We start from the raw sequence: 144179 nt of genomic DNA, 5'->3' as shown, positions 1-144179 counted from the left end.
CTGATATGTGGCGAGAAGTTAGCAAACAACAAAATATTTAATGTTGAAAGACTCTTCCAGAACAAACACACAGCATCTGCTGAAAAGTATCAAGCTGCACATGAGCAGAGAAGAGCGATTTCTCAACTGCTGCAGCAAACTGAACAAAGTAGATATACTTTCAGGAAGTGGATCGAGTCTCCAAACTCCACTACTGCTGCTGGTTCTGTGTCAGCTCATGAGACACTGAGGCGTCCGCTAGAAAAAACAGATCCGACCTCCTCCGTTTGAGGTGATCTAAAAGTCTGTAGTGAGGACGCTCAGTGTAAACATAGCAAAAGTTATGCGTTCAAGATGAAAACCCCACATGAAGAGGACAGGGATCGAACCTGCTATCTTGTGGTTAGAGGACAAACACTCCACATGAACCACATATATAGATAGAATCTGCATAGTTGTCTGATTATCAGACCTCAATGTAGGCTGACATGACTATTTTTTTTCTCCTCTTCATAAGAGTTTGATATTTGTACAGTACCATTAACATGCTCTGTGATTGGTCCGTGGGGCAGCATACGACAGAAGAAGAAGAAGCTATAATCTCGAACCTAGAATCTCAGGCCTTGCTGGTGGATTTACTGATGACGCCTTTCGCACAGAGGGTTATGCAGGGTTATGTGCATCTGGCGAGAGAAATGCTAGTTGTGTCACTGTTTTTACATCTGCAGTAGTATTTAATCATAAACAAGCCACAGCTCTGTTGTTGCTGCTGGTCGAGACGGGGCTGGTCCCGCCTCTCCCCTCGCCAAGGTGCAGCAGCTGCGCCGGGGATGTCTTGTGTGTGTTTTGTTGGATTGTTTTGTTATAAAAATGTGACTGGTGCTTGTTTTGGACAACATGCATTGTCCCGACGCAGCAACGGCGAGGTTGGAGGCATCTGCGTAATTGCAGATTGCTCCACGGTGTGTTCGTTCGTCAAAGGACTCAGAAACGTCCGCTGAAAAAAGAAAGAAAAAAAACTCCGGCCGTTTTTTGACTTTACAGGTATTAAACAGTTTAGGCTGGTGGGCTCTTTATCACAGCAGTGTAAGTGTTATTCCTGCGCGTTAAACGTTTATTTATTTTATTTTAATATACAAATCAAATGCTTTCAAGATTTAATTCACATGAGGGATAGAAAGAGAGAGAGAGAAGCTTGAATCCAGGCTCGACAAGGGACAGGTGCGCGGCGAGCCAGCGGGACACGGGACACCGTGAGGGTCCAGCCAGACCGCCAGCCTATCGCGCTGGGCTCGGACACACGGGTCACCCGTCCAGCCTCGAGCAGAATACACCTCCGCGGAAGAATATGACCTGGTGCTAAATTAGGAAATCAGAATATGTTCCCAAAACCTCACAACCACAAAAATAACTGAACAGTAAAATAAGTCACCAAGCAACACGAGATCCGACCGTCACACACGGCCCGGTTCTCGAGAGAGGGACTACCTGGGTAATCTTAGGCTTTCGGCTCGGATGCTGTCAAACTACCAACAATTGATACATTTATGACAAACTCTTACAAGGGGATTTAATACTTATTAAACCCGCTCTCTACCTGTAGACACCCAGCGGGGTCCAGCGGACAGTCAGAGGTCAGAGGTCAACCAGTCACCGTAACTCTCTCTAGTTCATTACAACAAATATGTGGCTGTTGTGTAAGTGTGTCCTGTATCTTTATCAGTGAGTGTAGCCGTGATGGATGAACCTCAGACTACCTCGGGGGCTGTCGGGGCGGGTCGACATGAAGCTCCGCCTCTGGCTCTCTGATGGCTCGGTGCCAAGAATTGAGGAATTCAAAGAAGTGGGCTACGAACGCGCGGACTTGATTTAAACTTTGATATCAATCAATATTTATTTCACCAAAGATAGAAAAGTATTTACCAGTTACAAATGCAACTTCAAAAGTACTTAGAAGAAAACTGAGAGGACAGGAGAACTGAGGCTCTACTGAAAGTACGGAGAAAACCTAAGGCTTCACCTACGCCAAAGTATCGCTACGTCTAATCACCTCACTCCCTCGAACGCAACTGCTCTAAAACCTATTCTTCTCTTCCAAATTTCAACTCGGACATCCCTTAATTCTTTGAGGGGCTGAAGCACTGAGCTTTCTTGCACCCCCGTTCTTTCCTGTGTTACTTCCTCTTTTTTTAACCTGCAGTCTTATCAGCCTCGTTTCCGCTCATCCTCTCAGTCCTCACACATACACCTGTTGCAAATCTACCTTTCATCATCACTTTAATACAAAGGTCATTGAGTCACCATAGTTTAATTTTTCTAAATTCATATTTAACACTGGCCAAGCATTGATTATATGTCAAGAGTATCTCCCCAGTATACCGTACTCTTATGCAAAAGTGGATCACGGTCTCACCTAGACCCTTTCCTCGTTGACCCGGAGCATCACTAGATTATAGTATTATATATCATATTAAGGAAAATAAAACAAATACCCATCGTTTTTACCTTGTAAAGAGAATCAAACCTTTCTGGTCACGAGAACACGTTCCTGTGACTCCTGTGACCCCTCAACCTAAACGTCTAATTTATGGCCCTGTGACCCCTGTGAGGATCCGGTAGGTCAGCTTCTCAGCCGCCTGGTTCACTAACGGGTCTAATCAGATCTGCAACGTTCTGCAACGTTGAGACGTTGCACATCTCGACGGCCTGTTCCCTGCCGACTGTTAAGACTATAGGGGCCCATACACAACTTCTGCTTTACGTTTGTCTCAGGCTGTGGCCTGCTCACCGCAGGGCTGTGTCCGGGGCTTTAGGTTTGTGTTCTCTGACACCATATGAGGACCTTCTTGGTGTTGAAGCTGGTAGTCAGGGCTCCACGTTGATCAGGGATTCACACCAAAATGACAGGTTGTCCAACACAGGTACTAACAGGGTGAACATTTTGTATAACCATATGTCTCTTCTCACAAGGGTTACGGTATTGTAGCAATTTAAATGAAGTTAAACAACCATGTGGTTGTGGAGATAATTAAGGAAACGTTAAAAGTTAAAATTGCTCCGCAGGTCGGTCCACCCCGTGTGACCTCCATGCCCATAATAGTGCAAAAGAATCCGCCGTATAGCAGAGTGAGCGTCTGCTGTCCACACATGACAGTCTGTATGAACGCGCCGTGTAGTGTAGTGGGCAGTCGGTATGACAGTAACTCCCGGGACACTTTTTTTTTTCCCAGTCCGCACCTGATGTGGACACACGGCACTGAAGGCCTAGGTTGAAAACGCACGGCCCGCCACTGTATATGTAAGAGATACAATAGCAATACAATGTCAAGAGTTGTCTTTATTCTTGTTCATAATTTCACAAATACAACAAGCTTTAGTTTTTGTATATATAATATGACTATATATAAAACTTTATAAGCTCTGATATCAAATAGCTTTTGCGGCTCCGGGCAAATCTTTTTGGGTGGAAAAAAGGGCAAAATGGCTCTTTGGAGAGAAAAGGTTGCTGACCCCTGGTCTGGGCGATGCAAATGTCATCATGTTCCAGTGTGATCTATTTTCATCGTTTACTGGGGAGCAAACAAGTTAAACATCACTCGTGCAGAAATACTGTACTCTGCTCACTTTGTGAATATACTGTACCATTTTTCATTCGTCAGACTACATATTACCGATTTCTGATTTCAGAGTAAATTAATTGTGACATTTGTTTTTAGGGTTCACTGATCATTTGCAAGAAAACTTCCTGAAGGGAACCACCATCCAGACCACAACATGGCCGATAATGTGAACACACTGCCGTTCTTCTACGGCAACATCACCAGGGAGGAGGCGGAGGAATACTTGCAGCAGGCCAATATCGGTAACGGCATATACCTGCTAAGACAAAGCCGAAACTATCTCGGAGGCTTTGCACTGTCTGTGTTGCATTCAGGCCGCTGCTACCATTACACCATTGAAAGAGAACCCAATGAAACATTTGCTATTGCTGGTGGGAAGAGCCACAGGACCCCCGAGGATGTGATCGACTACCACTCGCAGGAGATGGACGGCCTTGTGTGCTTGCTAAAGAAGCCCTGCAACAGGCCCAAGAACATGCAGCCGAAGATTGGGCCGTTTGAGGACCTGAAGGAAAAGCTGATCCGGGAGTATGTAAAGCAGACATGGAATCTGATGGTTAGTGTCAACTTTATCCTGCAAATAGACTGTAAGGTCAATTACAACTGTGGTTGCCAACCTTCTTAATGTCAAGGACCCCTCAATTGATACACATTAGGTTACGGCCCCCCATTTGATAACTTCAGGGACCTCCATCTGAAAATATTTGAAAAAAAGACCAGGATGCTGTAGTTGTCAACTGCAGTTAAGGAGATTACCATGGAAGAAGTGAAACATATCATCCGAATAGTCACTCTTATGACTTTCACTCACATTGGGCTCACTTCTAAAGTGAATTTAATAGTGAAGATAAACAATTTCCCATACTCATGGGGACCCCGTGGAACTTCCTCAAAGATCCGTGGAGGTCCCTGGACTCTTGGTTTTTCAAAGCTCTGATTTAGAATGTGAAGATGGATGTTTACAACATATAGTTTAATTGTTGTGTTTCTTGACCCATCTCACTTCTTTTTAGTAAAGCCACTGTGCTCCCAGATGTCAGTAGTTACTTCGGTGAATATAAAGTTATCAGATCGATGGCTCGAGTCCCGGAGAAGAATAAAACCAAAGTTTTAATGAACTTTACTTTTACGCACAAGATTTTAAAAAAAAATCTAAAATAGCTGGCAATGAAAACTACTGGTTTGAAACAAAGTCAACCACGTGGACCTTGTGGTCACTTTTGTTAAACTGCTATTTACAAGGTTAACAATGACAAAGACAAACACATCAAGATTGGCTTGATCACCTCTCAGACTTGTGTTTCTTTAGTGGCCACAACGCTGTGTTTAAATAACTACCTCATACTTTCAGTGAACATGGCGGATCCAAAAGTGTATCCCTTAGAAAGCAGATCAGAGCCGACTCATTCCTGAATATGTTCACTGACGACTTCCATTTTATCAACATAAGTAAAGATGGCAACATTGGAAGAGGTTACTGTAATATTATTGTTGAGAACACATCAGAAAAAGCTTGGCCTGCATTTTCTTATTATTATAAGCGCTAGCTCATAGCTGTTGTCTGCGTGCAGGGAGCAGCTCTGGAGCAGGCCATCATCAGCCAGAGGCCTCAGCTGGAGAAGCTCATTTCCACCACTGCACACGAACAGATGCCCTGGTTCCACGGATCAATAACACGAGAAGACTCTGAGCCCAGGCTTCAAAATGGCACCCGTACAAATGGAAAATTCCTGTAAGTATCTTACAAGTGTCTTTGAACAGCTTTTGGCTGTGTTTATATCGTATCAAATCCATCAGAATGTATATCACTATTTGTGATGTATCCCTAACATGCTCAAAAGACTATTCTCACAAACACCTTACTATCTTTGGTGTTTGTGGAGAATAGTTAGTAGTAGTAGTAATAGTCACAAACACATCTTAATAATAGTAGTAATCTACAAACACATCTTAGTAATAGTAGTAATAGTAATAGTAGTAATAGTCACAAACACATCTTATTTGTGTGAAGATGAAAACATGACGTGGCTTCTGACTGGATTGTTACACTTTGCACATAGGAGGAAATCTTATTTCGTGGTTCATCCCCCATGTTGCCGGATAAGATGAATAACTGGTTATTTGAAGTACATCTGTGATTGGGAAACCTGCCAATCAGAGTAGGAAATGTACATATTTTTTAGGGGGCAATTTTTACTCCCACTGACCAGGGGCATTTAAAAAAAAAAATTGGGGCACTTTTTGAAACTTGTGAAATAACATTTAATCTTTGTTCAAAATAATAAATATACTTATTTAGGCTTACATTATATGAGCAATTGTCATCAAATGGCAATAAAAAGGCTAGTAGGTAGTAGTCTACAGATTCAAAGTGTTTTCTTAGATTTTTTGAATGAAAAACAACAGACAAAACAAAGAACAAAAACAAAATGTGTAGATGCCCTGCCTGCATCCAAAGTTAACGCTGCTAACATCTGCTCTGAATTCAACGAGATGATCGGTCCAGTTATGGATTAGCAGTGACCGGATGCAATGCAGGATGCCGTCAGCTGTGGCTTTCAGTGTCCTCAATTCTATTAGGGTGATAAATACACAATGTAATAACAAAATAAACAAAACACAAGTGAGCCACTTCAGAGAAATCCTTGTACTCTATGTGTGTAAGTAACCTATAGATTAATTGATAAACAATAAACTTGAGCAATAGATAATTGATAAGAGATCATTGATCATAGATAATTACCCTAGAAATACCATGAGAGGGAACCCTTATGCAGGAATTCCACATAAAGGATCTAACGTTAGCTAGCTTGCAAGAAACCCTTTGTAGCTAACGCACTAACGCATCAGAGCTAGCTAACACTAGCTAGCTAAAGCGAACTAAATCATTTCAAAATAAGTATTACTAGTTATCCCTCACTGAAGGCGATGGCGTGTTGCTTGGTCGTCTGGTGACAAAAGGCCACGTATCTCTTGATGTGTTCGCTCCCTTCATGAAGTCCACAGTAGAATCCGACAGCAGCTTCGGCAACTCGTTGTCCACAAGTTCGGCATGCCTCGGAAAAAATGTGTGTCTTTTTTTCCTCGTCGTTTTCCTCCACCCCACGTCAAACTAGTTTCCATTTTTCAATGGTGGCTGGGTGTGTGGATTTTATCTTTGGAACCTGAGATGGTGACGGAGACTGTGATCCTCCTTTCTCCTCACACTCGCAGTCACAGGTCTGATCGAGAAGCGCTCCATTTTTTTTCTTCACGCACACGCAACATCAGTCCAGACGAAAATCAATACATTCTATGGCAACTGGAGCGGCTACGATGTTTTTGACAAGTTCATTAAATTATCATAATTATTAGAGGAAATTATGGGGTCATTTTTTGCCCCTCTCCTAGTGATATCAGGGGCAAACTTATATTTTTTTTGGGCAGTTTTGCCAAACTCTCAAAATGTTGCCCTTTGCCCTCGTGTATTTCTGACGCTGCTGCCAATGAATGAGATTAACACAACTGTTTAAGGAGTAACTGAACAGAAACCAATTTATTGTATTTGTTCTGAACATTTTTAATTAACTAGCAATTGTTAGGCAGCTTCCATGTCAACTGAAAAAGACAATTGGCAGGAGGGACACTAATTGGTCAGGGCGGAATAAACTAATAAACTGAAGAGATCCAGCTTCGTGATCGGCCCCGGCCTTCTGCGCAGTATCTTGCCGCTGACGATATCTTAACGCAGGTTAACAGACGTGTTTAACGTTATATTGTCGTTATTCAATTTATTTCAAGTTGACCTGGAATATACATTTAAAAGCACAATGAGAGATCAGTGGAAAGATAAGCAGAACCCCCGGCAATGGATACACTTACTTATGTTACGTTTTGTTTTTTTACAAATAAAAATACATTTTAACACATTTCCACTGATGTAAAGTCAGTGACAGTGCCACACGCTAGTGAGCCAAACAGCTGCTTTTAGTTCATATTTAGCTTGTTGTGAATTGCTTCTTATTGCAGACTTTATTTTTTGTCTTCACTGTTTCAGCTTCTCAAGTTTTTCACAGAAGCGTCTGAGAAATGTGACAAAATGTGAAATGTGATAGGAAAAAGTAATGTTGTACTATTTTCTAAGGTTAACATCATTCTCACAATAAGGATTTACTAAAATGACTCACTGAAGCCCAATGGAGATCATTTAGAGATACAACATAACCAGTGCAGTGCACCAGGGCTGTTTCATAGTTCTGCTTAGTAACAGTCTTAGTTGTGAAATAAAAATAAATGCTGCAAAATACAACATCCTAAATCAACGACGACAACAACTGCTTAACATTATATTACATTTATCAATGTTAGATGTTTATAAAGTGTCTTTTGCTTTGCTATCTGTACAAAGCAAGTGTAGAGTATCTGGCAGCTGAAACTTCAGTTGAGACACAGTGGTCTCGGCTGAAGAAACACACACACACACACACACACACACACACACACACACACACACACACACACACACACACACACACACACACACACACACACACACACACACTGTGGTTTCCGCCCTGGCAGTTTGCAAAGGACTTCCTGAAGTAGCCAAACAAGAGGAAGAATGACAGCGGGGCGAAATGTGACTCTTCTGTCCCTTTTCTAAGCAAGAAAATGTGTGTTTCCACTGAAACACCGCCTCACGTTATAATTAAGCTTGAAACACATTTTAACAAGAGCGTTCCAAATACTGTACCCATGGCTAGAATATTCTGGAGTTACATGCAAGGTTAAGGCTCTGGCTTCCAGGAGTGGCCAACAACAGCTAACAAAAACACTATTATAACTGTGAGGCGAATTCTAATCTCTATAATATTTTAGCATTTTCTCTCTTTTCACATTATGATTGAGTAATTGAATAATAAATCACAAAAGGGACTAGCATAGTTATAAATAATGGCACACAGGCCATATATTTACGCTCCTGTGTACTTTTCTGTCAGTGAGGGTTCTTCTTCTAATCCTAATGTATGAACACACTTACACCATGTATCACCCAGCTAGGTGCAGCTGATGTGTGTGGTACCAGCTGGGGTTAAATACTGTGGTGGTGGTCGCAAATATCAAAAAGTAAAATAGAAAATATGTGTTGATATGTGTTTCAAAACACGGTTTGAAGGTGCTCTATCGGAGCATTATGAAGATTAAAACTATATATACATACATGTTACTGTTGTTTATATATAAATATGTAAACAGCATATATATGCAAGAGTAACAAATAGGATAAGAGCATCTATGTGGCATTAGTAAAACAAGTGAGACAAAAATAAAACTAGGTAATTGAAAAGTAGCTGTTTAATTAAAGCAGTAGCTGTTTAATTAAAGCAGTTATGTCTGAACAAGCTTGAAAAGGTAGTTCAGACATATCTTAAATCCTTCAGTGCTGACACGAAACAAAAACTAAACTAAACTTTAGGAAGTTTTCAAGATCATCACAATATGTATTTAAATATATCTTTTGAAATACCGCCCCAGTCAAAGGAGAGTTTTCAGAGTGTGAGGTTTGTTCAGAGCCAAGACTGTTTCCTGAGTAGAGATGGATTGAGAGCTTTGAATCATCACACTGTACTCATACTGTACTCGTTAATATTATGTCATAATACATAGATGCACATTTAGCTGCACCTTTTGTGTGGCATGTGTTTGCCACCTCATATATAAAAAAGGCACATGTACAGTTCACCATTTCACATTTCAAATATAAATAAATAATAAATATGATAGGTCACATGTGAAATGTGTTACATCTGCGTGTGATAAACCACATGTGCCGATATGGATACATTTTTTGTAATATGTATTTTTACACATCACGCCTTATATTTCACATGTGCTTATCATGTGAATGTATCAACTGAATATTATTATTAGAGAAAATACTATAAGTGTTTTTGTCATTGTGTGACACAGAAATGTGTGTTTCTTTACTATTAAAATAAATAGGATGTATATTTTATTTTAAGTTTAAAGTTGGCTCTTACAGCAGATCTCACATCATGTGGCCAAACATGTGGACATGTGAGCAAATGAGAGTAATTCATAACAATAACATTGTGATCAATGTGCATACATCACAAAAGTCTAAAACCATGAACATTATTAAGCAGAATATATCCTCACAAAAGAGGAGATATAAATAGTCTTCAACATTTCTACCTGACAGACCCCCAATTCATGTCAAGCTTTATGCATGTTAACCTCATTGCATTTCCTGTTTGGTTCATTCTAGATCTTTGTACTCATGGAATTGTCGTGACAAATAATTGTCTTCTTTTTATAATGTAGTTCACGGTATATTGATGAGGCATTTGTTTCCAGGGACAGATAAAACAGTGTTTACTGGACTTGCACACACACATGGCACCTTTGGCACATCGCAAAAGCCCATTCACATGCATGAAGGAAGGATATCAATGGTACTTGTACCATATGCACTCCAGAGAAGGAATTCCACAGCTACTTGAATTAATGTTCTTCTTCTTGTGAGCACAGGATCCGACAGAGGGATTTCAACGGATCCTATGCGCTGTGTTTACTCCATGAGCGACAAGTCATGCATTATCGCGTCGACAGGGACCGGACTGGCAAGCTCTCGATCCCAGATGGAAAGAAGTTTGACACCCTGTGGCAGGTAAAGAAATGTTTTTTTCTGGTCATCATGTGGATATTCAACTCTAATCTCTCCGGATTATGTTCAGGGTTTCCCAGCAGCTGTCTGCAGTGTTGCAGAAATAAAATGATGTAGTTATAGTTCATGCTTTCTCCACATCGCCAGGAATATGCAGTATATCTGGTGGAGAAATACCAACTCTGTTGTTTCATTTAATTCTCCTCATCTTTGGAAAACACTACATGGTATTGTGTGTAATTGTAGAACAGAAACCCCTCAATAGGTTGTTTAAAGAACACTTCATCAAACAGCTGTGTGTCCATCCATCTAGCACTTCGGCTGTAGGACAGGTAGCCACCCTGGCTACCTCCCAGTGATGACACGGCCTCAGGGAGCTGCACACGGTCCCTGCACCCTGTTGTTTGTCTAGAACTACTTCCAGCATGTTAAACTCCCCTAGAACCACACATTGTAATTGTAATTGAACTTAAAGGTTCAGTGTGTAGGATTTAGTAGCCTCTAGTGGTGAGGTAGAAGATTGAAACCAACTGAATATCCCACTGCTCACCTCTCCCTTTCTAAGCGTGTCAGAGAACCCGGGTGGCCTTCAGGTAACTAACCATGTGAAGGCTCTCTCTAGCCGACTGGGCTACTGTCGATATGAAGCGAACAAAAACACAGCAATTCTTATTTTTAGGTGATTTATTCACGTATGAAAACATAGTTATAAATATTATTTTCAATTTGCGTTAATAGATCCCCTGAAATGCGACACACTGGACCTTAAATACAAAGAGAATTCAATGTATTTTGTATCGCCCCAAATCACAAATTATCCTCAGGGCTTTACAATCTGTACACATAGACACCCTCTGTCCCGGGACCTCACATCGGATCATGAAAAACTCCCCAAAACAACCTTTAACAGGGAGAAAAGGTGAAGAAACCTTCAGGAGAGCAACAGAGGAGGATCCTCTGTTAGGATGGACAGAAGCAACAGATGTCATGTGACCAGAATGAACAACATAACAGAGTTACAACACATGACATGAATGTGACAGAAAGTATTAGTTTATTAGTAAGCAGAATAATGATGGAAACATACAACTACTAATCATAACAGCAGCAGTGGATATATAAATAATGATAATAAAAGCAGTAATAGTAATTCATCTATTAACACTTTTAAAAAACAGAGTTTACAAAGTGATTTGACAGACACACAGACAACAGTTAGAAACACTAAGGTAAGTGTTAATAAAATAAAATAAAAATAATTCTAAACCTAGCGGAGCCGTGAAGAGAAGCCAGGATTGGGTGATGTGATGTTCTCTGTATAGGGAAAGCCTTGCTGCTGCGTTCTCAACTAGCTGGAGGAGAGAGAGTGACTTCTGGTTGACCTTTGTGACTCAAGTACTACTCCTACACAGTGGACTGTTAACAGACAGAGGACCAAGTGCACTTCCAATGGGACTGATGGGTATGGGGGACTTAATGGTATGATTTCAGATTTTGAGTTATTGAGTTGTTTTGCCATCCAACCGTAATACTAATAGTAGCTGTGGGTGGCAGGACGTCTGTCCAGGTGGAACCAACATCCATGGACACCTGCGTCATGAGACATGAGATTGATATCCATCTTAACGTCTCACCCCCACAGACAGCAGTCGTTATCAGAGGAGCGTCCTCTAGCTTCACGCCATGTTTAGCCCTCAGGATAACAATGCTGTCTGCGTGAACATTTAGATCGCTGAAGAATATAACTTTGTGTCTGCAACATGAACGTCTCCCTCTGCCACAGCTGGTGGAGCACTACTCCTACAAACCAGACGGCCTGCTGCGAGTGCTCACAGAGCCCTGCTCCAGACCCGACGGGGAGATAGGTAAAACACTCACCACTAATCAAACCAGTCTACAGTACGACTGTCATACAAAAATACTTTTGCTGCATATGAATTAATATCTAACGACCTAATATGTATAAATATAATCCATTCACATTTGAGACTTGCTGTGTTCATAGGGATGATCGGCCGGCCACCTCTCCCACGGGACCATCCTGGGATAGCGTCGGTCTTTGTAAGTTGAAAAACCCAAACCCTTCTCACTTCCCTCTTGTGGTAGTTGTTCATGCAGATAGTTTTGGTTTTGTTTGCAACATGTTTTCAGAGATCACTAATATGTCGTACACACAGAGGGCTCATTTTAGGTCTAAACTTACTTAATTTTACTCTTTTAAAATACGTATAGACCTTATTTTAATTCTTCATGTATGTACACAAATTACCCGAGTATAATATTGATATTTTAACACACGTTTAAGATCCCACACCGTTGTTCAACAGCCAAACAGGCTCAAGCTGAAGTTATTCAAGTTACTGTGAGGAACTTCTAACTGCTTATCTCAAATTAATAATCAAAAAATAATGATGCCTCTATATGACCTTTATAAATAAAAAGACCATCAGTGAGAAGTCTATTTCTATATCGGTATTCTTAATGCGTGTCAGTGGCGCCACCTGCTGCAGTGGAAGGAGAGGTTGGACTCTGAGGCTCAGAAACATTAAAAAAAATGTACTCTTTTGATTTGTGTACAATTTTTAAAACGCGCTCTTTTCACTTTTTACTTATTTGATGATTTGTAGGCACTCTGGCAACTTGTTGACTTGCAAAGTATCCTACATGTCTTAATAATTTAAACACATCCATTAAACTTCCAGATTATTTATGAGCGTGTTCCATAGACAGCTGTGGCCCAATTTAACACAGAAGTGATCATAAATTACTAATAAAAGGTTTCGATGATATGGTGTTTATTTGGTCTAACTTTAATGGGCTACTGGTGTTTAGGCTATAGTGTAAAGATGATTGTGTCTCTGGTTAAAGTACAATTGTGTGAAATGCTTTCGCTGGGAGGGTTCGTAAAAGAAAGAAAATAAATAGTGAATATAATCAGACAATATACATGAGAAGCAATACAAAGGTTGCATATTGCACAAGAGTTGGTTTGCAACTTGAACTTGAACGTGTGCACGTCCCTGACCTGGGACCCGATGCACTAAAGAGGTGTTTGAGTATCACGGGACCATTCATCTCCACTTAATATCACAGAAAGACACTTAATCCAATAATATGTCTAAATTATAGATATACACCACTAGAGAAGTTTCAAACAATGTTTTCTTTTTCAAAATGTGGATCAACCAACTGTTTTATTTTAGTCTTGGTCCTCACATGAATGCCGCACAGTAAAGTGAACATGGGGTTGCTGCTGTATGACCAATGTGTCTTTACTTCTTGTAGTTTGCAGTTGAATGAGTCAGTAAGCTGTGACGTACCGATGACACGTCCGTGTGTGGAGCTAACCTTTCCCCTGAATCTGTTTGTACTGTAATGACCACTTGCATGACCGTAACATTACCAGTCCCCTCTGATAACCTTTCTGACATCTTGGTTTTTAGCAAAATGCGGCAGGTGGAATTCTTTCCAAACTCAGAACTGTTCCCATACCTGGCATAAAAAAGGTGCACTAATACTCCTTATTAACCAACAACCAATAGGTTGCTCCTTAAGGTAACCTATTGGTCACCTTACCCCCCCCGTGTGATTCTGCTTCAGTGTGGATTGCTACTTGCTGACTAACGCGTCACGTTTTCTTTGCGCTCCTTGGTTCTTTTCTTTTTTGCGTCCCCTCTCCATCCCTCTGACAGATGCCAGATCAGATCAGATAGTTTGACAACTGGAGCTGACCACAATTCAGTTTGTGGGCCCTCAAAATAGTTGGCCTACTAATGATTACAATCTAACACCATCCAGAGGTCATTCTCTGCAATTACATTGTGAACCACAGTCATTGTTGTGCTGTTTCTCCTCCATAGTCCCTCCTTCATGAGCATCTCAAGACCCAACGTGTCATAATGGGTCATCATCGTCTGTCCTCTTCCAAACAGCCTTTTGATTACATTTAGGAGACACAATGGCTGCATCCTTTTAAGAATCCAAATCCCAATATGCACTAGGTTTAGTTTAGTTTGATGGGAACATCTGTATTTTATGGATTTTGAACAGCCATGTCAGCCTTTTATGATTGTTTGGGTCTTGAAATGTGGAATTGAAAGGAGGGGCCCCTGACATGAATTCTCTTTGACACTTTTGACGCCTTGCTTTGTTTTTTGAGTTTAGGATGTCTAACTTTTATAAATGCAAGAGTGGAAATGTGCAATGAATTCATCTTTTAATATGTTTTACAACCGAGTCACTGATGCTAGAGGTGTCAACATGCTTTGGTACGTTCCTATATCTTTTAAAGCAGGGGTGTGGGACCTACTCTAGGTTTCAAAGTGAACAGATAGTTGACATTAAACTCTTATAAATTGGTCCCAGGCAACATTTGGAGAGTACATCGGCTACTTAATTTCCACACCCCTTCTTTGAATGCATATGAATGCAGATGTTAATCCCATGCATATATTCTCTTCCTCTAAACCCTTTTTTTTGTGGACAATCATTCAATGCCCCATTTTATAGACACAATGTATTACAGTGATACTGACTGTTTATCTGATGATGAATGAAACCACATTCCAGAAACCTTTTGCCAACATGGAGACTTTTTCCAAATACTTTGATTCAGAAAAAACCTTTTTCTCCACTTTAGTCATGGATGAATGAATTCTGAACTTCATATCAAATTCTATTGTTTGAAAGAATCCCTCTTTATTGAGACTAAACATTCAATATCATTATAATACAAGTTCCATATAAAGTGTGGCACCCTGCTTAATCCCCTCATTGCAGTTTACATGTTTTGTGTATACATGCCTCATGTGTTTTCACTGTGTTCTCTCAAACATTGTCTTCTCTGATGAACTGATAACAGAACCGGGGATCTCGACACAACACCACAGATAATCTCAATCCGTATGAGACCAGTGTGCCGGCAGGAGGCAAAGGTAAATTATTTTATATATACACTTGAAAGCACACAAAGATATATGCTGTTGTTCAGTTGCAATTGCTAACTACTTACTATATTAGTACTAATTACCCTGCAAACCCTTTGGTAACTGCCTGCTATTACGGAGATTTCTGTAGAAATGTACAGATACAAACAATCAGGCAACTGCCGTCCAGCATATTTAAGACTGGATGAGTTGGGGAAGACTTCCATCATGCAGATAGAAATGGATGAAAAGGCACGAAGAAGTCCAGGATTCTGCTGCACAGATGTCTGCCACTGGCATTCCTCTGAGGAGGGCCATGGATTAGCATGAAGCTGTGGTTGAGCCTGGACGCTCTGTGGATGCTCCACTGCCCTGCACGCTTGTGTGCTGTCACACAGATAGTGAGACAAAAGAGTTGCTTTGACTGTTGCAAGTTACAACACATATTGACTGATGTCTTTGTTTCAATCTCACTTCACATATACGTTTGCATTATGTGTTGCGCTCCATCCCTAATCCTCGAATGTGACATGGTCCTTTATCCATCAGAGGCCATGCCGATGGACACGGAGGTATACGAGAGTCCATACGCAGACCCAGATGAACTGAGGAGTTCTACCGTGGATCGCAGCCAGCTCTTCTTGGAGGACGGAGAACTGGGCTCTGGGAACTTCGGTACAGTCATGAGGGGCATCTACAAGATGAAAAAGTATGCACGTCAAATCAAGCTACATCGATACAAACATCCCATCACCTCCACTTAAATCGCCCAGTATGTTGTGATACCAGGATTATAAAATAAGATAAAACAATCCAGACCTATGCAGACTTTACTACCCCAGCATTTTGATAAAGATGCATTTTTGATGTTCCAGCAATTCAAAGACATTTTACGGTCTCAAAAGGCCATGTATCATAAACAGATCCAATGGCCTTTTCTCTTTGCTGGGATTTAAACAAGAATCTGAATGAGGATGTCCCACCCTATTTATTCACTCTAGTAATTGAACCATTAAATAAAACACAACTATTTCTAATGTTACAACACAATTATAACATCACAACATGCAGATGATATACCACCGTACATAACCAAACCATACCACAGCTATTTGACCAGTTAATAAAGTAAGACTACGCCATCAAATAAAATGTTTACAACAATGAATTGGGGAGCTGAGGTTTTGAGTTCATCCCTCAAGAAGGCAAACAGAACCATTAAAGGATCATTTATAGGTTCATAATCAAAACTGGCCTTTAACAGATGTCTTTCTAACATGCTTTCAGAGTAAGTGAAGAGAACTAAGAGAACATTTGATTAAAAAAATATTTTATTATTAAAAAATAATCCAAACAGCAACTAAACCAGACAGACTCAAAATATACTGTAGTGTCACAAACTGGAGTCCATCCAAGAATATACATATTAAACTAGGTTAACTCAAATGAACAATGGAGAGTATATTCCAGCCAATGAAAGCAGTGCATGGATGCATGTGCTGTGGCGGTGCTGAAGGTTAACACATGACACACGTGTTTTAGCCTGAAAGGCTCAGGTGAGCTTAATCAAGCCGACGATCCTCCTTTGGCTGAGGTTTGCCAGGCAGCGTCCAAACAGTGACTCTCATATCATTTATCTTGAGAGCTGATTTCTCTTCCTGTTGCATCTATCGTACCTCTCACTCTTGAATACTAATAAGAATAATAGACTCCAAAATATAAATCTGTTCCAATCTGGATAATTAGACACTCAGTTTGTGTACTATTCTAAACCCCAAATTGTGTTATAGACTATATGTTGTTGGGCCTTTTCTGTTTTGTTTTTGTATTTAATAATGAGGCTGGGCTAGAGCAGAGATTTCTTGAAAGTGCTCCTGTGGTGAGTGTCAATACAGACCAGGTGCACAGTCCTCCTAACACCAACCCTCCCTGTGAATTAGGACAGAGAAGCAAGTTGCAGTCAAAATCCTGAAGAATGACGATAACTGCCAATCGGTGCATGATGAAATGCTGCGAGAGGCCAATGTCATGCAGCAGCTGGACGACCCTTACATCGTCCGGATGATTGGCATCTGTGAGGCAGAGAACCTCATGCTGGTCATGGAGCTGGCCGAGCTGGGACCTCTCAACAAGTTCCTGCAGAAAAACAAGTATGTTCTCCAACCGGATCTCGACTATTAAAAAATAAATTGTAATGAAAAAAAAGAACTTGTAATGAATGTAAAGGCAAAATAAATATAAATACACCCCCAGAAGAGCAAATATAAGTAAAGAGAAAACACAGGCCGGGTCTCACAGCACCCCACACTAATAGTAGGTCATAAGTGATTATTATATCTTTAACAATGCAAAGACTTACATAGTATTTCCATTTTCTTTGTTCTTTCTTCCATTATTATGAAAAGCTATAGCAATCAACCTTCATCGTAATAGTCTTATTTCTTTTTGTCCTCAAAAAACGGTCCTGCTCATTATATATTTATGCTAAGGATGAGCCTTGGGCCCAACACATATGTGTTGCTCTAAAATATTAACCACCACCTAAACTTTGTTAGCTATTGATAGCTGTGCTAGTTTAACATTTAAATAGATTGCAAATGGCAGCAGCCTCCAATTACTCTACCCGGAGACGGGTCCATCTGCAGTCTTGAAGGCTACAGGACACACTTTCCTCCAAGACACACGGTTAACATACGAGTCACAGCCCAAACCTGGATCCTTTGCTGAACAACCAAGTAGCTAATGTGCCCAAATCTATGTAGTGCTGTGGTACTGTGGACCCACAAATAGACCTACTGGTCTAACCTAGCAATGCCGCTGGAAGTCCAGTGGTTCAGTAGGAGAGAGCAGCGGCCATGAGCTCGGGCCTCTAACATGCACACATAACAGTTTCTTTTATTGGTCATCTACAGACAAACTAGCATAAAGAACATCACTGAGCTGGTCCACCAGGTGTCCATGGGGATGAAGTATCTGGAGGAGCATAACTTCGTCCACAGGGACCTCGCTGCCAGGAACGTGCTGCTGGTCACGCAGCACTACGCCAAGATCAGCGACTTTGGCCTCTCCAAAGCTATCGCCGAGGAGCAGAACTACTACAAGGTCGGTGCAAACAGTCACGGATCCAGCTTCTTTGTTGTTGACCAAGCATGAAGCCCATCTAGGGCATTTCACATGGATATTTTTTTTATTACAGCGAAATGGTAGAGATATATGGCTAAAACTATCCCGTTAGCTTTGATGAAATGGTTTTATTAAAGTATGTTTTTAATATCGTGTGTGTGTGTGTGTGTGTGTGTCTCCTCCAGGCCAAGGGTCATGGGAAGTGGCCAGTGAAATGGTACGCTCCTGAGTGCATCAACTACTTCAAGTTTTCATCCAAAAGCGATGTGTGGAGCTTTGGGGTGCTCATGTGGGAAGCCTACGCATACGGCCAGAAACCATACAAGGTATAAACTCCTGAGCCGTGGCGCCATTTATTTCACACATCCTGTCACTCGCGGATTTACCTGTAGGCCCGGGCAAACAGCAGCAGGCATTAAAACTTCCAGAAGTAGAAGCAGATGTTTTGTTTTTTCATTAATTTAATTATGGTTCACTTATGGTGATGTTAAATTAAAATTGGTGGAATGTGTTCCACTACTTCCATCTGTAATGCGCTCTGCTAATGTTATTAACCTATTGTGTCACGCTCCTCTTCAGGTGTAACTTTATGTAATATAATGAGGACTATAATGACAAATAGAAATAACAAATATGAAAAATATTATATGAAAAATTCCATTTTGCATTCCTTTCAGAGGTCAGCCGGTGTCCTCTTCTAATCTGAATGTTTGACTGTTCACAGGGGATGAAAGGAAATGATGTCATGCAGATGATTGAAGGTGGGAGACGTATGGATGCCCCGGTGAACTGTCCACCAGAGATGTATGACCTCATGAGGAAGTGCTGGACGTACAAGTGAGGCCTCAACCCGTACCGTTGCATCAGCAGCACTCTGACTGCAGATCGGAGCAATGCTTTGATCGCCTGCTGTTTTCATGTGTTACAGAGCGGACGAGAGGCCCGGATTCAAAGTCGTCGAGCTGAGACTACGAGAGTATTATTACGACATTGCACAGTGATTCTTCCCATGGGTGTTACGAGGTTATGCAAGACCGTTGGTTGATGAGGAAAAACTGCATTCAATCATGTATGAATGACTGAAGATGGTTATGAATTATAAATGCTGTTGAAAAAATATTGACTTCAACTAGAAGATTACTTTGAAACATTGACCATAATTATGCAAATTACATTTATTTTATTACTATTTACTTTTCTTGTTCCTTCCTGAATGTAAACAATACAAAAGTTGTAATAAACATACAAGTCTGATGGGGTCAGATCAGTCTCAATAATTGCAAATGCACACAGAACGACTCACATATGAAGCTCAAGCGTAAAGTTCAGTAAGGAAGACACTCGGTACTCTCCGGTTCATTCAGAAGCTCAGTCTCTAAGCCTCACAGCGATTACTCCATCAGCTGATTGGGGGCTTGTATGTTGAATGAACGGCGCAGTTTCCGTTAGCCAATCAATCAATTGTTGTCAAACTTTGAAATAGTTTCCCAGCTCTGCTTGCTGTCAGTTGTCATTTCAGCTCAAACCGATGCAACCTCCTTCATCCCAGGCTCCTGCAGTCAGCATCAGTCCTGCTCTTCATTCATCATCGGGTTACAGAAACTCCCTTCAACATCGCCACCACCTGTGTCTGGACTCCAGGGGGATTCTGGCTTCACTACCATCACTACCCTTTGATATCCAAATTCAGGATGGAGTCCAATCGCCAAAGACTTTGCACTATTCAAATATATGCAATTGTAATAAATTATTGTTAAACTCTAAAGCAAGTCTCTCCTACCGAAAGAGGAGAAGGAAAAGGTGAAGACGGGCTGCAGCTGATGTTGGTCATCAGCAGTGACCTCTTCCTCCCCCTCCCTTCATCCCCACCTCCCTCCATCTCTCTCCCTCCCATCATCCATCCATCCAATCTCCCCTCCCCTCTTTCCCCAAAGACACAGTGTCTGCAGTGATGAAGTGATTTAACACTGCACATATATATGAGGGCAGCACAGTGTCTGCAGTGATGAAGTGATTTAACACTGCACATATATATGAGGGCAGCACAGTGTCTGCAGTGATGAAGTGATTTAACACTGCACATATATATGAGGGCAGCACAGTGGCTGCAGTGATGAAGTGATTTAACACTGCAGCCTCACAGAGACACCTCCACCCTTCTCTCTGTGTGGAGTTTGAATATTCTCCCTGTGTCCGCGTGGGTTTACTCCTGGTACTCAGGTTTCCTCCCACATAATCAAAAAATATCCACTAATTAGACACTCTTATTTACAATTAGGCCTATCCATGACGGGTGTACTCCTGGTGACCAGGTTTCCCCCCAAATGAATGAATAAAAAAATCATTGTTTATTATTGTCGACCTATGCGCAGGGAAAAGAGGTGCTTGGGATAAACCTACATTCTTCAAAATTGGCACACCCATCCGACTCGGCGAAAATTTTATTATAATTTGGGTGTCGGCCAAAAGTCTGAGAAAATGTCTCTATAGCGCCCCCTTTAGTTGTGAAAGCCCACCCTTTTTGCGAACTTTGACCGATTGCCTTGAAATTTCGCACACATGTCCGGGTGGGACTGCTCTACAAAAAAGTAATCCGTGAAATTAAAATGCGCCTAATTAGATTTTCCGCCATTTTGAATTTTGTAAAAAATACATTCTTGTCATCTCCTCCTAAACGCTGGGTCCATTTCTTATGAAATGTTCTGTGGATCATCATTGGTTCAATGTGATCAAACGGTATTTTCAACTTTGTTGATAGCTCATTGCGTTTAGAAGTTATTAACCAATTAACCTCTTAGGGGCGTGGCTCAATTTGTCAATACACATAACTTCCAAATTACTTGGCCTATCTTCACAAACTTTGTAGCATATGTCAACATCGTGTCCCTTAAACGTCTGGCCACTGAGCCCGCGGTTTCGCGTGGTGACACTCGAAACGTTTCTCTAAGTTTCTAAAATATTCACAGCACCGCGATTATACATCGCAGAAATATAATGTTACGTCTGGTGGAAAGAGGAGACTTCCTGCTTCCGGGTGCCTGCCCAGGCAGAGCCCAGCATCATTTTAACATCATCAAGCAAGAGAAAGGGCAGCAGTGTGTCATCTGACGCTGGTAAAAAAAAAAAACGAAAATCCTTCTCTGTGATTTGTTGAATCATATGTCCGTCGCCATTTCGTGAACTAAACAACCAATGTACACTCAGGAAGTCTCAAAGGACTACCCACCTGAGCATAGACACACGCTACAGTTTTTAGTCAGAGAAAAGCGACATCATGACGACTAAGAGATTTAACACAGAGGAAGCAAAACGCATGATTCTGGAGAGCAGCGAGGAGGAGGACGACATTGCATCGTCATCAGAGCTCGAAGGCTTTAGTTCTTCTGAGGAAGATGGGTAAGTGTAGTTACTAAACTTTGTTACGTGTCTAAGACTGCATGGTGCAAACTAGTAATGTGTACACTGTGCACGAGAGCACGAGAGCAAGCCACGCAGTGCACACTGCTGCTCACGTTACTACCAGTCATGATCTGAGTAATATTTACACATAGTATGCGGAGCACTCTGCTCAAATTACTACCACAGTCATGATCTGAGTAATATTTACACATAGTATGCTCAATCGTTACATCATCTTTCTTTCAACTGACTAGTATTCATTTATTTTACAGAGAGGAGTACCAGCCACAAAGAAGTCACCGAGAGGCTCCATGAGATGGATCCGTGAGATGGATCCGTGATGGCCCCATCGTCTATGTGAAGTGGATGGACACGAAGCAAGTATCCTCCTGCTCCACATCCTCCTGCTCCACATCCTCATGAGGATATGCCATTGAAGCAAAGCAAGCCATACTCGTATATTATAAATAGTCTGACTAGTTTTTGTTCTGTTTTATATTTCTCAATATATATTCTGTACATATTTTTTTTTTTTTATAATACATATTTTTATTTCCCCCCAAAAAATTGTTGTGAAGGTCATTTTTCATTTGCACACACTCCATGAAGCTTTATCTGCAGTATGAAGTCATTTCTCAGTCCCATTTTTATCATTTTGGTGAAAGGTCTGAAAGACCATATTTCTACTCAAAAAACGATAATAAAAAATTTAGTTTTAGACATTTATTTACATGTATCTACCATTGTATTCATATATTTCACTGCTTTTGTGAATCTAAAACCTTTGGTAAACCAAATTCCATCACCAAAACAGAGTTACCACATGAGTAAAGTTAGGTTTTTTTCAAGCGATCTGAATAATTTAAAAAAAATCGAGATTCCATTTTTCAGCTTTTGTGTCATTGTAACGTTTTTCTCTTTACACTTTTGCCTTATGACAATGGTGCCTCCTTATATAGATAGCTGAGATTGTTCTGCAATTTATGATTTAAAACATGGGTATCTTATATGAAAGTGCCTTAAAAGGTGAATCTAAGAAAATTATGTCAAATCGAGAAAATTGACTGAAAATCACCTCCAGTGTTCAGTGTGTTAACGTACTCAAATTGTTTCATAATATTCAGACACTAGAGGGCGCTGCAGTGAACCGCTCAATTTTGTCATTTTCCTTGTTTTCAGGCGTTGTATTCTGATGAATTCCTCCTGATTTCACATTCGGGCAATATGATGTTGAGACCTTTGCAGGGAAAAGTTATTTCAGGATTTTCAAAATATTGAACTGTTTGAGCGCAGAGCAGCGGCAAAGAGACACCATTTTCCATGGAAGTTGTTTTAACTCGGCCGTACATGATGGAATCTACTCCATATTTGTCATATGCCATGACCTCCTGACCCTGAAGACATCCATATGATCATTTTTAATCCTAGTCATAGCGCCACCTAAAGGCAACAGGAAGTTACATGTTTTCTACTTGTACACCGTGCTCCTCACAGATTATTCAGATCCCTCTCAAAATGCGCCGGAAGAGACTTAAGACATTGGTAATGCATCACCTTGAAGATTGTAAGGATCCGTTGAACGGCGTAGCGTCGGTCCATCGCGGAAGTTCGATCCTTCGCCATGACCGAATAAACCGATGTAACTCGACTCCACATGATAAGATCCTTTCCAGGTTTCACATGTTTGATCAGCCTCCAGGCCTGAAGACATGTGCAGTCTAATTTTTAATTAGAGTCATAGCGCCACCTAATGGCAACAGGAAGTAAATAGTTCTATACTTTGGCTTGCTTCTCTTAGTCGGTCAATCAGATCAACTTCCAATTCCTTCCAGACAAATATAAGACTTTCCTGATGCCAGCCATGCTCCAACCGTACAGGAAGTCAGATGGCGTCCCCTAAAAAACATGTTTTTTTTTGACAACCTGTGAGATGTGATAGCCCACAGTTTTTGACCTGAAATTTGGCACACATGTCCGGTTGTGTCTGCTCTACACAAAAGTACGTGGTCGTATTAAACTCCGCCGACCTAAAATTTTCAACTATTTTTAATTTTGTGAAAAACAATTTTATTCCCAAATCTTCCTAAACGCTGGGTTCAATTTGTACAAAATTCTCTGTGGATCATTAATTTAATTTAATTTAATCAATTTCATGAAAATATATCAAAAGCCTGTTTGTATCTCATTGTGTTCAGAAGAAAAGGACCAATGTACTTCTCAGGAGAAAATTCAACTAAATTCAACAAAGCAGCCCTTGCAGTACGTTCAACATAGACATACATACATTTTCGTTCTTCATTTCAGTTTCCCAGTAGGTGGCGCTTTGATATTGATTGATGTTGATATTGATATTAATATTGGCATGCAGAAGTCTTCCAGCCATGCCTCTCATAAAGCATGTTAACTTTGGAACAGTTTTGACAAAGTACAGTGGAGTTACAACAGCTTGCTGCATGATCACGAACCATATGAAATAGTCGTCACACCACTTCCACGCCGTTCCATGAAACCTCAAGCTTTTGATCACTTAATACATATTTGTATCTTTTATATATATTTATATACATATTTACATGTACATTCCATTTTCCAGAGATCAACCTTTCTGTGAAAAAGAGGAAATATGTGTCTGTCATCACATCAAATGATGTATGAAATGATGAATAACTCGTCAGAGCCCTTTGGTGCAGACTCCATGGGTCCTATACGAAAGTCCTTTTCACAATGAAGGGGTCAGGGCTGAGAAGCATCTTTTTCCTCTTGGCTGGTCAGTACTGAGCATACTCGGGAACTGCCTAATGTGGGAATGACAAAAGACATTTGCAAGGGAAAGTAAGGGTAGATAGTTTATTAAATCTAGAGTAAGATTGATGAATTATGAACATTCATGGCTTAGTTGATGATTTTTGTTTACATTAGTTTCAATAACTGTAATATTGATAGATAAATACAAAGGTATAAAATACACGTGTGCAATTCGGTAACATTACTGTGTACAGGATTAAAGCTATCTTTTCGTCTTGTACTGCCAAATGTAGAGATAGTAAATGAAATGCATCACCTTCTCATGGACTGCCTCACCCTGTCATCGTCATTAGGCACAGGTTGGTTACTGGATCCCAGCCTGATTGGTGTGCTGACTGGTAGGCTGCGATGCAGTTGTGGCCACGGACAGCTCCCTCGCTAATAATTGCACAAAAGCCCGTGCTGCTACCTCGGCTTTAGGTGACAGACCCTGTCACACAGTCACACAGTTATTGAAACTAATTCTAACTTAGTTCCAAGATGTTACTTCGCATAAGAACCAAATTAGCATGCAGAAACTGTAGACAACACTAGCTGGCTAGCTAGCTAAGCTTATGGAGCTACAAGATTGAACGGACTAAGAAGTTTTAAAATAATTCTCTGAATTATCTCCCATAACATTATAACTTATTAAAACTAACAAGTCATGGTTAAAGAGCATGTCATGACTTACAACAAGGGGGTACATTTATTATGTTTCACTTGAAGTGGGCGCGCCGCCGCTACCAGACGCCATTGTTTGCTGACAACTGTCAGTGATACAGTGAGCAGTGAGACAGGTGGCATTATACCACCTGTCTCACTGCTATAAAATCATAGATGCAGCAGAATTTTCTTAAACTCAACTGCAATCAATCTGAATTACTCATCGTCGGCCCTAACTCCCTTACTAGCTCAGACCTTCTCTCTGGACATTGATGATTGATTGATCACCCCCTCCACCCAGGTCCACAACCTCGGCATCATCCTCTCTTTTCCTATGCCCACGTCAAATACAGGATTGACTTTAAAATATTACTCACCACCTACAAAGCCCTCAACAACCTGGTCCGAATGTGAGTCAAATGTATTTGTAAATCCTTCTGTGTGCATTTGTAAATTGAATATATTTGTGAATTGTTCTGTGCGCATTTGTGAGTCTTTCTGTGTGCATTTGCAATTATTGAGACTGATCTGACCCCATAAAGTCTAGCTGTTTGTATGAACAGACATTCATGTTACAGCTCACAAACTACACAACTGATTCATTATGTGTTTCCCGCTGTTACTGAATATAGCTGCACCTTTGTAATATAATTTTAGTTTAGCCTACACACTGAATGATGGTCGGATTGTTTCAGTGTAGTGGAGAGATAAGATTAGAAGGTGTTTCTGTACTCGCATATGAACACATTCCAGCATATTATACAACATATGCTTAATCTGTAGCTTAATGTGAATAATTCCACGACGACAGAAGAGAAAACAAATTTACCCAGATGTGTATGGGGACGTCTTTTGGATTCAATAAGATCTTAATTTGGAAAGTCAGAATATGTTTGATGAGTTGTGGAAACTGCAGGTGGCAGCAGAGTCAAAGTGATGTTAAACTGAAGCCTCACAAAGAACATTGCACTAACAGAGTGGCTGCTTTAGCCAAAAGTTTAGTCTTTTTTTCTAAATCATTGCTTTGAGTGCCACTGGCTCAATTCTGGATATTTTTCCAGCTTGTTAAAATATACACCTGAGAAATTGAAAGGTTGTCTCAAAATGAAGGAAAGTGAAAATTAGCGAACAGATATTACCTTCAGGTTTAATCCACTACATACAAAACATATTATATGATATGATACAAATAATAATGTCCCAGCCCCACACATTGTGCATCTGAGTACGAAGCATTTCATTAACATTCACCTTTGTATCCACTGAAACCGATGGCGACGCTGCGTGTGACATGTGTTTCTGAGCGATCCAACATGACAAAGCCACAGAGCTTTCCTGCATCAGCCTTCTTCCTGATGTGGTCGGTTAGACACCTGAAGCAGGTTTCGGTGTTGAGGGAGCGTCTCACCTAACTGCTATGACTCCATATGTACGCTTCAGTCTGCTCAGGAATCCTTCTGCCCACGACCTTGGACATTACGCATCAAATTGAATCTTGCCTTTTATCTCTTTTGTCCAATTTGTTGCTTTTTTTTGGTAGAGGAATAATTGGATAATTGGATTATTGTCTTAAAAGTAAAGAAGCCATTTGAATCCCAATGACGATGATAACTCTGCACCTGACTTTCATTATAAAACCAGGTCCTGTAAGGATTACTGGCAACTGTGATAAAGTTAATGAACTGGATGTAAAATCCTTGAAGGATCTTTCTCTAACTTGAATGGACTGCATGTGCATGTTAAATACCCGCTGCATAGCACAAAGTACTCCCAGCTAAACACCGTTAGCTCAGCACTGTTGTTGTTGCACTGCTATTGTGAGACGCCAGCTCACCTTCGCCATGTTGAGAACCGCTGAGAGGCAATCAAAACGCTCCCAATCTCGTATCTTTCACCTATAAAATCTAAAAAGAGCGAGCTGCATAAAAAGATAGTCAAATATTATGATGTGACTGGCAACCTACATTTTTAAAAGGTATTCTGAATATGACAATAATATTCACCAGTTAACTTCCCAACAAAATTCTACCTTCAAACAATGAGCGATAACAGTGATTTGCCTTTGATTATCCTTGTTTTTCCAGATGTGCAGACTGAATTATGTTGTTATACTAAGGTTTAGGAAGAAGCCACTGGAATCTTAACTCAATGCCCACATACTAGGTTTTTTTTCTGGAGCTTTCAACCGTACTGTACTTCCTGTATTCCTCAGTGGCGAGTTTGCTCTGCTTAGTGAAACATTTATTTTGTCAAACCTCTTATAACTGTCTAATTGTTATGTCATGTCAGGATATCAAGAATGTTCAAGGATTCAAAGATCATTTATTTTATGAGATGCACAATTAAATTGACTTGTAGCCCATTTGTAACACGAACACAAACACGAACACAAACACGTGACAAACAAAAACAGTAGTACATGCATTTCTTTTTTATTAGTGTCATAAGGAATGTAACCAGCAGCAGCTGGCTGAATAACAAAGATATGGTCTGAAAATGTATCCAACAATGTCCTCTTTCAGACTCCTATTGATGACGCAGTTCTGATGGAACTGACCAATCAAATGTCCAGTAAGTGGGCAGGTCATCCTTCCATCAAGGGCCACTGCTCCATACTGCTACTACTTTTTCCCACAGGCTGGCTACTCCGTGTTCTTGTGGAAAGCCCTTGGAATACTGTACACAGCCTGCCTGTGCTTGTTAGATAGATTTAGAAAAAACATAAAACTGTGTTATACCTGACAATCCTAAGGAACTCTAATATTAACTCCACATTGGTGGCCAACTCAAAACAGTCTAGAACCGAGTCTGCTTCGATTACGTAGGCCGGCCTTGCATGCTTTTAGTGCACGTGCGTGTCTCTGTTGTGTTACACTGGCTAGCTACTGGCCCACCGCACTGCTCTGGGGGTTACAGTTGATAACATCGTCCTGACCGACGGCGTCGCCGCGGAAGTGCTGTGCCGTCTTCCCGCCCGGTTACCCCTCCGGTTAACTATGTTAGCACCGTTAGCTACTAGCCGCTGATTTAGCTATCGCCATTTTGAGAATTCCATATTTAGCGCCTTTTAAAAAAAGAAGAAAAAAATGTTTTTACCTTCCGCTGAAATTTCTGCTTCCAAATGCATAAAATAGGCTTTTTGACATGTCACAGTAGAAAAAGTATTTACCCTAAAATGGATGACGGCTGAATTCCATTTAGCTACTTCAGTTTCAGGATCCTTGTATTGTGCACGTTGACTCATTTCCTGAATAGAACAGAGGCATTGTTAATGTTATTAGTGACATCTGTGATGTCACTGGAAGCATTGAAACAGCATCTAAATATACGTGTATATATACGTATATACATAAATATACTATATATATATATATATATATATATATATATATATATATATATATATATATATATATGTTGAGCTGTTGAGCTGTTGAGCTGTTGAAATAACCTTTGACGGAAGGTAAAACAGAAACAACCCATCTGCACAGTCTGAGCTGCCCTGCGGTAACATAAACCGTTCCTAAAAACAACAACTGAAATGTTACAGTCTCGATGTTTCCCATGAGAAGCGGCTGGGGTGCAGGCCTCCAGTATTGGGGAACGGGTCTTTCTTTACGCAACCTTGACTTGTGGTGGGATTCCCCCCGGCTTATTGCTGGGACATCTGCCGGAAGGAGGCCAGCCACAGTGGGGATGTCAGGTTCTGAGCAGCAGCAGTATGAAGCAACAGGGCATGTCTGCACGCAACCGCTGGCCAGGGCCTCAACAGTCTGTTCACAGGCCTCACGCACACACCTTCCACTTCTATACATCCTTATGATAACCCTGACCCTACCGTCAGCACTGCGTGTCTAACTTCAGGCCGACAGTAGCTTGATTCTACTCTGAACACTAAATCCTAATCACAGTGAAGGAAAGCGTGGCTGCAGCCTCTGCAATGTACCTGACAGGTCGACTGTGATTGGGTTTACCACTCAGCGACGTCTATGCATTGGACTAGTCGACAGCGAGCAGTAAATGTGAAGGTGAAGGCCAAAGCCAGAAGATATTAGTCCAACTTAATACAAACATCACATCAATCTGCTATGACGCAGGTGGGTTGAGATTGGAGAGGTCAAAGGTACAGTGCATCGGCATCAGACGCACTGACCAGCCGCCAGCATTTGACGAGTTGGGTGTCCTGGTTGCACATGCATATAAATACATACACACTGAGATATTGAGACACATACACACTGCAACTACTTTACTAAATTCCTCGACTTCATGTCCTCAGACGAGGAAGACACCTTAAGGGGACTGATGTGTACATCAATGAACACCTCACCAACGCTGCACTCAACCGGTCACTCTAGTGACCATTACACTATAGTGACCACCAGAAACCTATTCATTCATTCAGAGAATGTATAAGAAATGTGTTGTGCAGTTTTGGAAACTGTTAGAAATGTAAATTATTTGTATGTTACACATGACCATGAGGCGAGGGAAACTAAACTATACTTTCTCATGTGCATATATTACAATTTATATTGTTACAACTGTATTTTAGTGTATTTTGATGTACTATCTCTATGCAGCTGCCTCCACTTCTGGGAGTCTACAGGACCAGATCTAGTGAGCACATTTATGTTATTAACCATTATAAACCATTTATTACATATTTATACTGCTTATACATGCTGTATAGGGGTCCCAAAGTATCCACTTTGTTTGTCCACTGCTGTTGTTTGTATGCACACTGGCCTACATTTCTTTTTCATAAAACCACTGAGGGAGTGATGAGGAAAGATTCAGCACCGACTGCAACAAGTTCAAGATGACTGCTGCATAAAATATTCTAAAAGTTGTATAATTATTATGAACTTTTTATAGACTGAATTAAGTAGTTTCCTTGGAGCCCGGTAGCAATATGTGCTCTACCAGTCTGTGGCCCGGGTTAGGGAACCATGGTTTATGGTGTCACGCTGTTATCAGGGGTTTTAATGTCTGATGAGTGAAAGCTGAACCAACAGGTTCCACTTCAGGCAGGTATTGAGCAACATTGGTGAGGATCAGACACACGTTCTGTTTACTGAAGAGTTTTCACTGACAGAAAATGTTACATTCCTCCAGTAAGGGAAACATATTGTGCCTGTGTCTCTACACATCATCTCATGGCTGTAGTTTTATTGGAGGCTAACCCAGAATGCTGCTACTGACTACTGAACCAAGAGTTGAACCGTGCATGTATGTATCTTACGTGGACCAGATGGTATTCAAATACTGCTGACACATAATCACTTTCTTGAGATGATGCCTTCTTACACCATGGCACTTCCCCAGTAAATTACTTCCATAAAGGACAATTCTTTTTTTATATTGCAAAAAGTTTAAATATGCAAAGGATGCATTATCTAATGCTAATTTCTGGTGAACTTAGGAGAAATCGACAGACACAAATAGACAAAGTAGTAAAATAAACACCTAAATGTGCATTTTGGACGTTTTCCTTTCACTAGTCTGAAAGAAGACGTGTAGGGAAAGCAAACGGGTAACAGTGGATGGACCCAAACGCAGAGAGGCACGGGGAGCAGAAGGATGAATGGATATTGATTTTAATAACAAAAAACCCCAAACAACAAAACTTACTTAACAGGACCACAGCAGAGTTTAACAGGGATCAGAACAGGAGACGCCCCTCCCCCCCCCCTCCCCACAGAGACAGGGGAACATAGGGTTTAGACTGGGGAGGAGCAGCTGGGACGGGAGAAGACAATCAGACAATCAGACAGTCAGACATTTACAGAGTGAACACGGGACACTAAATAAAAACAGGAAATTAAATGAATCAAAACCAAGAACTACAATAACATATCATCTTGACTCGGCAGTTTCATAAAAGCAGATGTCCTTAAAACATGGATATCAATTATGTTGGGGAAAAAAAAGGTAGGCCTTCTTACACCCTTTTTCCCAGACTTTCCACTAAATGTAATGGTTTGCAGATGAAGTTCTCGTATTGTGAGAAAACCAACTGAACAAACCCTATTCACTCATTCAAACTGAGAGATTGTAAGTGAACCTCAAGGTTTTTTAGTTTGACTACCTTTTCCAAAGTTGAGAACAGACTAAAATGCTCCAAATCATGTTTTACTTTTCAGGGTAATTCACATTTCTGTAGCATTTTCTGGCCATTTTTCTGAGTCACATTGTTGATATTCTGTTGGACATTTAACCAATCAAATGAAGTTTTGAACCAACTAATTACATATTATACAGGAAGCCAATTAGTCATTACAGTCAGACAGTTGGGAACACTGGTTATTGTTGAGGCAAAGTAATGCCCAGTTCCCAATGGGACAACTGTGGCTAAAATGGTAGAGTGGGCTTTCCCTCAATTTGAAGATCTAGTTGATGGACTAGACGTCCTCTTGGGAGACACTGAACCCCCAAATGCCCCCTTAGGCTGGGCCATCAATGTATGAATGTTAGTTAGTCCTGATGGGCATGGTAGCTCCTCCCATCAGTGTGTGAATGGGTGAATGATGACATGTAGTGTTAAAGAGCTTTGAGTGGTCGGAAGACTAGAAAGGCGCTGTACAAGTACAGTCTATTCACTATTTACAACACGGACCAAAGTCTTTGTTCCACCTCGGGTGTTGGATGTTTGCATGAATGACACAGGAACTGGTCTACATAGGGGAACTACTAAAGATATGTTGAATTATTTTTTATTTACCATTATGTGAACATTTGTGCAAACAGCATAATCATCAAGCACAAGTACACACTTCACGCGTGTGTTCTCATGGCAAAACATACGTTTGGAGACCAGACATACTCATTGGGAATTCCTCCTGGGGAAAGATCATGGAGAGCGTGGACCCGTCACCCGTCCGTCATGTCGTGGGAAAACCATCTCGAAATAACAAGACGACAAGATGTGTGGTGTGAACAGTGAAGCGATCTGTCCTCTGTGAAAGTCACGTAGTGTGAACTTGCATTGAGGCTGCATTCACACCAAATCAGGCCATGTGGTCATTAGTGCAGGCCCTCATGTTGTACAAGTCTGGACTGCTGATTGGCCATCGCAGCATCGTGTTTCTCAAAGGTTTATTTGGTTTTGAACTTTTCAACATCCCCTACATCCAACATAAACACACTACCCATTCAAATGAATGGGAAGACTGGCATTTCAACACAATGTCTGATTTGGTGTAGACAAGTCTCAAATAAAAAATGCCATCCTGTGGACATTGTTCAAGTAAGAGAAACCCCTAGTCTGTTTGTGTATTTCATGCAGACACTGCTGGTGTTATTCAGTGTGAACACACTACATTGCTACCAAAGTAAAACAGCAATAAAGCTTCTCATGAATCATTGATGTGAAGCATTCACAGAAATGTCTATGGCTCTCGGTCCATTAGTCAAGAGGTTAGTAACTAACAACCATTTGAAGTAAGTCGTGTTTTAGATTTGAAGTCGGTTAGGTAAGTTTTAAGTATCATAAGCAGTGGCCAATGATGGGTTAGTTTGCTTGGTGATGGTTGTTATACCCAGCAAGTGATTTACACCTGAACATTCCAGTCACCGGCGAAAACACCAGCCGGGAGCAGCTCTAATGTCCTGCGGTCAGACAGACGTCCTCTGGGTGCTGTACAGGGTGTCACCCAGAATATTTTGGAAGCAGTGGAGTAGTAGGAGAGCTGAAGGCAGAACCCTGGGTCTGGTTTCTGGAAGGAGGGAGGCTTCACTCCCCCTTGAAGTGAGGACGCCTCTTCTCCTTGAAGGCAGACAAACCCTCCAATCGGTCTTTTGTCGGTATCACCTGAAAAACAACACAAAAAGGGTCGGTACAAAAAGAAAAAGAAAAAAGGGAGATGGTGCACTCTGAGGTGTTTTAAAAACTTTTGTCCACTCATTTGTAATTTGAGGAGTAGAACCATAATATAAAAAATAAGGCACGCTAGCAGGGCAGCAGGAGCTTCTGTCCTCCATGTGCGTCTACACAGGATGCGTTCAGGTACAGCAATGAGTGTAGGTCACCTGAATTACATTTTCCATATCCAACTTTTTTTATATCTTTTAAATAATTAACAACATACACTCCTCATTTCCACACCCACCTGCTGACTCTTCAGTTCCTCTGACTCCTTATTTCCTTCTGATCCCTCTCAACTTCAGTCTATTGCACCTGCCCTTTCTCACCTAACCTCATTGACAACTGGTCATTTTCCAACACTCTAAAAGCAGCTGGAGTCAACCCTCTGTTAAAGAAACTCCCTCAACCTTTGTGATGTAAAGAATTACAGACCTGTAACCGCTAAAGCAGTCCTTGGAGAGGATCTGTCTCTGAACATTGCAGCATCACTGCTGAGGTCCCTCAGGGTTCGGTTCTTGGACCCCTCTTCTTTTCTCTTTACACTAAATCACTTTGGCTCTGTTAGTCATGGATTATCCTCCCACAGATATGCAGATGACACTCAACTCTTTTCCTGGTGGCTGCAAAAATCTCTGCATATCTGGCTGACGTCTTAGTGCTCAACTTTGATGAGACCGAGCTGCTCTTCCTCCCAGCGAAGGCAGCATATTTTGCCGAAGTTGATGTACAATGTTGTTGTGGCTGTTCCCACATGGTTGAATGCAGTTACTGTAATTGCATTGGATGAAAGAGTCAGCTAAATAAAAGTGTTTAATGTAAATGGTGTAACTGAGACTAACGGGTCGCAATCTGGAAATTATTCAGTTGTAAATTGGAATAATTTAAAACATCCATTCTTCTGACATGTACGAAATGCAGCACAAGTCCTGGCAAGGACGACCTCATAAACTGAAAACCGTACCAAAGACCAGGGGAAATTATTTCTAGTTACTCACCTGGGCATAGCATGCTTCTTCTATTGCCAGACCTGTAGATAAATCCACCTGAAAGAAAATGGGAATGTCTTAGTGAATAATCACACGTGTAAATGTCAAATGTTCTTCTCATGCGACTCAAGTCCTGATGCGTTATAGTTAACCACCATGAGATATATGCTGCTGCATGTTATTGTTTCTCTGCCTCCCAACATGATGATAACCAGCCGGAGAGCAACTGGATCTGCTTGCTCCGATAAGAAATTAGCAATGCCATCTTTAACCTAAAACAGCATCATCATCATGACTGACTTAATGGAGTATTTCATAACATAGTATTGTTACAAAAATACAAAATAGAGTAATGTTGACTGCAAAAGAACTTCTTTTTTCCATTTCAGTTGAAATATAACTAAATCCATGACTGGAGGCGTTTCATTTGTTCTGTAAAGTGGGGCAACATTGTTGCAGGATAAGTGATCAGAGTATCTGCAGCGGGAAGTGGGATTAACATGGCACAGCTCTGGGAAAGGAAGGGAAGGTCCAAACTCCTGTGGGATTTGCGGTATTTTCAAAGTTCTTTGGCGCTTAAATTTGCAAAACTGTGTCCGGGGCAGAGGTCATGGACAAAAGAGGTAAGAGACATATGGCGAATAATTCAATCAGACCATAGTGATGCCATTAATCACAGTACAACCATGTAAGACTGCCTCTCCAATGGTGGCCCTTATAATACACATGTGGTTCACACACACACGTAACACTCACCTCTATCCCCTGGTTGATCGCCAGTTTTGCCATCCTTATTGCAATTGGACCCTGTGGAGCCAAAAATCAGCATTTTGAAAAGATTACAAAGAATCAAGTCGCTCTTGTGAATTGTTTTGAATAAGTACAAAATCCTATTGCCATTATTCAATGTCTAAAATGCACGTGTATGTAGTCATGACATTCATCACCAGATCACCGTTTGGTTAGAAGTTAGTTTCCTTAATAAACAGGTGTGCTGGTCAGTGGCGTCGTCTCGTTACCTGAGGGTTGATCTCACGAGCGAGCTCCAGAGCCCGCAGGTAGGCGGCGTCTCCGCTCTCGTTCTGCTCCACGGAGTGATTGGCCAGACCGAGGCGACACGCCTCCGCTCCATCGATCACCCGGGCAGCGAAGATGAGCTCCTTAGCCAGAGAGACGCCGATGGCCCTGGGGAGACGCTGCGTACCTCCTGCGCGGAAGAGCAGATGGTTATGATGTATGAATGTACAAAAAACATACATTTATATGCTCTCCTCAAAGCAACCAAAATGTGAAATGATCTCTTTACCTGCTGCAGTCCCTTGAAGTGTAAATGTTTGTAGACAACAGAAATATTTTCACGGGAAGATATGAAATAAAAGAAGCCAGCCTTACCGGCTCCAGGAATAATCGCAAGTTTGGTCTCAACTAGTCCCATTTTTGCAGTATTGGCTGGGGAGAGCAAAGGAGCAGTATTAAATACTTGCACATAAATACTACTACCACCACTACGAGTATACATGTTTTATAAAGATGCAAAAAAACGTATATATATATATTATACTATATATATAAATATTACTGCACTCTAACCACTCAGATACCAAGACACTTTATTGTATGCATTTATAATGCCATATCTAGGCGTTTATGGCTCTCACACACACACACACACACACACACACACACACACACACACACACACACACACACACACACACACACACACACACACACACACACACACACACACACACACACACACACGTTTAAATAGCCTTATCACTTTATAGCTTCTGCTGATTAATTTGCTCTGCCAGACAACGTCTGTGCACATAGAACAGAGGCTTTTATCTGTGAGTCTTACAGGTAATTCTGATGTCACAAGCTAGAGCCATTTCCAAGCCTCCTCCTAAGGCAGCGCCATCAATCGCAGCAATTGTTGGTATCGGTAGATTACCTATGAAAGAAAAGACAACACGGTACCATCAGCAGACATGAAACACGCTCATTAACCAACAACGGCAGAGACAACTGCTCAAGGGCCAATACAACTTTGCAAGTCAAGACTTCAGTAAAGAAGAAAGAGGCACAAACACGCATCGCCGTCTATATTGCAGAACACAGTCAAGTCAGCTGAATATTCAATTAGTTCATTAGCAGTCCCTGATTTTGCATCATTTACCGAGCTCTGTGATGAGCGCTCTGGCTTTGGACACAAACGGTCCCACTTCACTCTGATGCATCTTGGCCCTCTCCTTCAGGTCGGCTCCTGCTCAAAGAGACAAAGCACGGGCATCAGGCCGAGGCTTCATGCTGGAGCATGAAGAGGATGCAGAGGGTCCATCATTCAGAGCGTTGGCATCTGATAAAACTCCCCCACCCAGGTTTCTGAATATAAAGCTCAATACAGAATTCTCCCTGCTCAGCATTTCAGAGTAAAGATCTCAATATAAAACAATATTATACACAAAAAAGATGCATGACTATTGGATTGGCAAAACGTCTAAAACTAAGGAAGCAGCAGGGAAAGATACTTCAAACAGCAGAGTGTACCTGCACAGAAGATCCCTGGAACCAAACTGCAGATGATGACACTGCGCAGTTTGTTATTCTTCTTGATATCCTCCACAGCCTCCAACATCTGAAACACATTTTTATTTTTCAAAAGAGAAAATACAAAATAACATTTCTCAAAATGTTTGATTTAATTGTACAACACATTTTTTTAATAACGAAGATAAAAAAAAAAACTGCATGTTTCAAGCAGAACTCAGAAATTAGACAAGACCATGAAAGAACCTAAACCAGTTAAGAGCTACAGGAGCATCAGTTATATTTAAAGCAGAAAGGAGGCGTGACCGGGGTTAGGATAGAGCGTCAGTAAATGAAGAAAGGTCCTTCACACTCATTTATTAGGTATTTTAGTTGATAAAAAATTATAAAAATGATAAAAAATGTCCTGTTTATTAAATTAGCAAATACCCGCCCCTCCAATCTTCATGAACTTTATTGGATGCAACAACAAGATCGGAAACATTTTCCAAACCTAACTAGGCTTCGGTTCTCCACCATTCAGGAAAGTGAACAAATATCAGATGTGCCTATTACATATATTAATGAGCCATATAATATATGTTATTGCCTTTTTCTCTATACCGTCATTGTTTAGCAACTTCTTCAAACAGCATTCTCATATTCATTCATAGAACATGAGACGGGTTGATAGTCTTCACCTTCCAGCTTTCTATTTTACTAAATGAAACAGTCAGTAGTCCCTTAAAATATCGTGTTTACATATATGGAAAGAACATGGTCATCACAATTAATGTCGATTAATTTCTATAACGCTTTCTATAATGCACGTGTGTTTGTTTGTTTGTTTTTATTGGGTTATTGTCTACTGATTGGTGCGTTCTGTTTATTTTGTGTGCTTATATGCATTGATTTTTAGGTACATTTTTCAAAACTATGGAGGCGTAGTTTTTTTTGTTACAATTGATGTTGAGTGAGGTCCGTTGTACAAGCCTGTGGCTTCTTGACCTCTCCTGTCACATTTGTTATTTCCTGAAGTCTTATGTGTGTGCAAACAAAAAAAGACAACATAATAAAACAATATCTATTGATCTCTGTTTCCATTCACTCTTATCATAGTTAAGCTGGACTGAAGACACACAAGCAGGTGTCTGCAAACACAGGAGGGAGTAACAGCAGGTCACCGGGGTCGCAGAGGAACTGAACCGTCAAGAAAGTTGTTTTTAAATTGCGTCAAGAGACGGGTCAGAAATAGAACAGAAACAATATTGACACAAGTACAAAGAAACAGGCATGTGAGGGTGTCTGAGCAGCCCAGTCACACTTCCTGCTTCACCTGTCACCAATTATTGGCCAAGTTAAATGTTCGAATAAATACAAGGTAAACAGCCATACATACCATATTGACCAGATTTTTGCTAATGGAATTTTTGGCCTTTGGCCGATTGAGCCCAACGACGACAATACCTGAAAGACAGAGTCACACCATGCTGGTTAACAACACACCTTAAAGTAGAGCAGCGTGTTGGACTTCATCTCATAACATGATGCAATACAACAAACCTTTATGTCCACAAGGGTGGAAATGTGGCTAGTTAATATGTAGTTGATTTATCGAAGAAATTATCGTCCATATTGGACAACCCGGACCACCCTCTCCACGACCCACTGCAGGACAGCGGAGAACGTTATCCAAAAGATTCATCCTCAGATCCTCCAGCAATTGACCCATCAACAACAACAACAACAAATCAACAACAACAACCCGTCAACAACCACAACAGCCCTCGCACCGCTTTTGTTGTCTAGTTAGTCCCTGTACATTCTTTATACACTTCAAATACACTGCACATACTATGCACTTCCTTTATTTCCTAAATGATTACGCTTAACTGTTTTGTTGTATATATAGAGTATTTTGCATTTCTGATATTTTTATTTTACATTTTCTGATAGATATATATATATTTTTGTGTGTGTGTCTCATGTACATTGCTTGCTACAGTGACAAACACATTTCACTTCGGGGATAAATAAAGTATACCTATCCATCCTGCTGGCTGATCTCAGGTCTGTACCATGAACAGAGCCAGATGCTCTACTCTTATTACTTCAGGTTTGTTTGAGTCACTTTGTAGTAAGTAGAGCTGGAACATGGTATCACGTAAAAACGGTGACGTCAACGCGTACTGACGATAGGCGGGGCTTCCTACTCGCGTCGGCATGGCGGACTGAGTCCTTGCACCGTTTCATATTAAATTCCCGTTTTCTGCACCGCTACCGGGCCTTTCCTTTGGACGACACCAACCCGTTTCTCCAGCGACACGTTTGCACGGACCCTTGCGGGACTCTTGCGGGACCCTGGGCGGGACTTACCGGCGTCCTCTCCGACCAGGTGTCTGACGCGCAGGTCCTCCTTCGGGTCCGAGCTGTAGTGTCGTGCTCCGTGACCGTCAAGGCGAGAGGCCGGCGACGCTTCACCGAGCCCGGCGCACCGTCCCGGGCAGCAGAGGCGCGCTGCCGGCCGGCGGACGGCCTGGAGCAGGACCCTGCGTCCGACTTGAAACGCCATGCTGAGGACGGAGCAGCAGTAGTGTCGCTTGACTTTCAACTTTCAACCCGGTCACGTGGTCTCGTCACCTGACTTGTTTGCGGGCTGAACGGGAGACACGAGACGAATATTATTGTCTTAATTTTTCGACATTTTTACTTCAATAAAAGTACTGCGTATGAATGCATCCCGCATCCAAGTAAAAATATGTCGAAAATTAAGGATTTTTACGTCCTGCATTCCAAACCTTGCATAAGTGAAAGTACAAAAGTATTATAAACATTTACTTTAGTACCAAAGGTCAAAGTGCACAACGAGCCATTTCAGAATATTATATAATACTGGATAATAATTATTGATGCATTAATGTGTTCATCTTTAATGCTACAGCTGGTTAGCTGGAGATCATTTTCATTACTGTAAATACTGTTGGGTGGCTTAATATACATAATACATCCTAATGTATTAGTTTATTTTTATTTCCTATTAATAATATGAACCTGGAAGCTAACTAGTAAGAAGTTTTCAAATAAAAGTAATGGAGTAAAAAGTACAATATTTCCCTCTGAGATGGAGTGGAGAAAGAGACCTTGACAGAGCTCAGATTTTGGGGAAATCATTGTTTTCCTGTTATTTTATACCAGAAATGATGTGTTCTTGAATTTGGCTCATCGGAAAAAGAAAATACACAGAAAGAAACAACTTGATTCAGTGACGAGACATTTATTGTAAACAAAAACTCACGATTACAAGAAATCTAGAGGGCAGTGATCAGATGCAGAAAGCTGGACTCCATATATGACAACTCAATACACACCAGTCTTCTGACATGAGTTAGAATGTCAGAGCTTTATTAAACAGTTACTGTTGTCAGATCCACCCGATGGTAATTCCTCCAGTGTCACGCACATTGAAATAATCAACAAGAATCAAATATAAAAAAATAAAAAGAGAAGCAGCGGCTATTTGGCAAACAGTGAATTAGTGCAGCAGAGTATTAAAAGTGATGCTAAACTTCGGTTAAAGCCAAAATGTAACTTTCTGCATGTTAAACTACAGCAGTGATGATGTGTGTGAGGTCGTTTCAGCTCAGTGACTCGAACACAGCATTGTTTACTGAAGCGATGAAGTTATGCAGCATGAACATAAATAACCCAGCAGGACCAGAGAGCACACAGATGCAGTATCTTACAGGTCCACGTTATTACACATTATCAAAAAAGAACTGTCATTTGATATCAATCATGGGGCAACTAGGCTGTCTGGGAGAAACAAATCCTGGATTAATTTGATTTATTTCATATTTCCAAATTCCATAGCTTGACATGTTAGCTGACCTGCTGCTACATGACCTCTAGGTCACATGAGCCGGTCACTTGAATCACTATGTCCCCCGTACTTAGTATCAAGTTACTCTCTTTCCAGGAAATGTCTTGCAAATGATTCTGAAATTGCAAACCCATGAAATAAAGATCCTTTAAAGCAGAGGTACGGACCAAACCTGTCACCACACCAACACACAAATGGATAAAATAACCAAACTACATTTGTAAAAACTGATTTCTGCTTTGCCAGAATGCAATCTTTGGCAACGACAACGACAAACGTTTTCCTGCTCCACGGAATCAAAGCTGAGCGTTCGGTGATGCTCAGTGATTCTGAAGAGACGGCAGACGCCAATCATTTGGTAAAAATATGAAAACTTCACACATCATAATATACTATACACTTATGATGCCTGTCACACATCGTCAACTCACAACACACTGTCAGAGAATTAGTGCCCAGAAATGTAATCTTCCTCCAGTGTTAGAACCAGGTGTATATAAAATATATATTACACACACACACACACACACACACACACACACACACACACACACACACACACACACACACACACACACACACACACACACACACGCACACACACACACACACACACACACACACACACACAAAGGTTTGGAAGCACATCGGTCCAGTCAGATGGCTGAGAGGACTTCTCTATATTGTTAAATGATCTTTCATGATTTCAGTTGAAGGACGTCCTATTTTACAAACACATGTTCTTTTGTAAGAAGGGTTTCCAAAAAAAAGCAAAGTTCAAAGTTCAGTCAGTCCCCGGAGAACAAAGGCGGTACTATCCTGAGATTGATCCTCTGAGCAACAGTGAAGTAAGAACAGCAGCTGGCAGCTTAGCATCTGAACCGGTGCAGCTTTGGATGGGAACAAGTTCCTGTTCCAGTCACGTGAACAATAATGAAGCCAAAACAAGCTGGAACTAACAGAGTTATGTGGAAGTCTGAGTCATGTCAGTCAGTAAGTCAAAGGTGTCCGAATTATACCGTTTTTATATCAATATAAACAGGTGACTCCAAACTTTTGAACACACACACACACACACACACACACACACCTGTATTTGAGCATAATTAAAACGTCTGCCTGTTTTAATGAGCTGTTAATGCATTTTAACCTGTTCAAATGGAAGCACATTACACTGAATGAAATCCATATAATCTATATCTCAGCCCCAACATGACCAGTAGAGTCAGACTCAGCACTGAGAGGCTGTTTTCAATCACAAACTCATTCGTCACCTTAACTTTGAAGGGTTTTTCAAGTTGTTGTTTTCACGTTTCCATCAGGTCATAAATTGTCACAAAAAAAGAAGGAAGAAGTAAGTTTCTTCTAAAAAGGACATAATCCTGGTAGGCTTTTAATACAAAAATGAAAGCGGTGTGAAGTGGGCAAAAAGGAAGCAAAATAAATCAAACTGAATGAAAACAGCATCTGTGTCAAGAGGAGCAGAGGAAGAGTGTGACACGACTGTTGAACTGATGATGGGATTCATGCTGTGGCATTGTACATTACACTGAATTCACCATGATTACTATTCCCGTACAGGTCATGTGTTTTTTAACCAGCCTATATTAGTGATCAGCCTTTGTTCGGCTCCAACAGCTATTATTTAAACACCTTTTATCAGCGCCGATCGAAACATCGTTCATTGTTTAACCTCGATATCAAGCGCACAGTGCAACAACAAATACAGTGAAAATGCAAAACAAAATACAAAAAGGTCAAGCGGAGGAGCATCCTCTTGACGATGCCTCGTGGCGGGCAGCTGGGTTTCTGGTTGACTCCATCACACGTGTGCCAACGGGCCGGCGGCGCCGCGTGTTGGAAACAAATCGCCGGCGCCCGAGCGTCCGGCGCCGCTCTGCGTCGTCTCTGTGCGGCTCTCGTGCCACTGCTCAGACGGATGGGCCCAGTGCTGCATGTTGGTGACCTGTAGCGACAGAGGGCACGGGGAGGACGGGGCGCAAGAGTCCCGAGTGGTCGGGTAGCATCCTCCCTCTGAACCTCTGACGGGAGACTTCCCAGAGGACTCGTATTCAGGCTCCACGGCCTCCATTTTGATTTGGACGGTTCTGGCCTTGAGCTGCAGTTTATGGGGCAAAGCTGAAGAACTGGCATCCGGCACTTTGTGCGTGGAGACGATGACACTTCTTGGATCGCCTGCAGACGGCGTCGCCCCTTTGGGGACCTGCTGCTCGTCCTCGCCGTCTGATGATTTGCTTGCGGCACTGTCGTCTGAGCTGCTGGGCGAGTTACTGGACGACCTGGTGAGCTGCAGGAATGAGGCATGCTGGGAGTAGACCCCACACAAAGGGCTGGCCATGTAGTTCCTATAGAGTTCGTAGGGACTGCTTCTCTCTTGTGCATAGCTGGCGTTCTCCGCTGGTTCCTGCTTGACATCTGCAGTCCCGCAGATACTAAAGCGGCCCTGAGCCTCGGGCATGTGAGGCGAATGCTTGATGACTGATATGCAGCTGCTGCGCAAGTGATGAGGCTCCAAAACCCTGCTGGAAGAACTCTGCCCGGCATTTGGTGGCACAAACTCCTGGTAGAGGTCGATGTTGGCGGAGCTGGATAGATTCTGGACTTCTTGTGCGTACGCTGCCAAGCTCACCAGGCCAAACTTCAGCTTCAGCGCCAGCAGCTCAGCCTTGAGGGAGGAGTTTTCCTCTCCCAGCGCCATCAGCTTGTTCTCCAGCACCATGTCGTTTACGCGGCGCTTCTCCCTGGAGCGTTTGGCCGCCTCGTTGTTTTTGCGGCGCCTCTCCCAGTAAAGGTTGTCTTTCTTTTCATCCGGGATGAACTCTCTCTGCCTGCGACAGCTGCTTTTAGCCTTAAGTGGCATCTCAGAGATGTTGTGGCCCATCATGTCTCTGCTAGCTTGTAGAGCCAGGAGTCCATCCTCTCCGCTGTAGGGCTCAGTGCAGTCCACCTCTCGCTTGATTGATTGCATATTATCACTGTTGGCTGCTGTCAATGTGTTCACAGGCCTTTAACTGTGCATCATAATGCTTGAATGCAGCAACAGTAACTGCTACATTGGATTCATCCACTTGAGTTGAGCAAATCTGTGGAATAATAGACAATGAGAGAGATTTAGATATCAGTGTCAAGTTAAAACAAAGTTTAAAGTACCAGATAAGTAATGCATCTTCATTAAGGTAGGTACTGGGGGAGGCAGCGGATCAATTAACTCGCGGTTCAGAATTTTTTTTATCAATGATCCCATTTTTTGATGACCCACATTAACAGATCCAGATCCCTTTGTTGTTTGGTAGCAGCTGGTCTACAAGGATCCAGACCATTTCATTTTTTTTTTGCCACCATCCCAAAAATGATTTCAACGCTCTGAATTCAGTAAACCATCAACATTTATAAATGTTATACTTTTGTTACTCTCCTCTCCTGCACACTTTCCTCTGCCCTCTCCTCTCCTGCACACTTTCCTCTGCCCTCTCCTCTCCTCTCCTCTCCTCTTCTGCACACTTTCCTCTGCCCTCTCCTCTCCTCTCCTCTCCTCTCCTGCACACTTTCCTCTGCCCTCTCCTCTCCTCTCCTGCACACTTTCCTCTGCCCTCTCCTCTCCTCTCCTGCACACTTTCCTCTGCCCTCTCCTCTCCTCTCCTCTCCTCTCCTCTCCTCTCCTCTCCTCTTCTGCACACTTTCCTCTGCCCTCTCCGGCACATGTTCTTCTCCTCTCCTCCTCTCTTCTCTTCTCCTCTCCTACTCTATCCCTCCCTGAGGTATCCTTTCCTTCTCCATCCCCATGTTGGATCCATGTCCTTTCTCTGTCTATCAAGGTAAACAAACAATCATATAATACATCTATTTTTCAGTGACAGAAACTAGCATACATTATTGACCAAGCGAAGACTCACACACAGCGTTGCAGGTAGAGTAACCCATGTGTTGCACAGCAACAGTGTATGTGCTGAGGAAGACGATGAGATGATCGAGCGCAGAGCGTTTAGTTTTTCCACAGATGGTGAGGCGGTGATCTTGAAGCAAGATCGTAGACATTTTATGTGAAAGGTACTTCATTTTCATAGAGTGCTCGTCTGTAAAATTGCTGGCGGGAACACAATGTTATTGACTTATCTTCATTTATATTGAAGTTATGATGAATTCTAGGAAATGGGCACATGTTTACAGCAAAATGATATATTCACACCTGTTAACGAGCTCCAGCACAACTCCTGCAATACAGTCCAAGTCTCATTTATCCAGCCGCAAGCTCACCTCACAAACACATGCAACTTCATCAAAATCAGACAATTCACAAAGCTTCTTCCTCCACTACCGTCTCCTGCTGTCGCAACACGCTGCAAGTCTGTGCAAGCAGTGCGCCGGCACAGACGCATGTGAAGTAGTGAGCGCTGAGATGTAATGACTTCTCTTCAAGAATTCAAGGTAACACTGGGCAGGTAATCGAAGTACACATGGTCATTTTGTGGGTGAAGTATCCCTTTAAAGTTATCACCTTAAAAATTACATTTGTAGAAATGACAAATGTTAAGTTTAATATAATTGTTTCAAGTGGAATGCTACTTAAAAAGGACAATTTTAGCCTATTTTGGGCTCCCAAAGCTCCCGTACACAGAGCAGAAGGAGGAACAAAGGAGTACGGACAGCTGTGATCGCAACACGTGGCCTGGCAGCAGCTCTGACACACAGCCAGTAACATGAGGCTAACAGACCTAAACGTGAATTATGACTGCTGTCTGTTTATAGAAACAAGGTTCAGAATAGAAAGAAAGGTTAGGGGTGTGGTAAAATATCCCAAATAAATGTCTCCCCTGACTGCCTTCTTGGAGTCTGCGTGAAGGGAGAAACATGATTATGATGTCACACAGACTCATGAACCGCCTGGGACGTTTCCCAGGGAATGGACTTGTGGCTTCATATAAATAAACCAACGATAACGTTAGCTGTTTACAGAACACCGTCATGAAAGACACTTTGGTTATTGTAACTGATTGTGCCCCAGGTAAGCCAGTTCTTTAAAAGTGCACCAATGCTCTTTGATCTTAGCCCTAAAAACACAGTCCTAATCCAGTACTGAGAATAAATGAACCGCAAAGTGAATCAAGTACAGTAGCAGATACTTTCAAGACAGAAATGATCCCTTAGAGCAGCGCTGACACGGTATAAAAGGTCTGTTCATATCATTTCTGTTTTGTAGTGATTGAAAACATTTTAATGTGATTCATGTGATGATTGGAGGCTGAATAAATCATGTCCAAACCCCTCCGCGACTTCAATAATATCTGTCTTGAAACTGCCTGCTACTGTACATCTAGAATGAAAGAATTAGAGGCAGGTTCCCGAAAATGTAAATGTTTCTTAAATTAACTCTGTTACGTCACTGTCTCTTAGCTTTTAGTTTCTTTTAACTTGTCTTGTTCTGTGTTTTCTGTGTGTCTCCCTTGAAAAATAGATTTTTAATCTCAATGGGACTCTCCTGGTTAAATAAAGGTTTAATTAAAATAACATACTGAGGCTCCATTTTTACATTGAGAATCAATAACACTAAAAATACAACTGCATAATGTATGTGTGGAATTTGAAAGAAACAAACTGGGATCCACTCTTTGGATGATTGTATATTTTCATTGGGTACATACATCTTTCCAGATTTTGCATAACACATCTGTCATGCATGGATGTGAGGGTCGTTTCTAATGAGGCAACTTATGACAGCGAGACTAAATTTGGATCACACGAGATTAAAAATGGGTGGTAATATTACCGCAACGAGGTCACCATCGGTTCAGCCGGGATCCGGTGTTGCGGCTTAATAAGCGACCGTGTTAACTGGTGACTTTCCTCCGAACGCGTCCGTTGTTGTCGTAGTTACAGACAGCTGTTTAAAAATAGGAAGAAGACACGTAGCTGCCCTCGTGAATGCCGGATTGTTTAATTTGTATATGATATATTATTATGTATATGACACTGTATTAAAAAAAATAAAGCGTCATTCTCGATACGGCTTAACTACGACAACGGACGCGTTCGGCTGAAAAGTCGCCAGTTAACACGGTCGCTTATTAACCCGCAACACCGGCAGACCGGGGCAACTCGTCCCTATTGTCCCCGGATGTCTTCATTGTGTCCCGTACAACGCGGTGAACTGCGCGGCCCCGGCCTGCGCGGCTGCCAGCAGGTTCTACCGGCTGCAGCCGCCAACACGGAACCCGGTCCAACGTGCGCGCGCGCGTTCAAAACAGCTCGGTACGTGTCGCACGTGTGTCCCGCTTCGTGTCACAGGCTGCGCTGAGACATGAGACTATGTTGTAGGCATTCACTGTGTTGACATCACTGCCTCCACGCAGAGCGTTTAGGGTGGCTTACTTTTTAGGGCGGAGGTGGGCCGCGCGCTTCAACTGCGTCCGCGGGTTCCCGCGGACGCAGTTGAAGCGCGCGGTCCACCTCCGCCCTAAAAAGTAGTGGGGAAAGACTACACCACTTGGAGCAATTACGTAACAACCTGAAGACGTTACGTTACCGCCACATACCTACACATTCTGGGCTATAATAACAGTAAACTGGACTCCAAAGAGGCCTAACGATAACGTTCCGTGCGTGATACGCGTCCCGTTCACCAGCGTCCTGCTAACGCGGTGCCCGTATCGTCCCGTTACAGTTACAGCCCACACAGAGACTACACGCATTGGCCGCCAACTTGAGCTTTGTTTTCCACCTTTTGACCTGGCTATTTCTAAATGTGGAGTGGCTTTTAGTGACATTACGCAAGGAAACAGAGGTTAATGTTAGCCATGTTGACGCTAACGTGTGCTGTGCGCAGCTGTGATTCTGGGACGTTCCTCTGAACGCAACCCTCTAAGAAGTAGGGATGTGGTCCGCTTCATTTTAACCTCAAATATAAACTATAACGTTACCTGTTCTGCCACCTGGTAGGGGGGTCCGGTGTTCCTCCGCGTATCTAGCACCGAGAAGAAGTGAAGTTCTCCATTGGGCTAGGAGGGAAATAACTGTCCATGAAATCCTACAAGTTGTAGCCAAGTACCTGGCTTCCCCCGCTGGCTTCTTCCTCTCAAGGTGGCTCTTGAGTCATGGATCTGTGTTAGTAGGTCAGCGGTTAAGTGTATTGGCAGCTTGAAATTGAATGACAGCTCCCGCAGCCAATCGGAACGCGGCATCCTCCAATTTTTTTTTAGCCAATGACTCTTGACTTCAACTGAGCGCTCAACTCTCATACAATGCATGTCGTCATCGACAAGGCGCGTGGGGCTTTTTGGTGCGTCTGTTCGTCACGCAGTGCGTGGATTTTTCACGATTCTTCAACATCTTACTGATGCATTCGATGTTTACGCTGCTAATACACAAACAAGCCCCTTTATAAACAAGTTAGCACAGTGGTTCATGTGCACTTTATGAACAGTACGTTGGTAGGCGTGTACTTTATAGTCAGATAGTCAGCCACATGTTATTGTTTATATCTAGCATATCAAATGCTGTTTGAACACTGCGTTAAATTAACAGATGGCGCTTGACCAGCCATATTTTAAAATGGAATGTGATTTCATGAATACACTGATGCAACTAGCTGCAGTACTATTACTAATAACGACCATCATAATAATGAGTTATTCAAGTTAAAGTGCAGAAGAATTGACAAACAGGTTTACATCATTTGATTCATTTGGATTAAATAAGACAATACAACACAATCAAAAAACAGGCAAGTGTGTTGCATACTTCATTTGCTCATACTGCTAAACACCTCTAGGGCTCACTGTTGGACAGCGGTTGAAATGTAAATGCAGCTTGTCTCTGACTTCAGAGTTAAGAAGGCTGCTGATAGCAGAGTCTCTGCCTGGATGTGTTCCTTCCTGGAGGTTCTCCTGCTCTGTTTGAGTGAGCGCCGCTGAAGCATCCATAGCACTGTTGGACACGGTCCCTCATACTGTAGGGGTCAGCAGGTCAGCTCATCATTACATGAGCCCGGAGGAGAGGACTAGTGGAGTACATCCTCTCTCACGACTTTCTCCTCAACTTTTACAAACAAAACAACATACGAAGAAAAAGACAACAAGGTATAAGAAGCTACTGTGTGACAAACAGTGTAGACCTGTTTGTCCCAACATGTCACAACACAGTCCTAATCCAGTACTGAGAGCAAATGAACCACAAAGTGAATCAAGTACAATAGCAGATACTTTCAAGACAGATATTCTCCCTGACAGAGCAGCGCTGACACAGCATAAAAGGTCAGTTCATATAATTTCTGTTTTGTAGTGATTGAAAACATTTAAATTGTATTCATGTGATGGTTGGAGGCTGAATAAATCATGTCGAAACCCCTCTGCGACTTCAATAATATACTGAGGCTCTTTTGCCATTTTTATATTGAGAATCAATAAAACAAAAATACAACTGCATACTGAAAGTCTAGGTTGATAAAAGATTTCTTTACTTTCCAGGAGTTTAAAATGGGTGGGTTGGGGTATTAATGGGAGTGCTGGCAAGCTCAGCAGCACATTGCGATGGTTTAGACCTACAGATAGTTTTAGTGTTCGCTGAGAGTGACATTGAAGTGTACCTAATAAACTACTGACTGCACCTAGTATTTTGACTCTATCCACACTCAGTAAATGCATCTGGAAACTCAATTTATACGTCAAGATAAATGATGTTCCTTTGTTCACAATCATACATTCGTATACTAATGCATTATTTATCTGTCTTTCCCAGATTTCTTAAGCCAGGAAAAGCATGGCAAGATGCTTCTGTTCAACATTGACAAATTGCCTTGAGGTACGGTTTGGAATAACTAATGGTAGATTTTGTTTTCAATAAGGAGGTTAATATATCATCAAGTCATACAGAATCCATCCAGATGCTGAAGGTCATTGAGACTCCTGCCAGTGATCCTGTCATCCCTTGAGATTGGAAGTTGTGCAGCCAAGCCATGAATAAAACCAGTCTTTCACTGTAGAGCCTGCAGTGTTGCACCAGTTCTACTAACCGTACACTAACTAAACATCTAAACGCACAACGAAACTAAAACATCTTAACACACAACTGCTGTCTCAGTCCTCGGACCAGTGGAGGCATAAAATACATATATAGATATAAAACAGTGTTTTTAAACAAAAATAGTTGTGTGGATGTAGCCAAGTCCATATTTAAACATAACAAAGGGTTACAATCTCTGCATCTTGAGGCCAGAATTCCTTACTCCGTTAAGCTAATAATACTTTTAATTTATGTAGCGCTTTTCCAAATGTTCAAAGACGCTTAAAGCTAACAGCCACATTCAAGGATGAGGATGCAAAAAGGTACAGTATGTGATGTTTAGATTATTTTATTAGGATCAGCAATACAAGTATTTCTTCAGTACAAAGTATATGTTTTGGCCTAATGTAACTTGACTGTGCATTGTACCATATATTATATTGTATATCTGCACATGCAATGACAGGTGATGACAAATTATAATCAAGTGAAAGAACATGACTTGCTTCTCTTATCGAGGAGAAATACTCTTATTGATCTGACTTTATTTATTTTATTTTGTACTCCATAGATGGATGTAAACATTATATGGAAAGCAAACATCTACCTAAACAAAGCAAACATGTGGTGGAAAGGACATTGTACTAACATGAGGCTTAGGAATCTTCACCAATAAAGAAAAACTATAAACAAATATAATGTTCAAACCAAAGTACATAATTAGAAATCTACACAATTTGGTTATCAAAGTTGATGCTAAAAGTATCAACCTCGTGGGGAATAAGTCGTGTGTGAACTTTGTCAATGGCATGAAAAAGAGAGATTCTTGGTTCTCCTTCTTGGTTTTCGTCAGTGAGTATATTACTAATAAAGTTCCTTTAAAACTCCTACAGCATAACTATTCATCATACGCTCTATTGATCTATGATTGTGGCTTTCACAATCCATAGGATAATAACCTCAAAAACAAAAAAATGCCATTAGTGGTGCACAGGTTGAGCACAAGCAAAATGCTACTACAGACATCTGGGTTCAGTTCCAGGTTCTGGTAGAAATACCTCCGCTTTGGTTGTGTCTTACAATAAACACAACTGGCACTGCAAGTGGGTGCGAAGAAGACGAGGGACTGTCTCACTTTTTGCCGGACAAGCAAAAAGGTCCTGGTGCCTCTAGAGAAGGGTGTGGTATCCGAGGTGGGAGGGTGTGCGTTGCGGCCTCCCAGTGAATGGCCTGGCTGGCAAGTCAAAGGAACTTCCATCAAAGCAACCTCTAAAGTACTTGTGGATAAGAAAATGTTTTGTGTTGCACAGCAACGGCAAGAACATAAATCTCTCTAAATGGCAACATTACAAAAAGGTCTAAAGACGATTGCATGATTAATTTCGCTTAATCATGGACACAGGAGTTTGAGAGGTATAAACATGAGACACACTTGACATTCAAATCTGTGGCAGCAAGAAACTCCTAGAAAACATTCAGTCACTGTTCCAAACAATGTCTCAATTCACTGTATGCTGCTTATTCAATTTTGGCAAGCACAGCTCACAGAAATATTTCAGCTCTACCGTTCTTCAAACAGAACCACACCTATGTGTCTGACAAGTGTATCACCAGCTCGTCAGTCTGTGGAGGGTCATTGTCACCTAGCAATTCTGTTTCAGGCACTGACATGTCCTTGTGTTGGTCTAGCCCATCCTGGGACGGCCTTTCAGCCAAGTCCTCATCATTGGTCTTGGAGTCCTCATTGAGCAAAGCTGCTCGCTCTGTGACAGAAGTGTTGGAAGGGGCCGTGGTGACATAGCCTGTAGATGTGGATCCACTGCCACTATGGTGGGAACCAGCTTTGGCAACCATTTGTGGTGGGTGGTGCATCTGCTGGTGGGGAATTTGCATAGGCATTTGCATGGGGTAAAAGTTCTGCAGGTATGGGTAAGCTGGCATGGGGTGATATCCATTGACAGGGATGTAGAGCTGCTGAGGCACCATTGGCCGATGCATTTGGCCCTTCATGGGCATGAACTGGGGCTGATGGAAAGGCAAGCTCTTTTTAGGGCTGGTGTAACGAGACGCATTTGCCGTGCTCATGCTGATGTTGCTAATGGGACTGGTGCTCAGAGAGCTGGTCTGGGTTGTGTTGCTGGTGCCAGAAGTCTGAGCCGAGCTGTTATAGTTGGACAGGCTTTCCCAAGAGCGCAGACGTGTGTGGATGTCCTTGAAGCGAGGCCTTCTCGCTTGGAATTCACTCCAACACTCCAGCATGAGGGTGTAAATCCAGGATGGGCAGTCATCTGGACAAGACAGTAGCTGTTGACCGCGCAACATCTCGATCACGTCCTGGTTGGAGTAGCCACAATACGGCTGCAGACCGTAACTGAAAGTCTCCCACAGCAAGACACCATAAGACCAGATGTCGGAGTCGGTGGACAACTTTCCGTACATAACGGCTTCTGGGGACATCCAACGAATTGGGAACGGGCTTGTGCCCATGAGATTGTAGTAATCAGCGGAGTAGACATCTCTGAACAGGCCCAGATCCAGGATCTTGATGCTGAGTTTGTCAAAGACCAGAATGTTTCGGGCAGCAATGTCTTTATGGACTACTTGCTGGCTGGAAAGGTACTCCATTCCGGCAGCAATCTGGGTGATAATGTGAAGAAAATCGGCTTGCTCCAGTGTGGATTTGACTGTCTTGCCATCATCTGAGCTGCCAACATCCGAGTTGGGGGAGCGCATCACCAGATACTCATGGAGGTCACCAAGGCTGGAGTAAGTGAATATCATGCTCATTGGCTGCTCTTTGGTGACATAACCCAGCAAACAAACGATATTTTGGTGTTGTAGGTGAACGCGGAGCATGGCTTCATGGCGAAATTCCTCACAGAGAGTGGCATCAACCTTGTCCTTTAATGTTTTGATGGCCACCACCTGGGTCTGTTCTCCAGGTGCGGTGCCGTACATGTGGCCCTTGTAAACCTTGCCAAACCGATCCTCACCAAGCTCCTCCATAAACCGCACGGCTGACATGTTGATCTCCCGCAGCTTGGCCTGCAGCCACAAAGCAATAAATACAATTACATGTCATCAAAGTGTATGGCCAACAATAAAACTTAATCTCATACTTTAGCACTGGAATGCAACCGTTAATAATCCAGGTGAACAGAGATCACTCTCTTTTTCATTCATGGGTGTACAGACTAAAACCAGCACTGCCTTAAAAAACTAAAGCATAAATGTTGGTGGGGTTGTGCTGCTTCAGGTACCATGGAGATGATGAAATAAGATCAACGGATTTGAGTTTGAGTAATAGATCTATGATTTTTAGGGTTCATCAGACACCTAAATACTGCACCGTGGTATATAATACTGTGACACCATTATCAAATAATCTTTTAGCCCCATTATGAAGAGGGGCTCTAAATTTTGATCTATCTTAAAAGTCTTAATTATTGGATCATATAATGGTGCAAATCCCTCATTGAATTTGTGCTTATTCCTATAATTTGCGTTAAAAATAATGAAGGGGCCATGTTTTCTAATACAATGCAAATGTCAGTCTGAACACGACCATACATCAGAACGAATTTAAATGAAGTATGCCTGTGTAGTGAGCCTCTATACTCTGTGTGTGTGTGTGTGTGTGTGTGTGTGTGTGTGTGTGTGTGTGTGTGTGTGTGTGTGTGTGTGTGTGTGTGTGTGTGTGTGTATTACCTGGTGTTTTTGCTGATTGAGGAGAGACAGCTCCATGTCCTGGTTAGGTGAGCTGTTTAGCTGGCAGCGTGGTGGTGTGTCAGTCGAGTCCTTTTGTTTAGTGCGACACATGCAGACCAGAAAGAAGAGGCACGCGATGACCAGAGGGATGGCGATGGCCGGGATGAGAATGAACAGGATCTCCTTCCTGGGGCTGTCTGGGGGCTCTGGAGGCAGAAAGACAACAGAGATAGTATCAAGTCCTCTGATGGTGTAATGCATTGACAGTGTTCATTAGATTTTTCTTTGAATACATCAAATGGGGTATAAGCATAAAAATGCTGAAAAGCAAAATAAAGTATTAACAGGATCTATTGAGACATAAAGATCTTTAGCTAAAAGTGAAACAAAGAGATAATCATTTCCACACATCAGAAAACTGTGAGGTGAAAGGATATTTGTCATTACAGATACATACACTATAGCTGACAACGAGCTTAAAGCACCTGTCTGTCTCTTAAACTGAGAGGAAATCCACGGTAACCGGTGGCAATAAACTGTTCATTATAGCAGCGCTGCCCATCCCTGGTCCTCCGGTACCTGAGCTCTGAATATCTTCCATCTAAAAAATGTCAGCTCTAGCTTTCTAACTGAACTAGACTGGTATTGCATCTCAAGTTGCAGCTGCACATTTTCAATATTGCAATATTGCGTTTACTGTGACAGCCCTACTTGTAAAATACATCCTTCATTCCACTGCTGACAGATCCCCTCCAGTGCCGTCCTACACACCACATGGGAAACTAAGAGCCTCTTATTTCAGTTCCCTTCCAGTCTGAAACAATATTGGTTGTCTAATCATGACAGAAGATGATGTCTACATTGTCTTTCACACATTCATTCAGTGAAACAATGTCAAATGAAAGGAAGCAGCATCTGTTCTTTACACGAGCCGTCCATGTTGTCAAAAGATCATCATGCATCACAGCATCCTGGGGTTGTTCACACTTAATGCCCGCAGAGCAATTTTGAGCTCCATAGATGTGGTATTCATTAGTGGATAGTTTCCCATTGGTTTATTCCTGGCACTTGCAACCACAGTGATGACCCCCATTAATGAATACCTGAAGACAAATGCTTCAAATGTCTAGCCACCCTGATTGTGGATTAAATAGCTATTTTAAAATCAAAGTACCATCAATGAATCTGTTTTGCAGTACAGAAAGAAGTCAAGATAGAAAAGTATGTTACTTCAGTCTTTGTTCAATGGCAAATGCTGATTGTTAGTTGAATGCCTCTTCTTTTTGACTGGTTTATAGGACACTTATAAACAGCACGTCATTCATTTTGGCCCCAAACGTCAATCCCTCTCCACGGCATACGCTGATTCCTACTGATGGAAGTCACCGCTGCCTTGTGCGACTGATGCAGGAAACCTCATTCACTGGCAGATGCTACATTCCACCAACATACTGATGGTAAGCCACTCTTGTGTTGTACGCCGACTCTTAGTGGTAAGCCCTTTGACAACTGGTATGTCTGCTGGTGGAATGGAACAATGGTTTTGTCATCTGTGTTCCACTGGTGTTCCACTGGCTGATATCTCTTCCCACTGGTACAGAACATTTGTTCCTGGCATTTAAAAAACAGCCGTGGCCATTTGGCATAATGGTCATTGAAAACTGGCAATCATTAATGCACATATCAGTGCCAACAATCGCATTAAAATCACATGAAGTATAGTTTCAAAATGTTATGTTTTTTTTGTCATATAAACTTTGCAATGCTTGTTGGTCACAGCTAATAATCAGCTATTGCTATCTTAAGTCTTTTATAGAAATGGAATCTGTAACTGCTGGCTTTATCCATCTGTATCTGGTAAAGTAATGCCTTTTTGTCATTCAGACATACGTTTTTGTTTCATAAAGTCCCACAATGCTCAGTGATATTCGTCATGGCATCAATTCCTCATTTGTTAGAGCATTCTGGCTATTTTACTTGCAAACATAATACTGCATAGCTTTCTGATACACTATAGCACAAGTTGCATACTGTCAAATTTCGTGAGAAATTTGAAATTTCGTGAGAAATTCAGTGGGACAGAAAGCTTTCTGCACACAAAGAGATCCCACACTTTTGCCTCATCTTTGTCTTCTTAAAGGCTCATGCTTTTTGGGTTTGGGATCTCAAAAAATAAAAACGTTGCCATGTTGAGTGTATCCCACCACGCAGATTTTAAGCATTTTTCTGTTGTTCGCTGCTGTAGCAGACGAACGGGACAAGGAGGCTCCTTCATGCAATACCAAATCTACGAAATGGGATTATCTGTGTTCCCCTCGGGTGTGAGCAGGACTTCCATTTAGTTTGGCAGAAATTAAGTATAATAAATAGGTGTGTTTTCTTTAGTGTATAATTACGTAAAAATAAGAATGTTTGTGTTTTTTGTACGTTAGAATGAGTCGTTTATATCTAAATAGGTAGGCGGTCTTCTTCACGGATGTGTCCTCCATGTTTCTACAGTAGAACGGACAAACTAAACACTGGCTTTAGATAGAGAATGTTTTCATATTTTCATATGTTTGCGTCAGCCACTAGTTCTCCTACACACTTGGCATAAAGGAGATGTTCCATCTGGTTACAATTTGCAAACTCAGGTTTGTCTTTTACAGTGTTTCACAAAAAAAACGTTCATGAAACCCTCTGATAGTCTCAAACTAACTATTAAGGGCACACTTGTTGCATCAGGGTACTTACTGCAGGGCTGGATGTCACACAGGTCCACCCTGACCTGAGGGTCCAGCGTGAAGCACCAGGGCGCCTGCATCTGGCCCCCTGGGTTACGGCAGAAGTTGTGACTTCCCCAGAGCTCGGGGTAGTCTTGGGACAGGTGGTGACTGTGAGGGTACTGAGAGCTCCACAGCTGGCAGTGGTGACCAGACATGGTGACGCTGACTGTGCCCCTGTAGTCAGCCCCACTGCCGTTGTAGCAGCTGTGGTCTGTGGGCGAATCTGTTGGGGAGACAGTGAATCAGTGTGGATGTTCCTTCTTTTTGTGGGATTACATGATTGTTTTTCAGCTGGTTCAGCGAGTGGCCGTTCTGTTAAACTGTTAAAACGTTCATTTTGTATGTTTACTTTGTAGGGCTTAATAATGCTAAGCTAAAAAATGGAACATTTCAATATTTTAGGAAAGCTGTTTGTTTCTGAAAGTGAAATTAAAAGACTGTATGTCAGTGTGTTAGGTATAGAGCTCGAGACAGGATGTGGTTAGCCTAGCTTAGCATAAAGACTGGAAGCAGGGTAAAGCAGTATCCACCCTCCCAGCACTGCTAAATGTGTTCACTCTGGTGGTGCTTTTACATGCATGTGTGTGGTGTGTGCGTGCTTTAGCATCCACCTACATGGACCCAGTTTCTCTGCTGGCACTCCAATCCTCATACAGGAAGCAGCATCGGGCGTGCCCGGCCGCGGCAGCAGGTGGCAGCTGGGCAGTTCCAGCTGCATGAGGATCATAGGGTTGGACCGGGCAATGCTGTACTCGGCGTGGCACAGGTCGTTCTCCAGGGCCTCGCACTCATCGCGACAGAGCTGGCGCCGCCGCGGGTCCCGAGAGCCGTCGTCACACAGAGGGAAGACGTAGTAGCAGAAGGACGGGATGGCAAACCTGGAGCACTGATCCGACAGGTGGGTGGAGGTGCCAATCATAGTGAAGGCAGCTTGGAGGGAGAAAGCAGAGACACGTTTTTTGTAATCTCAAATATCTTCGGTAGTTAGAATTATACCCCGCTGTTCAGTGTTTATTCATAATAGTGCAATAGGTCAACTAAAAGAGTCAGGTGCTTTTCTTACCCGTGATGCGGTTTTCACTTTCCCCCTGCATCTGCAGAGACTCAACGTAAATGCTCTGGTTGCCAATGAAGCGAGCGCAGGCAATGCCTCGGTACGGCTGGCAGAAACCTTTCACACGCGACCTGAAGAGGAAAATAAATCATTTTTTAAACACTTTCTTTTTCAAAGCAGAAGAAAAATAGAGAGAAAACAAAAAACTAAGAAACTTTATTGATCCCAGGAGGTAAATAAGTATTTACAGCAGCCCCTTACAAACTAACTCCGTAACTCTGACATGTTGACCAGAGCTAATATACTATCGGCAAATTTCACTTTATTATACAAAAATGTTGTGTTGGCTGATAAGTAACAATCATCATCATAATGATCATAAATACATCACTACTGCTAAAAAGGACATTTCAACAAGGATACTAATTTGCTAAAGAATTGCTCTAATGTGTATTAAACGCTACCAAGAGTCATGATAATAAAATAATGTTGTTCTCCTGTCACATGTGTGTGGAGACAGCCCTTCAGCCCTTCTTTTTGAGAGGAACCATAATGTGATAGGGAAGCAGCTTTCACTGGAATAAACAAGCCACCATATTAATATTTCTCTTCCATTGCTGCAACTCACCTACTCTGCATTTAGACACACACACACACACACACACACACACACACACACACACACACACACACACACACACACACACACAGTTGTTAAGCCAACAGTTCACAACTTCTTGGCTACATATGACTGTTGATCACTTATTCCTGGAAATCTATTAAATCTATTAAATCTATTTCTTATTAATCTATTCGTATTTCCTTTACTCCTGATATCTCATTGTGAGTACTTTAAAACATGATGTAATGGAAAAGCCATTACCCAGCAGACCTTAGGCATTCCTACTATGAAGAGAAGCAAGTCTCCTGGAAGCGTTGGGCTGACTGAAGAGTTTACGTTTACGTGTCTTGAATGAGCGATGGACCTGTAGATAACTGAGAGGGGGAAGGTTCTTTTTTGAGCAGAATAATTTGAAAAAAAAGGATCTTTACTCAATGCCCACTTACTAGCCAGCATATTAAGCCTCAGGCATACTTTTCTCGCATTCCGAGAACAGTCACACACACGGTTCCATTAATACTGCAGTTGAGGGTCTGCGTCGGTCTGGCATCCACCCGTGCACATCTCCCAATCCACACTCCATTCCAGTTAATGCACCACAATGTCGTTTGCCAGGAGTTCAATGCCATCTGGCTGTTCCTGTATTCCTTTAAAGATAAATTATATAACTGTATATAACATTGGATCTCCTCACACATCCTCTCTTCAAAACAAGTTTCCACTCTACAGTCAGCAGGGTAACACATTTTGTGCTGCAAGCTGAGGTCTACATGGAGTCTAAATCACGCAAATACACGGACACGCCGAGAGTTACTTGGCCTTCAGTCCAATTGCAAACCAGTGAGATCAGTAGAGATCTAGTCAGAGCAAAAACTCTCCCAAATGGACTAGGAAGAGGTCATCAACCAGTAATCATTGGATGGCCAAAGAGAAATCAAGGAGGAAAATCACAACCAGTGACCACTGAACAGACTCAGGGGTCACCATCACACCGGTAACATAACCACCATTTGTCACATTACCCAAATTCAATAAGTGCTGACAACTTATATAAAACAAGTGAACGTAGTCCCCGTGTAACTTTCATGAACTGACAAAACACTGCGAAAGGGTGTAAGACGAAAACACGGACAACTCTCAGACCGGGCAGCGCTGTGGTAGCGCCCTTCACTTTTCAGAATGGATCCATTGAGGGTAATACAACATGGGTGTTGCATCCAAAACAGCTCTTCAGGTCTGCATTGGTTACACACTGACCTAAGTCTTTTATTTAACAACACTAAAATGAGGCTGCTAATGGATGCACTTTGGATGCGTTTGTTACAACCTGCAAGTATTGGACAAAATGAATCGTGTCAGTAGAAATTATTTTCTAAGTCACCTATTTAAAAAATTAAAAGCAATGTGCAAATTAGTGTCATTAATAGTTGCTTTATATGATTATAAAACTAAAAACGTCGCTAAACTTCAAGCATGTCTTAAACACCTTGATGACCTGCAACTTCCTGATGTAAAACTCAGACAAAACTGAAGTTATTCTACTGGCCCAGAACACCTCAGAAATCAATTATCTAATGATATAGTTTCTCTTGATTGCATCGCTGCAGCACCACCGTAAAGAATCTCAGAGTTATCTTTGATCAAGACCTGTCCTTTAACTCCCACGTAAAATAAATCTGAAGGACTGCCTTTGTTCACCTACGTAACATCTCAAAAATCAGGCACATCTTGTCCCAAAATTAGTTCACGCATGTGTTACTTCTAGACTGGATTACTGTGACTCCTTACTATCAGGCTGCTCTAATAAGTCTCTTAAATCTCTCCAGTTGATCCAGAATGCTGCAGCTCGTGTACTAATATAAACTAAGGAAAGAGATCACATTACTCCTGTATTAGCTGCTCTGCACTGGCTTCCTGTAAGACCAATAATCACATTTAAAATCCTTCTCCTCACCTACAAAGCCTTAGCAAGGCAAATGTGTGATTTTGGGCTAAACAAAATACATTGAATTGAATTGAAAACCTGTCACACTAAAAGATAACACTTGACAAATGAAGCGCTAGCCTAAGTTCAGTCAGGAAGACTTTACCTATACATGCTCAGACTTGAAGTTTATTTCTCATACATCTTTCAATCACTCATAGTACACATGCTCACTCATAATTTCCTTTTACATTTCCTTTTACAGCCTCCACCACCAGTGTCTGGACCCCACAGGAGGATGTATCTTGCTGCTGCTCAGGGCGGATGCCCATTACAAATCTTTGTCTCGAGTTCGAGGAACAAAACCTCTGTCAAGAATTTGTCATCACACATCATCTGTTTATAAGAGAGGATTGTCTTTTATTCATTTAGTTGTCTCCTGATTGAACTGATGACGGATACTGAAAAGTAATACATCAGGTTATAGGAACAGTTCTGGCCTCAGGCTTAGTTTGTTCAACAATGAACAATCATGCCACAAATAGTTCATTGATAAAAGCAGTAAAAGAGCCAATTTGCTTTAAGATACTTTAGAAACAGGAAGTCTTAAAAATCTTCATTTGAGTGAATATTTTGCAGCCAAAACCAATTGTTTACAGGATATTAAACGTTTGTTTCTTTATAATGCATGTAATACATGAAGTGTTTCTCTAAAGAGCTGGTATGAAGGTCTGTGGATATGACACTACAGATCACAGCACAATCCCTCCTCGGCTTGTGTAGGTTAGTTACAGTCTGTGAGCATATCTCTGGGTTACACTCGTTGTCTTTTGGATTCCTCACAGTTCATTTTGTTTGTTCGCCCTCTGACGTTTACGAGAATGATGCAACGACCAGCACATAGAACATCCTCTTCTGTGCCGGCTCACGCCACTGTGCCAGGCACATAAACAGTATAAACAAAACTTTAGACAGTTATACATATAGTTCATTTCATAACTAACAAATACAATGAATAATAGTGATGAACACTGGAGGAAAGACCTGCTCCATGAATACCGTTAGCTAAAAAGCAACGGGCTCCAGCATGTGGAGCTGCTGGGTGTTGGTGCACCACAGGAAGTTATGCTGTTAAACCAACTGATCTGAACTTGTTTTCAAACTTGGCTCTTTGCTAAGGTCATTCTTATGTTATGTGTGGCATGGTTTAGGCTCCCAGGCCTGATTTGAGTCTTAATCCACAAAACAAACATGCTGAGCCCAAAGACATACACACACAGAACAGGCCGGCATGCTGCCAGCGCTAAAAACGATGAGACGGCTGCTCTGTCCTCGCAGGCTGGGAGACTGTTGGCTTTGATTAGCGACAATCCCATTTACACACAGGTAACTGAATCAAGCGGTAAGAAATACTGACCAGGCCTCTTGTCGTCCACGTAACTCTATTCACATCAGTAACACTCAGAGATCAACAGAAGGCTTACTTGTGCTTTTGACTTTGACTCAGTAGCATGCCACCACTTACTAATACCGTCTGTCATGTAGCTGCCAGACCCTTTAGACCAGACCCTTTAGACCAGACCCTTCAGATCAGTCCCTTTAGACCAGACCCTTTAGATCAGTCCCTTTAGATCAGTCCCTTTAGACCAGACCCTTTAGACCAGACCCTTTAGATCAGTCCCTTTAGACCAGACCCTTTAGATCAGTCCCTTTAGACCAGACCCTTTAGATCAGTCCCTTTAGATCAGTCCCTTTAGATCAGTCCCTTTAGACCAGACCCTTTAGATCAGTCCCTTTAGATCAGTCCCTTTAGACCAGACCCTTTAGATCAGTCCCTTTAGATCAGTCCCTTTAGACCAGACCCTTTAGATCAGTCCCTTTAGACCAGACCCTTTAGATCAGTCCCTTTAGACCAGACCCTTTAGACCAGACCCTTTAGGCCAGACCCTTTAGGCCAGACCCTTTAGACCAGACCCTTTAGATCAGTCCCTTTAGACCAGACCCTTTAGACCAGACCCTTTAGATCAGTCCCTTTAGACCAGACCCTCTAGACCAGACCCTCTAGACCAGACCCTTTAGACCAGACCCTCTAGACCAGACCCTCTAGACCAGACCCTCTAGACCAGACCCTTTAGACCAGACCCTTTAGACCAGACCCTCTAGACCAGACCCTCTAGACCAGACCCTTTAGACCAGACCCTCTAGATCAGACCCTCTAGACCAGACCCTTTAGACCAGACCCTCTAGACCAGACCCTCTAGACTAGACCCTTTAGGCCAGACCCTTTAGACCAGACCCTCTAGACCAGACCCTTTAGACCAGACCCTCTAGACCAGACTCTTTAGACCAGACCCTCTAGACCAGACCCTTTAGACCAGACCCTCTAGACCAGACCCTTTAGGCCAGACCCTTTAGACCAGACCCTCTAGACCAGACCCTCTAGACTAGACCCTTTAGGCCAGACCCTTTAGACCAGACCCAATGCAACGTATCCTCATACAGCAGTTTGATATCTTTCATTAAATTATGTGAAAAATGATTTCTCTTCATTTGTGCGTTCTTCTACGTTGAGGCAACAACACTTTGGGGTTCGGTTTAGGAAAAACAAATATAGTTTGGCTAACATGTTTGTTATTCCTGGTTCACCATTACATGGGTTACCATGGTGCAAGTCTTTCCATAAGCACAATACATCTTTAACACGTTCACATTTGCAGCTCAGGATGTTGTCACGATTGTTAGGAAGCTCTCTGTGAATGTGAACATGCAATCTATCCTTTTGGATATGATATCATGAAACAAATGAATGTACTCATTATTATGTTAACACGCATCATAAGTAGTTCATCTGTGATTAACTGTGATTAACTACTCCCATTCTTTGCAAGTTATGACATTAAAATGTGATACTGACCATATAACTACTGAATGAAATCCCCCAAAAATATTTCATTTCCTTTCTATATCGAGCAGTTCATTCTCAACTGAAGGAATATAGGAGAAGGTTTTCCAGGGCATTCCCTCTTTTAACTTCTATTTTCACATGGTCGGCGACCTCATTCCATTACTCTATAAAACATAATAATTGAGGCTCATGTCAGCCTTTTTTTAATCTTCACACCACCTCATACTTTTAGTTTGACACAGGAGACCCATCTCATAGTGGTGAGAGTGTACCTCATAGACGTAGTATGACAATTGGCCTGTGACTGTTATGTGTTGTTGTGATAAATGCGGCAGCGGAGGTATCAAAACTGAACACACACACACACACACACACACACACACACACACACTAGATGCTGTTGTGTAACAGTCAGGCCTATTTTGCTTCCGGCATGCTATGTAAACTCACACACTGAGGCAGCACTCTGAGCTGCAGTTACTGTTACTGTGACACACTGCGTCTGGCACACACACTGTGTCACAGTCGGCTTATTGCATATTTCTAGAATTACAGATGGAGATGGAGCAATTCGCCGAATAATTGATTTATTGATCATCAGAAAATGAGTCGAACACAGTTTTGAGAGCCAGACATGTTCTGGTTCCAGCCTAACAAATGGGTGGATTGGTTGCTTTTTTATTTGTCTTTAAAGTAGACAGAATATCTTTAGATCTGGGCTGTTGGTCGGACAAAACAAGACACCTGAAGATGTCACAATAAATTTAAATGGGCACAATTTCACTATTTTTATTTTACTTGTAGAACAATGATTCAATGACATCATTGGCATATTGCATCCTTAAACACAATAGGACATGTGAACTCTGACTGCTTAAAGCTGTTACTTTGACTTTTCTGATGAACTTTGCAGGAAAATGTGTATGCATCTTAATACTGGTATTTGGGGTTTCTAGTAGAACATGTTTACATGGTTTAATGTTCAAAAAACTCTGTTTGCCTGTCTCTTTAAGCCCCCTCCCTATGAAGACCAGTCTCCTCTGGTTGGCTTGTGAGAAAAACATGATGCACCTCTGCAAAGGCAGTTCTCAATCTGTGGGCGGCATATTCTCATGAACTCGCATGTGATCTAGGCAGCCCACAAAAACACTGACTTGGTATTTCACAAGATGTGGGCTGGGAGGCGCTCCAGATACCCACATGGATGTGCACAAGCACTTTCATCATATGTCCTCTTAAAATAGACAAATCGTATCGTAAAATGAATACTCCCCCTCCATGAGCTCTAGATTAAGTCTATTACATGAGTCATATTTTTGGCTGATGAGATACGCCTTCTGGTAGAGGCATTCAGAAACAGTTGGTCTGACTGAGGACATGAATCAGCATTCTTTCCCGTTCAGATCAGGCCTGTCCAAACCACTGGCTAGTGTCTGACTGCTGGGAATCTATTCTGAGCTCCATCCAGTGAGTCAACCCAAGAGAGAGGGAGGCGACAGGAGGCCGCAGGTCCTGCTGCCCTCAGCTTGGTTCATCCACCAGTGCAGCACAGCACAATATCTTCACCATCAGTCAACACAGAGGAGGTACGAGTGTGAGCTGACATGTTGTCTAACACCACAAACACACTTTCCTTTCTTTCAATCCATCCGCACCACAAACCTGAAGCTTGTTTCATTATAAAAGGGCTGGTGTCTGTGGGCATCGCTCCATCGGATGGGGATTAAAAAACTGTCCGCTTACCACAGCGTCACATTTACAACTAAACCTAATCCAAAGATATATCAAACTCAATGAGTTGACTTAAAGACATTGATATGAAACTCCATAACCCAACTGCTACTTTGACAGAAACACATTGTATTACTCACATACTTTATGTATATCACCAGTCAGTCAAACAGACAAATGAGCAGAACGCTTAACAATCAACAGCTTTACTGGACTTCCTGTTGACAACAACCCAGAACAGGGATTGTACCACTGGTCCATGTTCATGATTGGATGTCAAAATATTCTGTCAACCCGGCTTCATCAAACTGAAGCAGTTGCTGTTAACCAATCAGAGGCTGGAGCAACCCAGCAGGCAGCCAATCATACTTTTCTTTTTGTTAGATAATAGCAAAACAAATCAATCAAGAAGCATGAAGTCAATCTAACTCACCTTTTCTCTATTTTTTACATCTATACATTTTTTTTAACAATAAATGTATTGAAAGAGTACTTAATTTTGTTGTATTAAAGCAAATACATCTACGAGTATGCCACAGACATCTTTTTAATTCAAATGCATCTATAGTCAAGCTGAAGTTACATAGAAATGAGACACATGATTAATTGTAAATCAAAATATACTCAGTCTGCAAAAGAAGCTTTGTGCATTTAATACTGGAAACTGCATCAAAGTTGGATATAAGATTGCAGGGCAGTTATGTTGCATTTCATTAGATTGTCCCATTCTTGTATTTATGCATTTTCACATTTTCATATAGTTTTGTGGTGATTATAATGGCTAATATTATTACAATGAATTCTCTCTGCAGTTCTGTAATGTAGATGTGGATGTATGTATGATATTCTGCTGGGGTTGTTTTTGTATTAACACAAAATGATTTCATATGTTTGTGATCTGGCAATTTAGCAACAATGTGAAAGAGTCATGTTTGTGCAAACTGTAATTTATTTTTATCTGAAAATAATTCAAGTATCCACTGCTTCTGTGATAGTTTTCTTTCCTGCCTTGATTGTGTTTCGTCTTTTTTTTGCACAAACAAAATATATAACAGAAATGGTTTGAGGGGTTTCTAGGGAAACTTTCCTGCCGTGAAAAACAAACCACATGGAAGTGCATTGTAGCCGCCATGCAGCCGCCCGCTCACTACAAACACAACTAACTTTCATAGCTGCGTTCGGCTCACGGGGCGCGACGGGAATACGCTTCTGTTGCAGGAGGACATGCATTCACACACACTCTGACAAATGTGTAGAAGGTGTTCACTTACGGTTCATCTGGGGTGTGAGTGGGCATCTGTCCTGTGAGTCCAAAATAAAAACATGAATAAAACATTAAAAACTAAAGAGAGACCATTTAGCTTCATGATTCTGCATTCAAAAGATCTCATTGGCTTCTTGGTAACTGAAAAATATCAATATGTTAAAGGTATTAGTATACATCATGCATAGACTACAGCATATGTATCTATGTTTGCACTATGTTTATAGTTTTTATTATATTTGTATTGTTCTATTGTTTTATTCTGTGTTTATTGTTATGCACCTTTCTCCGAGTCAAAGTTCCCGCAAATGCCTCTCTCTCTCTCTCTCTCTCTCTCTCTCTCTCTCTCTCAAGAGAGAAGTAGAGTCATTTTCTCATAGACTTCTACAACCAGAGGAGTCGCCCCCTGGTGGACATTAGAGAGAATGCAAGTTTAAGACACTTCCGTATTGGGTTCACTTTTCGTAACCGGGTCTGTCGCCTGCTCATTACTGACAGCACCATTAAAGGAAATAACCAAACTCTCTGCACACGCTGTGATCTGATTGGACCTCGTGTGAACTGATGCAGATCATAAAACATTCAACCATGAGAAGATGTGTTTATATTTGAGTCATACATGTGAACCGTACCTAGTTTGACGTACAGGACGCCTGTGGCAGAGATGACCTTGAGTGAGTTGGAGGCCACACACTGATAATAGCCGGTGTCCGTCGTGTCCAGGTCCTGGATGCGCAGCTTGGATCCCACCTCTGTTTTACGGATGGTTATGCGACCCTGCTCCTGGACCACGGGGGCGTCGTTTTTCAGCCAGCGGATGGAGGGCCGTGGGTTCCCTGTCACCTTGCAGTGCAGCGTGGCCGTCTGGCCCTGGAAGTGGGTGATGTTGTTGACCCGCTCCTGGAACTCCAGGAAATAACCTTGAGGAGCAGAAACAAGATGCGTTAAACTAAAGGAAGCATTCAAACTGAGGAACCGGCTTCATGCGGCCGGTGGGGGCCTGGCAGTCATGCAGCACAGCGTAGTTTCAGGCAGCACATTAACAATCATGCTTCACAAATAATCGGCTCATTCTTCAGCAAAGTCTAATCATATCTATGCAGGTGTACAGCACAGCCATTATAACCTGGCCCTTTGCTGATGTGCTCATGCCAACTCTGCCAATGCCTTCACCACCTTCCACTCCGACATCGTTGCTTCTCCAGCAGAATCTTTGGTTCTGCTTTGAAAAATGTTGTATTTCTGCCAGTGACAGTTGTAAGACATTTTAATATGTTTTCAATTGCTTTGGTTGAATACAGTTCTTTGAATATCATTGAAATCAAACTATTTATATTTGGCGACCGTGGCGCAGTGGTGAGCAGGGTCGTCCCCCAATCAGAGGATCGGCGGCTCGATCCCCAGCTCCGCCAGCCTGTGTCGATGTGTCCTTGAGCAAGACACTTAACCCTAAATTGCTCCCGTAGTTGCGCCTACAGTGTATGAATGTTAGATAGTCCTGATGTGGCACCTTGCATGGTAGCTCCTCTCATCAGTGGGTGAATGATTCCTATGTAAAGCATCTTTGAGTATTCAGAAAAGCGCTATATAAATCAAAGAATTATTGTTTAGGCTCTTCGGTGGGAACAGTGAGCGCCACAGACCGGGTTTGTTGATCGTTAAACAAACAAAATAGAACAATGTCAACCGCACAGTTGCTCACTGTTGCTCTCCAACAAACCATAAGGCTCCAGGTTCATGGACACTAACTTGTCTTTTTGTGAGCTGAAAAACAACATGGCGGCTTGAGATGCCTCGTCCAAACTAATCGTGTCAGCACATTGGCTCAAACGTTATGAATCACATACTTTAAAAGGCAGCGTCAATATAATATCTGCCGTCGGGTCAGCTGTTGTGTGCCACATCATATTTGGGTGTGTATGGTGGGCCGACTTGTAGCAACAAACAAATAGAGGCCCAGATATGCTCCAATGTAAACAGTGACAGCAGACGAGCATGCGGCTCCGTTTACACTACACAGGGTGTCTGTGTAAGCAGACCTGGTCACCCAGTGTGTGGTCATGCTGTCACAGATGATGTAGTGTACATGTGTACATGTAGATGTACTCACTAGTGGAGAAAGCTTAAAGTTAGCTCCTTTTGTAGCATGCTGTGATTGCAAGGGATTGTGGGTGGAAATCTCTCCCCCAAATACTTGCAATTGACCAGACATGTCATCAGATCCTCCGAAAGCTGAAAGAAAACCAATTTGATCTTTGCAGTAATCCGTGTTCCACCGACTCCAAAGAGCACTGTGGATGGTTTGTATCACTGAGTGCCAACAGCTGTGCGGCTCAGGAGCGTGCCGACATGTTCTGTATCACAACGAGCTCAAAACTGGGACCTGCAGGACAACTGTGTGCACACAGTAGAGTACGGCGGGACGGGTTCGTGTTCCTGAGACCTGAACTTCCATGAAGCCTGCTTGTGAAGGCTTAAGATTGACTTGGACCCTTAGACCCTTAGACCCTTAGACTCTGTGAAACAAAAGACTTAAAGCGGGCCTGGCATCAGCCACACTTAATATCTGAGTTCCCGGTGTTGACTAACAAAAAAAGAATCTAATGCAGAAGTCTCAGATTCAGTCTCGCTCTTCAGCCAGTCTGAGTGTTTTCATAGGACTTCGGCACAGCAGAGCTGCCGCCAGGACGGATTTAGGAGATTTTTGGCCAGCCCTATTAGGGCAAAAGTCTGTCTCTGATTTACTGAGTGAGTGAGTGAAATAATGAGTGGCCCAATCCCAATGTCCCCCCAAAGGCCTTAAACCCAGGACCCTCAGAGAGTTATGCTTGAGTGTGAGAGACTGTAAACGGTGGAAATATGAATGGGACAGCATTTTGCTGCAACATATCACGTTACTGTCATAACATGTTACGCAATTGTAGATTTTTGCCTCACAAGACGAGCGGTCATGATCAAATAATCTATTTATTCGTTTTTTGTCAAACAAAGCTTCAATGACAAAATGAAATGAAATGTTTGATGATGAAACCAGGTGGGTAATATTGTCTCTGCTTCCAAATGTCTGCGAGAGAGCGCTCCAACACTCAAGGATTTGACAGCGGGACAGAACTAAACCCTCACGGGCCCTTTGGGAACGCGCCTCAAAGTCTGAGTCCCTGAGTGTGTAGGTTGGGATTGGGCCAGCGAGTGAGTGATGGAGTTACACAATCGGTCGGTCGAGAGCTTCCCCATTGGGCCGTGCTCTTTAAAAATGAAAGGAAATGGTAATAAATCGAACACTAGAGGAAAGGAGAGAGGAGGCGAGGAGAGGAGAATGTGCAAACGAGGAGAGGGCAGAGAAAAGAGAACGTGAGACAAGCTCCCCAAAAAAAGACATTGGAAGTCTAAAAGGGGCTGGCCTAGATAATATACAAAAAAACACAACAGAAAATGAGTAGAAAATCCTGGAAATCATAGCATGGAAACTACCACTCACTATCCATGTATCAATTTAGCCACAATTTAGAACATTAAACATTAAACATACACATCTCAGTGATCTAGTAGGCTCAAACCTAGACTTCTCTTCCAGTGCTCTGGCTGCTCTGCTAGTTCTGTTTTGCAGATTACTGAACAAGGAATGCACACACACACACACACACACACACACACACACACACACACACACACACACACACACACACACACACACACACACACACACACACACACTCAGAAGTCCTCAGGCTCTTGATACCATCTGCATCTGGAGCAGCGGGGTTTACGCAATGGAAAAACAGCTTCCCATGCTGGCGACAGCAGAGCTCTCCGCAGAGCGGCTGCAGATGAGCGAGGCCACCGCGCAGCTCTTTAATTATAACGTCTTCATCCTTCACCCTTCATTTAAGGATGGACTGGATCTCTGCAGGAAAGGAAAGATGAAGCGTGCAAATCCAAAACAGCTTGAATGTTTCTGACAGTAGTCATTAAAGGACTCAGAACAAACCCGAAGGACCCTTTTGGGCCCTGTTGCTCTGCATTCTGGGTATATCATGACGATAATATGCCCACTAGTGGTCTAAAGATTGAAGTGCATCATATGATGCACAGATTGTAATAGCCTCTGAGGCACATTTGAATTATGAAGATAATTGACTTGATAGATAAGCAGCAGACGGTTTGATTGGTTGAAGGTGTAACGTTAGTACACGTTGGGTAAAGCGGACTTCTCACGACTTACAGTTCACATATGAGCTAAATATACAGGAATGTGTTATTTCACACACTCATCCTTATTTAAGTGTGATTATGTTGACGCTGTTTTTAGTCACGTGAGAACCCGGCACAGCTAGGTAGCATCAGGCTACTGAATCTCCTTCACTCCTTCCTGTTAGCAGAGGATCAGCATTGGTCAGTTGTTTGGTATATGATCACTTTGAACAATGCATTATGAAAAATAACACAACTTTTTTTTAAAGTAAATAACTGTATTTTGCCCCGAAAAATGGATATAGACTAACATTACTCAGGGTAACAGGAACGTATTGCTTACATTATTAAACATGCAATAATGTATCTATTATTTACAATAGTAGAACAATAGTATTATTTATAATATTATTATTAATTCCTGTTCTAATCTCACAAGTGATATTATGTTGAAGTCAAGTCTTAAATCACTGCGTTAAACTTAGTCCAAGTCAAAAGACCAAGACCCGTCTCTGGTGGACGAGGAATCTGAATCTGAAGCACAAACAACACCTCAGCAGAACATTGCAAGACAAAGACGAAAAAGACCTTCAGCCAGGTGTAGACAGGAGCCCCGTCCAGATGGGAATCCTATACTTACATTTATTACTACAGAAATCCATGTTGTTTTATTGTGAATCAGTACTTCCAGCTCTCTTATCAACCAGAGAAATGTAATGCGCTCCAGCTGAAGTATGCCTGCAGCACGCTGGGCCCACTTTCCATGATCCACATCCTCGTTTCGGCTCCAAAGCTACTTTATCTCTATTAAGGTTCTTCTTTCGGCGGCACGAGCAAATATTAAGGCCAAAGTGCTTGATGGATTAGTCCTATCCCGGTGAGATAGAGGCAATGCAAAGCTGCTTCCTCCCACAGCAGCGCTCTGGAAAGCTTCCAAAGCCTGAGTCGGTTTATCTAAGAAATGACTACCCAGGACACCAAATGACACCAAAAGCGGTTGAGTCAGAGTCAACCTAACATCATATGGGGGAAAATCTAGCCTAAAACAGCTGCTGAAATATCAATCTGATGAGATGTTGTGTAATCTGAGATCTGTAGAAGGAAAAGTAAACCCACAGCGAGCTCAGAGGAGCTGCATCATGTGAACGGCAGCAGAGCAGCAGGAGGCGGTTCTGTGCCGGGAGCTCTGTGCCGGGAGCTCTGTGCCGGAGCTCTGTGCCGGGAGCTCTGTGCCGGAGCTCTGTGCCGGGAGCTGAGTCGGATTCTCTGGTGGTGGAGTCAGAGAGGACTCTGACTCTCTGTCACGTAGAGCAGCGCTCCAGCAGGAGGCCGACACCACAGAGCGCCACAGGAATCCCTTCCTCCTTTCAGATTCTTCAACATATTCAAAAATGTTTGAGCTCTTTCATCTCATCTTATTTTATGTGCTCGTATAATTTGTCCTCCATCTACTGGTGTTTTAGACAAACATTGGACATTTGAGAACTTTAGCTATTTTTTCTAAAGCAAATAAAAATGAAGGTTGAATAAACTATCAGAAGAAAAGTATTGTTTTGGAATATGCACCGTCACGTTGTACATATTCTACATGCTAATAACAATCCAAAGAATGAGAGCTGGCTGACTAAATAACAATAAGTGACCTCTGTGGACTCTCTTACAGTACTACCTTTAAACAAATGTCTCCTTTAGGTAATAGAACATGTCTCCATCAGGTAATAGAACATGTCTCCATCAGGTATTAGAACATGTCTCCATCAGGTATTAGAACATGTCTCCATCAGGTATTAGAACATGTCTCCATCAGGTATTAGAACATGTCTCCATCAGGTAATAGAACATGTCTCCATCAGGTATTAGAACAAGTCTCCATCAGGTAATAGAACATGTCTCCATCAGGTATTAGAACATGTCTCCATCAGGTAATAGAACATGTCTCCATCAGGTAATAGAACATGTCTCCATCAGGTATTAGAACATGTCTCCATCAGGTAATAGAACATGTCTCCATCAGGTATTAGAACATGTCTCCATCAGGTATTAGAACAAGTCTCCATCAGGTATTAGAACATGTCTCCATCAGGTATTAGAACATGTCTCCATCAGGTATTAGAACATGTCTCCATCAGATAATAGAACATGTCTCCATCAGGTAATAGAACATGTCTCCATCAGGTAATAGAACATGTCTCCATCAGGTATTAGAACATGTCTCCATCAGGTAATAGAACATGTCTCCATCAGGTATTAGAACATGTCTCCATCAGGTATTAGAACATGTCTCCATCAGGTATTAGAACATGTCTCCATCAGGTATTAGAACATGTATCCATCAGGTAATAGAACGTGTCTCCATCAGGTATTAGAACATGTCTCCATCAGGTAATAGAACATGTCTCCATCAGGTATTAGAACATGTCTCCATCAGGTAATAAAACATGTCTCCATCAGGTATTAGAACATGTCTCCATCAGGTAATAAAACATGTCTCCATCAGGTATTAGAACATGTCTCCATCAGGTATTAGAACATGTCTCCATCAGGTATTAGAACAAGTCTCCATCAGGTATTAGAACATGTCTCCATCAGGTATTAGAACAAGTCTCCATCAGGTATTAGAACATGTCTCCATCAGGTATTAGAACATGTCTCCATCAGGTATTAGAACATGTCTCCATCAGGTATTAGAACATGTATCCATCAGGTAATAGAACGTGTCTCCATCAGGTATTAGAACATGTCTCCATCAGGTAATAGAACATGTCTCCATCAGGTATTAGAACATGTCTCCATCAGGTAATAAAACATGTCTCCATCAGGTATTAGAACATGTCTCCATCAGGTAATAAAACATGTCTCCATCAGGTATTAGAACATGTCTCCATCAGGTATTAGAACATGTCTCCATCAGGTATTAGAACAAGTCTCCATCAGGTATTAGAACATGTCTCCATCAGGTATTAGAACAAGCCTCCATCAGGTAATAGAACATGTCTCCATCAGGTAATAGAACATGTCTCCATCAGGTATTAGAACATGTCTCCATCAGGTAATAAAACATGTCTCCATCAGGTATTAGAACATGTCTCCATCAGGTAATAAAACATGTCTCCATCAGGTATTAGAACATGTCTCCATCAGGTATTAGAACATGTCTCCATCAGGTATTAGAACAAGTCTCCATCAGGTATTAGAACATGTCTCCATCAGGTATTAGAACATGTCTCCATCAGGTATTAGAACATGTCTCCATCAGATAATAGAACATGTCTCCATCAGGTAATAGAACAAGTCTCCATCAGGTAATAGAACATGTCTCCATCAGGTATTAGAACATGTCTCCATCAGGTAATAGAACATGTCTCCATCAGGTATTAGAACATGTCTCCATCAGGTATTAGAACATGTCTCCATCAGGTATTAGAACATGTCTCCATCAGGTATTAGAACATGTATCCATCAGGTAATAGAACGTGTCTCCATCAGGTATTAGAACATGTCTCCATCAGGTAATAGAACATGTCTCCATCAGGTATTAGAACATGTCTCCATCAGGTAATAAAACATGTCTCCATCAGGTATTAGAACATGTCTCCATCAGGTAATAAAACATGTCTCCATCAGGTATTAGAACATGTCTCCATCAGGTATTAGAACATGTCTCCATCAGGTATTAGAACAAGTCTCCATCAGGTATTAGAACATGTCTCCATCAGGTATTAGAACAAGTCTCCATCAGGTATTAGAACATGTCTCCATCAGGTATTAGAACATGTCTCCATCAGGTATTAGAACATGTCTCCATCAGGTATTAGAACATGTATCCATCAGGTAATAGAACGTGTCTCCATCAGGTATTAGAACATGTCTCCATCAGGTAATAGAACATGTCTCCATCAGGTATTAGAACATGTCTCCATCAGGTAATAAAACATGTCTCCATCAGGTATTAGAACATGTCTCCATCAGGTAATAAAACATGTCTCCATCAGGTATTAGAACATGTCTCCATCAGGTATTAGAACATGTCTCCATCAGGTATTAGAACAAGTCTCCATCAGGTATTAGAACATGTCTCCATCAGGTATTAGAACAAGCCTCCATCAGGTAATAGAACATGTCTCCATCAGGTATTAGAACATGTCTCCATCAGGTATTAGAACATGTCTCCATCAGGTATTAGAACATGTCTCCATCAGGTATTAGAACAAGTCTCCATCAGGTATTAGAACATGTCTCCATCAGGTATTAGAACATGTCTCCATCAGGTATTAGAACATGTCTCCATCAGGTATTAGAACATGTCTCCATCAGGTATTAGAACATGTATCCATCAGGTAATAGAACGTGTCTCCATCAGGTATTAGAACATGTCTCCATCAGGTAATAGAACATGTCTCCATCAGGTATTAGAACATGTCTCCATCAGGTAATAAAACATGTCTCCATCAGGTATTAGAACATGTCTCCATCAGGTAATAAAACATGTCTCCATCAGGTATTAGAACATGTCTCCATCAGGTATTAGAACATGTCTCCATCAGGTATTAGAACAAGTCTCCATCAGGTATTAGAACATGTCTCCATCAGGTATTAGAACAAGCCTCCATCAGGTAATAAAACATGTCTCCATCAGGTATTAGAACATGTCTCCATCAGGTAATAAAACATGTCTCCATCAGGTATTAGAACATGTCTCCATCAGGTATTAGAACATGTCTCCATCAGGTATTAGAACAAGTCTCCATCAGGTATTAGAACATGTCTCCATCAGGTATTAGAACAAGCCTCCATCAGGTAATAGAACATGTCTCCATCAGGTATTAGAACATGTCTCCATCAGGTATTAGAACAGGGTTAAACAAATGCACAGAATTGTGCATTTAAAGTAAATCTAAATCCATGATTACAACAAGCAGGCATAAGTACACAGAGCTCTGTGAAGACGGCCTCTCTGTTCTAAACACGTTTCCAAAATGAAAACTATTACTGCTCCGCGCTCACTTCAGTCCCTGGAGAGCTGACAGTCGGAGCAAACAGGCCTCACATTGTGCCGTTCCATTTCTCTACCCTGGTATTAAGCAGACCCTGCTGCAGCAGCATTGAAGCGTCCCCTTAAATTACAACATGATTGATGCTCTCAGGCCGGGAGGCTGCATGAACACCCACCAAGCTGCAGGGCGCAGCTGAGCGGGGAGGCGGGGCTTAAACCCCAGAGGGCCTAAACATTAACATACCTGTTTCAAATCATTAATAAACTCTTTATTGCAGCTGATGGGTCTGAGTGTTGCCATGAATTCACTGACACAGACTTGGAGAAAAGTTCAACTGAGGGATGTTAGTTCGAAAATAAAACTGAAACATGTCACGGTGGTTCTGCGGTTAGCACTGCACAGCGAGAGGGTCTGGGGTCTGAACCCGGGGTCCGGCGTCTGAACCTGGGTTTCCGGGGTCTGGGGTCTGAACCCGGGGTCCGGGGTCTGAACCCGGGGTCCGGGCCCTTCTGGAGGAGTTTTACATGCAGAGTTTGCTTGTTGAGGTTGATCCGGTTACTTGCTGACTCTGAGCCCGGTGTGAACGTGAACATGAATGCTTGTCTGTCTCTGTGATGCCTGGAGACCTGTCCAGGGCACTGAATTAGGAATCCTATGACCCACCCTGCTCTGCTTCTGATTGGCTAGAGCTCATCAGAGAAACTGTGACTGAACTCGATGTTCACCACAGTGGAAGAACAGAGCATCTAGGAGAGTACCAATTATTGATTTTAACTGACAGGACATATACACAAACACATTATTTACAATTATAAAAAACGCCATAATGCAGCTGGTTAAAACTGTTAAACAACAGTGAACATCAAGTGGCCCTTGCCACCATATACACAGAATATTGACACCAACCTTCATTTAATTACCAGAAAATACAAAGATTTAAATAATGCCACACAACTGTTCACACTATTAAGATGTGGGAAGTTATTTCTGGGAATTGTTAAGGATCCAAATATGGGCCGACGCAAATGGCGACGTCTGGTCCAATCGGCACAAATGTCGACCTTGGTGAACACGATATTTCATTCAATGGATGACGAGGCCGAAGGTCATCGAGACCCTTCGTCTCACTCCCTGGCTTCCTCCACGTCACTGACCTCCAGTCACCCTCCAGTCATTCCCTCCTACTTGACCCATCGTCGCTCCAAACGACCCTCATGGGCCTACAGCCACTCATCAGCCCTCAAGGGGGCGATGCAGAGCTAATCAGAACATCTCCATGACCATGATGCATTTTCAATTGCATTCCTGTGGTGATGAAGTGTCATAAATATGGCCTGAAGATGTTTCAGGGGGGTTTTGCATGGATTACACAAATGACATACAACATATACACGATTGAGCTCTAACCACTAAGTAAACAAAATGAGAAATATTGATCTTACCGTCAGCTGTGGGTGCAGCTCCACTCTGCGCTTCAGCCAGACCATCTGTATCCACTGACAGACCTGGATCAGCTGCAGAAAAAGCCAAAAAGAGGATACAAGAGTTAAAACTAAAGCCCAAATGAAACAAGTCGACCATGGAGGTGGTCCCTCGAGGCAGCAAAGTTTATTCTAAAAATACAAAAGTGTTGGACGAGAGGATCTACACATGGAATCATTTCTAGAGGCTTGGCAGCATCTGCAGTTTGTTCTGAGGGTGGTGCTTGAACATGTCATGGAGCCATGAAATAAGAGTTCATCCTCTTGGTAGAAGCAGTGTGATCAGTAACGCTCAGACCGATCTGTCAGCTGGGGCGACCGGCGGCTCGCAGAGGTTACGGATTCAACCGAGTGCCAAGCGTGGAGGAGAACTAGGGAGGCTGACGTTAAAACACTGGCGGTCTACGGTGTATGGACTCCAGGAAGAGACCCGCTCCTTATGGAGACATAGACGGATCATTTTAAGCTAACGAAAAAACAACGATTCTAAGTTATCGGTAAAGTAAACATACTTCAAAATGAATAATGTTTCATTCCATCTCTCCCAATAGATCCTCCTAACCACTAAGTGAGCGGTGCCTGACTCCCCATCCCCCAACTCGGGGCTGCATTGCATCAGGGGCTCAGTTGGGCCCTCCAGAGCTAAAGTCCACCTCTAAAGTGACCCATCCGAAGTACAGCGCCTCAAAGGCAAAGCACAACATCAAGCTACTGTGTCACTCCTTCATGAAAGTATAGTTTTAATGTGAGTTATCAATAGATGAGTCTGGCTAGTGATTCTGTTTGATGTGTCAGTTACCCACAATTATGTGTAGAAGTTATGCTCCTTTCCTTTCATTCAGTGGGTTAAATACCCAGCCGAGTCACAGCAGCAGCACGACTGATTGATGTGTCTCCAGACAAAGAGAGGTGGTGTGCATATGTTACGCACATGGCTCAGCATTGTTGACTTTATTGATTATTTAAACGTCCCAACACAGCGACATCCGACCGTTAAACTGTGGCACGGGGCGGATACACATTATAACTTTACTTTCATTGACAGCGTGAGATCTCGGACTGCCTCTATGTAGTATTTGTAGTGATATTGTAGTGATATTGCTCCACGCATTAAAGTATTCTTTAAATAAGGGGATATTAAGGTAAATGTAGAAAATGTATACGATTAAATCCCATTTTATTGTACTATAAGTCAAGATATCGTCTTCTATTGTCAACATATTAGGTAGGGAACATTTTAGATGTTGTATTATTATGCTTTGAGACGTCAAGGTGCTTCATGGAGAACTTTCCTTTCCTAAACTAAACTAAATCTATAGTCTTTTTAAAGTTTTTTTTTAAAGGTTAAATGACCAGATAAACTTAGTTTATTGGAAGTGTACTGAGACCTTTAGGCCAAACTTCTCTCAGTTCGGCTGTGAGGCCAACTGGCTTTTTGTTCTGATATACACAATACATATCTATAGTTTTTCATGCGTAATGCGTGTAATGGATACTCTGGCTGCTCTGTTTGATTGTGCCTGGCTCTCCCAGGGAGCTAATCACGATCAGGCGCAGTGAGCAGACACAACGTACGGCTCGGCTCGGCTTGGCATCGGCTCCTGCCTTCCCTGTGATGCAGACCATGTGCTTGACAGATGTGGCCGGTTGAAGGAAATTGGTGGTGCTGAGGACTTGCAGTGAACAAAACCATACAGCATTCCTTTCAGGAGCCACACTTCCCCGCTAAAGATCGGCATTTAATCCAGCCATCCACACAGAGAGGGACGGATCTGTGCATCAGATGCAAATGCTGGAGTCATATTCACCCAGGAAGTGTTGAGCAACGTCCTCTGAGATATTAAGCAGCTCTAACTTTTAAACATCCTCACCAATGTCTTCTAAACATCCGACTAGTTCTGATCACACTGCCAGCATGAAGTATGCGAGCATCAAAACACAACACTCGTCTTTGTTTGATCTTCTCCCACTCGGCCCAGTGCTCACATCTGTTCCAGATATAAAAACTTAATGGAAACAACAAGGAGTGATCTTTTCCTGTATGAGCATGTCAGAAGAGCTAAATGTTCTCAATACACCGGCTGTTTAATTGATTAGGTGATTTACTGTCATTTCCATAAAGCAGGGGGATCACCAGAGACCGGCTTGAATCCTGTTTTTGTTTTGGATCCGGTTCCAGGTTCATAAAATACTCAGATCCGTTAAGCTCCGAGACTAAAGAGCCTCTCCCCAGAGCTAAAGTTACTCCTCAGACTTTTGTTATTAGCAATAGGCAGAACATTGTGGGGAGCAGGCTCCTCATATGAAGTCACCGTTGGTACTTATTACTCTCGTTCGTTACAAATTATGAATGAATCCAACGAGATTTGAAAAGAGTGAGGTTTAAATAAGTGGGGTTGAAGCTAGATTTAGGTTTAATAAAAAATCATTGCCATCCACCAACACTTCTGATAGCATCCTGACAACACTTCTCCAGGGACTGAGCAACGGCTCCCAGTTCATCATGACCAGACGGAAATCTGACGATGTAAGTCAATGCTTCATGTGTTAAAGCTGCATTCTCTCTACTGACCAGCAGGGGGCGACTCCTCTGGTTGTATAGAAGTACATGCTTCATGTGTTAAAGCTGCATTCTCTCTACTGACCAGCAGGGTCGACTCCTCTGGTTGTATAGAAGTATATGCTTCATGTGTTAAAGCTGCATTCTCTTTACTGTCCACCAGGGGGTGACTCCTCTGGTTGTATAGAAGTATATGCTTCATGTGTTAAAGCTGCATGCTCTCTCCTGACCACCAGGGGGTGACTCCTCTGGTTGTATAGAAGTATATGCTTCATGTGTTAAAGCTGCATTCTCTCTCCTGACTCCTCTGGTTGTATAGAAGTCTATATACATGACTCTACTTCTCTCTTCATTTATTCCCTCAGTAAACATTATAAACATGAGTTTTTGTCTCAATCTCTAGTTTCAATACAGCATGATATTCATTTAATAAATGATGGTCATTTAGAGTCAAACAGACCATAAAGCAGGGGACGCTTTAGGGCGGGGCTTACTGTGATTGACAGGTCGACACCAGGGATAGTTGATTGATGGATGGATTTCAAAATATTACTGGTTTAAATTGAAAAAATAGATGATTTGTATGTAAAAATATGAAGAAGTTGATTGTTTTTTGTAATTTCTTTGCATATATAGTTAAATAGGTGAGCAATAAAAACAGGAATGTGATCTAAAAGGGCATTTAGCATATTATCTTGACTTTAAATGGACAAAACTAATGTCTTAAGTGACACTTAAAATCATATCATTAATATCATAATATCATACATTATACTCAAAACATATCACTAACAATAGAAAGCACATGTGTTGAAATACATCCTGTTGTATGTCATGGTTCAACAGTATTATCCTACATGTAGGCCTTTGTAACTTCAAACGTCTAAAACACAGATTAGTCAACACAGTAACCACTAATCCCGTTACTTTCGCAGTCAAACACGGGATGACAGATTTAACATCTAAGCCAGGGTTGTGGAGCCCTCAGCCTAGCGGTTCTGTTTCTGGACTCGAGACTCTTACAGCATCCATCAGCCTTTGGACTTTCTCTGTCCTGCAGCCACAGCCGCTGATGGCCAAGGGCTTGTGGGATCTTCTGGCTTCTCATGCTGGACATTTGGCCAGAAAAGCCACGTTCGCAGCAGCGATGTCGAGGCAGCGACGTAATTATGTGAGGTTCCCCCATCGGCCCTAACTTCTCCTGGGACAAGATGTTGACCGCTGTCCCGCTCAGAGTTCTCTAAGCTAGCCTCAACGTTCTTGTGCCCCAGTTCTGCTTTAAAATGATCTGATTCATAAAAGGCACAGAAACTAATTCCTCATCATCGGTAGCCTCCAGTACTTCATGTCCAGGGCCGTTGTTAACAAAAGGAAATGCTGCTCTGTATTGTCCAGGTGCCGCACAATCATGGTCATGTGACCTGAACTCACGTAAACAACCCTTTTCAACAAAGTCTGTTTCTATTCACAGTAACATTGAGACAACAGCCCCACCATGAGGCCAGACAGGGAAACACAGCCCGCTATCACTTGCATCCAAAATAATATAACTATCTAAAACAATACTCATCATTTCAGAACATTGTTATGGACCAATCGTTTGAGGAATACCAGGGAGTTGAGAGCTTAATTGAATGATTTAAACGAGGCGTAATACAGCCTCTGGGTCGCTAAAGACGTATAATAATAAAGCTACGCCTCTAAGGGTTAAAATGATGATTACACCTAACTTTCTCCTGCTGCCACACTCAATTAAAATAAGGATCACTATGACGTTTGTTTCCTCAAACACTTTGCTGAGGGTTGCATGAACTAGCCTTCCATCTTGCTACGTCGCTGCGACCACATATATACCCAGCACCCCACAAAGCAGTAAAGTACAGTCTTTTGTCGTAAAGTAAACGCTGTTTTGTCACTCTGTTGACAGTAAGACACACAAGAACTGAGCTGAGCTCCTTAAAGCCTGGTTACAGGCGTCACATCCAGACAGAGGCTGTGATGGAGTGCATGTATCCACAGCCTTGGAAAATAAGGGATTGGGGGCAATGGGATGCTTTTCCATCTGAGGCTGAATACGACCGCTGGCCGCTGCATTCCTCCAGCCTGCTGCCTCCACCATGAAAGGGCCCTTTGAGAGCCGAGAGGCCCGGCCACGACTCCATCTACTGGGGTTTTGACAGAGGGCCCTCTGGCACACCTCAACACTTTCCTTCCCTCTCCTGTTCAAACTGCGTGTCTGTGTGTGTGTGTGTGTGTGTGTGTGTGTGTGTGTGTGTGTGTGTGTGTGTGTGTCCTCTCAGTCCTCTAACCTTTGTCTCTGTTACTCCCCATCCTCCACCACTCTACATTTTCTGCCCCCACTTCCAACCTTTTCCTTGAGTTTTCTGCGAGTGTTGATTCAACCGCTCACGGAGAGCCGGCTGGACTTTTACAAACATCTCCTAAAGGAAGGGTTACTTTCGAGGCAGACGTGATGCTGCTGGCTGAGTTTAAACCTCAATGCGTGGAAGCAAATCCTGACACGAGTGTCAAAGGAGGAAAACATTGAGTGAAAAGCCAACCAGTGCTTTCCTTCTCCTCCAGAACGTGATTAATGGTTAATGACGTGTTATAAAGCTGCGAGCGGCCATGATGGGTTCAATGTGGTCAATGAAGCACATCCTGCTGAGCAACTGAGTTGTTGAGGAACTTGTACGCTGTCGTCCCTCCTGGTTAACAGTGCTAATACATATTCATGGTGCAGTTATCTCTGGTAGACAGCTGGTTGTCATGTTAACGAGGCGACACGAGGGCCGTGTATTGGCAAGAATCTGGTGATACGGACATACGGAGTCCTTCATCCGATACCGGTCATGTGAATGGTAGCTGTGAGTCTGCTGCTGACGATGGTGCTCCTCCACGACCCGCGTTGTTGTGGAGGTGTAGCGTCCACCCTGAGATTTCCCCACCAGGTTTAAACTGTCAGCACCGTTGTCGTTGTTAGCGATGTTCGCGCTGTTAGCAATGTTAGCTTCTAGCTGCTAGCTCCTGTCTCCGACGTCTCCATGTGGGAAAGCCGTGTGCAGGCGATCACCGGTAGCACGGATTATAGTAGGAGTGGGCCAACATAAGTCTGGGTACAACATGTTTTATGCATTTAACTGAAGAAGCTGCGATGCTACTTTGTACAGGTTACGTCCATCGATGGTACAGGAGTTACAATTCAGTATATTGCGATACTATAAGTAACATTCTGTAAATCTTAGTTCAGGAAAACTGTATGAAGAAAAGTCTTGGGTAAAAAGTGGGATTTGTATTTTCCTTTAACTTCCAACTGTATGGCACTACTTTTTGACACTGTGTGCCGTCAATCTTTGCATGTAAACTTTAAATGAAAAAACAATTGTGTTTTTGAGAATTGATACAGTATCACAAAACATAAATGTATATACATATTTTCTGATATGGTGACAACGTGTACTAAGTGCTGACATTAGTGGTTGGTCAAGCAGATGTGTGACATCGTATCACGAGGTCAGAACCAATGCAACGAAAGTCATCAACATTTTACGACTGCATGTGTAAGGAGAATCCAGGACCACCAAAACTTTAAAAGAGAAGAGAAGAGAGAGTGGAGAACGCTTCTTCAACCCGTTGGTATTTGATGAGGAGGCCGTTCAGAAGGAGCAGCAGTCAATACAAACCAAAAGCTTTACCAGAACATTGACAGCAGTGGGAATACAACGCAGCCAAACCGTGCCGGGATGAAGGTAGGTGCATGCAGTGGATATGACACGACATAGTCCCGCTGCAGTCGGTAGAAACAGTGGAAACACAGGGAGTAACATTGTAATACGTCCTCACAGAGTTACTGGTTGGACACATCTTGTTAAATACGACAGTGGAAACAAACCATTTGTGTGAACAGAGGCCAACAGTCAGAGAAAGGATGCGTTTTCACCTCGAGACACATCAAAGTGCTCCGGCTTTGTGACGTTGATGTTTAGTGATACAGAGGACACGGTTCTCCACGAAGCAGCCTCTACAGCGCTCACTCGTGTTGCGTGAAAGACTGTCTTCATTCACTTTCAATTGCCCTCACTTTGCTTCCTGATCTAAAAGTATCGGCACAATCAACTGCATTCTATCTGCTGATCTGGCACTTGACCTGATGCCGTTCAGGCTCCGTATGCATTGCTCTGGTCTCAGTGTGGCTGGGGAGGGGTGCACATTATCTCCCCAGTCTAAACAAGTCAAGTCCTGGTCAACCTCTCTCTTCTAGATATCCAATTCAGAGACGCTGTGTGCCTCCTCTGTCTCTCTCACCCTTGTCAGCCTCTCAGTTTTCTGCCATGGGAGTTATTCAGGGCCTCCTCGGTTACACAGATAAGTGCTGTCTTAGAAAGGAAGAAACACACCACTGTTTTGAACTTTTATAATAACGCTATCGGTACCCCTGGGTTCTCCTCCAAGTACTTCTTTTCATACATGTTTTGTTTCACATTCAGTTTGGTTCTACAATATAAAATTCCAAACATTTTGGCCCAAGATGGCGCTAACTGGTGTGAGTGGTGCAGTCTGAATGAAAAGCGATTCCACAGATGAGCTGACCCGTCCTGTCCAGCTCACAGCTCCTCTTCAATGTGAAAGAAGAGACGGACGGGGCCCGGAAATTATGACCCTCATAAAGAAGTAGGGGTCAGAGTATCTGATGGTGACCTCCGGTGAAAACAACCCAGACTGCCCTGAAGCTGCATACCATGCACTCACTGGCTTTGTGGCTCCAACATAAAACGGGTCAGATAAAAGATATGCGTCATAAATTATCTCCTACTTTGAGGATGAAGTCATCTCTCGGATACTCCTTAACTTTAACACACTGACTGTTCATGAGTCTCAGAGACATTATCTGCTATTAGGCATGTTTGGGAGAGATATTCTAAACTGACTCAATGAAAAATAGAAAGCTTTAATAATTTCCTGACCACAAGAAGGCAGAAAAACATCAAAACAAGCTGACAGATAGACAGATAGAGAGCCCTTTCACCCTTTCATTTAGCGTCTAATACTGAAGCGTGTCGGTAGTTTGAAACTATGAGGCTCTAGATCTCCTTCCAGCTTCCCTCTATGGCGGGTCAGGGGCGCCGTGTCAGTTTACACCTCTGAGTGAGGTTTAGGAAAAGACTTCTGAGCCCTTCATGATGAAGCGTGGGATGAAGCGCTGAGGAGCTTTAGGGCGGGGCTACTGTGATTGACAGGTAGGATTGAACCAGGGATGGTTGATTGATGGATGGATTTCAAAATATTACTGGTTAAAATTGAAAAAATAGATGATTTCGATGTAAAAATATTAAGAAGTTGATTGTTTTTGTAATTTCTTTGCATACATAGTTAAATAGGTGACATAAAAGGGCATTTAGCATATTATCTTGACTTTAAATGCATATATATGAATTTGCCTAAAAGACTGAACCCAGATTCTGCAGAACTCAGCTTTTGTTTAGTCTACAGACACCAGTAACACCAGTGACACTATCAATGCTGTTCTCTCTCTAAAATCGTTTTTTTTTTTTTGGTTGAGTACCTCTAATCAGGTTGGAAGCGGTCGGTGCTTTAGCTGCATTGCATCAGCGTGTTAGCAACGTAGCGTTAGCAGTGCTGACCTTCTGTGACCTTGTTAAATAGTCAGACGAGTCCCCAGCCCAACCATTTTAGAGCTCCACTAGTCACTATTTTAAGAGTGCAAAGAGAAAGGATCGGCACACTGTACAGTTCAGGTTTAGTCTCTTCCAGCTTTTTACTTTGGGTTCAGTCAGAACTTTCCTCTTTGGTTCAGTCTCAGCGCTTCTCTTTCAGCTGATGAGTCAACCAGGTGATCAGCTGCTGCAGGGCGACCCAACCAGGGCTAAATGAAGAGTGTATATAAGAATACAGATTTCCCTCATTTTTCAAATATAATTTTGTTAACAACTCTCAATTGTACAATAACCTAACAACCATGATGTGGCAGGCGGAGAGCCTTCATCTTCTGTGTATAAAACATCCCCTGGTCAGAGTTATCTTGTATTTATGTAGTTATCTTAAATGTATATTTAATGTTCCTCTATGTCACTCTCTGTGTACAGAGAGAGAAATCTTCTGCTGAACATTTTTCATACAAATGGTTTTTCATGCTGTAAATATGCAATCTTTCCTGCTTCTCTGCATGTCTTTGTTTGAACTAAACTCCGACACTTATTTATATGGGACATTTTGAAAGGCTAATATTTAAAATGTACTGGGGATTTTTGGATGGTAATATATTACCTATTGTATATTTTATTCGGGTTTTCTTTATATATTAGACATTATAGGTTTCTACCGCCCCCTCACACATATTTTTAAATGTCTTTCATGTGACTTTGTATTTAAGATGACCAAAAAACTAAACAATACAATATTGAACTTACATTCAACAAGTGGACCCAAACATGGATTAATGTGGCCTCTCTGTGAGGTGTAAAGTGGACTAAAGCCCGCTGAGGAACACATTGAATGCAATACATTTCGACCACTGGGACCCGGGTCAACAGCCCCCCAAAGAAAAAGGGCCCCGGTCGGGGGGAGTACTTTCTGAAAGCCCAGGAACCTTCGGGGTGAGGATTCCTGGGATGACCGTCAGTGAAGCTCGAGTGAAGCGTTTCTCTTTGTTTGATCACATGAAACGTTCAGTTGGGCCGCGATGCCACTTTGTGACTCGCTGAAAAAAAGACGGAGAGAAAAAGAGAGGGAGAAGGAAGCTGAGAGGGCGAGCTGCAAAGAGAGAGAGACAGAGAGAGCGAGAGAGAGAGAGAGAGAGAGAGAGAGAGAGAAAGAGAGAGCGACGGTGCTGTTAAGGAAAGTTATAGCAGTTTCAAGGCAGTTATGTTCATAGTTGCTGTTTCCTTACTTCAGTGGATCATTTGTTTGCAGCTCTTTTTGGGATTGTCAAAACATCTTCTGAAGCCCCTCCCTCAACACCTTTTCAACGTCGGAGAGGCACGCCCACATTCTTTCTAAGCATACCCAAGTCTTAAGTTCTCTGTTATTCTCCATGTCGAATGTGAACCCAGAGAAATGCTTAATCTTCCCGAGAACGTTCTTTTTCTGCGGCTGCACAGAGAGCTGCATGGAGAAGTGTGACGGCGGTGAAGTTCCTCTCAAACACAAAGCACTTCCAGATGGGACCATTTCTGTCACGCGGCTCCATCGCTGCTATCATCTAGACACAAACACGCGAGTGTGCAGCCCTTCAGACGTAATGACTGTATCATGGCGCTCTAGATGCTATCGGGTCCTGCCTGCTACAGAATTCCTTCTCCACTGGCTCTGAAGCGGTTTTCCCACCTCGCGGGCCCTCATCCCGGCGGCCCTTACACAGGAGTAACTCCATCCCCGTGACTGAGTTACAACAACAATAGCTATCTCGTAAAAGAGGGAGGCACTTCCCCTCAAATATTTGGCCATTTGGAGGCTCAAAGACTAGACAATAAATGAGACTGAAGGTTGAGACGGGGGAAGAGTCATTTGCATTTTATTGGCTCTCTGATAAGCTGTGCATACCAGGTCCTGTGGAAAACCAGGGTCAGCCATGAAGAAAGAAAGCTTTTGGATGCATGTAAAACAAAGCTGTAGTGTCAACTGTTTATCTTTGTCCAAAAGCAGCTCTTACTCATTCTTTCCTTCCCCCAAACAGTCTGCGGGAACAGCAGGAATGCGGAGCCAGAATATTACATTTAGAAATTTAGTTGTGAACAAACTGAAAAACTCGGCTCCCATTTTCTTCTGCCCTCTTCCTCCTCGGCCCCCGTGTCTGAGCTATGATTAACAAAGCATCTGCTGCAGGAGGAGGGACGCGCTATTAGTTTGACAACCCTGCTGTTAACATACTTCCACGGACCAATGGCAGACAGCGGAGGCCAACCACCTCTTACTGGAGCATGTTTCCCTCGTCTGTCTCCGTGAAAGAGAATATGCTTCAATTCCAGCGGAATACTCAAAATCACAAAACGTGACCCGTCTCTTTTATCTGCACCACTTTGGATTGTTAGTCTTCTCACTACAGAGCGTCAGATCACACGTCCTTCAGTCTGTAACAAGGATGCTTCACTATGGCCACAAGTGAGACTAATAATACATGAATAGAGTAAATCAACTCAACCCACTGGTGACTCGCTGTGTCCCCTGAACTGACTTCATGGTTATCTCATTATCAGTCACACACCTGGCCGCACGGCCATTAGCATGAATGCCTGAGTGGGAAAGTGTGTAAGTCGTCTGCTGCAGCAACACAAACCCCAATGTGCACGCTCTCGTGCTCGAGAGCGTGCACGCTCTCGTGCGCACGCCTCCGTTTGTTCTCAGCGTCTTCAGCCAGCTGACTCACCTGAGGACGTCACGCGCTCCTCTGGAGACGCTGAGGCTTCTTTTACACGCAGTGATGCTGACCAACACCTGGGGACACGCTTCCATCAACCGCTGATTATTCTACTTGTTTTGTCTCCAAATGAGCAATCCATTTGGAAAAAGATATGGTGCAATATATGTACTCAATCCATTGAGACATAGTTTAATAAAATAACCAGACAGGAATATCAGTTTTTGGTTAAAAAAACAAAAACAATGAATCACAAATCAAAGTATTCATCACATCAATGTAAAAGCCGTATACAATCACAATGTGCCATAAAGCTCATGGTTTAATCCCAACACAGATGTTAAAGTGAGAGCTACCGAGTATAAATGATAAGAGCTCTGATGGTTTATATTGTCATATCGCCCAAAACTCTGTTGATCACGTTTACTCCTGTCTTCTTATTCCACTCAGCATTTTTGTTGCTGTATAGATTGGACAATGTGAATTAAAGGCCACTGGATTTGCTTTGGGCTGTAGAAAATGTCTTTTGCAAACTTAACTTTGTAACTTCCCTTTAAATTCCTTACGATTATGAATTTAAAGGAAAGTTACAAAGTTTGCAAAAGGCATTTTCTACAGTCCAAAGCAAATCCAGTGGCCTTTACCTCCCTTTAAGGACACACGGTATTCATATACAACACACACACACATGCTATACAGATGCAGGGGTTGTGGGGTCACCACATGTTGATGAAAAGATAACTATAAATAAAGATGAAACTCCTTTCTCAATGCTTTCATATGATAACTGCATCACTATGAGTCTGACCACACGGCTGGGTTCTCTGTGTCCTATAAGATGAAAGGCTTCCACCTGACATCAGCAATTTGCTTGAATATGGAATAATCCAGGATCCGGGACACATTGTGCAAAACTGTAATCCTGTTTCAATTAATTGAGTTAAGAAAGAATGTGAGAAGGATCCAGAATCAAATATCACCTACATAAATACAAAACGAGCCGCTCTGAAGACTGTTACACAGGTAGAGAAGAATGCACCATTAAACATGAGAACACATCCTGGGACCTTTAACAGGATAATTATGAACAGACGCTGCCTGTGGCTCCAGATAACTCTGGATCCAACGGGCTCATGTTGGAGAAACACAACCACCACCTCTTCCTCTTCTGGGACACACACGGAGAAACTATGTGACTTTCCATTTTTCCAGAGCAAGATACTCTTGATGAATATCTGTTGTGACAAAACGTCTCACACGTACAAACTAAGACACAAAAGGCCTGGCAGCTTCACGAGGGCTTTCACTGACCTTTGACCCCTGAGTGTGTGTCGAGGGGTTGGAAAGGGGCGGGGCTCTGCCTCACTTAGCAGACTATACAATTTATGTAACACGGTTCAAGAGGTGAACCGGCCGACTTCCTAACCAAACAACCGATACAACCTCCAGCACACTGGAGGGCTGTGATCTATGACGCGTGTTCTGCCTGCTGCAGAACTCGTCTGCACGACCTTCGCAAAGACATCAAATCCCTAAATACTCTTCAGTTTAGTCATAAGATACACGGGTGGAAGATGTACCTTCAGTTTAAAGGTTCCTCCCTCAACAGGCGGGTTGAAGCCTCCATCCAGACTGACCCGTTATCAGACATGGAGCGGACGCTTGAAGTCTCGGTTAGCGGCTTTGAGGAGGGCGATGGTCAAAAGATGGAGGACTTTCCTTTTCTTATTAATGATTGTATTGTTCTGCAACTATTGTGAAGTTCACAAAGAAACTGTAAAGGAAGAAAAGTATAAAAGCTCTCCAGCACGACAGAGACTTCAGCCTCCAGCAGAGCTACGAGTCAGAGAGCAACGAAACGGAGGAGAGAGAGAGCTGTTGGATCAAAGTTAGTGGAGCTAGTAAACAGGGTTTCCTTTAAACGTACATGTAATGTGTGTGTGAGAGAGAGAAAGAGAGAGAGACCTGCAGACCTAAGTTTGGCATTTCTTTCCCACAAAATCTCTGTTTGAGTTTAATGAGGAAGATCTTAAGTATCAAGCCTGACTTTTTATTATTAAAGAGTACAATAATAATCTGTTGTATTTTCTGTAACTAAGCAAACCATCTACCGTCTGTTAAGAGTCCGTTAAAGTGGAAAACCAGTAATTGATTTGAGTTCACCTATTCCTTTAAGTGAATGCACTTGTTATATTCATAATGGATATTATAAAACGTGTACAGTATGGTGAGTATCCCCTCTCATAGGCAGGCTTTTATTGAACTTTTGATTCATTTTATTTTCACTTGCACGTGAATAGTCACGTGATATTCGTTTCAGGCGTGTTAGTCTGGACGGAAACCCTTCCGTGTCACGTTCACTTTCCTGCAGCAATCGCCCCGGTAAGCATGAGCATGAACACAGACAGTGTGTTGGCACACTTCCAATAGGACTGTCCTAAACACACGCAGTCGGCTGTCGGCTGTGGCATCAACATATGAACCAAAAGACCACTGAAGGTATCGCCACTACAATGCAACAATGCAGCAATGCAACAGAAAAGTGCTCGTCGGATGTTGGAAGCGCGTTTGAAGCAAGCTGGATCAGGATCTCCTTTCTATAGCCAACACGCCGGCATCGGATAGATGAAGGGGCGGCATTTATCCATCACTAATTACAGGCCTGATCTTGTAAACAGACAAACGTTTTTTTATTTGAAATATGTTTCCAGTAATACATGGTTCCCTCAAAACGTAATTGAGAATGCAGTTAAGTTTAATGGGAACGCCATTTTCTAGAAGACAGGTTTGGTACCCTGATGGCTGAACAAATGAATGTACATCATTTCTCATAAACCAGTTGCAATGCTGATTTTAATGTAGTCTGTAGCATTTGGAAAACAGCATCTTTGTATGCGGACTTCCTTTTCTGACCTGTCGCTGTGTTTCTTAGCGCATTGCCGCCACCTGAGGATGAGTAGTGATAGTGTGAAGCGTTGGCAGGGATGTGTATTGCGTCTGCCGAGTGCATGCTGCTGCGTCCTCGTTTCCATCAAGCTGCAATCTTAGAAATGGAGCCGATGCGGAATTGCCAACAACTGCAGTTCTTCAAATGGACATTTGAACCTGGCTCCAAACGCGAGTGTTAAAATGCCCAACTTCACAGCAGGAATAAACATGTATGCATCCTCGTACCAAAAGCTGGTTTTGTCTGTATCTTATTTCATCATTCTTGACAACTGCTTTCAAAGACGAAGGATGTAAGTTGCCATCGTTCCATCGCCCGGCTGCCTCAGCTCCACCAGATCCTCCCCTTTGCCCATTGGCTGTGTCATTACTGCCAAGATGGCCATGGCCGGAGCGCCCGCTTTGAGCTTCAAAGCCTCTTTTCAGAAACCTATGAGAGACTACATCCATATTATTATGGTTTTCATTCATGAGACAAACAAACCAGGGACCCACTCATGATGTCAACAACTCCAGTTGTATACGGTACATATTGAGTGTGTACTGTCACATCATGTGAGATGTAACCACATATGCTGTACTAGCGTCTACTTCTTGATGGTTTACCCTGCACTTGGAAGACCAGTTTCTCACCTCGCCTACGCGGACAGGCATTCTAATAAAAAACCTTCCTGACACATGTTATGTTTTTTTCTGACTTTATGGCTCCCTGAAACCTCCTCCCGACCCGTGAGCTGCACATCTACATGAAAGCCGACGGGTTGAAGAATGCATCCTCATCTTCATCTCCTACCTCTCAAACATCATCATCTCCGTCAGAAAAACTGTCTCAACTTCCTGCTGTGCTATTGTTAGTTCTCATCTGTCGGTCGTTCCTCCTTCTCTCTGTTCACCTCTTCAGCTAAATGTGGTCCTGATTCCCCTCCACACATAAACACAGACATCACACCACCGAGCTTCAGAGAAGGCTTCCACAGTCAAAGCAGTCATACAGCTTTCCTCCTCCAAACCAGTGGGCCTCCTCTTCTGTTTCTGCTTAGTCAATCCAGTAATTAGCAGCATATGTTCACAGCATACCCCTTTGGTTTCTTTTCAAAACGCAATCAAGTTGAGGCCATCGATGATATGAATGATATAAATGTACTCTTTGCAGCTGCAGCACTGGCACAGTTACCTTAAAACCCTAGCTCTGATTATTTTAACAGCCGATCACCAAGTAAACAGGCGGTTTGTACCAAAAGCCGGGCGACTAATGTGTCCTAAACACACCGCTTTTGTTCCACCCTGTCAACGAGTGCGTCCACACAGAGCCGGTCCATGGGAATGCCTGGCAGTGCTCTAATTAATCCCAGATCCAGGAATATAACGAGCACCAGACCAAAGACAGCAGCACGCTTCCTGTTAGCTTCTCTCTGCGCTGTCGCCTCACAAATAAAGGAAACTGTGGAAAGAGCTGCTCAGGGTGACTGTGGTTTCTAGGTTATCATTGTCGCGATGCTTTTCATTCAGTTTCATAATGTTATTTATTTATTGGATGCACAAATGAAAAAGAATTATAATCCTACACGCAGTGGCTTTAACTGTGCCGCAGTTTCTTTTGTAATACACATTCTTGTCAAAGTCTTTCTGGGCTGAGCTGTGATGTTCATCCCACATACCATTGAGTCATATTGTCTTTATTGTCAATAAGTGCTTGGTTTACTGGAAGCCAGATGTATTTGAAATGTGTACATGCATACACCAGTTCACACTCAGGTAATTATAAAAGACAGGGTTCACACACATTTCCAATGGATTCCATGACTTTTCCATGATTTTAAACCAAATTTCCATGACCAAACATTTAGTGAAAAAGTGAGTAAATGTAGTATTTAAACTAACAATGAGAATACAAAGCATACAGTAAACCTTAAATGACACAAATGAATGAGACAATAGTTTGATTAAAAGAATAAATATTTATATAGATGCCTGTATGTATGCCTGCTTATATTTTTAGCGTCTTTCTTTTAAAAGCATATTAATTATTTCAAACTCAGCGTAAATGAACGTCATGAACACATGAATACAACACATTTACATGACTTTTACTAAACTTTTGGGATTACATTTTTTCCAAGGACTTTTCCAGGCCTGGAAATAACCATTTTAAAATGCCATGACTTTTCCAGGTTTTCCATGACTGTAAGCGCCCTGAAAAGAGAAATGTGCACCCCTCACGCAGACTTCAGACCAGCAAACACAGTTTTAGCTGACTTCGCTGCTTATGATGAGATATGGTAGTAAAACGTTGTTTGTTAAGGTTGTTTGCCAATTTCCCTGGTGCCATCAGAAGTATTTTTATAAGTTTATAAATCTGACAAAAAGATCTGTACGTACACAGTTTTAGGAGTGGATCTACAAAGTGTTTCCTGCATCCGGCCCCCAGTGATCTAGTCGTGTCAGTCATCACTCAATTACTGCAAATGTACGAATACCAAAGGTGTGGATCTTTGTGTTGTGGTGCAGCTCTGTGTATAGCAACACAATAGCACCCTGCAGGCTTCCTCAAGCTGTTTCACACTCCTTTGAGAGCTTGTCACCAGCCAGCAATTAGCTGCAATGCAACAAAGCCCACTCTGTTGCAGTCGGGGTGACTGAGCACTGGCAGGAGAAGCTCGGGTATGAAACTGTAATATTAAAAGAATGGCAGATGACGTTTGGGGGGAAAAAACAGATAAAATACTGTAATTAATAACCGCAAAGTCAGGCTTCTGTTGGGAGAGGCCGGACACAGTTTAGAGGAGATTATGGGTGGCTTTGAGCAATAGATGGATTTTTTCCCTTCACTTTCCTTGGAGTTGTGCTTGTTGATTGTTGTATTCATAGCCTGTTTCTTCTGGCTACAATCCCCCCCCCCGGGTTCCCTCTCAACCCGGGTCTCGCACACTCAATCGCTGTAACTCTCAACAGACCAACATGTCCAGATATGTATCCTGTTGGATATCTGGACAGTGTCTGCAATGCATCAGTAAACCACTCAGCTTGTCTCTTGCATTCTCACAAAGTGCTCAAGCACTGATATGCGAGTGCAGAGCCACCGCTGATCTGGGGCTTCTACCGGGGAGCTTGTACTCTCTGGTGAGTAATACACAAAGACGGTCCTTCCATGTGGCCCAGAAGACATGTGTGTACATAGTGCTAAAAGAATGTTAGCACCTGGTCCGAACAGGGCCTGGAATAAAGGTTTCTGGGCATTATGGGTATTAAAACAATATGAGAAAGTATCTTTAAAGTTTCCACTCTTATAATCCACTCCAACTGTCTTTATATGAAACATTTTGATAAATGATTACATTAGCTGGTGGAGCGTAACAATACATTTGGGGTTCGGACTGTTGGTTGGACATAATAAGTGATTTGAAGATGTCAATTTGGGCTTTAGAAGATTGTGACAGAGACCGTTCACTAATTTCTGAGATTTTATAGAACATGATTATTTGTGTACATTTCCTTACTTGTGATAATGAAAATAGGGCTGCAACAACGAATCGATAAAATCGATTATCAAAAGTGTTGGCAACAAATTTCATTATCGATTCGTTGTGTCGCGCGATTATTCCGTCGGGCAATAAGTCGCGGAGAAAAAAAAAGAGCGGAGCAGAGCAACTGGCCGGCCAGCGTTTCTGAGATTGGAGTGAGACACGAGAAAAGCTGAGGTTGTGATCTTCTCAAAAATAGAAGATCTTTGACGAGTCGAGTCTTGGCCAATCAGCGTCTTCATGTTCCTCAAACTTGTTTTTAATGGAAGCTAGTCAGCTTGCTATCACGTTAGCTAACGTGTTTGGGTTGTGTATCGTCGTTAAAGTTACGTTATGTTCCGTTACAGTTCAGTCTTGCTTGTAAAAAACCGTAACGTGGTGAAACATGCCGTCACCCCCCGGTCTGGTTCAGTTCACGCTGTCACTCGTTAACGTTAAACCGGCTCACCGGCGGATCTGGCTGCAGGTTTTTTAAATTTTTTTACTCAAAGTAGAATGAAGCAAATCACGTAGTTGGGTTTAGCCAACAACGTGATGTCGTGGTCATAAGAGACCCAGAATGAAAGAGTTTAAGGAAGAGGACGCTCTATATGGAGCAGTACAGCTTCCCTCTGCCCAGTATTTCATACATATTGATAACGCAGGGTATGTAAATGCAGCCTCTGGAGGGATCAATTACAGTAAAAAGGGCTCACATTTGGCAGATGTAAAGCATAGATCTGTATGTTTTTAGTGTTAGCCCATTTTTATTTTGTTGTTTTAATTAACAGCTCAGGGATGTTCAAGGAGCAACCTGTTTGTGCACTTTCTGAAGATGTTTTGCACTGTCACTTCTGTTTTTGAATAAAGGGTTGGAAATGAACGCTTTTTTGATTAAAAAAAACGTTGTATCCGATTCATCGATTAATCGAAAAAATAATCAACCGATTAATCGATTATTAAAATAATCGTTAATTGCAGCCCTAAATGAAAATAACTGTTAGTTGCAGAGTTGTGTTACAAGCCATCTGATGTAAGAAAAGCTAAATGTTCCTTTAAAGGGATACTATGTAAGGGAGTCTGTGGCTCAGTGGCCGTCCTTCAATCAGAGGATCGGCGGTACGATCCCCTTTGCTACTCCATGTCGATGTGTCCTTGGGCACTTAACCCCAAATGACTCCATTGTCATGGAGTCGTGTGTGATGATCTCAATGCAATGTCTATGGGATGGGCCAGTTGAGCCTGAGCAGCTCTTTTATCATGCTAATACTAGTTGTGCATTGGGACCCTCTAGGGTGAAGCCAAGCAGAAAGAGAGGAGAACATTCAACTGGTTTTCTGTGACATGATGCTTAAACATTATGTAACAAAGTAGAAAAGAGTCATACGTGGTGTCTGTTACGCAGCATCAGCTACTTGAGGCCTGTAGAATAAATACATAGCATTTATTCTCTGAGCACCAATGTCTTCTTCTGGTAGTTCCCAATAAGGAAAGTGTGTATGCGGCCGCATGAACACACAGAGACACTATGATAACAAAGAGCTTTCATCCCCTTACACGTTGTCTTTGACATGTCGTCTTTCTTCTTGCATTATAGCTGTCAGATTGAAAAGTGACATCTAAACTCATCCGTACAAAGTATGAGGTCAAGTATGAGGCCTCTACCGGTTATTGCTCGTGGTGCATCAACAAAGTCAAACAAATGAATAGTAGAACAGATAGATAACAAAAGGCAATGCTAGTCTATCATGCAACCTTCACTTCTGAAGAGTGATGCCAACGAGGAAGAGCCTTAAACTTGCATTCTCTCTCCTGACCACCAGGGGGAGACTCCTCTGGTTGTATAGAAGTCTATATAAATGACTCTACTTCTCTTGATGTATTCCCTCAGTAAACATGAGTTTATGTCTCAATCTCTAGTTTCAAGTCTTCTTCAATACAGCATGATGTTCATTTAGTACATTATGGTCATTTACAGTCAAACAGACCATAACGCAGGGGATGCTTTAGGGCGGGGCTGCTGTGATTGACATGTCGCTACCAAAGGCGAATACTGTCACTTCTCCGCATTCCAAATATGGTCACTTCTGTTCACTGGTTGCAAAAAGCCAAAATGGCGACGATCAAAACGCCGAACCTGAGGCTTCAAAACGTCAGTCCACAAACCAATAGGTGACGTCCTGATGACATCATCAGGACGTCACCTATTGGTTTGTGGACTTCCGTCCACTTCTTATAAACAGGCTATGCGTAGAATGGCCGTTAGATATTGTTGTCATAGAACCATAAAAAAGCCGCTATGTGGACACGTTCCCTTAATGTGCCATTAGCCATTAACTATCATACTACTAGTCTGTGGCAGTGTGTTGTATTGCTTATGGATTCATTTGTAGGATGAAAATTATGTTATTTCTTCATTTCTAAAGTTACGTAGTCTTGAAACATGTCATCGTGTTGTCCTCTCTGACTTCATTGCACTGTACATGACTCCAACTCAACTGTCGCGTTGGCCCAAAGGAACGTTTTCACATCTTGGTGTTGAATTAGGTTCCTTGCTCCAAAAGCTGAAGGGAAACCCCCGGGCCCTGAACACTTCCCTCTCATTGCCACAACCTCCAGATGAGCGGCCTGACCTCTGGCTAGCTCCGCTGGCGTGTCCAGTGCCGACTACGCATTGCTTCACTTCACAGCTAAACGCTGATGGGGGACGGGACGTAAAACCACGGAGTAATACAGTAAATGGTGCGGCCAATAAAACGTTTGGGGAAAGCTTGTACTGTGTGAGCCGTGCAACAGTTAACCACCTCTCCGTATGTTTGTGAGCTGCACCGGCACCTGGCCTGTAGCTAAATAACAAAAGCATTAGTTCATACAGTTCTCCAAACCACAGGCCGATGTATTTATTAAGCTGTGTCTAATTTGATTGGAGCGGCACCTGATTACAACCGCATGAGTACTATTTCCTCATACTGAGAATGAGACTCTGCATTAATCACTCTCCCCTGCTGTTTTATGTCTGCTTTCAAACATGTTTCAGGAAAAGACTCCAAAAAAATAAACTGGTGGGAATGCTGCTGCATAAGTCCGTCAGAGCAGAATATACTAATAGGGTTAGAAGTATGTTCACACAGACAGTGTGAGAATAATGAAAGCATGTCAACATTTTCTATCCATCCATCCATCCATTATCAGCCGCTTATCCGGGGTCGGGTCGCGGTGGCAGCAGGTTCAGCAGGCCGACCCAGGCTTCCCTCTCACCCGCAACCCTTTCTAGTAGAAAGCAAAAATGAAATAATTAACCTAAAAATTAGAATGATATGTCCCTTTAAAAGTACTACTCTATTCCCACATTTATTTATCTATTAATAATTTCATTTATTTATAAATATTTTCATTTATTAAATATGTAGTTTGCGGCTAAATAAAAAAATCTGTCAACTTCATCCATCTTGTGGCTCCATGACTTGAAGGACAGGGCTGAACTTCCAGTGGTTTACCGAAGTGACTCAGCATTATTTTGTTGGGAAATTATGTTGTATTTGACTGAAGATGACTGCTGTGCTGCAACTGACTTGAAGAGATTTACAACCCAGCTCCAGTGATGAGACCCTACGCTGAGAACAACGCTGACCTAACAGATCGGACAGAACACTATCGATATATTTCGATCTTAACATTTCCAGGACTTCCAAAACGTCTTCAAAGATTTCAGGACTTTTCCAGGTTCCCCATGACTGCAGCAGGCTTGAGCTATGCAGCTGGTTAAACTGTGATCACAGGGAGGACTAAAGCAACCCCCCAGCAGAGGAAGCCCCCTGGCTCGCTTATCCCACCCCAGCATGGTGAGTCATGGCTGTGAGAGCTCATTAGCAATATGCTTCCACTTCATTCACATCTGCGCCTGGGCTTTCAGCTATTTCTGGTTCTGCTGCATACAATACTCTTTGTGATACAAATGACTCGCTTTTTAAATGCTTAAAAATGCAGTGAGCACAACTGGCACGTTGAACAGGTCTCATTCCAGGAAATCAGTGGTTTCACCCAAAGACTGTTATTAATATGTTCTCCACCTCTGACTTGTGTTGCTCTCCTTCCAGAAGCTGACACCGCCAGCGCAGAGCAAAGGATCACAGGCACATCTCTCAGTCCCTGTTCCTTTGGCCCGGGACAAGAAACATACGGCGTGGTCCGATTCCCAGCGCCTTGAAGACGGAGGGCAGTTGTTCTTCGTATTGGAAGACTATCCACTAGTTGTTTCCACTCGTGCAGATCATACGTGCTTGTGGTTGTCGATGACGTCATCTCGGTCTGTCAGAGCCCTCACGGGTTGGAGTGTATTTCGATGCCTTGCAGGCAGCCGTTGGCTTGCCTTTACTTCACTGTGAAAACTCACTTGCAAAGACTTGAAACAATAAACGCAGACGCGATGTTGCTGCTGTAGATGGCTGAACTCAAGGATGTTTATATTTAGCTTTGTTTAGTTCACTGAATGGAAGCCGACGGCTGCCCTAAAGACAGGAAAACCACGTTTGAAACACCAAACCCAAGCCAGGTGGGCCAGGGTCCAGACGGGCCAGGTCCCATTAAAGATAACAAACGAGTCCTTTGCACACATGAGGAGTTTGTGATGGATAACAGTGAAACAACACAATGTAAACGTGTGATGGTGCCTGTGTTTGCCATTTTGTAACATAGTCAATGTTCCAGAAAAAAAAGCATGTGGATGTGACATGTTTATCACATGTGGAAGACCATTTCACATGGGATGTTTTCCCAAAGGCACACGTGATTACTCCACAGGACATTTGTGATTTTTACGGTATTTTCTATGTGAAATGTACGAAATGGAATTATTAACCTGTGGAATACATTTGGGATAAGTGCATGTGTTGTTTTCATACATTTATTCATACAACTTTTATTCTATTTTTTGCTTTTTGACTGTTTTTTTATGTGAATGTTCTTAATTGAATGTTCTTAATTGTTTTGATGCTTTTAATGGTTTTATGTGAAGCACTTTGAATCGCATTCACACATGTGAAAAACAGTAATTTCCCATGAGCACTGTGATTGGTAGGCAAGTGTGAAATCTATTAATAGCCATTGTTTTCCAATATCAACCATTTTGCCCAGGGCCTTAACCCTCCAGGCGCTGGTCTAAGGCATGTACCGTATATACTGGGGTGTCCCATTGGGACAAATGGTAAGGAAACACTGATGGACACATGTCTATGTAACATGTGTGTGAATATGGAATAAGTTATCATATTCAGGACAAGGACCGCATTGTGTTGAACTGTTTAAAGCCCTGAGGTCAGAGTAACATCATAAATGCTGCTTGCAGAGCCAAGAGGAGTAAAGGGGGAGGGGGGCAAAGGTGCTAATCATTTACCCCCAACACACACACACACACACACACACACACACACACACACACACACACACACACACACACACACACACACCCCTTCACTCCATACCAAATGGCGAGTCCTCAAAGCCAGAGCTGAAAACAGGACCCCCCCCCCCAGTAAATGAATTAGCATGACTGACAAAGACCTGACCCCCCTGAGCTCTGCGTCAATTAGCATGACAACGACACAGCGGCCCTTTGAGGCTGAGCAGCACCTTTTCCTCTGTGAAGAGGAACACATGTCAACAAGCTGCACGAGGACAAAGGCTCTTTAAGTGAGCACACAAACGTGGGGGGAGACCCCACCACACACACACACGCACACACACACACACACACACACACACACACACACACACACACACACACACACACACACACACGCACACACACACTACCTGAAAACTACCATAAACATCTGTTTTTTTACGTTTTGTTCACGTTTTTGTGAAATGCTTTTAGAAGAACGGGACCGTAAAGCACAATGCCCACTGTTCCCCAATGCGCGCATAGTCACTCATGTATGGGGCCGCAGCCCGTGCGCGTGAAGGGAGTATTAATTAAGATGTGAGGGGTGGAAAGAAAGTTTTTTTGTTTTGCAAACGAGACGCGAACTCCCGGCAGCTCCGGACAGGACTCCGTGTCTGACACGAGCCCGGGAAGCCGGAGCTGAAGGAGAAACCTTCAAAGGGGACAGAAAGTTCCGCTCCGCGCGCACAGCGCACGAGACATGTCCACAACTCACAAGTTACTTCATCTCGTCCCGCTGCTGAGGCGCACTATGAGGCGCAGAGAGCCGCACTATGAGGCGCACTATGAGGCGCAGAGAGCCGCACTATGAGGCTCACTATGAGGCGCAGAGAGCCGCACTATGAGGCGCAGAGAGCCGCACTATGAGGCGCAGAGAGCCGCACTATGAGGCTCACTATGAGGCGCAGAGAGCCGCACTATGAGGCGCAGAGAGCCGCACTATGAGGCGCAGAGAGCCGCACTATGAGGCTCACTATGAGGCGCAGAGAGCCGCACTATGAGGCGCAGAGAGCCGCACTATGAGGCTCACTATGAGGCGCAGAGAGCCGCACTATGAGGCTCACTATGAGGCGCAGAGAGCCGCACTATGAGGCTGCTTGAGCCGCACCATGAGGCTCAGAGCGCCGCTACGCATCGCGTGGTGGCCTCGGCCCGCTTACCGTGGCATCCCGGGTCTGGAAACAAGAACAGCATCCAGATCCAGCTCCTCAGGAGGGGGGTCATAGCGCCAGGCTGCTCTCTCAGAAAGTGGGTCGAAAAGATAATCTCATCCAGACTTTAGGAGCTGTGCTTCTTCTTCTTCTTCCTCTTCTTCTTCTTCTTCTTCTTCTTCTTCTTCTTCTTCTTCTTCTTCTTCTTCTTCTTCTTCTTCTTCTTCTTCTGCTGGACCCTTATCCTTCTTTCTGTTGTTCCAAATCCGCAGCCGGGTCCGGAGAGAACGCGCAGCGTCCAGGTCGCGGAGGAGTGGGAGAGCGGCGGAGATGCGCGTTCACAGAGGAGAAGCAGCCCGCGTTCATCTTCCTCCCCCTCCTCCTCGAGCCCCAACACGCACACACGCACGCACACACACACACACACACACACACACACACACACACACACACATACACACACACCCTGTGTATAGTCCGGCAGAACCTTTCCGAGCTGTTGGTCTCCACAGTGGCCTCTGTCCCCCCGGCGCGGAAGAGTTTGGAAAAACTGGAGTGGACGCACGCGCGCACTTACGCGCGCACGGTAACGTGTATGTATAGGGCCCCATCTAGAGCCGGGACGGGGGTAGCTAGGAGCTGGGCCGCTGCGGACCCTGGTGTCCAGGACCCAGACCGAACCCTCGAGCTCCACATCTACGGAGACTTGAGACTGAAGGCTTCAGGTTTAGAAGAAGAAAAACATCCAAAACTACTTTGTCTGTTTGCGTCTGTAGATTTATCATAAACTCACCGAAAGTTACTATTAGATAATGCCTCATTTGCATATTTAAACATGACGTTTCTACCAAAAAAACGTGTCATCATCAAGTTGGGGAGTTATGGTGATATATAAATATATATTACTACCTTTTTTGTTTTGGATATATGCTGTACTACAGTATTTATAGAGTGAACCAAAGTCAATCAAAAAGCAACTTCAGGTACGTTCAGGTACACAAATAAGAATCAAAATAGTTTTTAATAATTTTGTTCCATTCCTTTTCCAAGCCACCAGCAGCTACTCCGTTTGCTCTGTGCATTGCATTGTGGGAGAATTATGTGCACCAGACACATTAGTATGCACACCGACACGTTTAGTATTCTTCATGTTGTCACTTTTCCAGTGTGAACACAGACATGTGGATGAAGACCTGAGTGTAGTTAGTGGTGGGCAACACACAGACTTGCATTGTGGGAAATGCAGTATCCGGTGTTTTGGGACTAATAATAGTTCAACCATTCCTTATTTATTTGGTCTCTTGTGAGTTCCAACTTGATGGAAGTGAAACACTAGATTAGTAGAATAGCTATTTGTTCTTGCAGAATGGAATATGATATTTAGTTTTCTTCGGCGTGTAATCACCTGAAAATAAGAATCGTGGGTGTCTTCGTTTCCTTAGAATGAGCCATTTGTATCCACACAGGGATAATGTTGGATTTGATAATTAGCTCCTCATTACAGAGCCGGCCGCCACGCTGCTACGGAAGCCCAGAACGGACAAACCGGAAACTGACTGGTGTTTTTGTGTAGTATCAGTTGATTGAAATCTGCAACCTCACCGCTAGACACCATCAGATCCCACACACTGCACCTTTAAGTAGATCCGTAATGCACTTATCTCAAATATTTTAAAACGTATCAACTAAATAAATGTCTACAGGCAATTACCATTTCCTTGTTCTAAATGAATAGAACATTGTTAACTTATATGCATAAAAAAATAATGTTATTTTACTGCAGACACATTGGGATTCTATTCCTGTAATCAGCATAACATTAGCAGCACATTTAGCAGAATAAGTAAGTTATACGTTTGGACCCAGCATGAACATTCCACACTCACAAAAACACCACACACCAGAAGTACTTTTAAATCAGATATATTTACATTTCATACAAGTGAAGTTGTCTGAATGCAATGACCTCTAACAAAAGAAGTAACATTGACAAAAAAATCAAAAGGACAAAACAACAAAAAACAACCTCAGGTTTAAAACCGTCTATTTGTGGTAAAACAACCAGTGGCATTAAAAACAAACAATCACAAACCTGGAGTACATTTCATGTACGAGTCGAGTGCAAACACATGAAATGAAACAATGAGATAAATGTCTCCTCTTTGGTCAGGACAGAAAAAGAAACGAGTCATTTGGTCAGTCGACATGAAGTCTAATTCTCACTGTAGTAGTTTTTTCTCTCCCAGCAGGAAGTCCACTGCAAAGCCTCCTGCTGAAGACCCGCCCTCACATTCATAACATTATGTACATGTAGTAGGATTACGACGCATGGCGACTGAGTACACGGAGAGAGGCAAAGAATTAGGAGACGAACTAAGGCCAGAGAGGCGAGAAGACATGCGGTGTGTTTATCGGTGAAGACCTTGGGCTCTCGGTCTGGTCAGGAGCTCACAGTGATGCCGGTCCACTGGACTCCTGCTGTGTCAGCAGTGAGCAGCGCTGCGTCGTCATTGGAGGACGGCCGCAGCCGCCTTCTGGATGCACGACACGGCCTTCTGCACGTCGTCCTCCGTCTGCTCCACGGTGACCACCACCCGGATGCTGAGGACGCACAGGAGGAGTCAGACAGGGGCGAGGCCGACGGGCCAGTAACCACGACAACGCAGAAAGCTGCTCTGCTTTAACAGGTTGACTAAAGTAAGACTTGGCTCTCATGTTTCCCATTTATTATTTTACTGGAGAATCACCACCATCTCTTCCTTGGGTTATACAAACTAAATTAGATAAATAAATTGAATTGTGACGGCATGACACATTATGCCAGAAAGTAGTATACATCAGGGTTCATACACATTCTGACCAATGGTTTTCATGACTTTTCCATGACTTTAAATCAAATTTCCATTACAAACATTTAGTGAAATCTGGGTGTCAACAGTAAAAAGTGAGTAAATGTAGTATTTAAACTAACAATGAGAATACAAAGCATACAGTAAACCTTAAATGACTCAAATGAATGAGACAATAGTTTGATTAAAAGAATAAACATTTATATAGATGCCTGTATGTATGCCTGCTTATATTTTTAGTCTTTCTTTTAAAAGCATATTAATTATTTCAAACTCAGCGTAAATGAACACATGAATATAACACATTTACATGACTTTTACTAAACTTTGGGGATTTTATTTTTTCAAGGGCTTTTCCAGGCCTGGAAATAACCATTTTAAACTCCCTGACTGTTCCAGGTCCTCCATGAGCGTGAGAACCCTGAACATGAGGCTGCGCTGCAGCAGAGAGCCTCACCTGGGTGAGGGGAGGAAGCGCTCCTCTTTCTCCAGGTAGCGGGCGAGAGTCAGAGCCACGCCTCTATCCAGACACTGATGGGGAAAATATGGAAGCGCCTGTGAGCCACTACATGATTTTGGGCTGTACAAAATAAATTGAACAGAAGCGGACTTACAAATTCTACAATGGAGCGCAGGAGCTGCATGTCGGAGTCTCTGGAGCCGGAACTTCTCTCCAGCTGCAAGTGAAGAGCCGGGGAAGACTGCACTCCAACCAACTTCAGACCTGGAATCCTGTCACACATCAGGAAAAACACAATGACATCATGGACCGCTGGTTAGACTATAACATGCATCTAGTCAGCAAGACTGAAACCTTGAAGGCCATTAAGGCTCCAGATAAGCTCCATATGTAACCCCGTCTCCACAAAGGTACGGTCCCATAAAACTAAACTGCACTCAATTAAGTTTAGTTCCCAATCTACTTGCTTCGGTTAAGTGGAAACATCATCATTTGGCTTAACGTGTGTGTCTGTGTGTGTGTGTGTGTGTGTGTGTGTGTGTGTGTGTGTGTGTGTGTGTGTGTGTGTCCTGAAACACAGAAGGCTGCTGTGAAGGCACGTTCCACAGCCTCTTTTCATTTCGACTCCATTTCAGGTAATTTCCATATTTTGCACAGGTTATTTTTTCGACAGAGAGTCCTGCTGAGTCAGGTGCACGGCACTTTGTATTAGCTTGCATTCCCTCCTCCCATGTTGCCCCTCTGGGCAGGAATGCCTCAAATACATATTGCATGAGACCAAACACATAATATTCAGCGGTGCCACATTTCTCTCTGCTGACTTTTTTAGCAGCTGCAGAAGGGCACAACACTTCAGTAAATACCCTTCAGTCTTAGTTTGAGGGATGCACCATCCCACCTGTTCAGCCCAGACACAGATTCTTGGGTTTTAGATGAGATCAGATATTCCTTGCAGTGGGGACATTTGCAGGATTACAGCAGCAAACGGGTAAAGTGCACACAAGAGTATTTGGGTGTGGAAGAAACTGTTGTGCAAGGATCGTTACTTAAACATTGCTCTTCTAACCAAGTAAACCAACACGTAACAGACACACACACACACACACGTGAAATGTACAGCATTGGTAGTTATTACAATAATAGATCCAATAGATCCACACATAAATAGAAGTCTTAACTCCGCCCACAGTGACAGGCCTGGTGATGTGAACTTACCTCTGTAAAGCCTTGTGCACGTGTTTGCACTTTTCCCTCAGGACGGTGAAAATGTCTGCAACACATGAAGAGGGGATGAGTGGACAGATCGGCCTCTCGCTCAAAACTACTTCTGATCAGCGGGCGATGGAAACGAAACGCCGTCTCTCACGAGAGCCAGAGGAAAATAAATGAAAAGGACGTAAAACTGCATTTATATGGTATCCTTTTCTCTAACCCAAAGGGCTTCACAGTAACATCAGCAGAGAAATCACAAATGGAGAAGGTGGAGAGAGCAGTTGAAGGCGGAGCCTGTACCTGGATCTTCCTCCATGATGTTGAGGGCCTCGATGGCGGCGGCGGCCAGCATGGGAGGCAGTGAGGCCGAGAAGCAGTAGCCCTGACCCGACAGACGCTGCAACAAGAGAGACTTGACTTCTGACACGGAAACCAAATACTTCAATGTCAGAGTAAAACACAATACCATCATGGACCTAAAGTCAAAGTAGGAAATAGAAAATAAGTGACTGCGTTTTACTTCAGTTCATATTTGGTAGATTAAAACCCCGTGAAGGTCTCAGATCAGCTTTACTTCATGAGCCCAGTGACCTGGACCTCGCTCACTGACAGAGTCCAGACATTGCTGCCCGGCTCTGACTCTACAAGAGGAGCTGCTGTCTGCTGGAAACCGGTCACACCTCATTAAAATCTATTCTCAGAGACTTCATAAAGGCCTCGGAGCACTCCCTCAATGGGACTGCTTTAACTGTGTATTAAAAACCAATAGAACAGAAATCCAGACGCCATCTGGGGAAAATCAGAGGAACTCGCACACACATGTATGATTACAGATGAGCAGCCATGCAGTGCTTCAGAACAGCAGCTGGGATGACTTCATGGAGCAGAGCCACCCGACATGGACAGTGTTACACTGAAGACGCTGCTCGGTAACTCGCCCTGGAACTTAAACGAGCGCAAACTGCAACAGAGGGTCCATGACTGGATCACCTGCCGGGGTTCCTACCTGGTGGTCGATGACGAAGGAGCGGCCGCAGCAGAAGCCCCCGATGGAGGCCACGGCGTTCTCCATGTTGGCGCTGATCAGGTCGATGTCATCGATCTGCATGTGAGGACATAGCAACGCGTCGTCGTCACACGCATGAAGCACAACATCTTCTCAGGGCTCAACACTGAGGGCGGCCCGCTGGCAGGGCAATGCCAAGCTGGAAACTCATTAGAGGCAAAAAACAGAATTACAACACATCATTGTTTGATGTGGGAATAGCTGAAGGATCCCGCTTTCTTTACACTTCACATTTCCTACCTCATATGTGCAATAATGTGTATCCAACCACTCAATCTGATTATATTGTATTTTAGTTCTTGTTGTTATTTATGGTTTACTTAATTATTATAACTTCACTGTTAGATTATTTATTGTACTCGTTGTTTTGTTGTCTACTGATGTCTCTAGTTGCTCTTATTGTATTGTTGTTTTACAACTGTACAGCAACTTTTTGTTGTTTTGAAACGTTCTCTTTAAATAAACTAAACTTCTCACCGTCTCAGTGCGGTTGGGAGTTGCACATGAACGGCACAGATTGGGCAAAGACAAAGTTTTTGAGCTGAAGTGCAGTGGAGAATTTCAACTCTCCTGGAAACAGGAGTCTAGTTTGTTAGAGAGGATGTGGGCGAAATGGGACAATTAACTTTAGTCTTTGTTTTTTTTTTGATGAACAAATAATACAACTTTTAAAAAAGGGAAAGTAGATTTCTGATAAAAAACATTAAACGTTGAACCCCCTGGATCCCAACGGCATGTTAGTCCTCTCCTTTTTGTTTATTTAAATTAAATCTATTATTTATAGTAATATAATTCCAACAATATATCCTCATTGGAAACAATGAATTTGATGAGCACAGCAGAGGCCGGCAGCTGTGAGGCGTCAAACTAACATGTTATAATAATATATGTGAGGCGTCAAACTAACATGTTATAATAATATATGTGAGGCATCAAACTAACATGTTATAATAATATATGTGAGGCATCAAACTAACATGTTATAATAATATATGTGAGGCGTCAAACTAACATGTTTTAATAATATATGTGAGGCATCAAACTAACATGTTATAATAATATAAGTGAGGCATCAAACTAACATGTTATAATAATATAAGTGAGGCATCAAACAAACATGTTATAATAATATATGTGAGGCGTCAAACGAACATGTTATAATAATATATGTGAGGCGTCAAACTAACATGTTATAATAATATATGTGAGGCATCAAACTAACATGTTATAATAATATATGTGAGGCATCAAACTAACATGTTATAATAATATAAGTGAGGCATCAAACTAACATGTTATAATAATATATGTGAGGCATCAAACTAACATGTTATAATATATGTGAGGCATCAAACTAACATGTTATAATAATATATGTGAGGCGTCAAACTAACATGTTATAATAATATATGTGAGGCATCAAACTAACATGTTATAATAATATATGTGAGGCATCAAACTAACATGTTATAATAATATATGTGAGGTGTCAAACTAACATGTTATAATAATATATGTGAGGCATCAAACTACATGTTATAATAATATATGTGAGGGATCAAACGACATGTTATAATAATATATGTGAGGCATCAAACTACATGTTATAATAATATATGTGAGGCGTCAAACTAACATGTTATAATAATATATGTGAGGCATCAAACTAACATGTTATAATAATATATGTGAGGCATCAAACTACATGTTATAATAACATATGTGAGGCATCAAACAACATGTTATAATAATATATGTGAGGCATCAAACTAACATGTTATAATAATATAAGTGAGGCATCAAACTAACATGTTATAATAATATAAGTGAGGCATCAAACTAACATGTTATAATAATATAAGTGAGGCATCAAACTAACATGTTATAATAATATATGTGAGGCGTCAAACTAACATGTTATAATAATATATGTGAGGCGTCAAACTAACATGTTATAATAATATATGTGAGGCATCAAACTAACATGTTATAATAATATATGTGAGGCGTCAAACTAACATGTTATAATAATATATGTGAGGCGTCAAACTAACATGTTATAATAATATATGTGAGGCATCAAACTAACATGTTATAATAATATATGTGAGGCATCAAACTAACATGTTATAATAATATAAGTGAGGCATCAAACTAACATGTTATAATAATATATGTGAGGCATCAAACTAACATGTTATAATATATGTGAGGCATCAAACTAACATGTTATAATAATATATGTGAGGCGTCAAACTAACATGTTATAATAATATATGTGAGGCATCAAACTAACATGTTATAATAATATATGTGAGGCATCAAACTAACATGTTATAATAATATATGTGAGGCATCAAACTAACATGTTATAATAATATATGTGAGGCATCAAACTACATGTTATAATAATATATGTGAGGGATCAAACGACATGTTATAATAATATATGTGAGGCATCAAACTACATGTTATAATAACATATGTGAGGCATCAAACAACATGTTATAATAATATATGTGAGGCATCAAACTAACATGTTATAATAATATATGTGAGGCATCAAACTAAAATGTTATAGGAATATGTGAGGCATCAAACTAACATGTTATAATAATATATGTGAGGCATCAAACTAACATGTTATAATAATATATGTGAGGCATCAAACGACATGTTATAATAATATATGTGAGGCGTCAAACTAACATGTTATAATAATATATGTGAGGTGTCAAACTAACATGTTATAATAATATATGTGAGGCATCAAACTAACATGTTATAATAATATATGTGGGGCATCAAACTACATGTTATAATAATATATGTGAGGGATCAAACGACATGTTATAATAATATATGTGAGGCATCAAACTACATGTTATAATAATATATGTGAGGCGTCAAACTAACATGTTATAATAATATATGTGAGGCATCAAACTAACATGTTATAATAATATATGTGAGGCATCAAACTACATGTTATAATAACATATGTGAGGCATCAAACAACATGTTATAATAATATATGTGAGGCATCAAACTAACATGTTATAATAATATATGTGAGGCATCAAACTAAAATGTTATAGGAATATGTGAGGCATCAAACTAACATGTTATAATAATATATGTGAGGCATCAAACGACATGTTATAATAATATATGTGAGGCGTCAAACTAACATGTTATAATATGTGAGGCATCAAACTAACATGTTATAATAATATATGTGAGGCATCAAACGACATGTTATAATAATATATGTGAGGCATCAAACTAACATGTTATAATAATATATGTGAGGCGTCAAACTAACATGTTATAATAATATATGTGAGGCGTCAAACTAACATGTTATAATATGTGAGGCATCAAACTAACATGTTATAATAATATATGTGAGGCGTCAAACGACATGTTATAATAATATATGTGAGGCATCAAACTAACATGTTATAATATTACATGTGAGGCATCAAACTAACATGTCATAATATATATGTGAAGCATCAAACTAACATGTTATAATAATATATGTGAGGCGTCAAACTAACATGTTATAATAATACATGTGAGGCATCAAACTAACATGTTATAATATATATGTGAGGCATCAAACTAACATGTTATAATATATATGTGAAGCATCAAACTAACATGTTATAATATATATGTGAGGCATCAAACTAACATGTTATAATATATATGTGAGGCATCAAGCAGAACAAAGTCAGAGACAGAAAGCTGAGTGACTCACGTTGACCCCGAAGTGTTCCGTGACTCCTCGGCCGTGTTCTCCCAGCACCCCAAAGGACATGCTCTCTTCCAGGAAGATCCGCACCTTGTACTTGTACTTCAGCTTCACCTGGAGGTTCCACAACACAGTCAGTGAGCAGCAGAGCTGAGGCCTGTAGGAATACTGACTGATCGCCCAACATCAGATACACATGCTGTGTTTAGGAGGAACGCAGCAGCAGCTCAGGCACCGACACTCTGGGTCTGGACTGTGTGTCGGACATCTTCTGTCTTGAACGCTCACTGTTGACAGGCCGGCTTTTAGACCTCCATCCAGCTGACACTTAGGCCCAATCTCAATCTCCCCCTAAACCCTCAAGCCCTGAACCCTCAGGGATTTATTGACATCAGCTGCTAAGTGGCTGAGTGTGAGAGGCTGTGAGGGCTTGAACTGGTGTGAATATGAATGGGACAGCACTTTGCTGCAACATATCACGTGACTACATAAACAAAATATTGTGATTGTCACGAGACTTTTTTCCTTTACTCGTTTTTGTCAAAACAAAATGTTTGATGAATGTAAAAATAAATATTATTATATATATGTTCTGCTTGCATTCCTCTGATTTCATGTGTTTTTATGTCACATCTTTAATCCATAATGTTGTAGTGTAAATGTATTTTATCGGGCTGAACGCCCACGTGTCTCTTTGTTTACCTTTTTTTTGACCTGTCTGTCTCCTTCCATACTACCTACCTGCCTGTCTGTCTCCTTCCATACTATCTACATGTCTGCCTCCTTACATACTATCTACCTGTCTGTCTCCTTACATACTGTCTACCTGTCTGCCTCCTTACATACTGTCTACCTGTCTGTCTCCTTACATACTGTCTACCTGTCTGCCTCCTTACATACTATCTACATGTCTGCCTCCTTACATACTATCTACCTGTCTGTCTCCTTACATACTGTCTACCTGTCTGCCTCCTTACATACTATCTACCTGTCTGTCTCCTTACATACTGTCTACCTGTCTGTCTCCTTACATACTGTCTACCTGTCTGCCTCCTTACATACTATCTACCTGTCTGCCTCCTTACATACTGTCTACCTGTCTGTCTCCTTACATACTATCTATCTACATGTCTGCCTCCTTACATACTATCTACCTGTCTGCCTCCTTACATACTATCTACCTGTCTGTCTCCTTACATATTACCTACCTGTCTGTCTCCCTGCCTGTCCGACTCTCCCTACCTACACGTCCTTGTCTGTCTCTTTTCGGCCTGTCATCCGTCTGGTCGATCAGCTGAAAAACTTCTGGTTTCCATCAGCATCCGATCAATCGGTGCATTTCTATTTATCAGTTGGATAATTGTTTTAATCCAGCATACTCTCGCTCTGCCCTATAATGGCGTTTTTACACTAATTAAGCATTTTATCACGGCATATCTAAGTAAAGAATACAAAAAGAGAGCGGCCAGCGGTTTGGGTCCTCTCACTTTGATGTACTTGAAGGCGTCATCTCATGCTGTGCATGTGCCTCTTGATAGTCACTGTTAGGGGAGCAATGACTCAGCTTATGAGTCCATGAGATTGTCATTGTGCAGGATAATAAACAGCCTTTCTATTTACCAGTGCAGGCAGAGGACAGATGTCCGCAGTGTTGATGTACAGACCCTCCACGACAATAAACTTCCGGGTCACTCTGGCTTTACGAGGATTCTGCCACAGAAACAAAATGACTTTATGAGACTCTGACAAGAAAGACAGTGAGACATAAATACAGGGTGGAAACAGGATTATAAAAATACTACCTGCAGAGCAAACACTCTGGGCTACATGTGCTAGAATGAAAATTCAGAATGTACATCTTGACATCCACCCCGCACTAACCTTGTGGTCCTCCAGCTCCTGCTCCTTGAGCATCCTCTCCAGATCCTCTATGTCGTTGTGTTTGAAGTATTTGATGAAGCTGCGGGACGCCTGAAGACCCTTCTGGATGGCGAAGCAGGCGGCTTCGTCCCTGAACACACAGCCGAGGTCACGACACAAGACTAGAGACTCAACAACCAGGCTGACAGAGAAGCATGTGCAGCCTTCAGATGGGCACGTGGGGTTCTTGTGCTGGACCGCAGCCAGTAATTAGTAAAGTAAAAGGTGATTTCTTTCAGAGTCTGAAGTCCCATCACTGAATCCTGGTGTAATATTTCAGAGCGATACTCACACAAAGATGATGTCGCCCCTCTTGGAGTAGGCAGGGATCGCACTGGCGATGGTCGCAAAGCCGTAAGAGTAGATGATGGCTTCTTCTGTCTTCATGAATTTGGCCAGACGACTCTCCAGCTCCAGGTGAACATCTGTGAGCAGTTACACCAGAGTGCATTTACTATGACGGAACATATTCAGACTGGCAGAGAATCACTTTAACCTGGTTCAATGAGGAAAGACTTTGTGTGTCAATAAAAGACCATTATGGCTTAAGAACCACTGTGGTAGGGCCCTCCAGCGCTATGGGGCAATGCTTTTAGAAGCCGACCTCGGTTTTGTTTCTATTTTATGCACGAGCACATTGCAGGGAAGACAAAGACTGCCTAAAAATATATCTAATGCGGAAAACAGTAAGGAAGCTGATTGATCAATCAGCAGCTCTGCTTGCTAACGCCTGTCGTCCCCTTTCAGCTCCCGTCCCGGGTCCTTTTGTGCACCTTCGTCTGATACCTCCATTTAAAAATATGTTCTTCTCTGTTAAACTAAATAGGATGTGTGTTTACAGAAGATAGTACCAACCCATATTTATAGCGACAAAGGAGGTGTGTGTGAGTGTGTGTGTGTGTGTGAGTGAGTGAGTGAGTGAGTGAGTGAGTGAGTGAGTGAGTGAGTGAGTGAGTGAGTGAGTGAGTGAGTGAGAGTGAGTGAGTGTGGAGCCACCGGGACTAGGAACGGATTTACAGTATCAGTATCTTTGTAAAATGTCTTTTCTTGACCCTGCGGGGTCTCAGTCAATCAGTCAGCCTTTGTGGCTCCTCAGGCTGAATATCCACATCCACGCTACTGACTTCCTGGGATATCAGATATGGTAAACGGTCTGTACTCATCATTCACCCGTTCATCCACCCTGATGGGAGGAGCTACCATGCAAGGGACCACCTGCCCACCAGGACTATAACATTCACACACTTCATAAACCACAGGAACAGCCTGCAGGAGCAACCTGGTTAAGTGTCGTGCCCGAGGACACATCCACATGGACGGGCGGAGCTGGGGATCGAACCGCCGACCCACTGATTGCACACTCCCCGTCTACTAACTTACAAATCCTATTGGTCATGTGAGAGATTTACTTCCTGTGGTTTACATTCCAATACAGAGTCTGTTACGCCTCAGCTTTTCTTTCTCTTCCTAAAGACAGACTTCCAATCTGAGTCCATTAACAAAGCCAACGATTAGAGGTCCACCTCTACACGAAGGTTTCCGTCAGGTGTTTGAGGCTACAGGACAAGACGACCCACTCCTCCACGGTCACCCTCAGATACATGATAGAAGATGAAGGGCAGAGAAGAGGTTTTCACTCACCAAAGGTCCCATAGAAGCCCCTGGGACCACATGTTCCCACTCCGTATTTCTTCAGTGACGCCAAAGCTTCTTGCTGTCAGGAGGAGAAAAAACTTAAATAAAGCTCCAGTCACACCGATGCTCACTGGAAATAAAGGTAGTGACGGCTAAAACAATCATTACCAACCTTAACCCGCTCATTGTCCAGGAGACCCAGGAAGTTAAATGAAGCAAAGTTAATGCACTCTTTTCCATTGATTGTGATGTTGTGGCTGGGAGGTCTGTAAAGGAAGAGCAGGGTGTTTATCTTCCTGCAGCTCAGAGCACTGAGGCACTTCAACTAGCAGAAACACACTCAAGCTGGGGAATCCATGACAGATACACCACTTCTTATATTGCCGTCACAGATACATTATTTGGTTTGGATGCATTTGTCAAATTGCACACAGATTGTTGTGCGTTGGCCACAACAAGGTCACTGGTAAGTTTAATGTTGGGAAGAAGAGTAAGTGTCAAACCCGGACACCGGGCACGTCTGAACACATCTAGAATGTGGAGAATCCCTTCCCTCTTTGAGTCTGGGTCCCTGGGCCCGATTAGAGACGTACTATTTAACACAGGTGATAACAGCAGCTTAGGAATTTAGTGAAGTGACCCGGATATGTGGTGAGCAGGACATGTCACAGTGTGAAGATAGAGGGCGCGCTGCTGGAGAGACTATGGAATGGAAACACGGTTTCTAATGGATATGGTCATAAGCAGCTTAGTTTAGGCAACAAAACCACAACACAGAGTAGAACAGCGGTCTTCTGGCTGACATATTCAACATGTCTGCAGCATCATTCTAGACTCAACATTCAGCCTGACTGATTTGGTATCTTTGGGCTGTGCCGACAATCTAAAATGGAGTTCTGTGGATGAAATGCACAGCTTGTGGGAAGGAGCGGGGTGCCGAGTGTCTCACCCGGTGACCACATCGTAGGTGAGGGAGGGATGGTCTTTGGAAACCGAAGGAACGAGAGGCTCCGGCTGCCACTCCTCAATGAGGTCCTCCTTCTCCTGCAACAAGGAACCACAGCACAGCGGTTTAGTGACACACACGCACAAACACAGCGTGTGTTCTGCGGCGCTGCGGACCTTACCTTCTCCGTCAGCTTATAGGTCTCGTGAAGTTTATAGGTCTTAGAGAACAGAAGCCTGATGATCCACAGGATGAGGATCCCCTCCAGGATCAGGTGATACGCAGGAGCCTGAGGGAGGCGGGACATGAGGATTATTTGGGTGTCCGACAGCTGAGTGTGCGTGGACTGTGTTTAAGTCCTGTCACTTTCTGTAACTGAAGGGCACAGTCCCACCGAGGAGATATCCCGCTGGATGTGGGAATATGGAAGTGGGGTCGACCACCACACCCGTCCTGTGCGTCCCAATACCTTTACTGCAGGACTATTTAGTATGCAGCCAGAACACTATTTATTTTATTATTTATGTCCACACATTAAAAGCAGTTTCTGAAGAGGTGAGTTTTGATTTGAGATTTGAATATGGAAAGGTCATATCTTAAACTATCATGTCATACAACTGGTCTTATGCAACTCAAGGTGTGGGGTTTCTAGCTAGACTCCTGAAGTTCATTCTCTGGTATAGTTGAGGAGTTTCTCCTCAGTAGCTCAACACACGAGGACTGTGGTACGACCTAAAGCTATGCTGTTACTACCAAGCAGGACATTTTATTTAAAACAACAATAGTGTCGTCTTTTAGAACAAAAACACATTTAAATATATTTCTGAACACTTACAAAAGTAAGGGACATCGCCCACTAGACACTACAGCACACTCCTAGACGCAGAGGTAAAGAACACCTTCACACACACACACACAGAGAGAGCTTTATGTTCATCTTGGCTCAAACACGCCAGTTAATCGGTTTCACACTTTTGTGGCGAGCTACAGGCGAGGCCAGAGATGTTCAGGGAACAGCAAACTTCCTTGTTCCTTTGCCTCTCGCGCTGATTGGTCGTTGCCACCGGGAGCAGCGAACACGCGACACGTGATTGGCTGAGAGGAAATCCAACGCCCTCCCCGAGCCGCGGACACTTCCTGATACAGAAGTTTACAATAAACAGCCCCTGAACGCCATGAAAATCACCGACGAGTAGCTCAACATACGAGGAATGGACTTGTGAACGCCGGTGTTCACCCAACAGAGCGGCAGAAAGGAGAAACTTGCCTCGTAAAACGCTTGAACCATTTCCACCAACACCCATTGCTGTCCGGACGCCATGTTTATCTTCTCTCCGCTACGTCATCAATGCTGCATTTAAGTTCCAGAAGAAAAATAGTCAACCGGACTTTCCGTTGATAAGAGACACATGAACTCACCTCACTTCACTAATTGATTGCGTTTGAAACTAGCAATACAAAATAAAGTAAGCAAGTACAATTACAAAAATATAATAAATACAAGCGAGGATGAAGAATATGGTCAGCATGAAACATAATTATGTAAATCAATGAAAATATATTAAATTGCGCAATAAATAAAATAGACAAAGAACTAACCAATACATATACTTTTTTTTATCAGATCTATAAATGACTAAATATCTAGTATATTATATTGTCAAATGCTTTTGAATAGCAGAGGACGTGCACCATAACTTCGAATGGGTTTATTAAAGACTATTAAAGATTTTTTGACTAAAAGTTATTACTCTGCTCAAGCGTGTGAATATGTATTTTACCAAAACACCAATTCAGCTTCAGTCAGCATACAAGAACACTGCCCAAATATCTGTGTACAAACATTTATTCAAAGCAATTGTTATAGCAGATGGGGAACAAAACCATAAAGTTACTTTTGACAGAATATATGTAGATGAGTCTCCTTGGTAACATTTGTAGAAGTGCATTGCATTCACCAAAAAAAAAAAATAACAACCGTACCTTGTAATTATGGCTTAGTACCTCAAAATGATGAGAAAACAAACATATCGTTAATAATTAAAGCTGCAGTTCACATCTTCTCTGTGATGTTTTTCTCTGTGTTTGAGTGCCGTGGATCTCTAGAGCCTTTAATTTGTTCTTTTTCTCATTAAAAACTGTCACAGTAAATATTCCGATTATATAATTACCACTTAAATATAATACTATATAAATGTTGAAGCGACAATGTTCACTTTATTATTGATCTTTTTTGTATTGCTGAATAAATAGAGTGAACAACAATTCAGAGGTCTGAAAACAGCAAAAGAAAAAGTATCTGCTCAGTTTCTCATAATAAATGTTTCAACAAGAAGAGTTTCTGTACATTCGCTAGAGGAACATTCTGGTCAGCGATACCTTCCATCGGAACCAGGATCATTCAAGCTGATTTGCCAGTTTGTTCCACATATTATTTGATGATTCCCTTTCACGAAACACACAACAGGCAGTGGGCACCATCTTGGTAAAAGCTGAAGGCTGCAATGCACTATATGGTAAGCTGTGGTCCTGAGGCAGTACTGTAAACATAGTAGCTCATGCTAAGCTAATACATTAATGGTGAATTAAAGTCCAGGAGAAAACCTTTTAGATGAAAACATGGAAGATTATGATGCATTTTGGCCTGCAGGCCGCTATGCTGATCCTTTTGGTCAGGCAGAAGATTTACTAATATAAATTGCTTTGTGTCTCTGGGTTCAACCTGATTTTTAGGCCATTTTTGCTTTCCTTAGCCATTAGTGAGCAGTGGTGGAGTCAACATAACTGCTTTATTCAAAGAATAATCCCAGACACCTCGGAGTAAAGCGTGAGCTCCAACGCTCCTCTGCTCATGTCGGCCTCAGTCTCAAACACAGAGACACACAGAACTCAATTGATAATGATACACATGTTTGAGGCCTCTAGCTTACATGATTTAAATACACACAACACAAATAATAGTTATTGAAAACACTTGAGCCCAGTAATGACCTCTACATCTAAACACTGTTTGACCTGCAATCAGTGCTTAGGGTCCGGTAAAAAGACCATCTATAAGGACACAGTCCAAACGAGTAAAGTTACTTTCAGAAATGGGATTTAGCCCCAACCAGGATGAAGTATTTGTTTAATGTTCACATATTAAAGTATTTGCCATTTTCATGGCTACTATGCACACTGTACACATTGTATTGTCTGTCTTCTAGAGCTGCTTTTTGATTCCTGGAAGGACACAGTCCTGACAGCAGTGAGTGGTTTGGCATCGAACTAGAAAGCGATTCTAAAGGAATCGGTCTGTTCTCTGCACATCTGGAGAGCGGCTCATAGGTTCACTTCACACTGCGGCTGAATGGCTGAGGACCCTCTGGAGGGCACGGTACCATTTGGTGCACGTTGGACAAGCTACACATAATAATGAACACACTTTGAATACACTTCTACCATTGATCTTATTCCCATGTGAGCGTAACACCCACATAGTTTGGGGTTTGATTTTGTCCAAGCGTCGGACTCGATCGTCATCGCTCCTTTGAGGGAGGATTTAGTGATTTGGAGGCTCCAAGTAAATGCTGTCCTGCTTTACTTTTCACACATGTTGGTATTGGCAGCGGGAGAAGAAGTACTAAATGTTTCTAAAGTTATACTAGTAATGCCGCACGGTGAAGTCCTGTGTTTAAACGTTTACTTCAACAAGGGTTGTGGCGTGGAAATATGTTGAATGCTGGCCCCTAAAACAACGTTGAGACATTAGCATACTAGCTAATGTTTTGTTATGCTTGTTATAATGAAACACTTCTGTTTGAGGGCCAGATGAACCGCTTCATACTGTCCCTCTATCAGAGACGAGCGTGGACCTCCAAGTTAACGAGCTAAACGGAGGTAAGGGGAGTTTTGGGATCGGGCCGATGCCATGTCAAAAAGGACTACGTCCACTTCTTATATGAAGTCTGTGGTACTGCTCAGGACCGAAGGAAGTGTTGCGTGTGAAGTTGAAGTATGAGCGATCCTCGAGGAAGACCACAGGCCGCTCTGAACAGGTGTGCTTTGAATGGGCTCTGTGTAGTTAAATAAGGTAAAGAAATGATGGCTAGTATAGGTCAGAGAGAAAACAACTAGACTTGAGAGTGGAAAGTATAGAAATGACTAAACAACATGCTTAATAATATTAGTAGAGGAGCTTCTTGGCAGGAGCAGAACCACACATGTGTTGTTTTGGTTAATTATGATCATTTTGGGTGATTGTCTTTGGAAGGAGGTCTGACGAGACGGGCGTCAGTGTTGACTTTCTTTCTAGATTCACTAACTGTTTGAGCTCTCTCTCTCTCTCTCTCTCTCTCTCTCTCTCTCTCTCTCTCTCTGTCTCTCTCTCTGTCTCTCTCTCTGCTTAACTGCATTGCAAGTGTGCGCACTGAGACCAGCAACACACACACACACACACACACACACACACACACACACACACACACACACACACACACACACACACACACACACACACACACACACACACACACACACACACACACACATATATATACCTCTTTTTTTCCGGTGATATAGCTTTTTCTTTGGGTCATTTAGAAAGCTTGGCACTCCCCAAAGTTACCGTTTTATTACATTTAAACATGTAATATAAATGTTAGCATCATTGGCACAGCAAATTAAACATCAATAAATCTATATAATGTATCCAATGTACCAACTAACAGTCAATGTGTGTTTCGTCGGTGGTCTAGAACTCTTTAGGGTAGCAGACACTTGTCCATCGCCGTCTGCATGCAAGCAGAGCTGAGGTGAACCTGTAGGGCGTCCCAGGAGGCCGGAGTGTCAGGATGCCGTTCTGTTGAACCCGGCCTCGACGTGTTTCTCCAGCCACAGCTCTGCTAACTGCATCGTCGATGCGAACGTACTCGCTCTGGACCCGAGGCACATCTTGTGTTGCCTCTGCTCGAGGCTCGTGTTGCACTGGACGGGGTGGTAGACGTGGACGAGACCTGGTTCCTGACTGCGCAACACTTTTAAACCAGAGTTGATCACTTTTGTGAACAAGTCCACGTCTTCCAGTCCCCAGCCTAAGATCGAGGTGTCAAAACCTCCGGCTTTTAGTAAGTCACCCTTGAAAACACAAGTGATTCCAAATCCGTAATCTCGCCAGAAACCACTTTTCTTGGTCAGCACATACTGGCTGTCTCTCGGGGCTTTCTCCGAGTACACTATCTTGGGGTTGTACTGACTAAAGACAACTGGGAAATAGACTTGTCTCCCTTGGACAGCATTTTCTCTGCAGCGCTGCAAGGCATCGCCACTAAAGATGAGATCAACATCGCAGAAGAAGAGGAGGGAGTCGTTATCCAGCTGCGAGGAGCCCAGCTCAAGAGCCAGTCCTCGGGAGAAGTTTCCTGTCATGGGGATGATGGACAGGTCCGCTTTGGGATACTTCCTGTAGTACTCTCGGATTAACTGATTGTGTTTGCCTCGGTTGGGATCGCTCCCACTGTCCACCAGAATGATGGAGAGCTTAACATTCTGTTTGGGTATCAAACACACCTTCTCGAAGTTCTCCATAAAGCGGACGAAGGTGTCATAGCGACCGGACAACGGGACGAGGATGTTGACTTTCCTCTGGCTCTGCTCCCACAGCTCCCTGTTGGATTCGTAGACCTGGAACGGCGACAAGAACTTCAGAGAGTTGGATAGGAAAGAAAGGGATTGGGACTCAGAGTTGATGGCCGCCACGAGCTCAGCCACGTCGAGCTGCTCCGTCTCGGTGAAGAAGGGTCGGCTGAAGGATTGCTGCAGGTAAGCGTGCCGCCGCACAGGCACCGTTATCTTGCGTCCCTTGTGTTTCCTGTACAGAAGCAGTAAGTCGATGATGTATTCCGCGCCATGCATTGGATCCACCCTGTAGTAGCCGTACTGAATCTCTTTGAAGTCAATTACACGGCCGCGGGTTTTGGAATTCTCGTTAATCATCTCCATGACCTGGAGAATGACGCCTTCGAGCGCGGTCCGAAGCGACTTCCCGAGGCTTTGCCTGGCGACCTTGTTCTCAGCAGCGGAGTAAAGATGGCGGCCAGTCAGGAAATCCCACTCGATGACATCGTTCCTCTCATTGGGCTTGTAGCGCATGTAGGAAGGTGGGGAGCCCAGCTGCTGGTCCTCCCACAGGACTTCTGTACCGCTGAGGTAACTCATAAGCAGGCCCTGGCGGTGCAGCAGGATGCTGCGGTAGCAAAGCCTGGAGATCTCTCGGCTCAGCAAGAAGCTGTGGAGCCGGTACTGGTAGGCGGGCTGCTTGTTGGGGTGAAGAGTAATGGCATTGTGGATCTTGCTGCTGTGAAGTTCCTCAATGAAACCTTTCTTGTTGTGTTCGTAGTTCTCGTAGAAAAGCTGCTGCATCTGTGGGGAGAGTTGCAACATCCATAAAACGAGCACAGACCTGGTACCACTACAAACACTACCAACCGTTTTACCATGGATCAAACGAAATATAAGTGAATCGGATAAAAAACAAACATTAGTCAACTAAAACATTAGGAAACAAAAGGATAAAACATCAAAAAAGTAATCCAGATTGAAATGTATGTATATTTAATGTGAATCTGACTATATCTTTATATCATATATAAAGAATATATATATTTATGTTTCTATCGTAGGCCTTTGGTGCCACGATTTGATTATGACACTTGATTGAAGTGCTGTGTACAGCCATTAGAACCAGTAACATAAAACCACTGGTATGTGCTTCCACAGCCATCATCAATGTGCTGCAAACTTGTATTAAATACGCTGAATAAAACAAAAAAGAACGCTTGTTTTGTTCTCACCGTCACTAACGAAGACTTAAACTTAACTTAAACGTCACGTATGTTCATCCTCCCATGCATACATGTACTTTGACCTCTGCAGCCTGGTGACCCAACTTTTCACCTCATTTCTCTTGATATTTTTGTGACAGTTTAGAAAACGAACAAAGAAGCAAGCAATAGCGACTAATACTCTTCCTTGTCCACTTAAACCACTCCACAGGCATCACAACTGCACATTGTTCACTAGACATAGACTCCATGATGTTCCTATAGAACCCTGAAGGAACCAAAGCAGACTCCCCCCGTACCTCGTATGACCACACACACTGCGTCCCTCCAAAGCGCCGCACACAGCGGCCCACCTCCACGTCCTCGTGGGTGGTGTACATCTCCCTCAGACAGGTCCCGATGTGAGGGACCATCCTGCGGAGAACCTCTCTGCTGAAGATCATGCCGGGGCCGCCCATGCAGAAGTTCTCTCCGGGCTCCAGGGCCAGCCGGCCCAGCTCCTCGGCCATGCCCAGGCCCGTCTGGCCCAGGTAGAGCGGCTTGCTGCTGTTCAGCGAGCGCAGGAACAACTCCAGCTTCTCACCTGGCAGAGGGCGGAGGAATTAGATATGCTTTTAAATATAATACAGTCATACTGGGCTATTCCTCTCATAAAGCAAGTATCAACTGAACAAATCCATCAACTAGTTTGAAAAATGGCATGAATAGAAACAACTGTATTAAACTAAGTAAAGAATGATATATTGTTATGTATTTATTATATAGTTATAGATATAAAAGTTCCTAGAATTATAGGACACCCAACTCTTGGATAATGTGTCTTCTGTCCCAGGCTCTACAAATGTCAGCCACACAAAAGCTTCCCTTCTAACACACAGCTCAAGTGTCTTATTCATCTGGAAGACATCATCAGGAAAATTAAGGTTGCTGTATTAAATATGAGTAAGCCATAAATCATCATGTAATGAGCCATAAAACGTGATACGGACTACATCTTCATCACATAAACAAAAGAGACCATAAAGCTGCATGCTTCTACAGCTAATGGTAATATTGTGTAATTATGAAAGCTTGATCTTATTTAAGTAGTAATTACTTTTGGTGAAACGAAGCCAGTTAGATTGTGTTTCCCCCCACTTTGTTTGTATAAACAACAAAACAGAACAAAATCAGGAAATCAACATATGACACATATGTTCAAATTAAATTAAACCACAGAGATTTCCTTGGAATATTGTCCCAGCATTAACACAGATATCCTTGACAAAGACAACAGCACAAAATAATAATATTTAAATAAATAAAATAACGCCAGATGTATCAATTAAGCACAATAACATAAATCTACCTCACAAGTTATGTAAATCATAGGATGCCTGTCCATATGATGTCCTATGATCTTATGACCTAAGAAGAGGTGTGGTGGTCAAGAATATATGGTAAATATGTTCGTTGCACAACGTGAAGTTCTTAAAACTGTGATGAAGTACACCGGACGGTTTGGAAGGAAATGTTCACCTTTTGTTTTACTTTCCACTCAATTCATTTGAACAACTAATAAGTCAGAACATTGTTTTGAATACAAAGTTAATTTTTTCAAAAGATTGAATTTTTGGAGTTTTGCCTTTTTACTGTGTGTGTTTTGGGGATTTGTGTGTAGAGATTATGAGGCCTGCTTTCAGATAACTAATATGTAAAACTACCTCAAATGAGGTTCAGATTTTTGGGAAAGGTTCTTGTTGGTATGTGGAATGTCAATATGTGGATCTTTTTCTCAAAACTGTGGTTCATATTTGATTGAATATCTCCACATAAATATGTATACTTTTTGTTTACATGTGGACACACACACACACACACACACACACACACACACACACACACACACACACACACAAATCACCTCTTATATACGCGTCATCATCCGCGCGCATGAACCACTCGTATTGATCCAGGTAGTGGTCGTGGATGTACTTCAGCATCATGAACGACTTCTTCTGTGGTGGGTAGGAGTCGTCCACGTCCGCCAGCGAGACCACCGGGACGGGCACGGGCACGTGCACGGCGGTCCTGGAGCTGGAGAAGAACTCCACCTTCCCGGGTATGGAGCTCACCCAGGTCTGGTACGCCGCCACGGCGCGGGACCGTACGTACTTCTTCGCTGTCATCACGCCGACGTAGAGGAAACGCGTGGGTTTGCTCGCGGGTCTCCCGGTGTCCCCGCTCCTGTTCCCGGTGCCCGACACCGCGTCCTCCTCCCGGCTGACCTGCGGGCTGTCCCGGGCTTTGACAGCCGCGGTGTTCCCGAGGACGGCCGGACCTTTGCCGCTGTAGCGCGCGCACACGGGAGACTTCTTCCCTTTGCCCTCCAGAACCTGAGGCACGATGAGCCACGAGGACACGGTGAACCCGAGGAACACGCCGAAAACCACGGTGGTCCACGGTCTCCTTGATTTCACAGCCATGGCCGCTTATCCCACGCAGAGTTTCGCCCCTCGGTAGATGGAGTGGAATAAATGTATGAATGCTACCGTTGTCTGGTGGGGGCGCTGACGTGTACGCGCAGCCGGCATCTCCGTGTGAATCATTCCATGTCCTACCTGCTGTGGAAAAACACACTTCCCAGCTTACGACCGCATAAACATGTGCAGAAACGGACACATGGAGTCGTCCGCCACATCCTCAAGGCTCGCCAAAGTTCCGTCCCGTTCGTCCCGACAGCGGGTCGAGTCCCGCTGGCTTCGTATCGTTCCCCGTAGCGTCGTGGCTAAAGGTTGCTAACATTAAACGTCGCCCCCGTTATGTTCCCAGCAGCATTGAGCTAACTAGCTGCTGCAGCAACATCGCGACGGCGGTGTTACGGTGTAATAAGCGACCGTGTTAACTGGCGTCCGTTGTTGTCGTAGTTACGACAGCCGTGTAGAGAATGCCGCTTTATTTTTTTCATGTTTAATACAGTGTCAAACCCTCTCATATACATACTAATATATCATATACAAATTAAATAATCCGGCATTCACGAGGGCAGCTACGTGTTTTCTTCCTATTTTCAAACGGCTGTTCAACAGCGGACGCGTTCGGATGAAAGTCGCCAGTTAACACGGTCGCTTATTGAACCATTACACCGTCCGTTTCAGACCGAAAGGAGACAATAAATGAAGCTATTTTTGTTTTTTTGTGCACTTCCAATTCATAAAACAAATAGACCCACGTGATGCTATGATATCGTTCCAATTCATATAAATCTCACAGCAAGACATTGGTGCTTTTATTTTGAAGGGTAATGATCCAGCAGCAGCCAGAACCATTTGTTATGTTCAAGGTTGCTCTCGGAAAAGGAGACTTCTGGTCAGTGTTTTTTTAATGCAGAATAAAAGCTTCCTCTCTTCAGACTTCAAAGACTCATGCCGTCTTTTCTTTCACAAAAATATTCGACACTCTGCAATAACAATTGTCCTCTTGAGGAGTTGCACATCACTAATCTACCAGCAGGTTGCAGCACAATCAAAGTGAAGTTACTGAATCCAGACTCTTTCATCAGCAGGGCTGTTTTTCAGCACAACGTTATTAGTCTTTTGACACATTTTGCTGAGTCTTTTCTGCCATGCCCTCTCCTCATGGGAGATTATGTAAAATATGGGTTATTCACAGAAATGTTATTCTATTTCCATTTCCATTTGTTAGTTGTTTTCTGGAGCTAGGCGCAAAATAATTCCACTGAATTTGGGTGAATTCTATTTTTACAGTGACACTATTATTGTCTTCACCTTGTGAGTCTATTAGTCACACTTTACGCTCCTGCCCCAGTCTGGCTGAAGGAAACGTTGTAGGTGAGCAGTTGAGATAGAAATAAAGGTGTAGTTCAAAGATGTGTGTGTGTGATGAAGGTCACCAGAAGTGACGGGGCATGAAGGGCCAGAGGGGCCTTTTACGCCCTTGGCCCTGTTATTGCGTCACGTCTGATGTTTTCCATCGCACGATGGTCTCTAGATTGATGTCATTTAGATAATATGTTTTGCTGAAATCATTGTCAGACTTATCTTCACCTGAAAAAAAAAAAATCAGGGTTTTCCCAAACATCTTTTTTTTTTGTATCTCAGACTCCATTACTCTGTGGGGACGGGCTGCAGAGCATCTGGAATAAAACTTTATTAGCAATTTAGTAACACTTACAATGGCAGACTCGATGGATTACACACATTACTACTACTAGTACTACTACTACTACTACTACTACTACTACACATATTGATGTATTTTCCTTTGTATTACTGGAGCACGTATGGCATATGACAGATTCATCAACGGAAAGAAAAGGAAAGTGTCCACCCAACAGAAACACTGCAGAAGTCAAGCCAACCAGCTAGAATATGCATCACGTGAACACAATATAAACTGAGATTATAAAGGTTTTAATAACTGGATGACAACAATAATTACCACAAGTTGTCCTTTTTTTTAGCATGGACCTCAAGTTAGTTATTAAGTACTATTTGTTCAAGGATGAACCTCCACACACACACACACACACACACACACACACACACACACACACACACACACACACACACACACACACACACACACACACACTTCTACACAGGTACAGGTGCATTCGTTGATATTGTTCTTTCAGTGATTTAACTTCAAACAAGTTGCCTGTTTAGTTCCCATGGCAACCTGACCTTGATGTAAACACACAGGAATGCAAATGGGCTGTAAACTGTGTTAATGGGGAAATGGAACACATTACAGATAACATTTCTTCTGCTCTACTACTGACTATTGTGTTGTTGTTGTGTCAAAACTCCAGTCTTATTTATTTTGTAGATATTTAGATTTGTAATAAGTAAGAGAATATGTATGTAGCCTCATAGGAGATGTTTGCTTTCGTGTGGTCGCACATTCGTTAGAAATAATCAGACCTCACCTGGTCCAAAAACATCTCCCATCAGGTGGGGAAGGCCCAGCAGAGGCTCTACTTCCTCAGGAAGCTGAAGCAGGCTCACCTTCCTCAACACCTGCTGATGAACGTCTACCGGGCGACCATTGAGAGCCTCCTGACCTGCTGCTGCCCTGTGTGGTCTGCTAGCTGCACAGTGGAGGACAGGAGGGATCTGCAGCGGGTGGTGAGGATGGCAGAAAGAGTGATTGGGACCACATTACCCATTACCCCCCCTCAGTGACCTATACACTGGCCCGCTCTGTAAAAAAGCCAGCTGTATCTCCAGGCACCCCACCCACCCTGGACATGCACTGTTTGCTCCCCTTCCATCTGGAAGGAGATACAGGACAATTAAAACACACACAAACAGACTACAAAACAGTTTTTACCCACAGGCTGTCAAATGTATATAACCCCCCCCCCCCCCCAAAAAAAGCTGAGGACACTGGCACTAACTGCTGAACAATATTCAATGGCACGTGCACTTTATGATGATCCACTTATTTATCTGTCTACTTGTGTCGTGAATGTTTCTACTGTTGTTTTTAATGTTTGTCTTTACTGTAAGAGCTGCTAAACTGTTTTCCGTTGTTTTTGACAATGACATTAAAGTGTTCTATCTAAATAGTAATCGAGCAGATAGATGCTTCTTCCTGTCAGCTGTTCTTTGATTTGCTCCACCGTGTCATCAGTACACGGCCCTGCTGTTGCTTGTGTCTGTATAATAAACCTCTTATTGAAGACAGGAACTCATTTGAACTTTTTCACACCAGTCGCAGAGAAGAATCCCTTCACGCGGCTGAGAGCGCAGGACCGTCGCAGCCCGTCCATTGGTGGAGATTGGTGGCTGCTGACGTCACGGCCGTGTTTGTAGAGGAGTCCTTGCTGGTCCGTGTGTGGATGAGACTCCGCTCCTCTGACGGAACTCAGCAGCAGACAGTGCGCTCGATGCCTCCAGGCTGCTCTTCTTGTGTTATTGTTTTGCTCTCCACTACTGGATATATATACATATATATATCAGAACCTGCGCCAAGGGAGGATCCATGAGCCAGGACAGGATCCCAGATCTCTCATAAATAAGGTAACGAGACAGGAGCAGACATCCCTCAGGAAGCCAGTGCATCTGTGTGCTCTGACTCCAGAGGAGAGCTGTGCGTCACTGCGCGTATCTCAGTGGATCATCACTGTTTTACTAAAGTTGAGTTCTGGCCTGACATGAAGTGAGAACAACTTTCTGATTGCTGTTTTTCTTTTCCTTTTCCATCGTGAGAAACTGCACATCTTTTGTCAGCAAGAAACAGACAAAGTTCTGTTGTATTGACATCTGTAACAGTCTTCCATCCTGATAGAGGATCCTCCTTGTTGCTCTCCAGAAGGGTTCTTACCTTTTTCTCCCCGTTAAAGTTTTTTGGGGAGTCCGATGTGAGGTCCCGGGACAGAGGATGACATGTGTTCAGACTGTAAAGCCCTCTGAGGACAATTTGTATATATATATATATATATATATATATATATATATATATATATATATATATATATATATATATTTAATATTTTTAGATTATATTATTTTAGATTATATATATTTTATATTTATATATTATTATATATATATTCTTACCAGTGTTTTTTTTACATAAGCTGTCATATAACTGTAATATACATTTAATGTTTTAATGAAAAATATTGGATGGGTGTCATTTTGAAACTATAACTGATCATTTTGTTTTTATGTTATTATTGTTGTATCATTGCGGTCGAGCAATAAGCCGCTGGATATGAAACTCTTATTATGTTTATTACTGAGCAGCTCATTGCTTCATAGCAGTTCCATTCCGACTCATTTATCCAGTGACACGGTCATAGTCAGGAGAGAAGCAGCGTGACTTTGACTTGTAACCGCGTCTCCATGTTTTACTGAAAGGCAAGAATCAAAGCTTTATCACACCGCCCACATGGGATCTAAATGATCCACACGGACAACTTTCTGCTGGAAAATTATAGAATCTCTTTTCTTTTGGGATAATAAGTCAAAAGTATGGAAGCCCGTTTCCACCACAAAACAAAACAAAGTCGAAACTATGAGATAGAAAGTCATAATTATGAGAAAATAAAGTCGAAATGATGAGATAGTAAGTGTGCATATCTTTTATCCTTCCTGTTATCTGCGCTGTCTTCACTGGTCTCTTCATCCCTCGCCGGTCTAACCATGCAAACTATATGCAAGCGTAACTGTTGACGTTTTAGCTCAACAAATAATAGCATTGCTATGAATGTAACGGTTCATGTGTTTCTCAAAGGGGGCTACCGGTAAAAGCAGGAAAGATACGAAATGTTATCTTGCTTATTGTGTGGTTTATTCATAATTTCATATTATCTCATGATTTTTTTTGTTTGTGCGGAAATGGGCTTCCATATTTGGCCTTGAAAATATGAATGTCACTTTTTAAAGAAACGTTACAGTATAACTGTAAATCTAACTATAAACTGCATCCAGCGCTCTGCGTAGCCAGATGGGAATGTAAAACTAGAGGCTGAACGGATTGTATTTTGAGAGAAATTTTATGTGAGTCATAACCAGACCAGATTACATGCAAAGTCAATGCACAGACGCAAACACGTTTGAGGCGGGGCGAACAGAGCGAAGGACGCGGTGCGAATTTGCGCAAGTTGAATTATCCCAACTCCGGCAGAAAAATCGCATGACGCAAAGTTGCGTCAGTCAATCAGCGTTGAGAAGCTCCGCCCCTGTCACCACCGCCGTCTTGCCTTTGCTGAATCTAACTGTTGCTGGTCCTGAAGCAGCGCTGGTAGCGGCTTCAGTCAGACACTGTTGTGGGACTACGGATAATATTATGAACCCAGACAAGATGGAGTTTGATGTTCCCACGTATGTGGAGTTTACACAACAAGCATAAAGCAGAACTAGTGGTTATTTCCATGGTGGATGAAGGGAACAGTATCTGTTTTTTAAGAAAAATAAGCCAGACGCAGTTCTTTAAGAGAAGCGGTCTGCACTGTTATGTGTCAGCCCGGATGTGTGCGTCCAGATGCCACCAAACTATTTGGCTTTCCGATGCTGAAGCATTCGCCCACGAAAACAAGCCCTGCATACGTTGTAATTTTGGGGGGAAGCAGCAGAAAGTGGAAGTGCCAGCAGACAATTTATTTGGCTGCTCCTCCATGTTGTCTTCCAGAGCGCTCTGCCAGTGAGGATTCTGCACTCTTTGAAATCCAGAGCATCCGGACTGAGAAGCAGCTGTTTGTTTTTGATTGCTTTCCAGACTTTCTAAAATCAATATGGATACAAAATATGACAAGATACGGATTTGTACTGGCAGTCTGAACAAGGCCAGATTGTTGTGTGAGAAGACCAGTGCATTGATTTAACCCTCGACATGGTCTTCCTCATGAGATTTTGTTCCGTCTCAGCAACAAAAAGCAGCTTCATTTCCTCCAAATATTAGCGACTATAATTGGTGAAAGAGAAGAGACTCCTTTTCCAGCCAGAATGGCTGAAGATAAAATATCTTCGGGTTGTTTACAAGTTGGTCTGATAGGCTTTATGTGACTTATTGCATAAGATCCCATCCAGACCAGAGCCTACTGTTTTTGCTTTATGTCTGTTAGCTCTCAGGCTAGATTAGCTGCTCTCTTTCCCACACAGCATTGAGAAAGAAGTACATGCCATGCATCGATTGACAGGGTCAGAGAAAAAAGAGAGAATTGTCCAAAATGTTAATAATGTGAATTACATGTAAATTTGCAAAACAACCAGACCAAAACTGGATATAGATTGCAGTTAGCTTCAATAGAGAGTCCAGGGGGCTACTTTTTGTGTTTACATTTGATTGGACTCAAACACGAGCTATTAAGTACTAATATTAACACTTTTACCCAGTGTTCCCCAAAGGTAGATTAAGGGAAAAGTTATCAATAGATGAATGACCACAATGATGAGAACACCTTTACCTCAAGATGTCTTTGTTAAGACCAGAATGTGATATTCTGATTGTTACACTCATGAGCATCCTGTTGGAGGTCTACTTTATCAATGGTGTGGTTTCAATTTCCATAATTTGGAATTAGATTGTGTGCATGGATCCTTGTCGTTTCATTGCAGCGTTTCTGTTACCACCTGTTCCTGTTAAGACCTGTGAGGGAGGCCTGGATAAAGACTGAACCAATAGAGACTTTAATGGGTCTATAACTCGCACCTGCCAAACACACACACACACACACACACACACACACACACACACACACACACACACACACACACACACACACACACACAAACAATGTTACTTTTCTAGACCAACTCCAGTGTTGTGAGAAGTGCTCCCAGGGAATTCATGGAAATTCAGTTCCATATGTTTTTACATTGGTCCATATAGACCACCAACCTGTAGCCAATCAGTAAGGCTGTAGTAGTATGTTGTTTTCAAAATGACATGCAATTGCTTCTGCTGAAAATGTGTTGTTGAAAAGCTTAAAATGATAAAACATATTGCCTAAATCACTGATTTTTTGCAGCTTTTATAGTTGGTTGCACTACCTGAAATGTAACCTCTTAAAAGAAATAACGCAGATTTGAAGTTTCATCTGATTTGAAGCACTGGAAGAAGCTCATGTAGTTTTTCAAATTGGAAATACTGAAAGACGTCAAAGTGGATGTTAAAGGTTTAATTGCTGAAGTAATTGCCTCAGTGAAGTGCCAAATTAAGTTTGAGTCCCACTTGTTGTAAAAGATTTAAATAAAAGCCCTGAAAGCTCAAAGTGTCAGTTAGAGATGCAGAAAGGTGCTGACGTGTCGTGTAGTGTGAGCAGGACGTGTGACTGCTGGAAGGAGGCACTCGTTAGCTTCCATACACTTCGGCCATCCACATCTTTGCTCCCGACTCGTCCATGAAGGCGGCTCTGTCCGGGCCCTTCGGCGTCTGGGACGTCCCGAGGCCCCGTTAGCGACTGCACTGTGTGAGACGCACTGGGCCTTCCACTAAGTCCAATGGAAACCATTCACATCCATTACACAGTCAGGCAGCTGGAGTATAAAGAGTCAGAAGTCCAAATAGGGATCAGGATGGGTGGACGGTTCTGTGAGACGAAAATAGGACTTTCACCCTGGAGACTGTTGTTTGCATCCTGTGCAAGTCAACATTGACTTATTTTACCATACTTTTGTTGTTTAATTTACATACTTACTCTGAGGCTTCGGTACGTAACAAGTGTAGTTATTTAAAAAAAAACAAATATACCGACATAACAAAACCATGATCTTTTGCTAAAGAGAACCTTTTTGTTGCATAAGTAAATGTAAAACCTGGATAGAGGTGACATCGGATTTGCTACGGATGATTCCCTGATGATAAAACATGCATTTGTTAATCGAGCAACAAACCCCAAAAAACAAACAAACACAAATGCAGTGAAGTTCCCGAGTGAAATGTGTGTGCATCAGACATGTATTTGTGAATCGTGTTTTTTATATATATAGAAAATGTATATAGAAATCACAAAATACACAGAAGGATTCTTCTGTGTGCATTAAATAATGAATTGAGTTGAATCATGGGCAATGCTAATGAACAAAATAACTAAACATAACTGAAACTGACAAACATCTTTGTGTGAACACCTTCACTACTGTCTGAATCTGCAATCTGCTCTAACGATGACGTGGAGAAACAAGCTGATGACGTACAGTCAGTTGGGTTCTGAATCAAACGCTGTTCATAGAACCTTACTGGTTGGACATGAACCCGATGACCTGCAGTGTTGGTTTACATGGAAACATTCTGCGTGGTGTTTCCCCATGAAAGTGAGTGAGGGAAAGTCCACTCACACTGCAGGAGATGCACAGCTGACTGTGTAAGATGAAAGTGAAAACACACACACACACACACACACACACACACACACACAGTTAGCCAACCAGAGGTGATGGTTATGTCCTACTATGTCTTCCAGTTCAGACTGTTATCACCCATTGTGTGCTCACTAACACAGGAGGAGAGTTTCCTCCATGTGGAGAGTTTATTTGTGTAAAATAATACTTTTCATTCTGCATCACCTCTATTCCAAAGCGTCTTTTAGGATCTCAGTATGTGAATCATTTTGGGATGATGGGATCATCTCCGTCAGAGTCGCCTCTCGGTGCTCAGAGTTGTATACTATAATCAGGATAAGCTGTACTCTGTCAGGCCTGCTCAACACCATTAGAGTCAGCTGTGAGCCGACCTCATCGGCTTCAGCTGTTGTTTTGCTGCAGTGGGAGAGGGCTGCGTCTGCCCACCTCTTCCCCGAAGAGCCTTCAGACTAACGGCACAGTATGGGGAACGGGGCATTTGAAGAGAGTCATTCTTTGAATATCAAAAATGCAAAATATATAGACATATACACTCACCTAAAGGATTATCAGAAACACCTGTTCAATTTCTCATTAATGCAATTATCTAATCAACCAATCACATGGCAGTTGCTTCAATGCATTTAGGGGTGTGGTCCTGGTCAAGACAATCTCCTGAACTCCAAACTGAATGTCAGAATGAGAAAGAAAGGTGATTTAAGCAATTTTGAGCGTGGCATGGTTGTTGGTGCCAGACGGGCCGGTCTGAGTATTTCACAATCTGCTCAGTTACTGGGATTTTCACGCACAACCATTTCTAGGGTTTACAAAGAATGGTGTGAAAAGGGAAAGACATCCAGTATGCGGCAGTCCTGTGGGCGAAAGTGCCTTGTTGATGCTAGAGGTCAGAGGAGAATGGGCCGACTGATTCAAGCTGATAGAAGAGCAACTTTGACTGAAATAACCACTCGTTACAACCGAGGTATGCAGCAAAGCATTTGTGAAGCCACAACACGCACAACCTTGAGGCGGATGGGCTACAACAGCAGAAGACCCCACCGGGTACCACTCATCTCCACTACAAATAGGAACAAGAGGCTACAATTTGCAAGAGCTGACCAAAATTGGACAGTTGAAGACTGGAAAAATGTTGCCTGGTCTGATCAGTCTCGATTTCTGTTGGGACGTTCAGATGGTAGAGTCCGAATTTGGCGTGAACAGAATGAGAACATGGATCCATCATGCCTTGTTACCACTGTGTGGGCTGGTGGTGGTGGTGTAATGTTGTGGGGGATGTTTTCTTGGCACACTTTAGGCCCCTTAGTGCCAATTGGGCCTCGTTTAAATGCCACGGCCTACCTGAGCATTGTTTCTGACCATGTCCATCCCTTTATGGCCACCATGTACCCATCCTCTGATGGCTACTTCCAGCAGGATAATGCACCATGTCACAAAGCTCCAATCATTTCTAATTGGTTTCTTGACCATGACAATGAGTTCACTGTACTAAAATGGCCCCCACAGTCACCAGATCTCAACCCAATAGTGCATCTTTGGGATGTGGTGGAACGGAAGCTTCGTTCCCTGGATGTGCATCCCACAAATCTGCAAGATGCTATCCTATCAATATGGGCCAACATTTCTAAAGAATGCTTTCAGCACCTTGTTGAATCAATGCCACGTAGAATTAAGGCAGTTCTGAAGGCGAAAGGGGGTCAAACACAGTATTAGTATGGTGTTCCTAATAATCCTTTAGGTGAGTGTATGTAGATGCTTTAGGTCATTTCCTGGGATGTTTTGCTTTATTTTTGTTTTGGATGGTTGGAATTTTTCCATGGGGATACCAGCTGGTATAGAGATGTACAACCCACTGGTTTCACAGCCTGACACCTTTAGTCCCCGCCACTGTCATACATGTAGCCACTGCCATACATGTAGCCACTGTCATACATGTAGCCACTGCCATACATGTAGCCACTGTCATACATGTAGCCACTGCCATACATGTAGCCACTGTCATACATGTAACCACTGTCATACATGTTGCCACTGTCATACATGTAACCACTGTCATACATGTTGCCACAGTCATACATGTAGCCACTGTTATGCATGTAGCCACTGTCATACATGTAACCACTGTCATACATGTTGCCACTGTCATACATGTAACCACTGTCATACATGTTGCCACAGTCATACATGTAGCCACTGTTATGCATGTTGCCACTGTTATACATGTAGCCACTGTCATACATGTAACCACTGTCATACATGTTGCCACTGTCATACATGTAGCCACTGCCATATATGTAGCCACTGTCATACATGTAGCCACTGTCATACATGTAACCACTGTCATACATGTTGCCACTGTCATACATGTAACCACTGTCATACATGTTGCCACAGTCATACATGTAGCCACTGTTATGCATGTAGCCACTGTCATACATGTTGCCACTGTCATACATGTTGCCACTGTTATGCATGTAACCACTGTCATACATGTTGCCACAGTCATACATGTAGCCACTGTTATGCATGTAGCCACTGTCATACATGTTGCCACTGTCATACATGTTGCCACTGTCATACATGTAACCACTGTCATACATGTTGCCACAGTCATACATGTAGCCACTGTTATGCATGTAGCCACTGTCATACATGTTGCCACTGTCATACATGTTGCCACTGTTATGCATGTAGCCACTGTCATACATGTTGCCACTGTCATACATGTTGCCACTGTTATGCATGTAGCCACTGTCATACATGTTGCCACAGTCATACATGTTGCCACAGTCATGCATGTAGCCACTGTCATACATGTTGCCACTGTCATACATGTTGCCACTGTCATACATGTAACCACTGTCATACATGTTGCCACAGTCATACATGTAGCCACTGTTATGCATGTAGCCACTGTCATACATGTTGCCACTGTCATACATGTTGCCACTGTTATGCATGTAGCCACTGTCATACATGTTGCCACAGTCATACATGTTGCCACAGTCATGCATGTAGCCACTGTCATACATGTTGCCACAGTCATGCATGTAGCCACTGTCATACATGTAACCACTGTCATACATGTTGCCACTGTCATACATGTAACCACTGTCATACATGTTGCCACAGTCATACATGTTGCCACTGTTATACATGTTGCCACAGTCATACATGTTGCCACTGTTATACATGTTGCCACTGTCATACATGTTGCAAGAGCACACGGCTTTGAAACCACAGGACACTGTGTTGTTATTTTAATTTTTTTTCTTGACTCAAGTAGCTACAACAACCTAAAATATTGTACAGATTAAAATGTCAACAATATTCAGTTGCAATGTTTTGTTTATGTATGTTCGACAAACCAAAACACCGGTAAGGCAGGAGATGCTCGGTAGCCTGAGGCGCCAGGTGGTTTGTTACACAGAACCATCTGAGAAACTGTCATTGGAAACTGTTGGGAAAAAGGACTTGCATTTTCAAAAAATACTTGTCAGGTGATTGGATTTGAGTCGGAGAAGAGAAAAACATCTTTTCCATTGATGAAAGCCTTCAGGGCCGTTCTTTGCTCCTCTTTGGATGAACAAACACTCTCCAGTTCTAATATAACTGATGGACACAAACGCATTAACGAGATGGCTTTTCGGGTAATCTTGTCAGCCTTTAGATCTGCTGTGGCCTTGTGATCCTGCAAGAATCCAGCTGCGGTGCAAAGTACACACCTTACTGACAACGTGGTCCTGTTTGCACGGCCCGGTGAGAGGACAAACAACGCTCTGATCATCGGTAGCTGTGAGAAAATGAGTATTGAGTCTCATTTGAGCTACATTTTGGATGCTTCCTGTCTGCAATTACATATTGGTCCATGCACTGAGTGCAGCCTTTGTCAGGCTCTGGAAGGACTTCAGACAGCAGGTCTTGGTTCCTTGCAGTCCTTTGAGAGTGGACAGAGAGGCGTCGATACTCTGCCTAGAACAGTGTATCAAAGTTGCGCGGCCCCAGCCTAATCCGACCCATTAGGGCTGTGAGTCTGGAACCTTTTCACGCACACAGCATGGCCCTTGTTTGTGCAGCAGTGCAGTTGTCTTGGGGTGGGGAGGGTTTCAGCGCTGGCTGCTGCAGCTGTGCCCTCTCTTTGCTCAGTGAAACCAGAGAGGACGGGCCCTGCTGGCCCATAAAGGGTCCGCACAGACACACTGTCAGCAGCCACTGGAGACGTCTTGCCGTCTCACTCCGTCGGCCGGCGCTTTGGACGGGACGGAGGCTCGCCAGAAGACAGAGGGCTAACCTTGTTGGCCTCCAGAAGTTCAGCCCGCTCATCAAGCAGCTGGACTAATAAAGTCGCCAGCTGCTTCTGTCCCATTAAGGAAGAAGAGCAGACATATGTATTGTAGACACACTGACAAATCCACAGATCTAAGTGCTACTTTTTCACTTGATACTTTGGATTAGATGTTAGCACCTTTTTTTAGTACGCAAGTCTTTCTTACATTATGTCAAGTGAACATGGAGTTTGGTTTCTTTTATTGTATCAAGACCGCACCAGCATCCTTGTTTCAGCCAATTTATTCCTATTAAACTTAAAGAGTAGGTTTGGATTTTTTTTCTTGTCTATACCTTAAAACTATGCTCACATGTTATATGTATATTGAAAGAGTTATTGGTGGCTTTCGTCATTCCTCTGGTCCATACGGACAGGGAATTAGTATCTTTTACGCTTGACTCAAGCTTGAAGTGCCAAAAGTTGATGCCTGGACTTCCCAAAAAACAGTCTTGTTCTCTAGTTACACTTTTAACACATTACACAATTTAAGGATCTGCAGGATTAACCCAACGTGCCGTAGCAACTGCCAGCAGACAAATGTGCATATCACTCTTTTGGCGGTTAGGCAAACTCCTCGGTGAGCAGAAAGCATCAAAACTCTTTGATTAGTAGGAATTCAGGGGGAGGTGTAACTCTGGCTCCTCCATGTTCATCGTACTCTGGAGTATTGTAACTGGCCATTGACAGCAGTGGAGATGTTTAGAGCGGTGGAATTGATCTATATATGAAAGTATTAATCAGATTTCTAAATGATTAATGCATAGGGTCTCTACAGATCTCAAGGACTGCCTTTGTTCACCTACTTAACATTTAAAAAGTCATTCACATCTTGTCTCAGAGCGATGCAGAAAAGTTGATTCACGAATTTGTTACTTCAAGACTGGATGGGGGGGGGGGGGGGTTGAGGGAGTTATTCCTAATTCGATGTGAGGTCCCGGGAGAGGGATGACATATGAGTACAGATTGTAAAGCCCTCCAAGGCAAATTTTTATTTGGGATATTGAGCTATACAAAATAAACTGAATTGAAATAAGAGGAGTTCATAGAAACAATGCATTGGAAACTATAGCAACTAAAGGAATCTCCATACTGGGAAAATCTCAAAGTATAGGAGTGTTATCTTTGTATACTAGCAATGGGATTTATATATTAAAGTGTATAGTGTATAGTAACATTGGTGTGCATAAGAGATAAAGAGTTTTTTGTCCTGTTTGGCTGCTTGGTACCGTAATACCACAAACACACGCTCATCAAAATCCTGTGTCGACTGGATTTTAGCAAAACGGCGGCTCACTCGACCTCAGTGTTTTATGGTGCTGTTTCGCTGTGCTGCTCATATTTTCTGTCCCGTGATGGGGTCCTGTGATGGGGTCCTGTGATGGGGTCCTGTGATGGGGTCCTGTGATGGGGTCCCGCTGTGATGGGGTCCCGCTGTGATGGGGTCCTGTGATGGGGTCCTGTGATGGGTTCCTGTGATGAGGTCCTGTGATGGGGTCCCGCTGTGATGGGGTCCTGTGATGGGGTCCCGCTGTGATGGGGTCCTGTGATGGGGTCCTGTGATGGGGTCCCGCTGTGATGGGGTCCTGTGATGGGGTCCTCTGATGGGTTCCTGTGATGGGGTCCTGTGATGGGTTCCTGTGATGAGGTCCTGTGATGGGGTCCTGTGATGGGGTCCCGCTGTGATGGGGTCCCGTGATGGGGTCCTGTGATGGGGTCCTGTGATGGGGTCCTGTGATGGGGTCCCGTGATGGGGTCCTGTGATGGGGTCCTGTGATGGGGTCCAGACGAGCTACCAGCAGGTGCAACAGCTTGAATGCTCCATGTGTTGTTCAGCAGCATTCTCTGAAACAGCAGAAAAAGGTTGACTTGATCAAAAGGTAATGCTCATATCAGACCACGGTAAATCCTTGTTTCTACTGGCAGCATCTTCCAGGATATTCCCTTGAATATAAAAACATGGTCAATACCACCTGACATGAAAGAGCAATTCAAACTTCCTCAATTGAAACAAATTCCTGAAGACCTCTCTCCATTTCTCTCTTGACTTGTTTTGTTTCTGCTTCACGGCATCTCTTTCTTCTACTCTGTGTACTGGTGGAACAACCATTATGTACTGGTGGAACAACCATTATGTACTGGTGGAACAAACATTATGTACTGGTGGAACAACCATTATGTACTGGTGGAACAACCATTATGTACTGGTGGAACAAACATTATGTACTGGTGGAACAACCATTATGTAGTGGTAGACATTATGTACTGGTGGAACAGACATTATGTACTGGTAGAACAGACATTATGTACTGGTAGAACAGACATTATGTACTGGTCGAACAGGCATTGTGTACTGGTAGACATTGTCTACTGGTAGAACAGACATTGTGTACTGGTAGACATTGTGTACTGGTAGAACAGACATTGTGTACTGGTACAACAGACATTATGTACTGGTAGAACAGACATTGTGTACTGGTAGAACAGACATTGTGTACTGGTAGACATTGTCTACTGGTAGAACAGACATTGTGTACTGGTAGACATTGTGTACTGGTAGAACAGACATTGTGTACTGGTAGACATTGTGTACTGGTAGAACAGACATTGTGTACTGGTACAACAGACACTATGTACTGGTAGAACAGACATTGTGTACTGGTAGAACAGACATTGTGTACTGGTAGACATTGTGTACTGGTAGAACAGACATTATGTACTGGTCGACATTGTGTACTGGTAGAACAGACATTATGTACTGGTAGAACAGACATTATGTACTGGTAGAACAGACATTGTGTACTGGTAGACATTGTGTACTAGTAGAACAGACATTATGTACTGGTAGAACAGACATTAAGTACTGGTAGAACAGACATTGTGTACTGGTAGAACAGACATTGTTTACTGGTAGAACAGACATTATGTACTGGTAGACATTGTGTACTGGTAGAACAGACATTGTGTACTGGTAGAACAGGCATTGTGTACTGGTAGACATGATGTACTGGTAGAACAGACATGATGTACTGGTGGAACAGACATTGTGTACTGGTGGAACAGACATTATGTACTGGTAGAACAGACATTATGTACTGGTAGACATGATGTATTGGTGGAACAGACATTGTGTACTGGTAGAACAAACATTGTGTACTGGTAGACATGATGTACTGGTCGAACAGACATTATGTACTGGTAGACATGATGTACTGGTGGAACAGACATTGTGTACTGGTGGAACAGACATTATGTACTGGTAGAACAGACATTATGTACTGGTAGACATGATGTACTGGTGGAACAGACATTATGTACTGGTAGACATGATGTACTGGTGGAACAGACATTGTGTACTGGTGGAACAGACATTTTGTACTGGTAGAACAGACATTTTGTACTGGTAGAACAGACATTGTGTACTGGTAGAACAGACATTGTGTACTGGTAGAACAGACATTTTGTACTGGTAGAACAGACATTGTTTTACTGGTGGAACAGACATTGTGTACTGGTAGAACAGACATTGTGTACTGGTAGACATGATGTACTGATAGAACAGACATTGTGTACTGGTAGAACAGACATTATGTACTGGTAGACATGATGTACTGGTAGAACAGACATGATGTACTGGTGGAACAGACATTGTGTACTGGTAGAACAGACATTGTGTACTGGTAGGCATGATGTACTGATAGAACAGACATTGTGTACTGGTAGAACAGACATGATGTACTGGTCGAACAGACATGATGTACTGGTGGAACAGACATTGTGTACTGGTAGAACAGACATTGTGTACTGGTAGAACAGACATTGTGTACTGGTAGACATGATGTACTGGTAGAACAGACATTATGTACTGGTAGACATGATGTACTGGTAGAACAGACATTATGTACTGGTAGAACAGACATTGTGTACTGGTAGAACAGACATTGTGTACTGGTAGAACAGACATTTTGTACTGGTAGAACAGACATTGTGTACTGGTAGACATGATGTACTGATAGAACAGACATTATGTACTGGTAAAACAGACATTTTGTACTGGTAGAACAGACATTGTTTTACTGGTAGAACAGACATTGTGTACTGGTGGAACAGACATTGTGTAATGGTAGAACAGACATTGTTTTACTGGTAGAACAGACATTGTGTACTGGTGGAACAGACATTGTGTAATGGTAGAACAGACATTGTTGTACTGGTAGAACAGACATTGTGTACTGGTAGAACAGACATTATGTACTGGTAGACATGATGTACTGGTAGAACAGACATTGTGTACTGGTAGAACAGACATTGTGTACTGGTAGAACAGGCATTGTGTACTGGTAGACATGATGTACTGGTAGAACAGACATGATGTACTGGTGGAACAGACATTGTGTACTGGTGGAACAGACATTATGTACTGGTAGAACAGACATTATGTACTGGTAGACATGATGTATTGGTGGAACAGACATTGTGTACTGGTAGAACAAACATTGTGTACTGGTAGACATGATGTACTGGTCGAACAGACATTATGTACTGGTAGACATGATGTACTGGTGGAACAGACATTGTGTACTGGTGGAACAGACATTATGTACTGGTAGAACAGACATTATGTACTGGTAGACATGATGTACTGGTGGAACAGACATTATGTACTGGTAGAACAGACATTTTGTACTGGTAGAACAGACATTGTGTACTGGTAGAACAGACATTGTGTACTGGTAGAACAGACATTTTGTACTGGTAGAACAGACATTGTTTTACTGGTGGAACAGACATTGTGTACTGGTAGAACAGACATTGTGTACTGGTAGGCATGATGTACTGATAGAACAGACATTGTGTACTGGTAGAACAGACATTATGTACTGGTAGACATGATGTACTGGTAGAACAGACATGATGTACTGGTGGAACAGACATTGTGTACTGGTAGAACAGACATTGTGTACTGGTAGGCATGATGTACTGATAGAACAGACATTGTGTACTGGTAGAACAGACATGATGTACTGGTCGAACAGACATGATGTACTGGTGGAACAGACATTGTGTACTGGTAGAACAGACATTGTGTACTGGTAGAACAGACATTGTGTACTGGTAGACATGATGTACTGGTAGAACAGACATTATGTACTGGTAGACATGATGTACTGGTAGAACAGACATTATGTACTGGTAGAACAGACATTGTGTACTGGTAGAACAGACATTGTGTACTGGTAGAACAGACATTTTGTACTGGTAGAACAGACATTGTGTACTGGTAGACATGATGTACTGATAGAACAGACATTATGTACTGGTAAAACAGACATTTTGTACTGGTAGAACAGACATTGTTTTACTGGTAGAACAGACATTGTGTACTGGTGGAACAGACATTGTGTACTGGTAGAACAGACATTATGTACTGGTAGACATGATGTACTGGTAGAACAGACATGATGTACTGGTGGAACAGACATTGTGTACTGGTAGAACAGACATTGTGTACTGGTAGGCATGATGTACTGATAGAACAGACATTGTGTACTGGTAGAACAGACATGATGTACTGGTCGAACAGACATGATGTACTGGTGGAACAGACATTGTGTACTGGTAGAACAGACATTGTGTACTGGTAGAACAGACATTGTGTACTGGTAGACATGATGTACTGGTAGAACAGACATTATGTACTGGTAGACATGATGTACTGGTAGAACAGACATTATGTACTGGTAGAACAGACATTGTGTACTGGTAGAACAGACATTGTGTACTGGTAGAACAGACATTTTGTACTGGTAGAACAGACATTGTGTACTGGTAGACATGATGTACTGATAGAACAGACATTATGTACTGGTAAAACAGACATTTTGTACTGGTAGAACAGACATTGTTTTACTGGTAGAACAGACATTGTGTACTGGTGGAACAGACATTGTGTAATGGTAGAACAGACATTGTTTTACTGGTAGAACAGACATTGTGTACTGGTGGAACAGACATTGTGTAATGGTAGAACAGACATTGTTTTACTGGTAGAACAGACATTGTGTACTGGTGGAACAGACATTGTGTACTGGTAGAACAGACATTACAAACATTCATAGCCGATAGCGCCAACATCTGACCAAACCACGCTGAAGCTGTATTAATCGTATTTACTCCAAACCAGGAAATGCGTCTAATTTGCATTTCTTTTCTGCAACCTTTTAAAAGTTTGCAAAAATGTGCTTGCATAAAGTGTCCCAGTGAGCCAGCATGCACAGCAGTAGGCTACCTTAACAAACAACACTGAGGGAAATCACAAAGACCCTTTCTCAAACGTGATTCTGAACACACTGGAATGTGTGAGGTCATTGCAGTTTTGGGTTAGTTCACTCTCTCAGATGAAGTCCACACAGGGGGTGTGACCGGACTACTGATGCTCCGGATATTTTGCTCTGCTGAATGGTGGTGAGAAACACACGGGGGCCGGGGTGAGGACACACACAAAGGGTTTGGGCTTTCTGTGTCCTCCTGCTCCCTGAATACACTTTCGCCCTGAGATGTTGATCACAGTTACTTCTACTCACAGCAACACTGTCAGTGGTAACAGTTTCAGGGTGATTTTTGACAAGAGATAAAAACTGACAAATTTTTGTACACTTAATAGAGATGGGCCTCCCTGGGGTCTGTTGTGCCGTTAGAAGGTCCAAGCAAAAAAAACCTGAAAGCAAGTGCAGGTTAATAGCACAGGAGCACGGACCTTAGAATCATCACAGAACTTGGGCTCCCTTCTTCCTCTGTTATGTTATGAAAACTTGTGAAAACAAAGTAATTGTCTACGTCAGTTAATAAAGTATGATTCCATGTCTATGTGTGACATGTTGCAGAGTGAAAGAGGGTTCATGTGGTAAATAAGAACCGAACACAACAAACTAAGTGAAGTATTCAAGGTGAACTTACATCTAGCAGTGGGCTCTGAGGCCATGCTCCTCTATGTTGCACCGTATAGTGTTCTCTTCTGTGCTGAGGTTGGTGTTTCTTTGTAGGGATGACAAGTTCAGACCCGAGATACCAGATATCACCAGATGGGCTCTCGGAGAGTACAGAAACTCTTTGTGCCTCATGCAGGTCTTACATCCCATTATAGAAGCTTTAAATTACCTCAATAACAAACATACAATTGACTTATTAAAATGTTTTTCTTAGCTAAATTTGACCACTTTGCCGGTGTAATATGTTGATTTGTTGGTTGCAGTTTGGAAACACACAGAAGCTTTGCTCCTGGGACAGACGCTGCCTGTGCCTCATCCAGGCCTGACTTATTATAAGAAGCTTTGAAATACCTAAATAACACCCGAGGACTGCGGAGCCACCAATTGCTTGCTGGAATTCTGTCATTGTGGTCAACGAAAAACCACAGCTGTGTCAAAGAGAACTGAGTATCTTCATGTTTGTGGTTCCTCAACAGCCAGTAAAGATGGCGCTGTGTTGAATACTGTTGATTATATGACCCAGATTAGTTTTATTCAAACATTTATGTTGCTAGACTAAAGGCACCACTTTGGAAATGTTAGGTTCCCATTGCAGTTGTGTGTGACCGATGTGTTTAGTGGGGAAACAACTGCAAAGTGCAGCTCTCCTAGAATTCCATTTGGACCAGACTGTACAATCAAAAGCAAAAGAAAAGACTTATGATGAATCATAAAATCATCACACACACACACACACACACACATACACACACACACACACACACACACACTGACACAGAATCTTGACGAGGAAACATTTCGCTCTTTTATCTTTTGTCTAAAGTTTGATTTCATTGCTTAACGACCTCTTCATTTAAAGGTATAATGCAGGGTATTCAATTAAAATTAAACAAGAATCATTTAGAAAGATTTCCTCATGCAAAGGTTTGGAACATGACAGCAATGTCTCACTTGCACGATGATTTAGTCCTGTTTATATTGAAGTAGCCTAGCAGTTGTGTGTACGTCTGTATGTTGTCAACAATTGATGGGCATTTTATATTATTGTTAATATCTCAACAATATGTATCATCAGTTTTCAAATTGAACTCAATTCATTAAAAATACATATTCTAAAATAAAATAAATGTCCTTTTATTTCAAGTAAAATAAGGGATCCATTTAGGATTCAAATACATAACAGAAAGCTTTTGAAAAATGTACATTTTAAAATAAAGTACGTCATTTTAGAAAAACTACCTGAACTGAATTGTCCTGCAGCTTTAAATTCAGTTCATTCAGGTGTGATGTCACCTAAAACAGTCACGATATTATATTCTTGTCATCTAAT

General features: G+C 42.5%; 6 protein-coding genes across 6 annotated transcripts; 1 reads left to right on the top strand and 5 right to left on the bottom strand.

Moving 5' to 3' along the window:
* Nucleotides 1–3753: 3753 nt before the first annotated feature.
* Nucleotides 3754–19562, top strand: syk (spleen tyrosine kinase; the record flags this gene model as incomplete). Its single annotated transcript, XM_079234822.1, has 13 exons — nt 3754–4155; nt 5171–5331; nt 10131–10269; nt 12050–12131; nt 12272–12327; nt 13710–13772; nt 15128–15200; nt 15741–15900; nt 17132–17341; nt 18104–18293; nt 18500–18640; nt 19039–19151; nt 19243–19562. 13 exons carry the CDS (start codon nt 3754–3756, stop codon nt 19313–19315), a joined length of 1863 nt encoding a protein of 620 aa, XP_079090948.1. The 3' UTR covers nt 19316–19562.
* Nucleotides 19563–31807: 12245 nt separating this feature from the next.
* On the bottom strand, nt 31808–38989 carry auh (AU RNA binding protein/enoyl-CoA hydratase). The gene is made up of 10 exons (XM_079235077.1): nt 38925–38989; nt 37948–38015; nt 36570–36657; nt 36199–36285; nt 35881–35973; nt 35409–35465; nt 35036–35223; nt 34773–34823; nt 34026–34073; nt 31808–32976 (listed from the first exon to the last, which is right to left on the bottom strand). Exons 2-10 carry the CDS (start codon nt 37948–37950, stop codon nt 32899–32901), a joined length of 693 nt encoding a protein of 230 aa, XP_079091203.1. The 5' UTR covers nt 37951–38015; nt 38925–38989; the 3' UTR covers nt 31808–32898.
* Nucleotides 38990–42250: 3261 nt separating this feature from the next.
* On the bottom strand, nt 42251–43417 carry nfil3 (nuclear factor, interleukin 3 regulated; the record flags this gene model as incomplete). Its single annotated transcript, XM_079234872.1, has 1 exon — nt 42251–43417. One exon carries the CDS (start codon nt 43415–43417, stop codon nt 42251–42253), a length of 1167 nt encoding a protein of 388 aa, XP_079090998.1.
* A 7613-nt stretch (nt 43418–51030) lies between these two features.
* ror2 (receptor tyrosine kinase-like orphan receptor 2) lies at nt 51031–100365 on the bottom strand (the record flags this gene model as incomplete). Its single annotated transcript, XM_079235516.1, has 9 exons — nt 100066–100365; nt 76044–76115; nt 66049–66336; nt 65424–65454; nt 56980–57101; nt 56532–56846; nt 55885–56139; nt 53152–53357; nt 51031–52488 (listed from the first exon to the last, which is right to left on the bottom strand). Exons 1-9 carry the CDS (start codon nt 100127–100129, stop codon nt 51031–51033), a joined length of 2811 nt encoding a protein of 936 aa, XP_079091642.1. The 5' UTR covers nt 100130–100365.
* Nucleotides 100366–101969: 1604 nt separating this feature from the next.
* sptlc1 (serine palmitoyltransferase, long chain base subunit 1) lies at nt 101970–114106 on the bottom strand. The gene is made up of 14 exons (XM_079234757.1): nt 114086–114106; nt 113908–114002; nt 113131–113224; nt 112965–113037; nt 111616–111748; nt 111285–111414; nt 111024–111113; nt 109410–109517; nt 105584–105679; nt 104878–104974; nt 104581–104635; nt 103520–103637; nt 103363–103436; nt 101970–102657 (listed from the first exon to the last, which is right to left on the bottom strand). The coding sequence occupies exons 5-14, from the start codon at nt 111708–111710 to the stop codon at nt 102564–102566; spliced, it is 957 nt and encodes a 318-aa protein (XP_079090883.1). The 5' UTR covers nt 111711–111748; nt 112965–113037; nt 113131–113224; nt 113908–114002; nt 114086–114106; the 3' UTR covers nt 101970–102563.
* Nucleotides 114107–118731: 4625 nt separating this feature from the next.
* chsy3 (chondroitin sulfate synthase 3) lies at nt 118732–123190 on the bottom strand (the record flags this gene model as incomplete). Its single annotated transcript, XM_079235518.1, has 3 exons — nt 118732–120303; nt 121025–121308; nt 122629–123190. 3 exons carry the CDS (start codon nt 123188–123190, stop codon nt 118732–118734), a joined length of 2418 nt encoding a protein of 805 aa, XP_079091644.1.
* Nucleotides 123191–144179: the final 20989 nt, after the last annotated feature.

This window comes from Taurulus bubalis (genome assembly GCF_910589615.1).
Source record: "Taurulus bubalis genome assembly, chromosome: 19".
NCBI lineage: Eukaryota > Metazoa > Chordata > Actinopteri > Perciformes > Cottidae > Taurulus > Taurulus bubalis.
The sequence above is the reverse complement of the archived record's forward strand: the minus strand, read 5'-3'. Positions and strand labels throughout refer to the sequence as shown.

What these genes read in the sequence shown, in the direction of transcription:
- auh (XM_079235077.1), bottom strand. An exon ending in TCCAGGGATCTTCTGTGCAG is followed by an intron (nt 36,286 to 36,569) that starts GTACACTCTGCT and finishes CTCTTTGAGCAG; the next exon opens with GAGCCGACCTGAAGGAGAGG. An exon ending in CTCGTGAGATCAACCCTCAG is followed by an intron (nt 34,824 to 35,035) that starts GTAACGAGACGA and finishes TTGGCTCCACAG; the next exon opens with GGTCCAATTGCAATAAGGAT.
- sptlc1 (XM_079234757.1), bottom strand. Translation starts at nt 111,710, where the DNA reads ATGAAGACAGAAGAAGCCATCATCTACTCTTACGGCTTTGCGACCATC. An exon ending in GTGCACAAGGCTTTACAGAG is followed by an intron (nt 103,638 to 104,580) that starts GTAAGTTCACAT and finishes GATGTGTGACAG; the next exon opens with GATTCCAGGTCTGAAGTTGG. An exon ending in CGCTTCCTCCCCTCACCCAG is followed by an intron (nt 102,658 to 103,362) that starts GTGAGGCTCTCT and finishes GTGCGTCCTCAG; the next exon opens with CATCCGGGTGGTGGTCACCG.